This window comes from Artibeus jamaicensis, unplaced genomic scaffold (assembly GCF_021234435.1).
Source record: "Artibeus jamaicensis isolate MK-2021 breed Jamaican fruit bat unplaced genomic scaffold, CSHL_Jam_final contig_444, whole genome shotgun sequence".
Lineage (NCBI taxonomy): Eukaryota > Metazoa > Chordata > Mammalia > Chiroptera > Phyllostomidae > Artibeus > Artibeus jamaicensis.
In genome coordinates, this window is record NW_026521831.1 from 508,629 (window position 1) to 642,365 (window position 133,737).

The 133,737-nt window shown below is 64.7% G+C and overlaps 6 protein-coding genes across 9 annotated transcripts; 1 reads left to right on the plus strand and 5 right to left on the minus strand.

The window, feature by feature from the left end:
• Nucleotides 1–16,755: 16,755 nt before the first annotated feature.
• On the minus strand, nucleotides 16,756–20,300 carry ZBTB42 (zinc finger and BTB domain containing 42). The gene has a single exon (XM_037164291.2). It carries the CDS (start codon nucleotides 19,931–19,933, stop codon nucleotides 18,671–18,673), a length of 1,263 nt encoding a protein of 420 aa, XP_037020186.2. The 5' UTR covers nucleotides 19,934–20,300; the 3' UTR covers nucleotides 16,756–18,670.
• Nucleotides 20,301–24,023: 3,723 nt separating this feature from the next.
• LOC128627555 (translation initiation factor IF-2-like) lies at nucleotides 24,024–27,626 on the minus strand. The gene is made up of 3 exons (XM_053666028.1): nucleotides 27,537–27,626; nucleotides 24,509–25,201; nucleotides 24,024–24,436 (listed from the first exon to the last, which is right to left on the minus strand). Exons 1-3 carry the CDS (start codon nucleotides 27,624–27,626, stop codon nucleotides 24,317–24,319), a joined length of 903 nt encoding a protein of 300 aa, XP_053522003.1. The 3' UTR covers nucleotides 24,024–24,316.
• Nucleotides 27,580–43,137, plus strand: AKT1 (AKT serine/threonine kinase 1). Its single transcript, XM_037164271.2, has 11 exons — nucleotides 27,580–27,670; nucleotides 35,371–35,499; nucleotides 37,697–37,808; nucleotides 38,039–38,186; nucleotides 38,401–38,598; nucleotides 39,383–39,451; nucleotides 39,618–39,743; nucleotides 39,824–40,167; nucleotides 40,465–40,552; nucleotides 41,972–42,074; nucleotides 42,282–43,137. Exons 1-11 carry the CDS (start codon nucleotides 27,625–27,627, stop codon nucleotides 42,359–42,361), a joined length of 1,443 nt encoding a protein of 480 aa, XP_037020166.1. The 5' UTR covers nucleotides 27,580–27,624; the 3' UTR covers nucleotides 42,362–43,137.
• A 1,118-nt stretch (nucleotides 43,138–44,255) lies between these two features.
• SIVA1 (SIVA1 apoptosis inducing factor) lies at nucleotides 44,256–49,894 on the minus strand. The gene is made up of 4 exons (XM_037164292.2): nucleotides 49,039–49,894; nucleotides 46,848–47,042; nucleotides 45,974–46,130; nucleotides 44,256–44,442 (listed from the first exon to the last, which is right to left on the minus strand). Exons 1-4 carry the CDS (start codon nucleotides 49,154–49,156, stop codon nucleotides 44,385–44,387), a joined length of 528 nt encoding a protein of 175 aa, XP_037020187.1. The 5' UTR covers nucleotides 49,157–49,894; the 3' UTR covers nucleotides 44,256–44,384.
• A 5,019-nt stretch (nucleotides 49,895–54,913) lies between these two features.
• ADSS1 (adenylosuccinate synthase 1) lies at nucleotides 54,914–68,864 on the minus strand. Its single transcript, XM_037164255.2, has 13 exons — nucleotides 68,538–68,864; nucleotides 63,794–63,896; nucleotides 61,364–61,426; nucleotides 60,836–60,886; nucleotides 60,503–60,569; nucleotides 59,920–60,027; nucleotides 59,744–59,825; nucleotides 58,923–59,049; nucleotides 58,432–58,586; nucleotides 57,663–57,787; nucleotides 56,614–56,711; nucleotides 55,378–55,527; nucleotides 54,914–55,306 (listed from the first exon to the last, which is right to left on the minus strand). Exons 1-13 carry the CDS (start codon nucleotides 68,727–68,729, stop codon nucleotides 55,254–55,256), a joined length of 1,374 nt encoding a protein of 457 aa, XP_037020150.2. The 5' UTR covers nucleotides 68,730–68,864; the 3' UTR covers nucleotides 54,914–55,253.
• A 2,814-nt stretch (nucleotides 68,865–71,678) lies between these two features.
• INF2 (inverted formin 2) lies at nucleotides 71,679–93,286 on the minus strand. Of its 4 annotated transcripts, none has more exons than XR_005085098.2 (23): nucleotides 84,833–85,232; nucleotides 83,772–83,887; nucleotides 83,547–83,706; nucleotides 83,096–83,129; nucleotides 82,163–82,304; nucleotides 81,517–81,658; nucleotides 80,648–81,364; nucleotides 80,139–80,284; nucleotides 79,987–80,048; nucleotides 79,329–79,431; nucleotides 79,129–79,214; nucleotides 78,726–78,826; nucleotides 78,149–78,219; nucleotides 77,947–78,054; nucleotides 77,581–77,651; nucleotides 76,902–77,022; nucleotides 76,487–76,651; nucleotides 76,287–76,389; nucleotides 75,984–76,118; nucleotides 74,849–75,490; nucleotides 74,428–74,484; nucleotides 73,932–74,032; nucleotides 71,679–72,160 (listed from the first exon to the last, which is right to left on the minus strand). XR_005085098.2 is itself a non-coding variant. In XM_037164249.2 (23 exons), exons 2-22 carry the CDS (start codon nucleotides 85,221–85,223, stop codon nucleotides 74,429–74,431), a joined length of 3,672 nt encoding a protein of 1,223 aa, XP_037020144.2. In that variant the 5' UTR covers nucleotides 85,224–85,232; nucleotides 93,143–93,286; the 3' UTR covers nucleotides 71,679–72,160; nucleotide 74,428. The 4 variants fall into 4 exon arrangements, 2 of the variants coding, with proteins under 2 accessions (XP_037020144.2, XP_037020143.2); XR_005085099.2 differs by having other exon boundaries at nucleotides 73,905–74,032; XM_037164249.2 differs by lacking the exon at nucleotides 73,932–74,032 and adding an exon at nucleotides 93,143–93,286.
• Between the last annotated feature and the right edge of the window lie 40,451 nt (nucleotides 93,287–133,737).

A 133,737-nucleotide genomic window follows, 5' to 3' on the forward strand; every position in this document is an offset into this window, starting at 1 on the left:
TAATGGCGCAGGAATAAATAGTGCTGTACATCTTAAAACTGATGTAAAATAATATTGGATGTAAACTGTCATTGAAAAAACAAAAAGTAAATAAGTAGGCTGAAAGGACTCGAATAGACAGGTATCCAGAGAAGGTTCGCAAGTGGCCAGCAAGCACATGGGAGGAGGCGCCCCCTCCGTAGTCGGCGGGGAGATGCCCCCCCCCCCGGGGGCCACAGCGGGAGACCCCCCAGAGGCCCCAGGACGGCCACTGTCCGGAAAAAGAGGCAAGGGAAGCAGCACTGGAGCCCGTGGAGAAGAGGGAGCAAAACAGTATGGAGCTTCTTCAAAAACAAAAAGTAGAACTAGCATGCGATCCAGACCCCCACGGGAGAGTATTTATCACAAAGAACTGAAAGCAGGAGCACCCAGGGTATTTGCACACCCACGTTCGCGGAGGCGGCAGTGCTCCCAGCGGCCGCCAGATGGCAGCAGCGTGTCCACGCGGGAGGACCGGTCTGCCCGCTCAGGGCGGCCGGGACTTGGTCTCTGCAGACCCGCCAGCCCAGCCGACAGCAAGTGCGTCCGGATGACCGCCGCCTGGGCACACCGCTGGGCCACAGAAGGTGGCCGGGGGTCAATGCAGAATGTGGCAGAGACTCCAGGGAGAGCCCAGCAGGTCCTGTGGGCCCGGGGCCAAGGGCACTGGGTTTCAGGGCTAGGCAGGAGCCTGGGGCTTGAGGCGGGCTGTGCAGACGCCTCCTCCCAGGGGCAGGGGATCAGGAGAAGAGAAAAGCTGGGTGGGGGGAGCAGGGGAATCCCCAACCCACCATCCTGTCCCTAGCCAAGGGCCCTGCAGCCCTTTGAAGCCCCGGACTCAGCAGATCCAGGCCAGCTGGGGCTGGGAGCACCTGCAGGACGCTGGCCAGCATTCCCTCCGGCCTCCTCTTGGACCCCTGCCCTGCTGTCCAGGGCTGGGGCCAGGGTCTCCATGAGCACAGCAGCCCTGTCCCCCCAGGGCCAGGCTGTGGGACTCAGGCCGTCCCCGCACCTTCGAAGGTCTGCATTTCCTCACCAGGTTTGCTTGGTGCATTAAAAGCTCTGGCTACAGCCGAGCCCCGAGAGCGGGCCTTTGCTGCTCACAAGAGGGCAAGCCCTGTGCTGGCAGATGACACGTGTGTGACACAAAGGTGACAGACACAGACCAGCAGGTCCCAAGACTCAGGCCCGGGGACCAGTCCTTCCCTTTTACCTTCCCAGGGCTCTGTCCAGCCTTGCACACCAGCACTGACCAGAAGCCAGAGGTCAGCTGTGCATGGCCGACTTCCCGCTGCAGGTCCAGGCCAAGGGTGTGGGCTGGGTCCCTGGGCACATACAAGAAGCACCCAGTGATGCATCCAGTGGAACAGCAACCTGACATCCCTCTCTCCCTCTCTCAAAAACCAATCAATAAAAAGTTAAAAAGATTACTTTTTTAAAACTGCACAACTCTTAAGAGCTGGATTGAAAAACAGCTGCAAGGAGGGTTAGCAACAGGGGAGTGGGAGGAGGAGAAGGGGGGAGAAGGTACAGAAAATAAGTAGCATAGACAGTAGATAGAAAATAGAAGGGGGGCAAGAATAGCATGAGAAATATAGAATCTAAAGGACTTGAGACACATGGTCATAAACTAAAGGGGGGGTGATGGTGGGGATGGGGGGTAGGGTGGAGGGGAATGAAAGGGGGAATAGAACAACTGTAACAGCATAATCAATAAAAAAATTTAAAAAAAAAAGAAGAAAAACAGCTGCTAGAAGGGCCTCGGGCGATGGAGGCAGCCGGGACTCAGGGCTGGGCTGCGCACAAGGGGCCGCGCCGACAGGAGCCTGCGTTTCGCCTGCTGCTCAGCAGACTTTGCTGCTTGGGTGGTGCTGGGCCTAGAGGCTCTCACAGGCCTGGGGGATGAGAGCGGGCGTCCAAGGCGCCCACACACCCGTCTCTGCCTGTTTCTCCTGAGCTGCCCGCCACCTCGCAGCGGCTTGGGGTGAAGGTAAGAGGCTGAGCCTGGAGTGGAGCTGAAGAGCTGGGCTGGCGTGTCTGCTGACGCTGGGCTCTGGCACCAAGGAGAAGGGCCGGGGAGAGGCCCAGGCTCTTGGCTGGGGCCCCGAGGGGACGTTCGCTGCAGCAGACCCTGCACTGTCCACACGCCAGGCCCCCCCACGCCCAGCGTCACCAGGCCAGCCCTGAGACGGGGAATCACAACAGAGAAAGAAACATGAGAGAAAAATCAAAGCAGCAGCTCACAGGTGGCCCCGATATTGAGGCCATCAGACATGGACTTTTAAATAATTATGATTAAACATGCCACAAGTAAATGACTACTTGGGGGATTTTAACGGAGGCCTGGAGTTTATGAAAATACCCAATCCAATGGGAATTCTAAAATTAACCATAATAAATAAAATAACTGGCATCAGGACCCTGACCAGCAGCGGGTCGGCCTGAGCAGACCCGGGGGCCACCTCCCACTGGAAGAAGCCCCTGGCTCCTGGGGGTCACTGCCAACCCATCCCCCACGGTCCCCTGCAGGTGGGATTCCGGCTGCCCATGTGGCTGTCCTCCCAGCCCCTCTCACTCCCCACAGTGTGCCCTCAGGGTCTGCTTCTGGGGCACCCTGCAGACTTGGAGACCCCCGACATCGGGGGTCCTGAGTCTGGAAGAGCCGGGGAGCTGGCTGCTGCAGGCTGTAGGGACGGTGAGGATGCCAGGGCCTGGCCTGGGCTGGTGGGACAGGGCAGCCCCAGTCCGGGGACAGGCTGGGTGGAGGCAGAGAAGCCTTGGGGTACCCAGAACACCCCACTGCCCCCGCCCGCCCCAGAGCCCGGGGTGAGCGGACCAGCCCGGCAGGGCCTCCTCCCCCTCTTTGCCGGAACCGGTGCTCTGGCTCCTGTCCCCACTGCCCCGAACACCAACTGGCTCCCTGTGACCTTCAGGGTCAGGTCACAGCTGAGCTGGGTAGGGGACCCACCTGACCCAGGCCCTCGCCCTGGTCAGTGGTCTGGGGACAGGGCTGGGAGCTGGAGGCAGGTCCCGCAGGGACCCAGCCCAGGTGGCTTGGGGACACCAGGAGGGGCAGGGCTCCCCTGGCCTCCAGACAAGGCTGGTTCTGAGGCGACCGCGTTCCGTCCCACCTGGAAAGGCGGGAAACCCACCCTGCACCACCCCCTCAGCTGGTGACAGGGGACAAGCCTGGAGCCCCCCGCTCGTGCACACAGGCGACAGCGACATGACCAGGGTGCTTGTGGGAAAGAAGGGGCGGGGAGCTGCCTTCGGAGAACAAAACCTCTGGACACTGGACATGCTGACAGATGCTGGTAAACACTGACGTTAAGAAGACCCCCTGGTGGTCTGACGAGGAGGAAGGAATGCAGAGTCACCTTCCTTTTTCTATTCCGACAATGAGGCTTTAGAAATGGAAAATCTAGATACATCTGATAAGGGGTTGATTTCCAAATATAAAAAGAACTACGATTCAACACCAGGAAGACAAACGATCCTATTTAAAAATGGGTGAAGGACCTGAACAGACACTTCTCCAAGGAGGACACACAGAGGGCCCAGAGACACATGAAAAGTCGCTCAATGTCACCAAGCATCAGGGAGACTCACATTACAACCACAGTGAGGGATCATGTCACACCGGCCAGAATGGCCACCATCAATGGATCAGCAAACAAGTCGCTTGTTTAATGAACCATCAAACAAGTGATGGCGAGATGTGCAGAAAAGGGAACCCTGGTGCACCGCCGGTGGGCACGCGGACCGGTGCAGCCACTGTGGGAAAGTGGTTATGGAGGCTCCTCAAAAAATTACAAAAATAGAGCTTCCCGCCCCTAAGAACCCTGAAGCACCGATCAGGAAGAACGTGTGCACCCTGTGTTCCCTGCAGCCAACTGCCCATCAGCAGAGGAGTGGACGGAACAGCTTATTCCACTGTGTGTATGCACTTTCCACCTACACATAATGGAATACTATGCGCCTGTAAAGAAGGAAATCGTGCCTTTTGGGGCAGCATGGATGGACCTGGAGGGCCAGGCACAGAGAGACAGACACATTATTTCACTCATGTGTGGGATCTAATGCACGAAACACACTAGTGAACAAAACGGAGCCAGAGGCGCGGACACACAAACCAGACTGACAGCTGTCGGAGGGGAGTGGGGAGGTGGCGACGGACTGAAAGAAGGAGAAGGGATCGGCCAGAGAACATGTGTGCATGACGCATGGACACGGGCAACAGTGCAGTGAAGGCCAGGGGCGGGGGGGGGGGCCGGGCGCAGTGGGGGGAAAGCAGGGGAAATGGGGACATCTGTAACGGTATCAACAATACATTTTTTTGATTTTTAAGTTTTTGTGCTTCTAGGAAACTATCAAGAAAGTGAAAAGACAACCCACAAAATGGGGGAAATTATTTCCAAACCTTATGCCTAATAAGAGTCTAATACTGCAACCAGAATATGTAAAGAACACTAACAACTCAGTAATAATAATTTAAAAAATAACCTAATTTAAAAAAGGGGCAAAGGATTTGAATAGACTCTTCCCCAAAAAAGATGCATAAATGCCCAGTGTGCACGGGTGACATACTCAGCATCATCGGCCATTAGGCACGTGCACGTCAACCTCGGTGAGACCTCCTTCCACACCCACCGGGAGGCCGTGGCCACCAGCCTGCCGGCGCCGCGCGGGACAGCTGGGACCACAGCGCGTACTGCCGGGAGCGTGGAAGGGCGCGGGGCACCTGGAAAACGGCCAAGGAGTTTCCTCAACAGGTTAAACATGGGATTTCCCAGAAATCCTGCTCCGTGTGCGTGACTCAGAGGCTGAGAACACGCGTCCGCACAAGTGTGCCCGTGAGTGGGCACAGCAGTGCTGTCTGCAGGCAGAGAGACGGCCCACGTGTCTGTGCGTGGGCGGGTGGGCAGGCACCCGGTGGTGCGCTGGAGCAGGATGCTACGCAACCCTGCGTGGGGATGAGGGGCTGGTGCCTGCGCCCCCGGGGTGAGCCTGAGGGCACGGTGCCAAGTGCGAGAGACTGGACCGAGGGGCCTGGGTTGGATCGGTTTGTGTGAAGCGGGCACAGAGACAGCAACAGAGGAGCCTGCCCGGGTCCAGGGGAAGGAGGACTGGGGCCCCACCCTCATGGGCACGGGGGCCCTTCTGGGTGGTGACAGGTCTCAAGTTCGGTCACGTGGGTGGTGGCACAACCAAGAATTTACCGGAACCCACTAAGTTACACACTTCATCAGTTTTTAAGATTTTGTTTATTTATTTTTAGAGAGGGGAAGGGAGGGAGAAAGAGAGGGGGAGAAACATCAACGATGTACGAGAGAAACATGGAGGCATATGCCCCGACTGGGAATTGAACCAGCAACTCTGGATCACAGGCCAGCACTCAAGTCCACTGAGCCACACCAGCCAGGGCAGATTATACAGTGTAAAGGGGCAAATTTTATAATATGTGAATTATATCTCAATTTTTACAGTTTTTAAAAAGATGATAAGAGGCACGAGTGACGTTACGTGAAATGACATCCTACAGATACTTTGCAGTAAAGAGCTGTGGCTTCCGTCACACATACATTACAGTTCAGTAAAAAGGAAGGAAAAACAGGACCGGAGCCTGTTGGAGCCACCCATGAATGACCACAGGGGCCGGTGGGTGGGAGGGCAGCACTGCTTGGTGCCCCGACGGGTCCGCATCTCATGGACACAGCACTGCGTGGGAAAAGTTGGGTGAGGAACCCAGTGGACGGCGTGAGCCTCAAAGCTGAAGTCCAAAGCGGGCACAGTGGGTGGGCGGGGCTGAGGCGGGGCATCCCCCAGACGAGCCTTGGCCTCCCGAAGGCTGGTGGGGGGGTGTCTCCCACTGCACAGACCACAGAGCAAGCAGCCTTGAGGCTGGGAGAGTCCAGCAGAAAGGGGAGATGGGGCCACAGGGGCCCCCAGGCCTCAGCCGCAGGCTGCCTGGATTGAGGGGCAGGAGAGAAGAGGTGGCGGAGGGCAGGCTAGGCGGGGACGGCAGTCCTGGGGACAGGCACGCGGCAGCCCGACGGATCCTGCCCCCTGCTGATGCCCGCAGAGACCCGCTGATGCGGCCCCAGCAGGCACCCCCACTGTCTGCCAGGAGCCCCCAGCTCCTCCAGCCCCGTGCTGGCGGTTCTCAAATCCTGGTCCCCACCCGGGCTCCACCACAGCCCCGGACTCCGGGGCCAGAGCTGAGGTTACCTCCCTGGTGCCCCCCAACCTTCCTTGTCCCCTGATCCAGGCCCTAGGTCCCCCCTCTCTGCCCCCTCCCCGGCGTCCGCATCCACGAACCACCCAGACCTTCACCGTGCGGCGCACTGGCTGAGACGGGCGGCGCGCATGGGTCTCTCCCGCATCCAGGGCAGCTGCCGCTGCCAGCCCTCCCCGGTGCACAAAGCTGCCTGCCTGCGCGCACACCGCCTGCTTCCCATTTCTCCCAGGGCCTGGTCCGGTCCAGCCCCGTTCGCCCCACTGCCGCGGATCTTGGCCCGCAGGGTCGCCACACGGCGACGCCTTAGTTCCTAGAGATCACTCCCGCCTTCCCCTCGCGCCCCTGACGCCCACATGCACGTACCCCTGGCCCTTTCCGGGCCTCTAGCCCAGCACGGATGGAGTGCTAGCGCCAGGTCCTTGTGCCCTGAGCTTGTGCCTCCCCAGCAACCTCTGGGGGCGGCGCGAGCCGATTCCACCCGCGTCAGCTGTGTTCAGAGCGCAGCGTTTCCCCTCCGGGCGGCCCTCCGCTCCGGAATTGCCGGGAAAACGCATGAGCGCAGCCGGAGGCGGGGAGCAGGACACAGGCGCCACTGCGGCGTCGCCAGGGGGCGCGCTGCCCGCGGGGACCGGGCCCGGAGGTCTGGAACGAGGGGGTGCGAGCGCCCGGCCCCTCGGGCAGGGGCCCCAGGCAGACCCCCCTCTAGGCTGGCGCTCCACGTGACCTCAGGATGACTTAGGACGCCCCTGCCCAGCTGTCCCCGTCTGCACGGCTGCCCTGGGAACCCTTGTTTGGGAACTTTACAGCTCTGGGTCACTCAGCAGGGCCTGGTGGGGCGATACACGGCCTGCGCCCATCCCCGCCCAGCGTAGAACCCTGGTCCAGCCTCAGCTGCCTGTCCCCTGCCCTCCCACCTGCTCCACTGGGTGTCTTCAGGGTGCGGCAGCCTCACCACTAGCAAATACCACCGCCGGCATTCAGGTATGTGTCCGTCACCCTGCCTTCCACCCACGCAGTTTCTGGGGAATGGGCCGGATTCTTAGTTGCTGTGTTAGTTGGGGGGTGGGTGCTGTAACGAAGGACCACAATTCAGTGGCTCATTCTCTCCCACTCTTGGAGCCAGAAGCCAAGGTGCCCATGCCCTCCAGGGTTCTGGGGCAGGACCTTCCCACCTCCTCCAGCTGCTGGCGGTGGCTGGGGTCCTTGGCTTGTGGCTGCAGAACGAACGCCTCTGCATCGGTGTCTGTGTCCATCATCACTGGGTGTCCTCCCGCGGGTCTGGGTTCAAATTCCCCTCTGAGAAGGTCACCAGTCAGACTGGATTCCCCTCCCTCATACCTCCTCCTAACTCGACTGCATCTGTAAACACCCTGCACCCACTTAAAGGCTTGCTCCCAGGTACCAGGGCTTAGGGCTCAATGCAGCAGCATTTGGGGGGCACAGCGCAGCCCACGCCTGCCGCAGACAGCAGCGTCGACTCCAGCTCACTCAAGCAGACCAGGCTCCCGTGGAGCCGTGGTGGCTCATGGATCAGGCTCAGCTTTCGGGAGTGGTGCCAGGCCCCCTGCCAGACCGGTCAGCCGCCCCCTCCAAGCTGGTGGCTACTCTGCCTCTGAGGCAGCAGGAAGCCAACTCGGCTTCAGCCCCATAAGGACGCAGCGGGTCCTGGGGCCCAGTCACACAGCCGTGCACACTGAAGGCCACAGGCCTGCTCCCGGTGTCCTGGGGCAGTCAGCTGACATTGCCCCTCTGAACTCTCCGTGGTAAAGGCAGGATTCACCACGGGGAGCTACCCAGAGGCAGAGAGGATACTCAAAAGATGCCGGACAGCCACAGCGGCAGCTGTCCACCACAGCCCTCGACTTCACTCTTGTCTCATCTCTCTCACTGTGCACCCCGGACAACTGAGCCCACTCCGCACACCGTGCTGCGGCCGCCGTGGACAGGGAGATGGCTCTGGCCAGTGTAAGGCAGCCCAGCCACAGCCTGCTGGGGGAACTTCTGGGGGTTTTGTCTCCATGATAAAAGAGTGGACATCTCTATTACTCTCCTTCACCACCCCCGACCCTGTCATCCAGCCTGGAACACAGATGCAGCGTCTGGAGCTGTCTGTGACCACGAGGAAAAGGACAGTGGGATTGCAGAGACGCGGGCCCCACACCGCGGGGCTGCCGGTCAGCTGGGGCACAGCTGCCTCCAGGCTTCTTGTTTGCGGAGAAAAAGAAACCCCTGTGGGTTGGAACAGCTCCTTTTGTCAGAATTTATGCTCCTTGAAGCCAGAAGTTCCACCTGCGGCACTAGCCAGCCATGTGTCTGACCGACCATCCATCCAACCCGGAGTTAACAAAGCTTCAGCGACGTTAGCTAGTGTAAGAAGCAGGTTAACCTTGCTTTTTAGGAAAGACTGCAGGGAAGAAAAGGGGAGGCGAGGAGACCGGCGGGAAGGCAGAAGTGGGAACAGGACCGGAGGGGCTTGCTCTGGGCGAGTCCTCCGAAGAATGTGGCCCTCCAGAATAGAAGCGCCCTTCCCCCAGAGCTCACGTACCTTGGCCTCTGGACGCGCGGCCAGAACACTCCTCCATCCAGCTACTGCCTCCACATCAACCCTCTGCGCCCTGCAGACAGATCTGCGCGGCGCTGAGCTTCCTGCTCTCTGCTTGCACCAGCCTGGCCGGACCCAGCGTAAGGAAGGCCCACCGGCCGGGCCAGGCTGTGGGAGGGTTCCTATCCAGAGAGGCGTGGGCTGGGAGAGCTCAGCAGGACACGCAGGCTGCCCTGGGCAGCGCTGAGGGTCAAAGCAGGGTACCTGCCCCAGGGCTAAGCGAGGGCCACACAGGGGAAGCAGGAGGGTTCAGCCGGGGTGTGAATAAGGCCACAGCCCCACGTTTACCCAGGACTCAAGCCCCTCCTGCCTCAGGCGCCGCTGTCACACTGGGTGGCCACAGGGCGCGTAATTATATCTCATCTATGTGTCTCCTCGTCCACGCCTCCAGTATGAAGGGACAGTGCCTGGCACTGATACACATGCCGAAAAACTCAGGCTCCCAGACCTGAGGCCGCCGCCGCCCGGCAGGAGGCGAACAGGTGAGTCGGCGCAGAGGGCGAGTGACCTCCGCGCCTCCTTCGGTGCGTGACTCTCCTGGAGCGCACCGGACCTCGGCCCCGCGGGCAGCCCTGCGGACGCGGGAGAGCGGACCGCACGCCCGGGACTCGGGCAACACGGTACCGTGTCGCACACCCCGAGCAGGAGGCGGAACCCGCGGCCGCGGCTCGCGTTCCCGGGAAGCACGTCCCGGGGCGTCCCGCGCGCCGCACTGCGCGCCGCCCCACGTGACCCGGGAGCGCGCGGGAGCCGAGCGAGCATGCGCCGCCCGACGGCGACTTCCGGGCGAGCTGTGAACGGAGCTGGCGTTGCGGCCTCCGGCAGCCGCACGCTTACAGTCGCCGCCAGACTGTCCGCAGCGTCGACTGGGGAGGGCGGGGCGCGGCGAGCGGTCCCTGGAGAGCCCACAGGTGTCGCGCCCAGGAGCGCAGCGGCCCCGCCGCCTTCCGCAGGCAGGAACCGCAGTACCGTTCCAGCCGCGGGCAGCGAGGCGAGGGGGAGCTCAGGGGCGTCCCGGCTCCCAGCTTGGACAGGATCCCGGGGCTTTTATTCACCGCGTGGGGCGGCTGGGCGAGGGCCGGGATTGTGCGGGGAAGTGGGCTCTCCTCACGCGCCCCTGGGGGGGCTCAGGAGCTGCGTGGGTGCTGCGCACCTGCTTGGGCTCGAGGAGCGCGGCGCGGGCACCGGTTTAGGAGGCCCCAGCGAGGGGCAGCGGGCGCAGGAGGAAGCGGTTCCCCAAGGGACGGGCGTGAGCAGAAGAGGGGTGCAGAGACGGGGTGAGAGTTGTCAGCAAAGTGCTGCCGAAAGTGGGGGGTCAGATGACCCAGAGCCCCTCTGATGGGCAGCCGGAAGGTCGCTGGCCTCCTGAGCAGTTCGGGTGAGGGGCTGTGGGTGGCGGGGCAGATAGCAGCCATTCCCCTTGAAGCAGATGAGCCGACACGAGCGTTCACATGGGAGGTGAACAGGCAAAAGTATTCAGAAAACCGGAAAAGAAGAGGTGTGCGAGCCGCTGGCCTCGAGGGACATCAGCTGTGTTCTAACGCCCAGTTCAGGGCGGCCGTGGAGCTGGCTGCGGGAGGGCGGGACAGAGTCGTGGAGGAAAAGTCACCAACGCTCCATGACACGGGTGCATCAGGTGCGACTTGGGTTGCTTTCCAACAATGACGGCAGAGACGGACGGTTTTAATAAACGGTGATGCTCATCTGAACAACGATAAAGTTAGAACTAAGTGGATCGGCCCTGGCAGTAGTTCAGGTGGTTGGGAGTGCCCCCCGACACCCGAGGTTGCGGGCTGGATCCCAGGTCAGGGCACACACAAAAATCAACCAACGAGTGGAACATCCATAAATGGAATAGCAAATCCATGTACCTTTCTCCCCCTCTCCCCAAGATCAGTTTACAAAACCTAGACAGATCGAAGATACAAATGTAAAACAAGCGATACCATTATGAATGTTGGGGGAAGGGGCCCGTTTTCACATTGGGCAGAAATGCCCAGTGGGAAAGTGGGCAAAACAACACAGGAAGAGACTCAACCCAGATGAAATTCTCTAACCTCTCTGATAGTAAGAGAAATGCAAATTAAAATGAAACTTGATCAGTTTTTCCCCCTGAAGAATACTTGGAAATACCATGTATTTGGGAGCTCCAATAAACCTTAAAGCAAAAATGATGCTGGGGTATTGTTTGTTGCCCGTCTGGTGTCTGGTTTTGAACTCCTCCCCCCTTCCCCACCCCACCCCATGCAGTTTGCTGACATACTGCCGTTGGCCAGGTTGGAGGGAGAGGTGTGGTTGGGGGGGTGGGGTTGGGAGGGTGTGAAGGAGGGGAGCAGCAGCCGTGGGGGCATGTGGCACTGTGACACCTTACAAACGCTCCCTGCGCCGCCCCCCCCCCAGCAGTTTGCCCTCCCTGTACCAGAAGGCACATGGTCAAGGTTGTTTGCTGTCACACTGCTCACAGCCGCAGAAGGTGGGAAACCACCCAGGTGTCCGTCTCCAGGAGACAGCACCATGTTCTGGCCACACCAAGAGACTGCAGCTGTCCAGAAACAGGGTCGAGGGAGGCGTCTGTGCGGATATTGGAAGATCTCCACAGCCCACTTCTAAGTGGAAAGAAGCACCGTGTGGGACGGCATAGGTGCTGCCTTTTTCGGTGATGATGGCAGATGTTTGCTGGCGTTCACAAAAAGGAACGTTGGCAAATGCCCAAGGAGTGAACAGTGGCGGTGAGCAGAGGGCAGGGACAAGGGGTGGGGGACATTTCCAATGTGCGCCTTTTAATGACAATAAGGAGAAGACACAATGTGTGGGAGACAGGACCCGGCAGCACTGCGGGAAGTGCGGGAGATGGAAGGAGGTAAAGGGAGAGGTTTCCATTTCAACCCGATCACTTGGGTTGGTGATTAACGATCTGTAACATGCCTTGAAATAAAAAGGGTCTTCCCCCCACGCGGGGCAGGCACTGAGTCCCCTGCCCACAACCGACCACATTCCCGAGATCCTTCCAGGAATGTGATACACCATGCCGTCTCCCCTCCTTTTCCCCAAAGGGAGCGCCCTCACACTTGTCCACACCTTGTCCCTTTCCTGTCACAACGCGGAGGCCTCACACCGCCCAGGCCAACAGGGCGCCTCGGCCCCATGGCTGTGTGGTGTCCCAGTCCACCTTGGACCCTGGCGTGCCCGGTCCCTGCGAGGGGCACTGGGCCTTCCCCAGCGCCTCCCTGCACTCAGCGGTTCTGCAACCTGCAGCCTCAGACGGGGCTGTGCGCACAGGCCAGCCGTCCCAGGGGGCGGCCCCAGTGGCTGTGCCCTGAACAGAAGCCGTGAGACCACCCTTCGGGGCAGGCGTGGGCCAGCTAGAGCCTGTGGTGCCGAGTGACAGACGTGTTGCTGCCCCCCATGCTGCTGGTGCCATCACTGTGTCCGGAGCCACCCGCTGGCCGTCACCTGGCAGCATTGGACGCTCATCTGTTTCTGTCCACCTTCTTCGGACACGTGTGGGAGCCCCCAAGTCTTACCTGTGAAGTCGGACAGGTGGCATTCTCCCAGGAGCCCAGCCCTGCACAAAACCCTCGGGGCGGCCTCTTCTCCAAAAATGTTCCCGAGTCTGCCCAGTCAGCCCCCAGTCTCGGCCTGAAGCCGGGCCGGCCTGGCCTCCCACCAGCAGCCGCCATGGGCTTCAGAGCGCCCAGGGGCCTGTCCCCTTCTTGCCCTCCCAGCGGGGACATCCGCGCCATCGCTGCCTCCCTTGCCTGTGACAGGTGGCTGTGCTGCAGACTCGTCCGTCCATTCGTTCTCTGACTGCCGTGCCGGGCTGCCCCCAGTTGTCTGGGGACAGGGAGGAAGCTCTGACCGTGGGCACGCGGCCCCTTTGCAGACACATTCCCCTTCTACTAGTCACACCTCGTAGTGCCGCCATTGGGTCCAACGACAGGCGTATGACGAACTTGGTGAGAAGCTGGCAGCCCCTCCAATGCAGAGGGCCACCTTCCTGCTCTCCATGTCCCCAGCACGGCTTCATGCTGCCACGCCTGGGCCTTCAGAGTGGCGTGTGAAGGGACCCCATGGTGGCTGTCACTTGCGCCCGCTGGGGACGACTGGTGCTGAGCTCTTTCCCTGTGTCTGTGGCGTCACTGTCTTTGTGAGGCGTCTGTCACAGCCACAGCCACAGCCACACACACACACACAACTCTTGGGGGCAGGTTCCCGTCTGGGCTTTGCCTTTCACAGACTCTCCGGTGAGTTTCAAATGTGAACATTTTTGTCCACAATTTCTGACTGACGCCCATGGGGTGGGACCGAGCGACCTGTGTGAGGCTGGGCGGACCTGCACCGGCCTGGAGCCGCCTCGCCCTGCTTACTGTCCACAGAAAGCACAGCGAGGGGGTGGTCAGCCTCCTTCCCATCGGGTTCTCCCAGCAGTTTGACAGAAAAAGAGGGCAGAGATGGGAGCCCTGGGGTGGGGTGGTCGTCTCCCCGCAGATGTGGGCATCCAGGCCTTGGCCTCGAGGACTGGAGGGGGATGACAGAGGCGGAGTCTGGAACCTCGGGAGGGCGGGGGGGGGGTTGGGGCAGTGAGGAGGGTCTGCCTGCCCAACCCGCAGGAGCCTCAGAGAGCTGGGGTTTTGCCAGAAGGCCGGGCAGAGGTGTCCCCGCCTCCCTTCCTGGCCCCAGTTGGTGGAGGATGAGAGCGAGCTGGACAGGGTCTGTGCAGGGAGGCAGTTGGGGAGGGATGGCCAGGTGAGGTCCAGGGGATGGCGGGCCATCGTGGAAGGCGTGGGCAGAAGGGAGCAGGGGTTGGGGGCTCTTGAGGAGGAGAGACCCCCCCAAGAAGCTGCGTCTCTCAACGCCGGGTGGCCTGGCGACCGTCAGCTGTGCCCAGCTGCCCATGGGCTGCCCAGCACACACAGGGTGAAGACGGAAATGTCCACAAACCTTACCGACCAGAGCCACAGGCCGGCCCAGGTGTGGGCAGAGCCAGGCTGGGGTCTGGCCCTGCCGCCTCCCTGCTCTCCTGGAACCCCAAGCGTCCCCCCCAAACTGCTCTGCTGAGGCCCTAACGTCCCGCAACCCTGAATACAACTCCATTGGAAACGGTCTCTACAGAAGTCGTCACGTTAAAATGAGGTCCCTTTGATTCAGTCTGGCTGGTGACCTTCTGGGAACACAGCAGGACACTGTCAAAATGGAGGGGCGCCCATGTGAGGACCCGGAGTGGCCATCCACGTGCCCAGGCGGGAGGCCTCGGAGGACCAGCCCTGCGACACCCAACCCAGGCCTTGGGCTCCTCCGGGATGGGGACAGTGCCCAGCGTCGGCCCCGCAGGCCGGGCCCCCACAGACGCGCACAATTCCCTACCGCGCGGACGGGCGAGGCAGTGGCTTCTAGTGCGGAGTGCGCATGTGCGGTCCTCGCCCCCACGTGCCGCTTGGGGGCGCCCCTGGGGTCTCACGTGGAGAGTGAGTGACAAAGGTGTCTTCTGTTATGTGGGTGAGTGACCTGCAAAGACCCAGGTCACGGAGGAAGGGCTGGCAGCCCCCTGATTACAGGGCAGGAACTTTGTCCCCTCCCCCCGCCTCCAGGGAGGGGGAGAGGGGCTGGGCTTGAATCAGTTGCCAGTGAGTTCCTCGAGGGTGCAGTGTGGTGAAAGCTCCATAAAAACCCAAAAGGAGCCCTGGCTGCGGTGGCTCAGTGGACTGAGTGCCGCCTATGAGCCAAAAGTCCACCAGTTCTATTCCAGGTCAGGGCACAGGCCTGGGTTGTGGGCCAGGTGCCCAGTAGGGGGCGTGTGAGAGGCCGCCACACATTGATGTTTCTCTCCCTCTCTTTCTCCCTCCCGTCACCTCTAAAAATAAATAAAATCCTTTTAAAAAAAGCCAAAGGGAGGGGATTCGGAGAGCTTCAGGCTGCGGGACACCTGGCGGCCCGGGGAGCAGCCCCTGGAGTAGGTGCGGAGGCTCCGGGTGCTTTCCCGCACCTGCCCCAGCCACCTCAGCCCCTGGCTGTCCCTCGGTTATGACCTTTGGTGACAGCCCTGTGACCTGGCAGGACACTGTTCTGGAGTCCGGTGAGCTGCTCTAGCAAACCGATCAAACCCAAAGAGGGGTTATGGGACCCTCCCACTGCCACCTGCTACCTGGTAAGAAGCACAGGTGACCCCCCTGAATGTGTGACTGGTGTCCACAGTGGGGAACCAGGGGGCCAGACCACCCTTTGGGATGGACCCCTTGCCCTGTGGGACCTGGTGCTGTCCCTGGGGCCACCTGCTGGTGCTAGAGAATTGCTGTTAGGTGTGTGGGTCCCCCCCACCCAGCGGAACTGGGTCCGGGACCTGAGTCAAGAGCCGCGAGGTCTGCTGAAGGCCAGGGCAGGGTCTGGCCTGGGGAGGTGGGTCCTGGCTCCCTCAGCGCCCCTGGCCCCCAGATTTCTCTGGACTCCCCGACACTGGCCTCCCTGTGACACACCGACAACCCGGTGGCCTCGTCGGAGCTGCCGCTGACCCCAGCCGGCCGCTCGGCCGCTCGGCAGGCAGCACTTGCTGCCAGTGCTGTCCCCAGGCTTCTCCACTGTCACTTCACCATGCCTCCCAGCTCACTCTGGCCCCTCACCTGTCTGCCTGTCACCTTTATGGTGGCTGGCCCTCAGCCTGCACTGCCCCCGCTCTGTCACCTCCCCAGAGGCTCCCGAGAGCCCACCCTGAGTGGGGGTGGCTTTGGGACCCCTCTTCTCCCACCCTGCCTTCCCTGTGGGGTCTTTCGAGCTGCCCCACAGTGACACTGCTCCGGGAGGGCTGGCTATGACAGGGGTGCCAGCTCAGCCAGGCAGCGGCCAGAATGCCTGACGTTGGGGGGAAGGAGCCCTGGGTTTGCCACCTGCTGGCTTGGGGACTGTGGACTGGAGCCAGGCCCTCCCTGCCTCAGTTTACCAGGCCACACAGGTCACATGGGCAGCGTCCAGGGAAGATGCCCAGAGGGTCACCCGGCCCGGGAATGGGGCTCCGGCAGCTGCTGAGTGTCAGTGCCGCAGGGCCAGGCCCCTGGGCCCCCTCCCCTCAAGGAGCTTCTCCACCGCCCTCGTCCCCGCTGGCTGGCTTGACGACAGCCTCCTCCCAGTTCGGAGAAGGCGGGGCTGAGTCAGGGCCCAACTGGGAGCCTGACGGGGGCTCTGTGCGGGGCAGGCTGGGAGTGCAGGCCCGACCTCCAGAAGCAAGGGCTGCCTTCGGGGTCAGGACTGGGGGCACCTCAGAGGTCGGTCCAAGAACCAATAGCCCTTTGGTGCCAGCTCAGCTTGATGACCTGTGAAGACCCCTAGGCAAGCACGAGCCCCCCAACCCTGCCTTTAAGTCCCCCACTAGAGGTCACTGTGGTCAGGGCTGGGCTTTGCACACACAGGAGGCCAGGTGCCCCTCTGCCTCGCTCAGGCCTCCCCGGGATGAGGCAGGCCCGCGGTGGAGGGGGCAGGGCAGCAGGCACGGTGCTCTCCACGCCTTGCCCACCTCTCCCCAAACCCAGGCCATGGGGGCCCCAGTCCAGTCCCACCCTGAGGGAGCCAGGGGGCACGTGAGGTACAGAAGGATGGTGGCACAGGGTGGGTGTGGGCGTGCGGGCAGACGGGCATGGCAGTTGGGGTGGTTTTCGGAAGGTGCCCCAGGGCCTGTGGCTCCTCAGCAAACCCCCCCCCCCAACCTCAGGGCCAGGAGCCACCAGGCCTCTGGACTGGCACTGACCTGCCTCCCTGGGAGAACTCAGGGTGGGTGGGACAACCTGGCGAAAGGGGGCACGCCAGCAGACTGCCCCAGCCCACTCCCGGTGGGGGGCGGCGGGGGGTGGCACCCGGGACAGCTCAGCCCCCCCAGCACACTTGGAGACACACACACTCTGGGCCCCAGGAATCATCCGGCACCTCCACCTGGGGCTTTATTAACCGCTGTCACCACAGACACAGGGGTGTGTGCAGACAAAACCTCCGGCCAAACCATCAGCTTGAAGGACTGTCCCCTGGGTCACCCGGAGCCGAAGTCCCCTGCCCCAAGCAGGAGGGCAGAGGGGAGGCAGGAGGCTGGGCCGAGGCCCCCACACGCAAGTTCCACCCGGATCTCGCTCGCACACACACCTTTGCCGCGTGCTCCCACTCGGCACCTCACGTACACGTACACATGTCACCTGGACTGTGTATATCATCAGACTAAAGAACTGTCTCACGGTGACACCTTAACACCACAGTGACCGCTCACAGAAGACAATGCCCCCAGTGTCGGTCGCCTGGGGCCGACTTCCCGCCCCAGGAAAGTCCATTTCTGCCCCGTGGAAACCCCTGGGAAAACCAGGCCCTGCCACGCGCACACGCACAGCGGCCTGGTCAGGCAGCACGTCCTGCTGGGGGCGCCCTTCCACTGGCCCCCGGAGGCGGGGAGCTGGGGGCAGCACCGTCAGAGGCAGGGGCCCCTTCATCCAGCCCCCTGCTGGAGGGCGGTCCGGGCCTCCGAGCCCTGGGCCTCAGGAGGGGCAGCCACACGCAGGGGCAGAGCACCTCCGGGATCCTGAGCCGGTCTGTCTGCCTGCCGGGAAGGCCCTCCACTCCACACCAGGGAGACAAATAAATACAACATCAAGTACCGTCAGGACAAGGGAAGACAATGTAAACCGGGCCGGACTCTGTCCTTGCCCCGAGTCTGGTCACAGCAGAAACGGCCCCTGGGGGTAGGGGTACCAGGGGCACCCGGGCCCTACCACCTGCAGGAGTCCCACAACCGGGGCTGCCACCCCTGCCACTACCGGAGGTTCTAGCAGCAAGGCTGCTCAGCAGGCTGGCAGGCTGGCAGGCAGGGCAGGGCGGCCCCAGCAAGACGCCAGTACAGTGCCCGCCATGTCCCAGCAGCTTCAGCCACCCAGGGCTGTGCATAGCAGTGGGGGCTGGGCCCTTGCTTGAGCCAGCCGCCCTCCTCTGCTCCACCCTGTGCCACCACAGTGGGCCTCGGGCACACCCTGCTGCGGGGAAGGGAAGCCCCTCTGAGCCCTGGGCCTGGTCGGAGGGCAGCCCCGGCCCCTGCTTTGGGAGCGAGCAGCAGCCCTGGGCACGGACCAGTGACCTGCAGGGCCAGTCCTGCTGAGGCCCAGCAGTGGCCACCCTGAGGAAGCTCAGAGGCGCCTGGACGCTGCGCCCAGGCAGGGAAGCGGCACGGCCCATTGCCCACGGGTCCGCCGCCATCGGCCGCCATCTGGCCGCCCTGGGAGGCTCGGCAACCAGAAAACTGTTCCCAAACTGTGACCTTCTGACTGCATTACAATGCAGCCAGGACCACGGGCCACCTGCCGCCACCGTGCCAGGGACTCCACAGCCACCCACTAGCTTCTGGACGGTTCTGCCCAGACATTCCCATGGGCCCTGTGCCCCGTGGCACCATCTCTGCCCTGATGGCCCCTGCTGAGCCCGGGCTCCTGCCCCAACTTCTGTGACCTGCACCCTTCACCGGGTGCAGCGAGGCCAGTGAGGTCCCCTGAACATGCCAGTGAGGTGGCCGGGGAAGCCCCCAGGGTAGGATAGGCTGTCCCACACTGAGGCGAGTGAGCCAAGCTCCGGGGACCTTGAGACAAACCCAGAACCGCCTGAAGAGGAAGACAGACTCAGTCAGGGCACAAGGTAGGGTTGGGGGGCAGGGCAGGGAGGAGGGCTGCAGAGTCCCTTTGAGTCCGAGGCCACCTTCCTGGGGGGCAGCGGGGCTCTTCCTGCCAGGCGGGTCCAGCCTCAGGGACCCCCTCCCGGCCGGCTCTGGGTCCCTCCCACCGCCACCCCGCGCGGCGCACGCGTCACACCAGGCCGCAGTGGAACTTGCGGACGTGGCGGTAGAGGTCCCCGGACTGTGTGAAGCGGCGCTCGCACCAGCGGCAGGCGTGCGGCTTCTCGCGGGTGTGCACCACGGCGTGGCGGCTCAGGTTGTGCGAATACTGGAAGCTCTTGCCGCACTGCACGCACGTGTAGGGCTTCTCGCCCGAGTGCGTGCGCTCGTGCCGCTTCAGCGTGTATGCGCAGGAGAAGGTCTTCCCGCAGAGCGGGCAGGTGGGCGCGGCGCCGTCGGGCGACAGCCGGGCCCGGGCCCCGTCGCGCTCTCGAAAGTGGGCGCTGAGGTGCAGCTGCAACACGCGGGCGCTGGGGAACAGCTTGCTGCACAGCGGGCACAGGCGGAGGCGGCGGCGGCCGCCGAGCGCCAGCTCGTCCGCGACGGCGCCCCGCGCTGCATCCAACGCCAGCTCCCGGCTGCCCACCCCACCGGCGGGCAGCGGCTCCAAGTCCCCGGCCGGGCGCGGCACCGCCGGAGCGCGGGGTGGCTGCAGGGGGCTGTGGGGGCTCAGAGGGTCCAGGCTGTCCTGTTCCGACAGTGAGTCCCGCTCGCCCTTCACTAGCGGCCGCACCCCGGGCTGCATCTGCCTGCACGGCGGTGTCCGAAGGCCGCAGGGAGGCGGGTGGACTGGCTCCCTCCTCCGCTCAGGCTTCAGCGACAAGTCCAGAGCCCCGTCCGGCTCTCCTGGGGCCTGGCAGGGGGGAGGCCCCCGTGCTCCTGGAGGGAGGGCAGCCTTGACCCCGGCCCCGGGCAGCCTGACCTTCTGGGCGGCCGGGCAGAGCTCGGGGGCCCAGGCGGGCAGGGGGCAGGGGCGCTGACTCGGCGGCTTGGCGCCAGCGGCGGGCGTTTCGGGAGGCGGCGCGCGGCCCTCCCCCCGGAGCTGGCCCTTGCAGACCTTGACGATGTCGTACATGTGCAGGTAGCTGGCGGCGGCCAGGACGTCCTCGACCGGCAGGCCGCGCAGGTCCAGGCGGCCCTCGTACATGAAGTCCAGCAGGCGGCCGAAAGCGGGCGCCGTGACGACGTCGCCGTTGAGCCGCACCGCGTCGCGGCTGCCCGCAGGCCGGTCCCTGTAGAAAAGATGGAAGTAGGCGCTGCACGCGGCCAGCACGGCGCGGTGGGCCTGGAAGCGCGCGTCGCCCACCAGCACGGTGCAGTCGCACAGGAAGCCGAGCTCGCGCTGCTGCCTCAGGCGGCGCAGCAGCCGCACGCCGTGCTCCGGGAACTCCATGCCGCCGCCGTCATCCCCTGGGCACAAACGGACGCCCCGGCCGCCGCTGCCCCGGAGGCCCGACGCGCCCGTCGCGGGTGCGGGCAGAGGGGCGCGGGGTGTCGCGTGTGATCGCCCACCCGGAGCCGCCCTGGGCACCTGCCCGGAACAAGAAAACTCGACCGAAAGTAAACAGAAGCCGCTCCGCCGCGGGGGCGGGTCTCGGGGCGCCGGCGGAGGGGGCACGAGCCGCGCGGACCTGCGCGCGTCCCCGCCGGGCGCCCCCGTCGGCTCCCGAGCCCCCGAATTTCGCTTTGCGGTGGCCGCCCGCCGCGTCCCCCGACGCCCGAGTCGCCGCCCTCGGTCCGCGCCTCCAGCTGCCGCCCGGCCCGCCAGATGCCGCCGCCGCCGCCGCCGCGGGACCCATTTATGGCAGCGCGGCCGCGGGGAGCGGGCCGGCGGGCGGGGCGGGCAGAGCCGGGCCCCCGCCCCCCGCGCTCACCTCCGCCGCCCCAGCTGCTCTCCGGCCGCCGCCCGCGCCGCGCGCCCTCCCCGGTGCGGCCCCGACGCGCGGAGCTGCGGGCAGCGCGCCCCGGCGGGGAGGGCGCGAGGACGGCGGGGCGCCGGGCGGGGCGCCCTCCAACTTGGCCGGCCCGGCGCCGCCTGCCGCTGGCCCCGCCCCGGAGGGAGCGAAACTCGGGGCGGGGGCCGGAGGGGGCGGGCCCAGCCGACTTCCCGGAGCGGCGGAACCGCTGAGGTCACGCTCGCCACCCCTTCCCCGTCCGCCCCGCCCGGCTGGGCCCCGCGTGCCGCCTGCTGGGGCGCCGCGGTGGGAGGGGGCTCTCTCGCGATACTTGCCGCCTCCGCCTCGGCGGCCCCCCCCACGGGGCTCCCACGGCGCCCGTCTGCTGAGGGACCCCTTCCGGGGACCGCTCGCCTCCCGGCCCGCGCTGCCGCAGTCCCCCGCGGGCGCAGTGGGGACCCTGGCTTCCCGCCACCTCTCGGGGAGCCGGCTCTGGGACGGAGGGGGTTGCTGTGGGGGGGGATCATAAAATTGGAAAAGACGACACTCCCTTTTCGCTGAACGCCACTGTTCACAGTTAATTTTGCTGGGACCCTCTTACAAACACGCACGTGGAGCCTCGACTTTGGAGTCCAGAACCGGGCAGGGACTGCCGCCCTCGGCGCGGGGGGCGGGGCGGGGCCAGCTCTGCGCTTGCAGAGTTGTGTGTGAGGCTGGGGCAGGTCCAGCAGACATGGCAGGGTGGGGGGACAAACGCCCCCAGAGCCCAGAGCAGGTGGGAAATCGTGCACGTGGGCGGCCAGTGGTGTGGGTGCAGGGGTTTCGCGGGCACCGGCGAAAGGAGAGGAGGCTGGTCCTGCTGGGGGAGGGGCCCGGAGAGACAGAGCTGATTTGGGGGAGGGGTCCCCACGGTGGGCAGCGGAATGTTTAGGAGGGCGTGATCGAAGGGGCCGTTCTGAGGGGGCAGCCTCGGGGCTCCGAGGACCACCGCCCCCCAGCAGTGCCCCAGTTCCATGCTGGGGTCATCGCGCCCTTTGGGTGGGGATGTTAGGAAAGGAGCCCACCACCACGTTGCGGGCAGGTGTCTGAACCCAGTTCGAATCCTGAAGTCTCTGAATCCCCAGCCCCCACCCCCTCACTTTCCCACATCCCCCATGGAGGGTGGGCTGGGAGGGTGGGGGAGGGGCTGAGTTATAAAGGGTGGGACCCCAGCTGGCAGGAGGAGTGGGGAGCCCTCCACCCATTGTCCTTGACACCCCAGATGAGGCAGAGATTCCTGTGACCTGGGGGGCAGCTGTCCTAGTCAAACGCCACAGGCTGGGGGCCTAAGCACCCCCCAACCCCCCTCACCCCCACCCCCGTTAGGGGCTACGCTCTGTGGGAAGACAAAGCACATTCTCACACTGAACAGCGATTCCTTGTCTGAAACTCAGATGGGCCCAGACGTCTTTCGTTCTCATTGCCTAAACCTGGCAACCAGGGCCTGGACCCGACTCCCATGTCACCTGCCAGCAAGACCCCCTGGTTCTGGCCATGCAGCTGGGGACCCTTCCTGAGCAGAGCTGGGCCAGCACTCAGCCCAGCCCCCTGCAAGGGACTGAATGCTGGTCCCTCGGAGTGAGCCCAGATAGGACCGTCCCCTCGGAGTCTGGCCTTCTCGGAGCCCTGGCCCTGGCCCTGCCCCGGGCGACCTTGGCTGTGACCCCTCACTTTCCCTGAACCTCAATCTCCTCGTAGGCCTTTCCTTCACTGCTCAGGCTCCTCCCAGGAGGCTTTTTCCTGGGTCCCCAGATTCCTGTCTGTAACAGTGGGCACCCGACAGTGGTCTTTCCCGGCCACCCAGCTAAAGGCCACCCCAAGCCCTTGTCCCCCTCCGGAGACCTTAGCCCTCTCTGGAGCTCTGTCTGCAGGGTGTGACGCAGCTCCTGGCACCAAGTGGGGCCTCAGTGCATCTCCTGAGTGGGGGGGGGCGGGTGGCTCCCGCTGCACCACAGGCCTCCAGGCCCTGAGCCCCAGGAGGCAGGGAGGGAAGGCCAGGCCTGTGTGTGGGGCTCTACCTGGAGAGGGGCCCCGGGGTGGGCAGAGCACCCTGCCCAGCTGGTGGACAGAACGTTCCTCGGGCACCTGGACAGAGGCTGCGGGGCCCAGAGAGGGGCCCGTGCAAACTAGGCTGCTGCCGGCAAGAGCTGGGGGTGGGCCTGGCAGGCTCGCCCAGGGAGGGGCGGCTGGTGGTGGAGGAACATCCTGTGAGTTACGTCCTCATGGTCCCAGGAGGGGCCATCCCAGGCAGCTCCACTGTGGCACTCTGGTCCCGGGCACCACTAGAGCCCTCGGGTCCCTCAACAGCCCAGGCAGGGCTCAGGCACTGGGATGACGGGAGGCGCCTCCCGGGTGCCGCAGGCCAGGCAGCCAGCTGGCCTGGGAGCTGCCCTGGGGTCCCGCCCAGCAGCTGCTGCGGAGACTAGGCAGCCCCGGGGCACCGGGCCACGAGTCCTGCCTGAGGGCCGGCAGCTGCAGAAGGTGACAGGGCTGGAGGGGCCTGAGCTCCCCGAGGGGCTGCAGTTTTGGCTGGAAACATCTGGCCCAGGGGCTCCCCTGCGGCTGCAGCGGCAGCACCAGCAGCCTCCAGCTGGCCGGCGACAGACTGGGCCCTCTCCTCCTCATTCCGTCTGCTGGGCGGGAGGGGGTGTCTTTGGGTGGCAGAGGGCTCTGCTTCCCCCCAGGAGGCCCGTGGAAGAGGGGCTGGCCCTGCCTGCAGGGGCACCACATCAGGGGGAGGCTCGTGCGGAGGCGCTGGCCACGGAGGGGTTGGGGCTCACGGTGGGTCCTGGCACCTGCAGGGTGCCAGCAGGAAGGGAGGCCTCCTGGTGAAGGGCCAGCAGCCAGTGGGCCAGAAGGTTGGGGCCACCTCAGGGCAGCCTCCCCGCCAACATTAGCAAGCCTGAGAGGCCTGGGGAGTTCGTCCCGGCATCTTCCAGGAGAGGGCGCCCTCCTGGCACCCCCCTGGCCACTGGCTGCCACCCCAGCCCATCATCTCCTCCTCTGCCGCTCCCTCACCTTCTCCAAAGCACCGTGGAACCCAGGAGGAGGGACGGGTGCGAAGCCTCTCCTGGGAGAACAGTGGGTTGGTGGGCTGTGCCCAGAGGGGCCTCAGGGACCCACATAGAAGATCTAGGCGGCAAGCCATGGACAGAGGTCAGACATTTGGAGGGTGACCCTTAGGTCGGGTGTCTGGTCCAGCCTGTTCGTTGGCCACAGAGGCAGGTACCACCTCTGGACACACAGTCAGAGCTGGGACAGCTGCCCTGGGGTGGGGTGGGGCCAGAGGGGCCCAGAGGAGAGACTGGAATTGGGAGTCCCCACCCCAGGAGCGTGCGCCCCTGAGCTGGGGAGAGTCCTTCCCTGCAGAGCCGCGGACCAAGCCTCAGTTTCCTCCATGGACGCTGTACAGAGGGCTTGGCTGGCCCGCACCTGCCTCTGACCCAGATGAACTGTGTATCCTCCTAGGCTGAACTCTGATCCTTCAGGAAGAATAAAAATGCCCCCCCCCCCCATACGTACCAACTCCAGGAAGATAATTCTCTGCCATCTTCTTTTTACAAAAGGGTTACTATCAACTCAGAGGCCCCGGGGCTGGGGGGAGGGGCAGCCATAGGAGAAACTGGAGGCTTCGGGGTTGGACAGGGCCGGCGGGGTCAGGGGTGGGGCCACGTCTGCAGTGCTCCGGAGGCGTGCGAGGAGGAGGTTAGGGACCCTCTGCCTCGGGTCCCTCAGCTGTCCCCAGTGGGTGCTCAGGGCCCCTTGAGCAGAGGGCGAGTCCCAGGTGGCCTCAGCTGTCACAGCCCCGGACCCGGCTCTAGCTCCAGGCCTCTGTTCCCCGCTCAGCGCAGCCTCCCAGGCCAAGTAGGCGCCCCTCCACGGGTTCCTGGACCCTCTTCTCTGTCACCCTGCGAAGGAGTCCCCTTCCACTTTTGTAGCCGCCACGTGGCCGTATCTTCCTCCTGGGGGAGAGGGAGCTCTTGGAAGCGCCCCCGCTACGGAGGGCTCAGACCCCTGTCGCTTCAGAGACCGACCTTGAGCACTAGGACCGGGGCCTCCACCCCCTCCCTATCGGGTTCGCAATGCGGCCGACCGTCGCTGCCACCGCACGGCGGCCCAGGGTCCTCAGACTGGGTCTCTCTGGACAGCCACGGCCGCTCCCTCCCTGGCCCCCAGCGGGGGTTACCACTTGGGTCGCATTCTGGTGTCAAACTACTTTGCAGCCTGCGGCACCCCGCCCCCAACCCTGGGAGGCAGAGGCGGGATTTGTTCCGGTCGCGCCAGAGCGGGGCGGAGTCGTGCGGCTCTGGGGACAAACAGGGAAACTGAGTCCGGGGAGGGTGTGGCCGGGGACCAGCGGGCTGGCGCGCGCCGGGTCCGCGGCCCCCCGCCCCACCCCGGCCCTCGCCCTCCCGGCCCGGGTGGGGGCGCCGGGTGGCGGAGGCGGATGTGGGCGGGCGGCCGGGCGGGGCGCGCGGGGCGGGGACGGGGCGGGCCGGCGGCGGCGGGACGGAGCAGCGGCCGGCCCAGCGCGCGCGCAGCAGGCACCGGAGGACGCGAGCGCGGCCGCGCACGAGCACCGGGCCTGGCGCGAGGCCCGCCCGACAGCGCCGGCCGCGGGTCCGCGCCGCCCAGCCCGCCCCCGGCCCTGCCCGCGGGGATGCGGAGCGGCGGGCGCCAGAGGCCGCGGCCCGGCTAGGCCCGCGCTCGCCCGGACGCGGCCCCCGGTGAGTCCCGCCCGCCGCGGCCGCCACCGGGGCCCGGATTTCCTCCCCGCGCCGCCGCTTTGTTCCCGGCCGCCGGGGCCGGGCGCGGGCCGCAGCCGGAATGGAGGCGCGGGAGCAGGAAGTGGCCGAGCGCGGCCTGGGCGGGGAGGGCGGGGGCCGCGCGGGCCAGGGGTGCTGGCGGGCCCGGGCCTCCCTCTTGACCTTGGGGAAGCGGCCCTCCGGCTGGCGAGGCCCGGGTTGGGGCGGAGGGGCGCGGCCGCGGCTGGCTGGGCTGGGCCGGGGGGCGCCCCTGCGGCGGGGGCCCCGCGGGTGCTCTCTGGGCGTCGGGCCAGAGCTGGCCGGGGTACCGGAGGCGCTCAGGGGCCTTAGGAAGAGGCTGGCCCCCGCCCTCGTTCAAGTTTGTGGGTGGGCCCTTGGAAGGAGACCTCATCTTGCCACAGACAAAAAGTTGTTTGTGGTGCCCAGTAATCCACGGAGGAGGACGCGCCCTCCCGGGTCCTGAAACTGCTCCCTGAACTTGGTGGGCTCTGGAGGAGCTGCCTGCCCCTCGCAGAGCCTGGGGCCTGGATGGTGGCTGGGCCTAGGATGCCAGATTGGGGTGGGGGTGGCGGGAGCTGGGGCACAGGCGTGTGCTTTGCGGCCAGAGGGCCCCTACCTTCTCCCTGTGGCCCTGCCTGGCTCCAGGCCCCTCTGACGGCTCTGAGCCCCTGGCCCAAGTGAAGGCCGGGTGGTTGAGTGAGGGCTTGGTTCCCTGCCCGGCCAGCTGAGTGTGCAGTCCACAACCCAGCGTTTGGAGGGCAGGGGCCCTTTTGGGGCACAGACTGTGCTTTTAACTGCTGGGGTTTCATGACAACAGTGGGGGCTGCTCACGGTGACTGTGTAGGCTCTCAGTCAGAGGCTGCAGGATGCGGGTCCCTCCGTCCCTCCGCCCTGCGTGGAGAGGCAGGCGGGAGCACTGGCTGTGTCTGAGTGTGCACACGCGCACTGCCCAGGGTGTGCACAGATGTATTTTTACACACGGGCTTTCCACAGCTGTCCAACTCTGTCAGCAGCGGGCCCTGCTCAGGCCCTGGTGGGGGTAGGGGGGCAACCGGAGGCCAGTCTCGAGTCCGCCTGCTGCCCACAGGCCACGCCCACTCAAGTGTCACCATGGCCCGTGCCCAGCACGTGGGGCTGCGGGCCCTGTCCTCGCGCTTCCTGCCCATCACCGCCCATGGGCCTGCTGCGCACATGGGCACTTCCTTGGACCACCCACGTCTGCCCCCGTCCAGGCGGGGAGTGGGGCCTCCCGCCCTCCTGTGCTCAGCCTTGGGCAGTGCTGGGTGCCCGGCTCCTGCAAGGCCCTGCTGGAGAGGGCAGCTGAGGAGCCACATTGGGGTCCACTCTGGAAGTCCTCGGCAGTCTCCGCCCGGCCCAGGACCCCAGGGAGGAGTGTCCCAGGCCTGCCCTCTGGGGCGCCCGTCTGGGGGGCCAACAGAGGCTGGGATGCCCAGGCCAGGTTTTGAGGGATGCCTAGGAGCTCGTCCAGCAGGGCAGCGGTGGAGGGGGCGCGTGGATGATGAATGGCCAGAGTGTGTGCTGGGGAGAGGCGGCCGGTGGGACAGTGCGGGGTGGCGCCAGGTCTGGTCTGCACAGCCCCCCCTGATTCTTGCCTCCTGAATGCTGTGGTTATGCGACTGTAACCGGCCCTGGACCGGGTGCTGCTCACAGACAGGCTTGTCTGAACCTCTCTTTGTCCCCAGCACCACGCCGGGCAAAACCAGAAGTGCCTGGCCGAATGAATGAGCGAGATTCAGGCTGGTGGGGGCGCTGTGGTTTAGGGGGAGCCTGGGGTTTCAGAGGGGGGCGGTTTACATCACCCTGGAGGGCACCATGGCGCCCGCCGCTCATACTCCTGGCCCTGCTGTCTCCACACTTGAATTTCCTCCTTTCCTGGTCGGAGGCTGGGGGCGGAGCCCTATGCCCTGCCCAGGACCCCAGCCTGTGGGTGGGACACCAGGGAGAGGGAGAACAGGCATCCTCACCGGGTGGGGGGTGGGATGGTGGAGGGCTGCCTGCAGTGGGTGGTGTTTGCTGGTTAGCAGGTCGGGGCTGGGCTGTGCTGGGAGGGCCTTTGGGGAATGGGAGAGGCCTGTCCAAAGGCCAGGGGACGTGGCTGCGGCGGTGAGGGGCACAGGGCGCAGCACCAGTAACGAGAACTCCCCAGCAGGTGCTCCGCTGGGCAAGTGAGGGGCTCTGGGGGCTGTGCACAGGCTGAGACCCTGGGTGGGCTCCCCGGTGGGTTGGAGGGGCCCCAAGCTGGACACAGCCTCACGTGCCCCTTTGCTGCCCCCAGAGGCTGTGGACACTGCTGGGCCTGCGGAGAGCCTCCCACTCGAGGAGGAGGAGCGGAGCGAACGGAGTGAGCGAGCCGCCGGGGCACCATGGCCGACGTGGCGATCGTCAAGGAGGGCTGGCTGCACAAGCGAGGTGAGTGTGTGGGGCTGGCCCGGGGCGTCTGGCGTTTAGGGCACAGCCTGGTGGGACCTCTGGGTGGGGGCAGGGGAGGCCCCAGGCGATGGAGTGGCCGCCTGCCTGAGCCCCAGTGGAGGGACAGCCACTGCCACCTCCCTGCCCACTTTCCTGGAAGGCAGCAAGGATGCTGGGGCCCGGCCAAGGCCTGGCTCGCTGGTGGCCCCGGGGCACTGCCTGAGGGCTCCTGAGGGCAGGGCAGGGCTGCTGGGCCTGGCTCTGTGCCCGCCTGGGCCTGGGCTGGGGGAGAGCCACATACCCAGACACCCAGGGCCCCCGAGTGTTTGCGCAGCAGCCAGGGGCCGCCTCCCATCCACTCTGTAGAAAGGCCCCTCCCTCCTGCCCCAGGACAGGGATGGGCCACCAAGCCCCTCACTCCCCATCGCCCAGGCCTGCCCCTCTCACGGTACCAGGATCTCGCCGCCAGCCCACTGGCCACCGGAGGACGGGGTGAGGGTGCCCCTCTCCCCACCACAGGGCCCACAGCCCAGTGGGAGGGGCCCTCAGACACTGAAGGAGCAGACAGGGAGGTGTGGCGAAGGCAGGCCTGGGCCTGGGTTTTGTGGGGTACACGCAGCTCCCCAGGGGTGTGGGCCGTTGCAGCCGCTCCGGTGGACGCGGTGAGTGGCGGCTGCGGAGCTCAGAGCAGGGCCGAGGATGTGGTCAGACGTGTGTTCTGAGAACTCGCTCGGGCCGCCGTGGGGGACGGTCCACAGGGGCCTGCAGTCCCTGGGGAGCCCCTCCCCCAAGGCTTACACCCCTGTGTTCCCCGGGAGCCCCGCTTCCTGTGTGGCAGCCCCCGGCCAGGCCCTGCTCTGGCTGCCTGGCCTCTTGGGTCCAGGACCCCGCCCCCACCCTGGCCCGTTCCCCTGTGTGTGGCAGCCATGCAGAAACACTCTCCCCCTGGGACTGACCTTGACCTTGGCTAACGTTTATTGACTGTTAGGTTGGGAGCTGGCCCGGGACACGCCCGGACCCCTGCCCTGTCACTGGGGTGTCTGCCCACTGGCCAGGCTCCGGCAGGTGCGCCCCTTGGTGCCCGGGGCAAATTGCGGTTGTTGGTCAGGGTGCGAGCCTGCTGAAGGGACTGGAGGTCAGGGATCAGCGTCCTGCAATGTGTCTTCAAGGGCAAGTGCGATGGGTGTCTCCGGCCTTGGTTCCCCCCCCTCCATTCCTGGGGACCCGTGCGCCCCAGGCCAGCCACACCCCCACTCTGCCGAGTCAGGGTCCCTGCTGTCCTCCTGTGGGTTTGCTCCCCACAAACGTGTGCTGGGTTTTGGGGTGACCCGGTGAGGGGCTGGAGGTGCCATTAGGGGAGGAATGCAGGCTCTTCCTGGGGTGGGGTGGGGTGGGGGCTGCTTGCTGGCCGCCGACAGGGCGGGAGGCAGGTCTGGGCCCCACTCAGCTGCCCAGCAGCCAGGGGCAGCCCTCGCCTAGCTTCCTCGGCTCGCCCAGGCGTTCCGGAAGTGCTGCCTCCCCGCCACCCCCTCGGAGGAGCCTCCCAGAGCTGCCCCGGGCCAGTCTTCCTCCTGCGGCTCCTGGCTGACCCTCTGCCTGACCCGCTGCCTGTGGGGCAGGGACTGGAAGAGGAAGACGGGCCTGGGGCAGCTCTGGGTGGAGTGGGGTCCTCGTCTGGCCTGGGGGTGGGCGGGGGCCCCACCTGCAATGCTGGTCTGCGTCTTTGTGCCCCTCCCCTGCTCCTGGCACCTGGGCCTGGCCAGGGATAGGTTCAGGCACACAGGTGGGTGTGGGGGCTCTGTGGCCACCAGAGCGACCTGGAGGTCAGGGTACCACTGTGGACGACAGCCCGCATCCATCCTTCCTGCGTCCACCCCAGGGCCAGCCACCTGACAAGTGGCTGCCTCCAGGGACCTTGCGCGCACTGCCGAGGAGCGGGGTGGCCAGTCCTGTGCTGGCCAGACCCCTGGGCCTGGGCTCCTCACACCCCTGGGGGAGGTGGGCGGTGGGCCACAAGCCGAGTTCTGAGGGGCTGATGCTGTGCGCTTTAGGCCAGAGCAGCTGCAGGGTGCAGAGCGTGGGGCCCAGGCCAGGCCTCTGGCCCCCATGTCCCTGTGTGGCCAGCAGGGAGCTGGTCCCCAGGAAAGTGAGCCCGGGGCAGGTGGGCAAATGCCCCTCAGGGGTGGACATCCTGAGCCCTGAGTGCTGGGGCCCAAGGTTTGCTCAAACGTTTCCCTTTTTAAAGACTCAGTCTGTTTGCGCACTCCTGACTCTTGAAGGTCGACTTGAAAAAACCAGCTCAGCCCCGGAGGCAGGTCTGGCTGGGCCCGGCCTGTAGCCCCGGCTGTCTGCAGACTGCGCAGGCCGGGGCTTTAGTCTGCACAGTGGTTCTGGGGCGGCCCGCCCCTGCCATGCTCCTGGTGCCCATGGGGCCCCACTCCTACCCACAGACAGGAGGGTGGTCAGATGGGGGGACACAGGGTAAGGGAAAGGGCCACAGGCTTGAGAGCCCCGGGCCTGGGGAAGGAGTGGGGTGCAGGCCTTGGGCACCCAGCAAGTCGGGTTTGAGTGACGGGGTCAAGGAGAGCTTGCCTGTGGGAGTGGGGCTCCCCTGTCCCTGGGGCCATGCCGGAAAGGGCCACCTATGTTGTCTGCTGGGCGCCTGCACTTCAGTTTACCTTCGCCCCCAGGAGCTGTGCCAGGTGGGGCTCCGTTCTCAGGGCTCCTGGGGCGGTCAGCTCCTGGGCCTCTCCACAACCCAGCCCTCAGTTGAGGCCATTCCCTGCTTCTCGCCCTGGAGTAGCCATCACCTGTGCTCCTCGTGTGGCCCTGTGGGGGGCGTGGAGGTCCCACCTTGCTGACATGGCGTGGGGTGCGTGGAGCTTGCCACCTGCCCCACTTGGGAGGAGGCAGCAACTTGCCGAGGACACACGGGGGACGTGGCCTGGCAGTCCTGTCCAGCCCACTTGGAGCACGAACTGCCATGGCAGCCCCAGGTCTTACCCAGGCCCCGCCCTGTGGCTGAGGCTGGGGTCCCCGCAGTCCCCCGATCACAGGGCAGCGTGTGCCATGGCCCACACCCTCGGGGTCCAGAGCAGCCCCTGGGTCCACACGGGCTGCCAGGCCCACGGGGGGCACGGGTGCTGGGCCCCTGCTCGCTGGACGTGCCGGGGAAGGCAGCGCCTTGACCCGCTGGCCGTGTGGACCTGTGCAGATGCGTGGCTGCGCCGGGCCAGCTGCATGGGGCTCGGTTTCCTGTTTTGGGAGTGTGTTGAGTTTTCCCTTCAAAACAACAAAAGAGGAAGCTTGGGCCTCCTGCAGGGGGTGGGGGTGAGGGGCCACGGCCTGGGGCTACCCAGCGGGTGGCACTGTGGCCTTCTTCCTGGGTGCTGGCCGTTCTAGGCACAGCTGTCCTGCCCCGGGGCCAAGCTCGACGGGGGTCACAGAGGGGAGGGCCTGGGCCGGGCGGCCTCTGGGGCTCCCAGCTGCCCTGGGTGGCAGAGCGTGTGTGTGCAGGAGGGAAGCTCCGGACTGGACAGGGGTGCTGGGGGGAAGGGTGAAGCCCCCGCTGTGCCCCACTCCCCACCGCCTGCACCCAGGAGCTGGCTGGGTCGAATCAGGCCGGTTCCTAGAAGTGCCTCCAGGCCAGGTCCTGGATCCGGTCCCTCCCGCTGGTGTCCCCTGTGCCCAGGCACACCTGCCAGGCGCGGGGGCCACCCCCTCCCCACAGGCCTGCCTGTAACTGGAGCTGCCGGCTGTCTCTGGGCCTGCTCCCAGGGCTGCCCCCCCAACTTCCGCCCCTGTGCTGTGCCTGCCCCAGCTGTGCCCCACGGCCCCCCCAGAAGGCCCGCAGCCCAGACCCGGTCCTGGCCAGGTTGGCCAAGGGTGCGGGGCTGTGGGTGAGAGCCAGGCAGTGTCCCCTCAAGGCCTCACATTCATCCCTCCTGCCCACCGCAGCAGCTCATGACCGTGAGCAGTAAAAGGCCTACAGCCTAGAGACCCTGGGGCCGGTGTGGGGGCTTCAGGCGGGGTGCCCAGGTGGCCTGGGACCACAGCCCCTCACTCGTCTCCCCGGTGATCCTGCTGGTCGAGTCCCCATCCGCAGTGGGTCCTGGGGTGCTGACGGGCGCGGTGCCTTTGGTGGGATCCTAGACAGAGACACAGGAAGCCTTCCGGCAGGTCTGGGGCTCAGAGGCAGCTGAGTTTGGAGTGCGGGGGGAGGCCCGGGATGTGAGATGACGGGGCAGGTGGCCTGCCACCCCGTCACCACAGGAGAAGGCTGCAAGGTGGAGGCCGTCTCGAGGGCGTGGTCCCTCCTGGCCTGGCCCCCACCCCTGCCACGCAGAGGGTGCCTTTTCCTGAGTCTTCGGGGATGCGTAGGGCTCACTCAGATGCAGGGGCGTGGTGCCAGCTCCTCTGAGGGTTTGCAGGGAGGGGGTCGTGGGTGTGGCCCGCGCCCCTGGGGACTGCATGTGTCCCTGTCCCTGGGGCAGTACTTTCAGCAGCCAGACCCTGGGAGGAGCCTGGGGGCGCTCCTGTCCTTTCCCAGGGGCGTGTCCACCGGGGGTGGGGCTCACCCACCTGTCCTCTGGGCAGCTGGGGTGCTGGGCTGTTTGCCCCCGTCTGGCTCCCTCTCCTGCCGCCTCGGTGGGAAGCCCTGTGCCTGCCTTGGGTGGGGCCTTCTGGGGGGATATCAGGACCTGGGTGCGTCGGGCGCCTCTGCTGGGCCCAGAGACGCCACCTCCCCGGTCTTCTGTCCTCCCTCGTCCATGCTGGCCTTCTGTGCCCTGACAGACGGGGGTTGGTGCGGCGCCTCCCTCGCCTGGCCTTGGTCAGTGCCCTGCTGGTGTGGGGACACAGGACCCGCCTTGGCACAGGCAGAGGGACCCCTCGAGGTGACCCCTGCCTGGCAGGCGGCGATGGATGGGCCACCGTCAGCAGGGCCGTTTGCGCGCTGTGCTGGGGAAAGTAAATGGGCACCCAGCAGCTGTCGGCGCGATGGATGTGGCGTCGGCAGGGGACCGCACGGTCGCCGCTGTCAGCTGGCGGCGCTCCCCGGGCCTGCTGGGGCTGCTTCGCTGTGGAGAAACAGCGCGGCACTGCCTGGCACCCTGCCAGCGCCGCCAGCGCCGCCACTGCGGCAAAGTGTTTACCCAGCAGTTTCCCTGAGAGCCGAGGACTGCAGAGGGTGTTTGGAAGTGCGGGGCGTGGCGTCCAGGTGGCCGCAGCCCAGGTGCCGTGTGCCCGGGGGCCCGGCCTGGCGAGCTGCCCCTCAGGCTGTCCACCGCAGGCAGCCCTGCCCGCCGTCTGCAGCCTCCGTGTCTGGCCTGCAGTTGGGCCAGGGTGCACGCAGTCCTGTCCCTGAGCCCTGGCACCATGGCTCTGAGGGCGAGGTTGGCCGCGCAGGTCAGGAGTCCCCCTCTCTCCAGGGTCCTGCAGCCCTGTGGGACAGAGTGGCATCCAGGAAGATCAGGGAGGTGGGAGGGGCCCTCGAGGGCTGCCACTCCCGGGGTACCGAGGGGCTCGGCGGAGGGGCCCTGGGCCCCAGGAAGAGGTGGTGGAGCCCTGACCCGACGGGGGGGCCGGGCTAAGCTGCAGCCCCAGCCCAGCCGGGGCAGCTGGCTCCCTGGTGGGGGCTCTGTAGGATGAGGTCTCAGAGGAGCTGTGCGGCCACCCTGCCAGTCCAGGGCTGGGCTTCTAAGAGAACCCCGAGGGGGGGCTGACTTGCACCCCTCTTGCCCGCCTGCCACCCAGCTAGCAGTTTCTTGGGGTGGGGTGGGCACTGGAGCCCCAGCACCTCCCCTGGCTCAGGCCCAGGTTGGCTGTGGCTCCCGCTTCCTGGCAGCTGGTGTGGAGTGGTCTCGGCTGGGGAGCCGAACCGGTGGCGCTTTGGCCCTGGCCTCCCGGGGCCCCCCCTGGGTGTCATCTGGCTCCTGGGGTTGGCCAGGTTGGGTGGGGGGATGGCCTTGGCCCCCATCAGTGCCCAGGGCCTGGTGGAGGGCCCAGAGGGCTCTTGGCCCTTCCTCAAAAGCCCGCCCCATGGCTCACCTGGGCAGGGCGCCCTCCCCTCAGCCCCTTCCCTCGCATGTTGCTCCCTTGGGCCCCCTCCCAGCTCTGGGTTCTAGAACCTTCCCAGCCCTGGGGTCGCTAGTAGGGTGAGAGCTGGTTGAGGGTCACTTGGCTGAGGCAAGTCCTGGGTGTTGGGGTGTCCTGGCCTGGGGGGGCGGATGGAGTGAGGACCGCCACTGACTGCAGGTTCAGTGTGCGCCGTGGTCTCGCTGCGCACAGTGGGGCCGGCACAGTTGGTGTATCAAGACGGATGCGCGGGCTGCGCGGATGCCTCGCTCATCACTCTCCGCTCAGTCAGCGTCCCAGGGAGTGGCAGCTGGTGGGACGGGAGGCACTCCATCAGGGACCGACAGCTCCAGACTGGCGCACAGGCGGGGGGCAGCGAGCGGGCGCAGTCGGCCGCACGGCACCGCACGGGCGGTGGGCGCACCCCTCCCCAGCCCGCTCTGCTCACTCCCACCCCCAGCGCCAAAGGGGAAGGGGGACACGGAGGCCCCTCGTGGGCCTGGATGTGGGGCCAGACCGCAGCCGCCTGTCTCCAGGGGCTTGGAGGAGGGGACTGGGTGGAGACCCCGCTGAGTGCTGTCGGGGTGGAGACCCCAGGTCACCGGCTGTGGTGCCTGGGCCTGGTGGCAGGATCCCCGTGGGTGGGCTCCCCAGGGAAGGGCACTAGGGGTGGCTGGAGCCCCTCGCTCCCCAGGGTCCTCCCCCCCTGCCGGCAGCTCAGGGTCACGGAGAGCGAGGGGCCTTGGAGGCTGCACCCAGAGGTGCACGGCTGGGGGGGAGGAGGACTGGCCCGAGTGCCAGGCGGCTCTGGTGGTTCCGCTCTTGTTGGGAGGGCTCAGCTCGGCCCAGAGCTCGGGGACCCCACCCCGCCCTGCCCGTGGCTCCTCCAAAGAAGCGGCTGCCTCATTAGTAAGTTTTCCACTGTTGTTCAAACTCCTTGCTCGGCAAAATGTAAATGAAACATTTTTTCTGGGTGTCAGTATGAAAAATGACAGTCGCTCGAATATCACAGAGGACATCTGCTCACTTCTGTGCGAACGCCTGTTTACGGCTGATGTCGCAAAACTCGGGGGGAGCTGCTGTACCTGGCTGACCCATGGGCGGGGGGCTGGGTCCAGGGCCACAGGGCTTCGCCGCCCCTGGGTCTGTCCTCTGCTGTGCCCGGGGCCGACTGTTCTGGCCCCTGCGTGGTGAGTGTTATCACAGGGGCGGTGGGGGCTCTGTCCCAAGGGCTGCAGGAGGGCCTGTGTCTGCCAGGCAGGCCTGGGTCTCCAGCACATGGTGCTGTCCCCTCACTGATGGATACGGGGTTCCATCCCCTCGGCTGGGGGTCGGCTGTGGTGAGCTATTCGCCTGCCATTGGCACCAAAGTAACTGTTTTGGCCGACCAGTGGCCGACCCAGCGTGGGTGGGGAGAGTTCTTGGCCCTGAGGCCCCCAGCAGGTGGCTGAGGCCAGTGCTTGAGCTGCTGGGGCACCTTCCCCAGGAAAGCCCTCTGGACTGGGCCCTCGGCCCCTTGTCCAGGTGCCCGCCGGGCCCGGCACAGCCAGCTGCCTGTGCTGGGGTCTGTGGGAGGAGGGGTGTGGGTCCGGCCGCGGCAGCCCCTCACATGCTGGTGTCCTCAGGGGAGTACATCAAAACCTGGCGGCCCCGCTACTTCCTGCTCAAGAACGACGGCACCTTCATCGGCTACAAGGAGCGGCCGCAGGACGTGGAGCAGCGCGAGTCGCCCCTCAACAACTTCTCCGTGGCACGTGAGTGAGCCCCAGAGGGGCCCTCTGCTGGGGGCTGGTGGCCGCCAGGGCCCAGGCTGGGCAGCGCTGGCTCTGAGTCACCAGGGGAACCTGTTAGCGGCCAGGGCTGCCGGGTGGGGCTCTGTGCAGAGTCCCAAGGCCGGTGACCCTGGGGCTGTCCTGGGCACTCCCACTTTGCAGGCTGGAAGGCCGGGCCTGGTGGGGGCAGAGTCCAGCCTGGGGCAGCCAGGGCTGGAGGGAGCCTGCCTAGCGCAGCCCTTGGTTGGGGGGGTGGGATGAGCACGCACGAGGGGCACCCGGCTTGTGGGGGCCTCTGTGGTCCCCGGAAGAGCATGCGCTGCCCCTGGAAGGTCGTCAGAGGCCCCGCCCCTGCACCCCCACCTCTGCTCCTGTCCTCAGCTGGGGTGGGGGAGGGGCACGGCTGGCCGGCCCCTTTGTAAACTGTGCCCTTGCTGCAAACCTTGGGGGCGTGGCAGGTGCGTCCCACGCCTGGGCCTGGGGCGGCGGCGGTGGGTGGGAGCTGAGCTGGGTGGGCTTCTAGCCCTGTTTGTCACCCTTGCTCTGCTGGGGGCCGGGACAGCGGCAGCTGTGTGGCTGCCTGATGGGCTCATTAGCCGAGCCCCATGGCCGTCTTGGGCTGCCTCAGGGGCTTGGGGTGCAGTGCCCACTGTGGGGGGAGGGTCCTGGCTCCACCCCAGGTACGGTCCCCGTTCAGCGCCATCCTCCTTGCCATCCAGCCCCCAACCTCGCCAGACCCCAGGTTCCAGCTGGGGTCTCAGTTGGCCGCAGCGTCGGCAGGCCGTGCCCAGGTGGACAGAAGGAGCCCTTGCTCCCGGCCTGCAGGTGTGCTGGGTGAGGGGCCTGGCGCCTCGGCTACCCCGCACGTGCTTTGGGGGCACAGGGCACGGCCAGCGTACCCCCCAGTGCACCAGGGGGACGGTTGCAGAGTTACTGTCCTGCCAGTGGCTGGGCTGATGAGAAGTGAGTCGGGGGCCCAAGTGAGGGGAGACCCAGGAGGCAGACGACGCCCCCTGAGGGCAGGCTGTGGCGATGCAGGGCCTTGGCTGGCCCAGGTACCTGGAGGCAGCTGGCCTGGCCTCCCTGCTGGAGGATGGGACCCCTCGAGGGTCTCCCACGGCCAAGCACACGGGGTGAGGGGTTCTCTGGAGGCAGGTGGGAGGTGGGGGCCAGCCAGAGGGGCTGCCTGAGCCCTGGGGTGGGGCTGGCGCACCGGCCAAGGGGCTTTTCTAGGGGCGGATTCACAGACGGCGTCCAGCAGCCAGGCCCTGAGATGGGCGTGGCAGGCTTGGGTCCCAGGAGCACCGGGTGCCCTCCATTAGCAAGTGGGAGGTGGGTGCCTGCCCCCACCCCGTGCTGACACGCCTTGCTCCATGCAGAGTTGGGCCCATGCGCCCAGCCAGCCGCAGGCCTGACAGACTGCTCCCCCCGCCCTGCCCCCCCCCCCCGGGTGTGGCGGGGCCCCAGGCCCTCCTATTGCCAGGATGCAGAGGCTGGGATGCCAGACGCCCCTGCACGGGCCCCGCCCCCGCACGGGCCCCGCCCCCCGCCTCAGTGGCTGGGCTGGAACCTGTCCCAGGGGCCTCCTGCAGTCCCCACGCTCACGCACACCCCTCTCCGACCCAACACGTCCCCGCAGTTCCTCGGCAGGTGATGCAGGCTCTGTGCTCTGGGGGGAGGGTGTGTGACCCAGGTGTCTGCACGTCACAGGTGTGCGGGACATCCAGGTGTGTGTGTGCTCCTAGGCGGGCCAGCCTGCCTGGACCCCCTGGGCCCTGGGGGTGGGGGGTGGGGTCAGTGGGGGGGGCCTCATCCTACAGCTGCCTCAGGACAGGCCCACCCTGGGGGAGTCTGTAAGGAGAGGGGGTAGGAGGATGCAGTAGGCAGGCTGCTTTCCTGTGAGGCCCCACCCTTCGGCACCTTCCTGGGACCCTGCACTCCCCCTCCGGCCAGTTGAGGCCCGAGTGGGGGCTCAGAGAGCGTGGGAAGGGCTGTGGGAGGGGTGATGCACTGGGGCGGCTCCGGAGCAGAGCAGCATCTGCGTGGGAACGGGTCCCAGCCCCATCCTGTGAGGACGGAAACTGAAGCCTGCAGAGAGAACGGGATGGGTCTTCCCAGGACCTGGGGGTGGGGTCTGCGGCGCATACCCAGGGTGCTCACCTGCCGGCCCCACCCCCAGAATGCCAGCTGATGAAGACAGAGCGGCCTCGGCCCAACACCTTCATCATCCGGTGCCTGCAGTGGACCACAGTCATCGAGCGCACCTTCCACGTGGAGACGCCCGAGGAGCGGTACGGGGTGGGCGCACGGGGTGGGCCCTGGCTCCCCAGGGCTCTCAGGCCCTTGGGGGAAGGGGAGTCCATCCTGCTGGGGCCCCCAGTGCTGAAGACCCAGAGTGGGCGGGGCCAGCCCAGGGCTCCAACCAGCAGCCTCCTGGGGCCTCTGAGCTGGGTGGTGGAGGCGAGGCTTAGGAGGGCACAGGGGCGGGAACAGGACTGGGACCTTAACTCGTGCCCTACAGGGAGGAGTGGACCACAGCCATCCAGACAGTGGCCGACGGGCTCAAGCGGCAGGAGGAGGAGATGATGGAGTTCAGATCGGGCTCGCCCAGTGACAACTCGGGGGCCGAGGAGATGGAGGTGTCCCTGGCCAAGCCCAAGCACCGAGTGGTGAGCAGCCCCCGCCTGGCCCCTCCCATGGTCTCCCCACTGTGGGCAGCACAGTCTGGTCCTCAGAGCCCTGGCTCAGAAGCAAGGCTGGGACCCCGGGTTCCAGGAGGCCGGGGCGCTGTCCCTCCTTCGGCACCGAGTGGGGCGTAGAGCCCCGTGCCCTTGTGCAAGGCCGGCCCCGGCCCCTGACCCTGACCCGACCCTGACCCCGCAGACCATGAACGAGTTCGAGTACCTGAAGCTGCTGGGCAAGGGCACCTTCGGGAAGGTGATCCTGGTGAAGGAGAAGGCCACAGGCCGCTACTACGCCATGAAGATCCTCAAGAAGGAGGTCATCGTGGCCAAGGATGAGGTGGCACACACGCTTACGGAGAACCGAGTGCTACAGAACTCCCGGCACCCCTTCCTGACGGTGAGTGGCCCCGGGCGCTTCTGTGGCCGGCGAGTTCCCGGGCGTCAGGCGTGGGGCAGGCAGGCGCCAGCCTGGATCGAGGACAGACTTCTGTGCACCCCAGGGCTGGGGACTCCTGGGCCGTGGTGCTGGGGCATCAGCGGGCAGGCCTGAGGGGTCAGGTGGAGGTGCCTCACGCAGGCCCATGGGCCATGCGCACTGTCCCACATGTGAAAGGGGGAGCTGGGGTGCTCCGCCCAGGAAGCCTTTGTGGGGGTCCCTTAGCCTTTGGGAACAGCAGAGTCACCCAGACACTGGTGTGCCAGGCCGCTCCTGGAAGTCACGGTGGGTTCCCATGGTCCTTGGGGTCTGGACTCAGGCCCTGGCAGCTGGGCCTGGCCTCCAGGGTCTTACTGGACACTTCGGGGTCTGGCTCCCCACCCGGGTGCCCCCGGCCCTGTCTGCTGCTCTCGTCCGCTGAGCTTTCTCTCGCCCGCCCTTCCTGGGAACCTCCCGGTTCCAGCTGCTGGAGTAGGAGCCAGGCAGTATGTGCGTGTGGGGACTGCACAAGGGGGCCGTCCTCACAAAACACGGCAGCTGCGCCAGGACGGAGGGTCTTCTCCAGGTCGGGGGGGGGTGTGGGCAGCCTGTTGGGGCACCTCCAAGTTCATGGGACTTGCCAGCCACTGAGATGCCGGCTCCCGAGACTTGGCCGAGCCCCCAAGCTCCGCCCGTGGGGCAGCGATGCACTGGGGCCCCCCCGCCTGGCCTGAGGAGCTGCAGTTCCAGCCCGTGTCCCTTGCAGGCCCTGAAGTACTCCTTCCAGACGCACGACCGCCTCTGCTTCGTCATGGAGTACGCCAACGGCGGCGAGGTAGGGCTGCCTGCCGGGGCTGAGCAACCCCGCGCCAGCCTCGGGCTCCCTTCCAGCCTGGGGACAGTGCTGCCACCCCAGCTGCAGGGGGCCTGCCGCCCTGCCCCGACCAGTGGGGGTCTCAGGCTGGCCCGGCACCCTGGCTCAGACCCCCCGACCCCCACAGCTCTTCTTCCACCTGTCGCGGGAGCGGGTGTTCCCCGAGGACCGCGCCCGCTTCTACGGCGCAGAGATCGTGTCGGCCCTGGACTACCTGCACTCGGAGAAGAACGTTGTCTACCGGGACCTCAAGGTGGGCCTGGTGGGGGGCGGGGGGCCAGGGTGGTGGGGGCAGGGCTGGGACCATGGCCTTAACGAGGCCACGCCCCGCAGCTGGAGAACCTGATGCTGGACAAGGACGGCCACGTCAAGATCACTGACTTCGGGCTGTGCAAGGAGGGCATCAAGGACGGGGCCACCATGAGGACCTTCTGCGGGACGCCTGAGTACCTGGCGCCCGAGGTGCTGGAGGACAATGACTACGGCCGGGCCGTGGACTGGTGGGGGCTGGGCGTGGTCATGTACGAGATGCTGTGCGGCCGCCTGCCCTTCTACAACCAGGACCACGAGAAGCTCTTCGAGCTCATCCTCATGGAGGAGATCCGCTTCCCACGCACGCTCAGCCCCGAGGCCAAGGCCCTGCTGTCTGGGCTGCTCAAGAAGGACCCCAAGCAGAGGTGGGCGTCAAGGTCCCTTGCAGCCTGTTGGGTGGGGGGGGGGTGTCTCTGCCCATAACCAGCTGGCCCCTCACACCCCTTGGGAAGACCCCACCCCGCCGGCAGCTCCTGCTCACCCAGCCTTCTGTGCCCGCTGAGGCTCAGCCAGGGGACTGTGCGTCCCCACCACCCTCCGCCCACACTGCCCAGTGCCGTCCGGCAGTCTGGCCTCATCCAGCGGAGGAGGGCCCTGGAGGGTGGCCTGAGCCCTGGTGGGCAGGCGGCAGCAGGGTCACCGCGGCCTCTTGTCGCCTGCAGGCTTGGAGGGGGCTCGGAGGACGCCAAGGAGATCATGCAGCACCGCTTCTTCGCCGGCATCGTGTGGCAGGACGTGTACGAGAAGAAGGTGCACTGCCCCCGCCTCTCGCCACAGGGCCACCCCACACCCTCCCCGGGCTCGGTGTCCCCTGCCCCCACCCCTCCCTGGGAGGAGCTGTGTCTGTGTGTGTTCCCTGCCAGTGGCTCCCTGTTACCTTCCAGGGCCTTGGTTCCCTTCCAGGGTGCTGCGTGCTGGAGTTGAGGGTGGGGGCATTTACCCTGCTGTCCCAGTTCCTCCCATTGTCTGACCTCAATCCCTCACGCTACTAGAAGAGCCCAGGCCTGCCCTCTGGGCTGCGGGAGCCAGGTAGCACCTGCCTAGCTGGCTCCTGAGGGAGGCCTCCCAGGAGCTTGCAGCTGCAGCCTGCACATGCCCCCTCCCTGCCCCCGGTGCAGGCCCAAGGGTGCCCATCACCAAGCACACTCCCATCCGCTGCCAGCCCACCCTCCCCTGCCTGCAGGACGGGGCGCCCCCACCCTGCCCAGCTCTGCTCCATGCTCTGGCCCCACGGCCCTCTGCCTCCTGGCCTGGCCTTCCAAGGGCTTGACTCCTGCCCAGCCTTGAACAAGGACCCTGACAGCTCACAAGGGGCTGCCCTAGCCCTGGCCAGGGCCTGGGGGACTTGGGGCGCCTGCCTGCAGCACTGTCTCACTGCGTGCACAGCCCACCCTCACCCCCCATGTTCTGGGTTGTGGCAAGTCCTCTTGGCACCCAGACTCCGCCAGGCTGCATTGGGGCCCTTGAGCCACGCCCCACACTCAACACCAGTCCCCTGCCCCACCACCTGGGGGCCTGGGTGACAGAGGGGCCCTGGCCCCTTCCTCGCCTCCTGGGGGGGAGCTGCAGGGGGGCTTCGAGAACACGCCAGGGCAGGGCTGGGGCTGGGGTGCACCCCCTGGACCCTGCTCTCCACATGGCTGGCACTGGCCTCTGCTCCCTGGGCCTGCAGAGGCGTAACTGCCCCGAGGGCCCACCATACAGGGAGGCCACTTGCCAGCCCAGGTGGGCTGTGGGACCACGGTGGGGACTCTCCCTGCACTGTGGCCTACTGAAGTGGGAGCCCCAGCCACTGGGCTGTGGGAGGCACCTGGTGGGGGAGCCCACTCTGCACACTTTGCTCCAAGGTGCCCTCTCCACCCCCTTCCCAGTTTGTAAGAAAATCAAAATTGAAAACAAGAAAGCTAGGAAAATTAAAATGGACTCACCCCCACCCTGGCCCGTCCGCCTCGGGGGTGTGTGTGTGTGTGTGTGTATGTGGGGGGGGGGGTGCTGAGGTGCCTTTCCAAGCTGGGCTGCACTACCACCTGTCACCTGCAGGCTGTTGTGAGGAGGACCCGGCCTGTCCTTGGCTGAGGTGACGGGCTCAGCCCCCTGGGGGCCGGGTATGTGCTGGGCGGTGGTGGGTGCAGAGCCAGCCTGTAACCTGCCTGCCACCCTGCCCTGCAGCTCAGTCCACCCTTCAAGCCCCAGGTCACCTCGGAGACAGACACCAGGTATTTTGACGAGGAGTTCACCGCCCAGATGATCACCATCACCCCGCCTGACCAAGGTGAGAGCCGCCTCCCTCCAGACCACAGGGCCTGGGCTGCCCTCCCGGGGAGGCTGCCCTGTCCACCCTCACTGGAGAGATCCCCTGAGGAGGGCAGAGGTCAGGGTGGGAGGGCCCGGTGCTGGGGGTCGGGGCCTCGGAGTCCAGTCTTCCGGGACCTGCCTCAGTGGCCCTGGCCCGTGCCTGGACCCCGTCTCCCGCCCGCAGAGGACAGCATGGAGTGTGTGGACAGCGAGCGGAGGCCGCACTTCCCCCAGTTCTCCTACTCAGCCAGCGGCACGGCCTGAAGGGGGCCCACCAGGTGCCGGCTCCGTGGACCAGGAGGGCACCGCATGGACAGCCTGCATCAGACGTCGCTCTTTCCGGCCTCATGCTTGGATGGGAGGACTTCCGTGCTGTGAGCGGGGCGCGCCTGGCCGTTCAGGAGGAGGGCTGTCCTGCGGTTTTTCTTAATTTATTTCATCCAGTTTTCCGGACGTGGCCTTGGCCTGCAGACGGCAAGGCTCACGAAGGAAGTGCTGAGGACCTCTGTAGCCAAGTGCAGCTGGGCTCCGGGCAGCTCCCCAGCCCCTCGCAGCCGCCCCCGGTTGTGACCTGTCCGTGCTTGACCCAGAGGCCCCAGAAGCAGCCGGACTGTGGCGGGCTGGCCTAGCCCCTCCCTCGGGTCGGAGCACATGGCAGCCCCTCATGGCAGCCCAAGGACTGAGGCCCCCGTGGCAGGCTCGGGGCTGGGCTGAAGCTCACCCCAGGGCAGGCGCAGGTGCAGACCTGCTGCGGCGCGTCCCACAGTTCGTGTGCAGTCGGCAGCGTGGTCCCACAGAGGCCGGCCCCGCCCTGCCCCTCTCTTCGGGACGTCCCACCAGCGGCCCCTGTAGCACCTGGCTCTAGAGCAGCCTCACATCCCCACTGCCCCACCCGACGCCCCTGCAGGGCGGTCACTGTGTCCTCCTGGCCAGACACTGTACTGCACCATGGTGTTTTTTACATTCAACTTTAGTATTTTTACTATTACAATGAGACTGTCCCTCCAAACCCCTCAATAAAAACGGCTTTTCAACTTCAAGGCTGGTTTTGCTTGTGGGGAGCACCCCATTCTTCTGGCCCCAAGGCCCCGGAACAGCCTCCAAGAAAAGATGTCCCCCCAGCTCCCTCAGGACTGGCTGGAGGCTGGTGTCCTGGTTGTCCCTGTCCCCACTGGTTCCACCCTGCCCAATGCCTAGGGGTCATCTGACCACCAGGAAGGAGCCCACAGGACTCAAGAGCTGGCCAAGGTCATGCAGGACTGAGCAGGGCTGTGCAGCAGGATGTGCTGTGGGCGCCACCTGGTGGCAAGGAGAGGAGCCGGCCACTCAACCCCTGAAGCCCCTGTTGGTGCTCAGAGGGGGAAGCGAGGACCCGGCTTCCTCTCCTGAAGCGCCCCTGCAGCGTGGCCAGGAAGCCCGGCCATCCAGAGGGCCTGGCGCACATCAGAAGCAGGCCCGGTACTCAGCGGTCCCCCCACCTCATCCCGACAGGCTCTGCACTCCACCCCACAGTGACACGGCCCCACGGAAACCGCCCGCACGGGCAATGGCACCCACGGCACTTTGGCCGCCAGACCTGGGTCTTGGATGACACTGGCGATTTCCACAGGCCCCCACCTGCCCTGCAGCCCCACTGCCAGGCACGCCCCCCAAAGAGCTGAGAGCAGACTCCAGGAGATGCTGGAGGCCACTGGGACGTGGACACAGCCCTGCATCCACGACGGGAACGAACAGTGCCAACGAGCCACACAGTGCCTGTCACTCGGCCACACAGAGGCCAACTGTGCACCAGCAGACACGGGCCCCTGGAGTGGCCACCTCAGCTCTGCAGGACACCAGGGACTCTGCGATGGCGGTGGTGACAGGGGCAGGACCACGCGAATGGGCCAAACACCACTGACCCATACACTCCACGTGGATCGGGCGGCGAGGTCTGTGTGCACCCCCACGCAATCAGACAGGGAGAAGGGGCACCGTGGTAAGTGAGCCACTGCGGCCTCGGTCTCCCCAACTGGACAGGCAGGTGCCCAGGCAGACGCCTCACACGAAGCTCAGTGGGGCTGCCAGAGTGGCACGATGGCCGGCCCCCTCCTGGGCCCCCAGCACCTGGCCGTCTGCAGCCGCCCGCACCCTCTGGACCGTCACCACCAGCAAGTCCTCTTATCCAAATATACAGGGTTTATTCAGTCTGTCTCTAGGAGCACAAATATCAAAAAGCAAGCCCCCCCCACTCCCTCTGCGCAGGCACCAGTAAGGCTGTCCAGGCTCGGCGGCCCCTCCAGCCCCCTCAGGCTTCGAACACAGCACAGCCGGCACAGAGCACTTCCTCGTGGTCGTCACCGCAGCTGTGACAGCGCAGGGAGGAGAGAGAAGAGCCGTGTTAGGGGCTGAGCTGTCCCCCCCCATTTACATGTCGAGGTGCCAGCCCCAAGGCCACCCACTCATTGGGTGTTGTTTGCTGCATGTCATCAGTGAGGCGGTCCCCTGGCAGGAGGGGACCCGAGGAAAAGGACACGTGACGAGAAACACCCGTGGAGGGAAGACGACGAAAGGACGGGGCGAGGGGCCCACCACAGCGACCCCTGGAAGCTGAGATTGGCTGGAGCAGACGCCTCCAGAGGCCTCGGGACGCACCGCTTGGTGGACTTCGGCCACCAGAGTGTGAGGATCGAGGCCAAAGGTCTATGGACTGGAATGGCCCATGAGCCACGTGGGGCCCAGCCTGGGTGTCAAGTCAAACAGTGCCCCACAGCCACCTCGTGGGCGTCCAATAAGGCCTACACGGAACACGGGAATTGCAGGAGACACGCGTCAGGGGAGGCCAGGACACCGGAAACACACGGCAGGCGACCAAGGGGGTCAGAACCGCGAGCTGGCTGGTTGCAGACACGCCCGCCATGAAGCGGCCCCCGGCGCTGCCAGCACTGCCCACCATCGGCCCAGCTGCCAGTCCAGAGACAGCCAGGTGTGGGCAGGAGGCTGCCAGGGCCCGGTGCCTAGAGCAGCTGGGGCAGGGGCGGAATGCCTGCTGGCCTGGAGCAAGCCGGCGGTTTACGAAGCAGGGCAGAGCACCCAACCCTGGCCGTGGCCACGAGTGCTGGGCGTGTACGCCTCAAGGCTGGGCCTGCTCTGCTGGGGCAGCCTGAACTCTGGGGGCAATGGGAAGGGGCAAGCAAGGCTGCAGGAAACAAGCAGGGAGCCCTGGGGGGCCCTGCAGGCAGGAGGCAGCTGCCAGCCACGGGGGCCCGCACCACCTGCCCTCGTGCTGTGTTCCCGGCCTCAAGTGAGGAGGCCACTGGCTACAGCTGGACCGCCCTCCCGTTCACAAGTGGACAGGAGAAGAACTAGGCTGGTGAAATCAAGGTGCAGTCCTAACTGGCCAAACGCATGCCCCCAGCCCAACGACCCAGGCGGCGCCCAGCAGTCTCGCGTCCCTCCGCCCGAGGGCCACCTCGGGGCCAGGTCCTTCCAGGGGCACTCTGTCCCATCCCCCGCCCCTAGCCTCCCAAGGCAGGCTGGAGGATGGCCGGGCTAGAGCCCGGAGTGGCTCTGCAGACTGGCCGAGTCTGTGTGGGGGCTGCGTCTTCTCACAGGGCCCAGGCACTGGGGGGACCCCCCTCATTCACACACTTGAGTGACCAGCAAGCACTCTGACCCCAACACAGACACAGTGATGACTGTGGTGCCCCTGCTGTCCCATCTGTCTGCTCCAGGGAGGAGCCCCCTGCAGGAGGGCTGTGTGCAGCGCCCCAGTGCCAGGGCCGCTGACACACCAGGGACAGAGCTGGCCGTCCGCGACGTCGCCGTCCCAGAGCACTGGCCACAGCGCTCAGACGCCCCCCTCAGACGCCCCTGAGCTATGGGTCCAGCACTTACTCCACGAGGGTGCACAGGGCGCAGGCCGAGGCCCCGCAGCCCCTGCAGGTGCGCACGCAGCGCCCGCACAAGGCACGCTCACACTGGCTGCACGCCGCCGTCCCGTCCACAGCTCGCACACATGAGGAGCAGGCTCTGGACACCGTCCCAGACACGTCTGTGAGGAAGAAAGGCCACCTGTCAGCTAGAGCAGGGGCCTGGCAGGTGCTGGGGGCCGGAGGTCCACTGCCTCCCCGCAGAACAGACTGACCCTGCACCCAGCCTCCCCGGAGGCTCAAGGATGCCTGAGGGCAGACCCGGCACAGAGCTGCTTCACCAGGGGGTGGGCCTGGTGGTCTTGGGACTCCTGCTCTCTCCCAAACCCTCGCACTCTGGGTCCACTGCGGGGCAGGGGGACGGCTGCCCCCGCCAGCCCCGGCAACCTCTCGGCCTTAGTCCCCTGGTTGTCTTGCCTGGGGCTCCAGACGTGGCTCCTGTGTCACAGATTGGCAGAAGTTCCTAAGCCCTGTGAAGACCCAGGGGTGGGCAGGGGCTGTGATCAGTGACACAGGTGACAGTCTGAGATGCACCCTGACATGCTACCAGGCTGCTGCCACCCAGACAGGACTCTGCAGTCACAGGGGAGGTGGGTGGGACCCTCAGGCGGCCCACCCAGGGGTCTCTGCTCCACTACACCTGACGGTTAGAAGCTGTTTGTCACCCCTAGACCCAGATGTCAGGGGGCTGAACCTCCACAGCTCAGGGCTTGCCAGGGCTTGCCCAGCTCCAGCCCCTGCTGTCAGACAGTGACACAGTGACTCGGACGGCAGGATGGCAGCAGCCACGTCCACCTCCAGCACCCCGCTGGGGAGCGCCTGCTGACAGCCTCACTCACCGGCTTCACAAGCCTCGGCTCTCCTCCTGGTCAGCCGGCCGTCTGGTCCAATCAGCATCTGTCCAAGTGTGGCCCGAGGGGCTTCCGTGGGGCCAGGCTTCGGGGACTCAGGCAGGTCAACGACGGCACAGCTTTCCTCCCACACGTGGTGCGTGTAGGCCTGGGCCCCACGAAAAAGGAGCTGTCTGGTCCTCTCTAGGGAGACAAAGCCCTGCCTGTACCACCAAAGCTGGGGAGCCCCGCATGGCCACCGAGGCTCCTGGGTATCTTCCTCCTGCCGCGAGGCTGCCTGGTGACCAGGTCCACTCTGCCTCTGCCCCTCCTTGCCCAGGCCCAGCTGCCACCTCCTACAGGAGGGTTTACTCTGCTCTGCTCCTCGCTGCTCTCTGGAGGTGTGGCCTCCCCTCACCCCAGCACCCCGGAGCCTGCCTCGTCCAGCACAGAGGCGCTGTGAGCTACGGAGCACAAATCCACAGGCAGGTGCTCAGAGCTGGGCCTCTGGGCTGGTGAGCACCCCCTTCCCTCACTGCGGAGCTGCTGCCAGAAGACTTGGCAACAGCTGGCCCCTGACAAAGGTGTCTGGGAGCTTTCCGGACTCCGTGGGCCCTGCACGCCAGCCCTGGAGCCGACTCAGCCGCTCTGCACCTGGAGCAGTGGCTTTGCCCCCAGCCACACACCAGGCACCCAGGCACTTTCGCAGGATCGAACGCCGGGTGCCAGTCCTAGAAAAGCCTTGGTGGACGTGAGAGAAAAGGCAGCTCTCCATGAAACTGACAGGACAGCTGTTGGTAACTCAGTCATCCAGGCTGCAAGAGCCCAGCCACCCCACCCCCCGCCCCCCCTCCAGGCTCTCCTGTAACTCCTGCTCCCAAGCGAGTGGGCACGCAGCTGGGAGTCGTGTTGTGAAGCTGATGCTAGTCCTCGAGGTCTGGTGGTCAGGGCGACAGCCTCGATCTTGGAATTCATTACACGTGGGACACGAGTTCAAAATGGGTGTCCTGCCTGCATTTCCAGAGGCTCAGCCACACACCCCCTGAGGGGTGGGTCATGGAGCCCTGAGAATGCAGCAGGAAGGTGGTCCAGGGCTGTTCTGGTTTCAGGGTTTTGTTTTTTTTTTTTTGAGATTTACTTTTTTTTCTGGAGGAAATGGGTAGGGAAAGAGGGAGAGAAACTCTGATCAACTGCCTCTCACACAGCCCCCAGACAGGGAATCGAGGGGGGGATTCTCGCTTCGCGGGAGGGTGCCCCCACTGAGCCATACAGGCCGTTTGCACTGTCTGCTCCGTGTTTATGGGGGCACAGCCCGACTGCACCAGGAAACAGAGCAGAGCAGTTGGGGGGCAGCAGGGGTGGCCCGAGTGGAGAACCGGGGCCCCTGCGGCGAGGCGCTGCAAACGCCTATGCACGGCAGCCCCCCTCAGTCACAAACTTCCTAGCTGCTCGCCGGGCACCACCTGGGCCCCCGACCTCCGGAGGAGGTGAGCTGCCGCTGCCCCAGAGCATCAACACACCTGAAAACCTGCAGGGCGGCTGGTGAGAAGGCCTCCAGCCCCCGCCGCCTCCCATCCCGCCCTGAACTACAGTTCCGGCCTCACGAAATCCGACGGCACCTCGGTTCCCGCCTTTGCACCTGCTGCCGCTCTGCAGGACACAGCTTGGGCGCCGGCCCTCCTCGAGACCGCGGACTCCTCTGCAGGGGGCTCCGCGGCGCCCCGGACCCTCTCCGGACAACTCCTTCCTGGGCTAATCCCCCATAGACCCCAGAGCTTCCGGCAGGCAACGTTTTGCGCGCAGCCACAGTGCCTGGCAGGCAGGGCGCGCTCCTCAAATCCCTCCGGTTAGAAGGGGCACTTCTGCCAGTTCAGTCCGTAAAGGACGTCCCGCTCCTCGCCCTCTCGCCGGCTGAGGGGCCGCAGTGCCAGCCAGACCAGAGATGGCTCTTGCGAGAGGCAGGCATCCCTGCAGGGCCGAGTCCGAAGGCAGCACCACGCAGAGACCGCCGGTTTGGGGATGTAGGGACACTCCTTACGGGCCGTGGCCACCGCAGGAGGACACGGGCGAATTCACACCCCACTCACTGCTCCCAACCCCCGGCCTCGCGGCTACTGCCTGGCCGCCCAGCCCCCGGGAGCGCGGCCTGTGGAGACTGCTCGCCCAAGCCCCGAGGCAGAAAGCCCAATCCCGCACTCACCGAAGATCTCCCGCGAGTAACGCTCGGCGCACACGCCGCGCCCCAGCTCCTTCCAGCCCACGCGAACCTTCAGCTGCAGCGGGGCCGCGTCCCCGAAGGGGCTGGCCCGCTTGGGCATAGCCGCGGGCCCCGGGAAACTCCGCGTCCGCGCCTCGCCGCGCTAATGACGTCTCAGACGAGCGCCAACCCCCGCGCAGGAAGGGGGCAGGGCTCGTATTCAGCGCCGCGCGGGATAGGCCGAGGGCGAGGGCAGAGGCGGGGTTCGTGCACAGCAAGGCGCAGGATAGGCCAGGAGAGATATCGGGGGCGGTGCTCGCACGCAGCGCGGGAAAATGCCAGGGGTCGTGTGGGCGCGCCAGGGCTGCGAGAGGGCGGTGTCCTGCGCACACGGGGTAGGATAGGCCGACTGAGGGCAACACTCCGGACGGGGGCGGGCCCTGCGTGGGGCACACTTCGAGATAGGCCGGAGGGGACTTTGGGGGCGGGAACCGCGCTAGGCGCGGCGCGTGATAGGCCAGAGGCGACCTCGGAGGCGAGAGAGGCAGTGCCTCTGCTCTTTTCCTTGTAGTCGGTAAACAACTGTCAAAACTGCTTGTATTTCCGTTTAAGTCACTCGAGTTAGAGGATGATTTCCTTTTTCCTCATTTCTACTTTGTCCGAATCCCCAGCTTCACCGAAATGCAGAGTGGCTTGGGCACGCCGCAGGAGCGTCCCTGGAGCGAGCCTGACGTCACGTCCCACCCCGCGACGCAGGCGCGACTGTTGTGGCGGAGCCGCGAGGCGCTCACGGGCTCACCGCGCTCGGGTCCCCCGTTGCCGGAAGGTGCCTCCCCACAGCTGCTGCCCCGGGCTCGGCTGCGCCAGCTTTTTCCGGCTCCTCCGCACACGCATTTCCGGTGACGAGCGCTGACGTCACGTCCGTGGGCGGGGTGGGGGTGTCTCTTCCCCAGGCGCGCAGTGGCGGTATTGGTTAGTGTATTGTATTACGGCGTGTTAAAGTGCCGACGACCTGGAACTTGCAGAGACTTACTACCCAGCGTCACTCCAATAAGTTCAAGAAAGAAAAAGCATGTCTGCAGGTCCCGCATTTTAGTCTCACTTGAAGGAAGACATATCGTCCGGGGCCCATTGCTGTACCCCTTTGTTCCGGTGGCCCTAACACCACGACCTGGCTTGCGGGACTCACACTGGACACTGCCCCTCGTCCAGGAGCCTGAGGTCCCAGAGCAGGTGTCGCAGGGCTGGTTCCTCCGAGGCCTCTCTCGTGAGCATGTGGAGGGCCATCCCATGTGCCAATCAATCTCTTCTTACAAGGTCACCAATCAGCCTGGCTCAGAACCCAACCCATGGGACCATTTTAAAACTTAACCACCTGGTTCTTCGAATAAATTAAAATAGAACGGCCATGTGCCCCAGCGACCCCACTCCCAGGCATGGGAAGGAAATGAAATCACTTTCTCCAGGAGGTGCCTGCACCCCTAGGTTCGCTGCAGTGTCATCCACAGCAGCCAAGGCGTGGGAGGCACCCAGGTATCCCACAGAGGGGTGGGTGGGTGGCGGAGAGGTGGTGCACACCTACGTGCAATGGAGTATTACTCAGCCTTGAAAAGGACATTCTGCCCTTTGCAACAACATTGATGGACCTGGAGGGTATTATGCTAAAGGAAGTAAGACGCAGAAAGACAAATATGGTGTGAACTTGCATGTGGCATCTGGAATCGTGGAATTACAGAAGCCGAGGGTGAAAGGCGCTCAGCAGGGGCTGGGGGGAGGGAAGGGAGCTGTTGGGCGAGGAGCACACACTTCAGTACCGATGGGCGAGGTCCGTCTGATAGGGGCCGAAATGCTCTAAATGGATGGGAACGCTCTTCGATTATTTTTTTAATAATCGAAGTTTTTATTATTATTAATCAAGTGCTGGAGTTTTTCTTCCCCAAAGCGCTCCGCTCTGCGCCTGCGTGAAGAGCCCAGCCCCCAAAAAGCCGGATGCCAGCGGCGGTGCAGGGAGCCCCGCTTTTCGTGGGTGTGCGCTCCCAGGCACATCCAGCTCTCTCCCTCTCTCCTTCCCTCCTCCTTGTTTTCAGCGAGCCTCTTCTTTGGAACCGTTTTGTCTCCCCCACTCCTGATTTCTATGGGGGGGGTGGCGGGGCGGCAAGAACCGCTCCGCCAGTGACACTGACGACCGTTAACAATACTTATTGTGTACTTGGAAGTTGCTGTGAGAGTAGATCTTAAGTGTTGTCATCATAACAGCGACAACAAAATGGTGATTAAACAAGGCGAAGGGTGAGCTCACTAACGTTACTGTGGTAACTTTGCAGCAGCAAGTCATCACACCGAATTCACAGTTAAGTTGCTTTATATGTCAGTTAAATGCTGTATCAGACATATCTATGAATAAAGCTGGGGGGAAACTGACCTACCTCCTTAAAGACTACCTCCACACATGGTCACAGTTGGAGGAACTGGGAGTTGGGACTTCAACGTGAATTTTTTTAAAGATTTTGTTTATTTATTTTTAGAGAGAGGGGAAGGGAGGGAGAAAGAGAGAAACATCGATGTGTGTGCGGTTGCCTCTTGCACACCCCCCACCAGGGGCCTGGCCCCCAACCCAGGCATGTGCTCTGACTGGGAATTGAACCGACAACCTGTGGTTCTCAGGCAGGCACTCAATCCACTGAGTCACACCAGCCAGGGCTCAGAATGAATTTTAAGGGGACAGAATTCAGCCCCCTAGTGTCAAGCTCTGCATAAGGCCCTGGGGGTGGCACTGAGTAGATCTGACCAGGTTCCTGCCCTCCGGTGGGACAGCGGTCCCAGGAGGGGACACCCCAGCAGACCTGCCTGCCCAGGGTGGGGGCACGGGGACACTGGCCCTGCGCTCAGGCAAAGCACGTGCTGATCGGGATCGTCAGCCTCAGAAAGCCCGACCGCAGGAAGTGCGCATTCATCAGATGGAGGAAGGAGGCTCGCGCCGCCTCCCAGGAGCAGCAGGGCAGCAGACGGCCCTCCCGCAGATGCCGAGGGGGAGAGACTGCCGGGGAGTGTTTGTTAGGGTGTTAAACAGTGTTGCCTCAGGGTCCGAATAATTTGAGTAACTTTTGCCTCAGCCGTTCCTGAGCTGTGTAGTGTGGTTATATTACCTTCAGTGCCTTCCGAATGGGGTGTAATGCCCACACAGTGAAATTGTGGGTGTTCACACCCAGTGGGTGCCCAGGTGGTATGTGTGCAGTTCCCTGCCTTGGGGCAGATGCACAGGTCTGGGTGACTCAGTGGCCCTCCACGCCCGAGGCAGAAGTGACAGGTGCTCGGCTCTCTGCCCCTACGGGAAGCACTGCCCGGCTAGACCCTAACGGCGCTTGTCTGCCTGGCTCCACTCAGCACGCTGACTTGAGGACTGCCCTGTCCTTGCGACCCCAGTGGCCTGTCCCGTGTGGGGCCGAGTGTGCTCCAAGTGTGGCGACTGCAGCCTGTTTTACCTGCCGATGGACACCTGGAGTGGTGCCGGGTCTGGGCGGCAAGGGCGGCCGCTGCTCCGAACGTTCTCTTGTGAAGCCTTTCCTGGACGCCATGTTCACTCCTGTGGGTCCCGGCCCGGGGGAGGGGATGGCTGGGGGTGGGGAGGTGTGTGTGTTTCCTGCTAAGGAAATGAGTAGCTTCCCCAAAGGCTGGGAAAGACACATTTATTCAAACAACATCGACAAACCTCTCACACATCTTTCCTCCACGTACTGAACTGGGACTGCTCTGAGCCATCTATGTTGTGGCTGTGCCGTTGGCGTTCAGCACAGAGACACCTCATCAAAAGGACCCAGACCCTCCAAACACCAGTCTAGAAACAGCCAGGCTGTCTGCACCTGCCCACCCCTCAGGGACCAGGGCTCCGGGCCCTGGGCCATCGGGGTAAGCCAGTCGGTGCCGGGAGGATTATTTCTCCCGAGTTGATGTCCTTTCACCTGTAAACCTACACGGGTACCCAAGACAGGAAAGGGTGTCTCAGCTGCCCGACCTCATCAGTGGCCTAGGCTGGCCATGTACACGGCCTCACAGTCCCAATGACAAATATAAATAATAAAAGCTTCAGTCCTGGCTGGTGTGGTTCAAGTGGACTAAGTGCCAGCCTGTGAACCAAAAAGCTGCTGGTTCGATTCCCAGTTGGGGCACATTCCTGGGTTGCAGGCCAGGTGCCCAGTAGTGGAGCGTGTGAGAGGCAACCACATACTGATGTTTCTCTCCCTCTCTTTCTCCCTCCCTTCCCCTCGCTCTAAGAATAACTAAACAAAATCTTTTTTTAAAGAGCTTCAAACAAAATTCCCTCCAGACTCCCGCCTCCAGGCGCACAGGACCCCCCTGACCCACAGGTTCTCTGCCGCTGACGCACACCTGCCCGTCCTTGACTGCAGGCCGGTCCCTGGAACCTCAGGGTACACCTGTCCTTTTCTCCTCCTCCCGGGTGCATGAGCTCCCTGCCGTCCTCTGGTCTGGTCCCTTCTAGCTCCTCTGGGGCTCCATCCTGGGACGGACACTGCAGTGGCCCGGCTGGATAAAAGCTCTTTCCTTCTGCCTGCAAAGGTCCCGCCTTCCTTGGTCTCCACGCACCTCTCGGTGGCCCGGGCTTCCTCCTGCAAGTTTTGCCCAGAGGCGGAGGAAGTGCAGCGCCCAAGGGGTGTGAGCGGAGGGTGGGCAGCCAGCACAGAGCCCAGGCTGAGAGCTTCCTGGGGGTTTCGGATTAAAACCCGACGCTGCAGCCTGGCCCTTCTCCTGCCGGTGCGAGCGAAGGGCTTTCTCTTCCCTTTGAAAAAGGCCAGTTGTGGTCGGCTCTCTGAGTTGCGCATCTCAGGGGCAGCGAGATGCTGCCACACGGTCCTCTCGCGAGGAGAAGCCGTTTCCCAGAGGCTGTGAGGAGGCCGGGCCCCAGGACCCACCTTCCCGAGGGGTCTCTTGCTCTGTCTCCTTGCTGGGCCGTGGGAGGGAGGAAATAATTCTCTGCAAACTCAGGCGGTTTCCGTGTGTACCTGTCTGTCACCTGTGCCCCCGGGAGCTGCGCTGCAGGTGACCGGTGCTTTCCTGACTCCGTCCGAGTCCCCGCAGCCATCCCGGGGGGCCACGGGAGATGTCCGTGGGAACCGGGAAGTCCAGGGGTCCGCATCTCCCCCTGTGAGCCGGCCGTGCAGGAGACTCGAACCAGCTTCAGTGAACCCAGGGCTGAGAAGCCTGCTCTCCACCTGCTGACTCGGGGCCTCTCTGCGGAGCTCCTTCCCTCTCTAAACGACCTCGAACAGGCAGGCCTTTTTCTCGACTCACCCCAAACCATGAAGAGCTGTTAGGGGGGTTGCTCAGCTGGGTGAGCCTGGCACAGCCAGGAACATGCCCGTGACCGGCAGCCCGGTCCATCTGCTGAGACCCAGAGGGTGGAGGGCCCCGCTCATTGACAGGGAGCCAGGCAGAGGGGTACGGCAGACGCCCCATTACTGAGCAGAGGCAGAGGGGAGGGGGTGCGGTACTTGGGCTCTAGATTGAAATCCCGTGACGTTTGGTTTTGGAAAACACATTTACTGCCATGGCCTCTCACACGAGCTGGTTCTGAGCCAACAAATTGCTTGGTTTTGTGAACCGCAGGCATGTGCCGCCCTGGTAGCTGTCAAGGCAAAGCATCAGTGGTGACGTTTTGTGTGTAAAAGTCAAAACTGAGCACCGGCCTGCGATCCAAGAGGTCGCCAGTTCCATTCCCAGTCAGGACACATGCCTGGGTTGTGGGTCCGGTCCCCAGTAGAGGGCGCGTGAGAGGCAACCACACATTGATGTTTCTCTCCCTCTCTTTCTCCCTCCCTTCCTCCACCCTTTCTAAACATGATAAATAGACATTAAAAAAAGATAAAAATCAAAACAAAACGACCACGTCAGAACAGCACGCACATGACCCTGCCGTTCAGCGGCTTTGGGACATTTATTGCTAAACTGCTCCAACCAGACATACAACACACGACATGAACGGCCACCGCGGTCCCTGCTCTGAGCGCCTGGGCTCACCCCACAGCGCGGGGGGCAAGAGGACCTGCCCGGCGCTGGCTCTGGAGGGTCTCGCGTCCCAGACTCGGCGGGCGGAGCTTCGGGAGAAACACTAGAGTCTGGAACCCGGCTCCCCACTTCTCTCTGGAGGCACCGACTGCGCCTCCGAGGCGCGCCGTGCCCGCCGGGGGCCACCCGGTCTCCGCCTAGAACAGCTGGATGATCGAGTCCCGTGACTTGCCGACACCAACCCACTTCACTGGAAGGGAGAAGGGGGGTTCAGGCGGGGCCGCCGCGGGCGGGATGGGGGGCCAGGCGCAGGGCACCCACCTGCCACTCCAACGTGGTTCTCCACAAACCGAACGTAGCTCTGGGCCTGTGGGGGCAGGTCCTCCCACTTCCTGGCCCCTGTGGTGTCCGACTTCCACCCGGGCAGCGTCTCGTACTCCACCTCAACCTTCTGCAGGATCTCCTGGTTAGCTGGGGACACGCGGGGGTGGTGACGTCCCTCAGACGCCACTCCATCCTGGGGGCAGACAGCCCAGGACCCGCTTCCCTGGGGGCTCAGTGGCGGGGAGGGCCAGGGAGTGGTTCTTGGACACAGGCTGTCCCCCACAAGCCAGGGGCGCACGTCCACCCCGCACCCTGGTTCGTCACGGGCTCTGCAGGAAGGCCCATGGGTGACTCAGTCAGCAACGCCAAGGACCCTCCTTTGAAATTCCAAGGGGCTCTGAGAGTTTAAAGTGTTAAGAAATCCTGGAGGAGCTATGTCCTCTGCCCCTCCCAGGGCAGGGGCCCCACTTGGAAAGGACCCCTGGGCTCACGGCAGACACCAACCACTGGTTCCTGACAGAAGATGCTGGAATGAGCTGTCCACCCTAAAGGTCTTGAGCCTCAGCCTCTCTGAGTGTGTGCAGTCCCCTGGGCCCTGACCCTTGACCCTGGGGTCACACCACACTTCTGCCACATCCTCTCAAAGGTCAGAGTCAGTATGCCGTGGCTGGTGTGGTTCAGTGGATTGAGCACAGACCTGCGAACCATGGGATCGCGGTTCGATTCCCAGTCAGGGCACATGCCTGGGTTGCAGGCCAGGTCCCCAGTGGAGGGCACGTGAGAGGCAACCACACGTTGATGTTTATCTCCCTCTCTTCCTCCCTTCCCCTCTGTCTAAAAATGAATAAACAAAATCTTTAAAAAATAAACGGAGGGACTGGGGGCGGGGGAAACCCCAGTCAGGTCTTACGGAGTCAGGTCAAAGTGCCGTCTTTCCATTGTAGAGTGCTCACTTTTCCAGAGCGGCCCGCCTGCAGGTCCCCCTGGGCCCCCGGCTGGTGCCGAGCTGCAGCCCCCCTGCCTCCAGGCCAGGCCCTGTGCCCTCCCAGCTGCAGGTCCCACCTGCAGGGGCCCTGAGACCTGGCGGGGCTGCCCTGCGGCGGCAGAGCCCATGGTAACGAGTGGCCAGAGGAGCCCTGCGGGGCGGCCCTTCCCTCCTCTCGGGGACTCCTCGGTCACGTTGGCCTGTGCCAGGGGCACCGCCCACGCCGGGAAGCTGCCTCCCGCGCATACCTGGGAAGTACGGGATCCTTTTCCCGTTCAGCTTGTAGGCGACGCCGACCTTGATCTCATCCAGGGCATCCAGGATGTCCAGCTTCGTCAGGGCCAGCCTGTGCCAGCCAGGGCGGCACAAAGGGAGGAGCCGTGGGCGCACGCCCGCAGCTTTGTCTGCCTCCCTCCCCCACTGTCCCTCTGCTTCTGGGACAGAAGATGAAGCCAAGGCGCTGTGGGGAGGTCAGCGCACACCTGTCCCGCCCCCTGGCGGCATCACCACACCTGGGCTCTACCTGCCGCCTCCGGGGGGGGGAGCCTGGGCTCCGCCTGCCCGCCCAGGCTGCCCATGCAGACCCAGCCCTGTCCCCACACCGACGCCAGTGACAGCGTCGGCTTCCTCGTTCTTCCTCCCACCACGCCCTGGGCCCAGGGCCTCCCGCAGGTTTCTCCCTGTTCCATCTTCCTTTCAGCCTGGCTCTGAAATACCCATCAGCACAGCTGGGCCTGCTTACAAACATCATTTCGAGTCCTGGTTAGGTGGTCCAGTTGTCTGGAGCAGGGTCCAGCAAACCAAAGGGTCGCCAGCCCGATTCCTGGTCAGGGCACAGGCCTGGGTTGCAGGCCAGGTCCTCAGTTGGGGGCCCAAGAGAGGCAACCGCACACGGATGTTTTCCTCCCCCTCTCTCCCTCCCTTCCCATCTCCCTAAAATCAGCAGGCATGTCCTGAGGATAAAAACAAAAACGAAAAGCCTCCTGGGGGAGGCCGCGTTGCCCGCCGAGGGGGTTGCTGTCTGGGTCTCGAGCTCAGGGCGAGGCCTCCTCTGGCCCTGGGCCCCACGCTGTGCCAGGTCCCCCCTCCCTCACGGCGTAGCTCACGGCTTGAGGGGCCCGCACAGGGCTCCACATCACCTCCCGCTGTGGCCCCGCTGTGCGAGGGGTGTAGATGGGTGACCACACCCCACGGTGGAGACCGCGTGTGGCCCTGAGCGCCCAGTGGGGCCCAGGGAGTCTGTGGCGGTCCCCAGTGCGGGCGGCGCCAGGATGGCCACGGGGCAGCGGACACTTACGCGGTGAACCCGTTGACCATGTGGGCGTATCTGAGGATCATCAGGTCCAGCCAGCCACAGCGCCTCTTCCTGCCTGTCGTCACCCCCCACTCATGGCCACGGTTCTGCAGCAGGTCACCGATTTCCTGCGCGGGGACAGGGCAGGTCCGTGCACGGGGGAGAGGGAGCTGGGCCTCCCCTCTGTGCCTCCTCTTTGCTGGAGGTGACACCGGAGGACACGCCCCCTGTGATGTCCCTCCTTAGGGACCACCGTGCCCCAGCGGAGGCTCCGTCTTGCTGGCCAGGGGGTCCCAGAAGGACCCAGACTTGGCGGCTCCTAGGTCGCCTCGCTCCCCTCCTTCCCCTTGGCCCTCACAGGCAGGAAGGCGAGGACAGAAGGGACGGTCCTGTGGCTCAGCTGGGGGCCTGTGGGGCGTGAACGGACTTCTCCTGTGGCCCCCACCCCTCTGCCAGTGTGCCCTGCAGGTTAAGCTGCCAGACACTTCTGGACTCGGAGCCTGTCCAGGCCTCACACACGGCGGCTCGGGATGGGCGCCTCCTGTGCTCGTGGCCACCAGGACACCAGGGCAGGTCCCCGACATCCTGAGGGTCCTTTGCCAGCCAAGGGCACGGCCAGCTTGCACTCTCGCAACACCCCCGGGAGCGGGCTGTGTGGACACGCGTGGGCACCGCATGTCTTCAGCGTCAGCCCCCGTGGTGCCCGCAGCCTCACGCACACCTTGTCGTCCCTCACCCCACCCCCAGGGGCCCTGCCTGGGCCGGGGCTCACGTTGATCTGCTCGGTGGGGAAGGCGCCGATGCCCACGCGTGTGGTGTAGGCCTTCACCACGCCGTACACGTCGCCGATGTTCTGCGGGGGGATGCCCAGCCCTGTGCACACGCCGCCCACCGTGCAGTTGGACGACGTCACGAAGGGGTAGGTCCCTGTGAGACAGAGCAGGTCGGGGTCGTCTGCCACCCCCGCAGGGGACCCCGCCGGGGGACCTTCCGGCGGGGAGCAGTGGTGGGTAAGGCCTCAGCATCGCCCCGAGTGAGGTCTCCAGGGAGAGCGGTGCCCGGCGCCATCAGGGGAGTGGCCCCGCGGGGTGTTGGGGGACAGGAGGGAGCCCTCGCTGCCCGTCCTGGTTTCTCTCCCCCTCGGCAGGAGTGAGCGCGAGGGGCAGCGCCACCGCTGCCCTGGCAGGGGGCCGGCGTGGCAGAGGGAGGGGCCCTGCTTCGTCCCCGCCCCACAGAGAGCAGGGCGCAGCCCGGGGGCCGCACCGAAGTCGATGTCCAGCAGGGCCGCATTGGCGCCTTCCACGAGGATCTTCTTGGGGGGGCCGTGCAGTGCCTCGTACATGAAGTGCACGCCGTCGCGGACCATGGGCCGGATCCGCTCCGCGAAGCCCTGTGAGGAGAGTGGATGCCGCTGCCCGCCGCCCCCCCCCCCGGGCCCCCGGGGCAGCCGGGCTCCCTCAGACACCCCCTCCGGCCAGGGGTCACGTCCGCAAGCTGGACCCGCCCGGGGCCTATCTGTGAGCCCCGGCGCTGCCTCAGTGAGCACTGTGGGGTGAAGTGTGTCCCCAGTTCGCATGCTGAAGCCCCAACTCCTAGAACCTCAGAATGAGGCGCAGTGGAGGCTGTCACAGGGAAGATGAGGTGCCGGGTGGGCCCATACCCAGCACGGCAGACGCCCCTGAGGGTCCTCTCTGCCCTCATTACAGCCCTGGACAAGGGCTGGAGGGGCGGGATTCCAGCCTTGGAAACTTCCAGAAGGGCTTCGTGTTGACCTCTTCCTGTCCCCCACCCCACCTGCCCCTCTCGGGGTGAGTGGGGCACCCTTACCTCCTGCCTCAGGTGGGACAGGGACACCCTGGGTCTCCCAGCTCCCCCGAGGGGACGAGAGGACCCGGCCAGGCAGGGGAGCCCAGCCCTGGAGGAGACCCCTTGAGTCACCGCCCCTGCTGGGGCTCACACTGGTGGCCCGTGGGCCCCAGTGTCACCAGCCACCCTGCGGTGATGCCCCGAAGTGCCCGTGCGCTGGGAGCACTCTTGGAGCTCGTGGCGGCCCTGAGAGCCACGTGCCGGCCACCTGGCTCTACCTTGAGTTTGCGGAGTTGACCTTCGGCATCTACTTCCAAAGTGGGGAACATGGACTGGTGTTGGCGGGCCAGGTTCTTGAACCTGCAGAGGTGACAGTGACTGAGCCCCCTCGGCCCACCGGAGCCCCGAGCCCCTCTCGCCGGCCAGGCCCCTGGGGCTGCGGGCGGCCGGATACCTGGAGGAGAACTCGTCGAAGTCGGACAGCAGGTCGCAGATGCGCAGGCCGGTTCGGGCGGCCTTGGAGGAGTAGGCCGGTCCGATCCCCTTCCGGGTCGTGCCGATGCTGAGGATGGGGCGGCTGTGAGCACGGGGGCCGCCCGGAAACTCAGGGCCCCTGCCCGCGCCCCAGACTGATTTCCACCCTGCCAGGTAAAGTGCCTCCCGGTGGCAGCACCCTGGAGCCAAGGTGGATGTGAGGATGACCAGGCTCCTCAAACCGTCAGCTCACAGGGCCCCGAGGGGCCAGGCACAGGACTCAGGCCCTGCCGTGTGTGGCGGTGGCCCGTCTGTGGGGTCACAGTTGGCCAAGAATCCCAGCGACGGGGGTGGACAGCAACGCACTCTGTGGGGTGGCAGCGGAGGGGACGGTGCAACCTCAGGGAGACGTGGGCTTGTTTAAGCTTCAGGACTGGGGGCTGGGGGCTGGGAGCCCCCGGGGGCTGTCGTTCAGGGGAACCGGGTCCAGGGTCTCTCCTGTCAGGTGCCGCTGGACGGGCCCCGCCCTGGGACACTGGGTCGTGGACGCGCTGGGCACTCACTTCTTCCCCTCCTGGGCCTGCCGCTGCACCTCCTGGAGGCCGTCCACCGCCTGGTGAAAATCGAACACTGCGGGGCCGGGAGGGGCCCGGGCAGAGAGACGGGCCGAGCGTTACGGGCCGCACGCCCGGGCCTCCTCGGGAAGGTGGCCCAGCGTGGAAGGGGACCGCCTGGAACCCGGCCTCTGCTCCCCACCAACTCCCATGGGACGGTGGGCGCCCCATGGGGACCGTGACCCCGGCCACCCTACACTCTGGAAAAGCCGAGCGGAGCTATGTGGGTTCGGTGGGTGGGAGGAGCATAACGGGGTGCTCGTTCACCACGGGGACACTCACCGAGGTGGGCTCGGTCCGAGATGACGAGCCGCTTCTCCCAGTCCTTGAGGCCTGCGCGGCAGCACAGGCGAGGGGCTGAGGCGGCCGCTCGCCCAGCACCCAGCCAGGCCGGGCTATCACGGTCACGCCCTCCCCTCGTGGCCTCTCCCCGCTGGGGCTCGCCCGCCCCCTGGGGACCCCGCCCACACCCCCAGGGTCCCTGTCCTGGTGCCCGGCTCCCGGGGCAGGCTCCCCTCCGCACCTGCCCAGACTCGAGCCCACAGCGAGGCTCTGCTTCTGTCCCGACCTTCTCAGGGTCTGGGGGCTGCTGCGCTGTGGTCGGCCCGCCTCAAGTCTACCCGCGCAGGGCCCTCTCCCTGGAGGGTGGCCTCAGTCGCTGCCTGCCTACCTCGGGTCCCCAGGAGCCGCCAGGAACCACGCCCCTCCCCTAGGGCGTGGTCAGCCCACCGGGAAACTGCACAGCGGGCGTCGGCCCCGCAGGGACACCCGGGGGACAGGACAGGGCCTAGCAGGGGGACGCAGACCCACCTTTCTTCTCGTTCTTTTCGGCTTCTTCAAACAAGCCCGGTAAGTGCACGACCACCCCGTTGCCTGCAACACATGGGCGTGGGCTGGACCCTGTCACGGGCGCGGACCGTGTTCACGCCGGCGCAGAATCAGGGTCCGGTGGCCCCAGCGGCAACAGTCGCCACAGCCAGACGCCCACGCGACCCGAGTTCACCGAGGAGCAGTGGGGCCCTCACGCGGCCCCTCTGCCCCACGGAAGGGCCTTCAGCCGAGTCAGGGGACCGGCCTTCCGCCACCCGCCTCCCGCCACAGCCCACGTGGGCCTGGAAGACCCGTGCTGAGTGGAATCCGTAGTCAGCTGATGGGGGTGGGGGTTGGGGGACAGATGGTTCGTGGTCACAATCCGTGGGGACAGACAGCAGGTGGTGGGGCCGGGGTGGGGAGGGTCCGTGTGTAAGTCGGACGGGGGTCAGTTTGGGAAGATGAGAGGGCCGTGGGACCGCAGGAGCTCGCTGCCGCGAGCCGTGCCCTCCGGACGGCCGAGCTGGTGCCTGTGTGCGGCGAGGTGTCGTCGTACAGACGGAGGGGCAAATGACAAGCCCAGTGGGAGCCCCTGAAGGGACGGAGCAGAGTGGCGGGCAGGGCCGGGTGGGGGGGGGCGGGGGCCGGCACACCCAGGAGGGAGCTGCTTGGGGTGATGGCTATGCTCTGAAACTGAATTGGCCCCAGTTGGTGTGGCTCAGTGAACTGAGCGCTGGTCTCCAACCAAAGGGTCGCTGGTTCGATTCCCAGTCAGGGCACAAGCCTGGGTTTCGGGCCACATCCCCAGTAGGGGGCGTGTGAGAGGCAACCACACACTGATGTTTCTCTCCTTCCTTCTCCCTCCCTTCCCCTCTCTCTAAAGATAAATAAATAGAATCTTTAAAAAAACCCTAATCGCAGTGACAGGTGCGTGACCGTGGGTGACTTTCACGGCAGGAGTTACGCTTCAAGGACGCTGCACGTTTTATTGAAATGGCCCGAAAGCAGGAGGGCAGAGACGCTGAGCCGGGCGCTGCAGGGACCCGCCGCTCCCGGAGCCCAGCTGCCCCACCCACGCACACAGACTGGGCCGCACAGGTGGACTGGCCCAATGTCCCAGGTCCCCGCGGGGTCCCAGTAAAGCCGAACTCGGACCCTTTCCTGTAGGACCGCCGGCCACCGGGCCAGGGCCACCCTCTTCTGTGGCACAGGCTTGGCTGAGGAAGACAGGACATGAGTCCAGATGGCAGTGACTCAGAGACTATGTGAGGCACACGGAGCACAAAAGGTCACCTAAATGCCACGCGTCCTGAAGTGACCATGTTGCAGGGCCAGGGCGTGTGGCCAGCTGAGGGGCAGCTGTGTGAGCGCCAGCACCTCCAGCCCTGGCTCCGCGTGGCTCTCGGGTGCTGGGCAGCCACACTGACTGACAAGTGGACCCCTGCGGGTGTGCCCTGGTCACCGTCCATCCTGGGCTCTGGCCTCGGGCCCGGACGAGTCCCAGCTCCTCCGAGGCCAGGCACCGAGAGGGCTTCCTGCCCTGGGGCCTGACCCCAAGTGGAGGGGAGCTCGGCAGCCCACAGGCCACGCCCCTCCCAGGGGACCGGACCCCGACCGTCGCTGGGCACCTGCCACCACCGCAGCCCCCGGGTCCTGACCTGGGCGGGGCGGGACAGATGATTCAGCGGGCAGCTTGGTGGTGGGAAGAGCCAGAAGGAAAAGTACCGGAAACCCTCAGAGCCTGTCCCAGGGGCCTGATCCGGGGGCCGGGACAAGCTTCTCTGAACAAGGGCAGCTAAGAGCTGAGGCCGGGACAGAGAACTGGGCCTGGTAACCGTGGGAGAGCAGGACAGAGACCTCACAGGGGAGGTGGCGGCAGAGAGACCCCCGCAGTCCTGGGGGTGGTTTGGTCTCTCGGGGACACGGAAAAGTCACTGGGTGGCTGCCTGGAGGGCAACGGGGTGGGGCTGAGGGCAGGGACTACAGGGGTGACCAGGGCCTCACGCAGGGTCAGGAAGAGCGTAGCTTTCCCAGCCAAGCTTGGCGCCCCACCTGCCGTCTGCAGCGCAGGGCCCGGCCGGTCGTACACACACACACACACACACACGTATGAGCTGGCGCCCTCAACCACGGGCGTGCGCACACAGACAGTCCCACACACATCCGTGTGGGCTTGCTCGGCGGGGCCCCCGGCAGCCCCACTCCTCTGGCCCGGGCTGGGAGGGGTCCTGGCTGCCCCACTTGCCCCATCAGGCTGAGGGCAGGGTCCCGGGTCAGACGCCCGATGTGGGCTCCTAAGGGCGGGCGGGGGCCTCCCACCGCCGCCTGGCCAGCAGGCTGTGCGGGGCTGTGCGGGGCCCTGGGCTGACCACACCCCCAGCGGGGCGGGGCTCTGGGCTGACCACACCCCCAGCGGGGCGGGGCACTCACCGATGAAGGACACGGCCTTGGTGTTGATGATGCCGCTGGGCAGCAGGTGGAAGTCGTATTCCTTGCCGTCCACCACCACGGTGTGGCCGGCGTTGTTGCCCCCCTGCAGACAGAGACCCGCTGAGTGCCGAGGAGCCCGGGGCTTGGAGCACCCACCCTGGCAGGGCCAGCCAGCCCCCAGTGGCGCTCGGCAGCCGCATCGAGGCTGCTCGGGTTGGGGATTCTGTCCCCCGGGGCCCCAGGCGACGCCATCTGCGCTCGGACTCAGGGTGGGCTCTGGCGCGCATCTGTGGGTGCTGGGTCAGGGCCCTGACTCTGGAATGGACGCAGGGCCTTGGCCGCGGGACTGGGCCCAGCCTGCTCCCAGCGGCGACACTGCATGTCCCCAAGGAGGTGTCCCCCACAGCCCCCTATTCTGGGCCCCTCCTCTGATGCAGACACGAGGGCCCCGCCCTCCTGGAAGCACAAGCCCCCAGGGCCCAGGCTGTGGCTGTCCACACACCACAGCTCCGCGGTGGCAGATGGGAGCCACCAGGGGCCGGCGGGGCCACACTCCTCGCCCCTCAGCAGGAGCGCCCCCTCGAGGTCCACACCGTCCACGCAGGAATAAAAAGAAAAGCACAGTTTTGAGGCCAGCCCTGTCCTGGGGTCGCCAGACCATATGGCATTCTTTCCTCTTGGAACTGTCGCTGACGAAGGTCCCACCAAGAGGGAGGCCCGGCCAGCAGCCCTATGTCCCACCACTAGAGGGCACTGTGGCTGGAGCCCACAGCGAGTGAGCAGGGCGCAGGCAGGGGCACATGCCTGCTGTGCCCACACCAAGGACCTGCCCCTCCCTGTGCCCACCTTCCCGCCTCCAGCTCCCACAGACACAGGCTCGCCCCCGCCACACCCACTGCCACGCCCCACAGACAGGCTCACAGGCTGCAGGCTATGGGGGCCTCAGCAGCACCGCCCCCAGGGCCTGGCAGGGTGGAGCCCTGGTTGCCTTTCCTTGCCCACCCCAGGCTGGACAGAAGGACACTCTGCCTCCCCCACTGCCACAGGGGCGCCTGCACCTCACACGGCGTCAGGACAGACCCTCCCTGAAATGGCTGGTGGGGGGGGGGGCAGCTGGGGGCGGACATGGGAGGCCTCAGCCCCAGAAGTGCTAAATGAACAGGGGCTGCAGCCCCAGCCCGCTCCCCCACTCCCCCTGCCCCCGCCCCTGCTGGCTGCCCTCACAGGCCCTGCAGGACCGGTGCCACAAGGGGTCCCAGGTGCTCGGGAGGGCCCCCTGGCCTGCCCCCAGGGGCTGACCCGGGGCGTGGGGCCTGTCTCAGGTCCTGGGATCGCTGACATCCAGGTGGCCCTGCCACATCCCTCAGCTCAACCCCGAGGGTGGACCCGCTGCCCCGCAGGCCCCATGGCTGTGGTGACTGGGCACGTGCGGGGGGAAAGTGGAGGACAAGGCGGCTTTGGGCTGAGCGCAAAGGAGGTGCCTCGTGAGTGAGGGCGGGCTGGGCGCCGGGGCTCGGGGGCTCAGGATGGAGCCTGTGCTGGAGGCGAAGCCTTCCGGAGGGGCCTGTGGGGCGGGGAAGAGATGGGGGTGCAGGGAGTGGGGAGCAGGGCCAGGGAGCCCCGAGGAGGGGCCTCCCAGCTGACCCGAGTCCCGCCCAGGGTGCTAGTTCGGTCTATCAGGAGGGGTGGGGCGGCTGGCAGTTCGGACCGGCCCGCCCAGGACTGACAGGCCCCAGGGCCGTGGGGTCCTTGCGGCTCCCAGGGGCCCCATCCGTGCTCTGTCCTGGTCTCCCCGACGCGGGTGGTGGTCCCCTCTCTGCACAGGGTCTCACCATGGTAGTCTTTGCCACCCGAGGAGGGGCAGCTGGGGAAGGGGAGAGGGGGGTGCTGTCTCCAGGGACCGATGAGGAAACTGAGGCCCCCAGAGAGGGGAGTGGGCAGCAGAGCCCAGGGCGCCAGAAGCTCCCCCACCACGGAGGCCCCCCTGCCAGGCTGGGGCCCAAGGAGCCAGACGCCCTGCTCCCCTGTGCCGAGTGCCCGCAAGGCCTCTGAGCGAGCCCCGCCTTGTTTAGGCGCAAACACGGGCACCCGGGAGCAGGAGCCAGCTGTGTGGACCCGTGGGTGTTCGAGGACCCCTGCCAGCACGGGGCACTCTCAGAGCCAGAGCCCAGCGCCTGCCGAATGCAGGGGCCAGGCTGCTGGCACCAGGGACCCTGCTCTGCCCTCGCTGGGGCTACACGAGGCCTGGTGGTGAGGGCGGGGAGGGACACCCCACGGGCCGTCCTCCCGCTGCGGCCGGCTGCTGCCTGGAGCGGGCAGCTGGCTCCGGGTCCCCATGAGAGATGGGGGCCGCCTGCCGCCTGTGCTGCTCTCGGCCTCCCCGTCCTGTGCGGCTCAGCGCCCGGCGTGTGACAGTGAGCCAGCACCGCCGCAGGGCCAGGCAGCTCAGGGATTCCCAGAGCTCGGCCTCAGCCTCTGCCCGGCAGCTCTCTGGGGACAGCTGGGTCGGCCAGTGAACTTGGTGGTGGAGCCGGGGGTCCCTACAGCTCTCAGCACCCCTGGGGGCTGAAGCCACCCCCACCGCCGCCCGTCGGGCCTGGCTGGTCACTCAAAGTCCCCCGAGGACTCCAGCAGCCTCCCTGGCGTCAGGGACCCAAGGAAGGGGGCGAGCTCCCTCTCAGACAGGGGCACAGGGCCAAGGCCAAGGCCGGCCCACTCAGGAACCAGACCGGCCTGACCTTTCCTGTCCCCAACGACGTTCAGCTGGCCCAGCCCCTTTCACAGCTGTTCCCAGAGTGTGTGGGGTGGTGACCCAGGCAACGCACAGCCCTGGGTGTTTCTGTGGAGGCGCCCCTCCTGCCCCTCCCCACCCCCATGTTGAACATGGGGCGGGGCTCCCCAGATGGAGCTCTGTGAGCCTCTTGTTCTCCAGTATCTGTCCTCGTCCTGTGCACTCTGCTGTCCACTTGGACGCCACCCTCTTGTGACCTCTGACTGGCCAGGTTCTCCATCCTCGCCACCCACTCAGCCACCCCCGCCCTCTGGGGTTCCCCACCACACGGGTCCCCTGGATGGCTGACAGATGGATGGCAACTTTGGCCACACAGGGCCCCGGTGGCCCAGGTGCCCCACCCGGCCCGTCAGTGTCCAGGCGGCAGAGGTGAGCATGGGGCGGTGTGGACAGCTCCTCAGAGGCCGGGAGCAGTGCGGTGTGGCTGTGGCTGTGGCTGTGGCTGTGGTGGCCGGGGCGGAGATCTCCGGGTGGCCGGGGCGGCAGCGGGCTCCATCAACAGTTAGCAGGGCCGGTGCTCAGGTGGACACTGGGACTGGGTCTGGGGGAAGCCACGAGGTCCCACAGCCCTGCAGCCTGCTGGCAGGTCCCATCCATCCATCCATCCAGTTCCAGCCAAGAACTGCTGGCCTCCTGTGCGCCCTGGTGAGGCCTGGGGCACAGGAGGTCACAGGGACACTGGACATAAGGTGGCCCCAGAAAGGGGCCTGCAGCTGAAGAAGAGAGTGAGAGGAACCCAAAGCCCAGGGTGGGGTCCCAGGCCCCAAACAACCAAGATGAGAATGAAGAAAGTGCAGCCATGGAGGATGAGGCCACCTCCCGAAGGCCCAGGTGACAGGCCAGGTGACGCAGTCACCGAGGCTGGCTGGCAGTAGCCCTTCCAGGCAGCGCCCAGACAGACGCTAGCCCCGGCCTGCCAGGCCCTGGGTGTCTGTCCCCTCTGCGGTGATGGGGGTGGGCAGGGCCCAGCCAGCCGGCCCGGGCAGAGCTGCGTCTGCACAGCTGGGAGGAGCTCCCAGAGGCATCCAGGTGGGGTGCGGACGGTAACTAACTGCACAGTCACCCTGAGGAGGGGACAGGCCAGTGCTGCCTGTGGAGATCCGTGGGCGTCACTTGAGTGGAGAGGCTGGCTCTGAGCCCCAGGACAAGTGCACGCGCCCACAGTCAGCCCCTCTGCACCCTGCCCTCCGTGGGCCCCATTGGTGAGCACAGCCCGGCAGGCCCCAGGGCACTGGCCCCTTGAGAGCGCCCAGCGTCCCTCAGCCTGAAGCAGGCAGAGGCCCTGCCCTAGGCCCTCGGGGCACAAAGCCTGGACGCCCGGGCCAGAAGTCAATGGCTCCTCCCACCCCCTCCTCCAGCAGCACCTCCTCCTCCTCGCCCCGCCTTCCCTCGGGTCCTCCCCACGGTCCCGCCCTGGCCTCTGCCTCCTTCTGGCAGACACCCCAGGGTCACCGCCTCCCAGAGACGCCTTGCTGGCCCTGCCCGCCCCCAGCCCCCACCTCGTGGGTGAGTGCTGTGCTGTGTGGAGTCGGCCAGCCCCACCCCAGACGGGGCAGAATGGGACAGAATGGGGAACAGGGCGTCCCCCGGGTCCTCAAGCCATCTGGAGGAGGCGGGGACCCCAGTTCCTCGCCTCCTCCCCCACTGGAGGGCCCGGCGGCACACCCCAGGCACACCCCACCCCCTGAGGATCGGGTGTCCCCAACTCAGCAGGGCTTGTATTTATAGCTCTGCCCCTGGGCCACTGCAGCGGTGGGGGTGGGGCGGGTGGGGTCTGCGGGGTGGGGTGTCCTGTGCAGGAGGGAAGGGAGAGCTCGGGGAGTGGGTGTTGTGGGCCTGTGTGGGTGGGTGGGGGTGGCCGCTGGGAAGGTGTCCCCGGAAGGAAGGGCTCCACGAGGCGTGCCAGTCTGGGTGGGGTGGGGGGGCTCGCTGGGTGGGGAGTGGCCGGCGCACCTGGCAGCGGCTGATGATGTCGGCGTCCGTGGCCAGCAGGTCCACCACCTTGCCTTTGCCCTCGTCACCCCACTGCGCGCCCAGCACCACCGTCACCCGGGAGCCAGTCGCTGCCACCTCCTGCTGCAGCCGCCCCCGCTTGACGCCGCCCGCGCCGGGGGGCCGGTCGTTGGAGGCGCGGGTCGTTGACATGTTGCCCTGCTCGCCCGCAGCGCTGGACGCCCAGAGCCCGCGGGTCCCGCAGTTAAAAGGCGCCGGTCGGGGGCGGGGGGCGGGCCCCGTGACGCTGGGTGACCTCCGGCCCCGGTCCCGCCCCCGCTGCCGCCAGGAGCTAAGTTGGGCTACAGGCACTTTGGGGCGCACGAACCGACGGCTGGCTCCGAGGTCCCTCCCTCGGGCCTGGCCGGGCGCCCCGGGGACGTCACCAGGGCCTTCCCGCCTCCCACCCCTCACCCCCCAGCCCCGGGGCAGGCTTGGGCGCTGCGATCCCACCTCGCCGGGCCCGGACCTCGAGGATTTGGCAACTGCAGGCTCCCCGCCCCCAGCGCGGGCGTGCGACCTGCAAAAGGGGGGCTCCCTCTCTGTGCCCACTCCGGGGTCCCCACGCCCGACGCAGGTGCGCACCTGCCCACTGAGAGTCCCGGTCCCCTGGACCGGCGCGTGCGCCCTCTGGTGGCCGCGCAGAGGACAGCGCGCCTCCCTCAGGAGCTGGGGCCAGGCAACAGGCACACACTGTGGGTCTGCGCCTGCCCACGCCAGTGCCAGCACGCGGGCTGCACCCCAGAGCCGGGCTGCTCTGGGTCCTCAGGGCCCTGAGTCCGGAAGGAAGGGCCAACCCAGGCTGTCAGGGCACTGGGCGGGGCGGGGGAGCGTCAGGGATGCCCAGGGTTGGGCTCTGGGAGGCCGGCGCCAGACCGCTCTCCTGCCCCAGGTGTGGAAGGACTGGGGGCCGGGACAGGCTGCCTGACCAGGGGCTGGGCTGCCGCAGCCACACGCAGCCACGGTGGACTCTGGCTTGCACACTGCCAGCCCCCTGGCTGGGAGAAGGGACGAGGGATGGGCCCCTGGGGACAGCGATGCCCTCTTCGGCCTGAGCTCCAGGGCTGGGAGTCAGGCCCCTCCTTCCATCCCTGGGGGCTCCTGGGGCTCCCAGGCTGGAGACAGGGAGACCAGACGTTCCCCAGGGAGGAGGGAGAGGACCCTGGGGTCCCTGGTGAAGCAGTGACTCCTCTGGCCCCCGAAGAGGGCTGCCCTGCCCACCTCCTCCTCCTCTCTGCCTCTGGGCAGGGGCCCTGGCAGCGGCCCTGGGCGGGGTGCTCTGCCCCTTCCCACACGGGACACCCATAATTCCTTCCCCTCCGCACTGCTGAGGGTAAACCCAGAACGTGGGTTACAAGCCGGGGTCGAGGTGCCGGCCCGTGTCCAGCCTCTGGTGACAGTGGCAGAGCAGGGCCAGAATGAGCAGCCTGGGAGGTGGCTGAGGTGAAGGGCCAGCGGTTCTGAATGCCCTGGGGGCCGGGGGGTGCAGGTGGGTGAGAGTTTGGGGTGCAGTGGCTGGCTGTGTGTTGGGTTTAGCAGGAGGGACCAGGGGAATTCGGAGGCTCGTTCCCAGAAGACGGCAGCGGGGCCCTTCACACCCACCACGAACCATGTGAGGGTTGGGGGCCTCACACCTACTATCCGCTGAGGGGGTGCTTCTCTCTGCCCACGCCTGGGGGCTGAGCCCCGCCCACCCAGGCAGACCCAGATGGGGACCAGGGGACACCACTGGGTTCCACAGGCCCTGCAGGGCCAAGTGCTGGCACCAAGTCCCCTAAGCCCCAGTCTATAAATAGCCAGCAGCCCGGGGGCGTCTGGCCTTCCCATAAACAACTCTGTCCAGGCCCGGCAGCTGGGGCCCCGCCAGTCACACGGCCCAGCCCAAATTAGAACCCTCCCTGCCACCCCCCCCCCCACACACACACAGTGGCCCTGTGCACATGGGCCTGGGCCTGTCACCAGGGTGGTGGCAGTACAAGTCACCAAGCTTGGGGCCCACTGACACAGTCTCAGGGAGCACGTGGGCGGGGCCAGCAGGGTGTCCGTGGTGGGGTCACAGCTCACAGGGGACGTCAGGTGACCGCGACCCAGATGCCTGGCCCTGGAACCTGAGACTGTGCGTGGTGGGAATGGGACATGGTGCAGCGCCTGGGAGTCCACGTGGCAGCTTCTTCCAGTTGGATGCCGAGGGCCTCAGTCCCGCCAGCGCCACGCCGAGCCCCGGAGAGAACGCGCCCGTCGGCACAGGCAGCGTGCGCGGGGGGGGGGGGGCGGTGTCTGGAAGAACGTGCCCGCCGGCCGACGGGAGGGCCAGGGCGCAGGGGCCACTCGGAGTGCGAGTGACCCCCCACGACAGGGGCAGGGGCCTCAGAAACAGGCAGAAGGACAGAAGCCAGTGTGACTTTACTCCTGAGGTGAAGTGCTCGCAAAAACCAGAGGGACACGGCTGGGGCGGGTGGCCGGGGGTGCAAGGGGCGTTATCGAAGGTGATGGAGATGCCTCAGAACCGGACCGGGGTGAGGACTTTGTGACCTTGCCCGTTGGCTGACACCACCCACGACAGGCAAGCTCCAGTGTGCAGTCCAGCCCCCAGAGGGTGGCTCTGCCCCCATCGCAGTCCCCCTGTCCCTGCCCCCACTGGGTGACCTGCTTGCTAACCCGGCCTTCCACCCCCATCCCTGGACCAGTCTGTCCACCCGTTTAGCCGTCATGGGGTTCAGGCCCCCACGTCCACTCACAGCTCTGCACACCGCTGTGCTGGGCCGGCTCTGCGACCCGCTGGGCCGCTTTAGGGCAGGCCGCCCTCACGGGCGGTCAGGACAGGTGGCAGCCCCCAGAAGGACCCTTCCAGTCCCCTCCGCCTCCTCTCAGTCCCGAGGGGAGCGCTGGCCCTAACAGCAGCAGGGCGCAGGGCTCTGCAGACAAGGGGCTGGTCCTGGCTGCGGGAGGGCGGGCGCCTCCCACCCTCAGGCTGGATGCCTGGCGGGGGGGCCGACCCACGGGGCCCCCACGCCTCTGTTGAGCAGGGTCCGCCAGCCCGCCCCTGCCCGAGGACACCGCAGAACGGCAGACACGACAATCACATTTTTGTTAAAATCACTCTGTTCCGGCCCAGCTGAGCATGTTGGGGGGCAGAGCCGGGCAGCGGGAATGGGGGCCCAGTAAGGGGGCAGTGGGGGGCTCCAGCTCTATTTGGCTCCCACGGGTTAGGGGGAGGGGTCTGGAAGGGGTTGTCTCCAGAAGAATCTGGGTGCCAGGTCCCTGGAAAGGGGGTGCAAGCTCAGAGGGACGCAGCCTCCAGACCCCCCGCGGGCAAGCAGGCACCGTGGCCATGCAGGGACAGAGGGAGGGCTGGCGTGTGCAGGCAGTCCAGGGGGGCACCAGGCAGGCTGCCAGGTGCTTGCTGGGGTCCCGGCCTCGACGTCCCCAGAATGCTCAGGGAGGCCCGTCCCTGGCTGGGTAAGGCACGGAGTTTGGGGTTCCCGGGACGCGGACGCTCCTCTGCCCAGCGGCACACTCAGGGCCCACAGCTGCGTAGAGGCTGCTGCGTGTCTGTCACTGGGCTTTGGGCTTGGGCCTGAGGCCTGTGGGAGGGACAGAAGCTACGGTTAGAAGGGGTCCTGCAGCCCACGTCAGGGTCCCAAGGCCCCAGTGGTCCTGCTACCACTGTGTAGAGACTGCACTCTGTGCCCCTGAGGCCACTCTGACCCAGGCCCTTTCCCAGGCAGCAAGGCGCCCCGGGTCGGTGCTGCCCCCGGCTCTGGCGTGAGGTGGGTGGAGCCCTGCGTCTCCCTCCTGTGTCTCAGCCCCAGGCCGCACTCTGCCCTCGCTGGGTCTCCGCTGTCACGCCCTCCCCCTGGGGCTCCGACAGGCACTTCCGCACGGCCCTCAGGCTGGCCTCCTGCCCCCCCGCCCTGCACACCTACCCGTTCCCGCTGGTGCCCCACCCCACGGCCACCCCGGGGCTGGGTGCTGTGCCCCGAGGGCTCGGCAGCCTCTGGTCTAAGAGCCACTGCTCACAAGAAGACAGGGCCAGTGTGGCAGAACCAGAGAGACAGGACTCCCTGACCGCAGGTGCCGTCCCCACCGCAGAGCGCCAGGACAAACGGCCGGGGAGGGGAGGGGCCAGAGGTGGTAGCAGGGGCCTGGCAGCGTCACCATGGACGACGTGATGGGTCACTCGAGACTCGGAGTCACCACAGGGAGAAAGAAGGAAGTCAGTGTCTTGCAGGCCCAGTGGGACGCCAGCCAGCACCCCTGCCAGGCTGGGTACGAATCAGCAAACAGCCACAGGGGTTGTGACATCACCACCTCACAGGGATCGGCGTCACCCTCACTAAGCAAGGGACAGAGGACCCCAAGTTTGTCCCGTCAGGCTCTGAGTCTGGAAATCCCGCCTCAGGACAGGGGGCACTGGGGGACCAGACACACCGGAGTGGAGGTGTCTCCGGTCTGTCCGGTCTGTGGGCAGGACAGAGGCTGCGGCCAGATCAGCAACTGCGAGGGTGTGGCCAGGACACCCGGCTGCAGGGGACGGTCACCGCCCAGCTGTCCTGGGGACAACGGCCTTGGGCTCAGGAGAAAACTCAGGGCCAAGCGCCCTGATGTTGTCCAGTGAAGCTGAGGGGACAGGGTGCCAAGTACAAACAGCACTTGGCAAGTTCTCCCGTTCCCGGGAGAGCGAAGGGCGGGCGGTGTCACTTTGCTGTCCTGCCAATTGCCTGTCAGGTCGAAGTTTTTCCAAACATGACGCTGGGCCGCAAGGAAGTGGGGTTCCTTCCCGGCCCTGAGCCCGGGAGGGCGGCACCTGCAGACAGGGCCTGGCGTGGCCTACGGTGACGGGAGGGGGGGGGGCACAGACCCGCTCTGGGCACACTGGCCTTCACTGGGCAGTGGACACTCGAGGCCGCCTGCTGCCAGTGCTGCTGTAAAAAGCACCAGTGAGGGGTGACCCCAGAGCCCACCTCGGGGAGTGACCAGGACCAAGCCTGGGACCAGGAAAGTGCGGCAGTGAGGACAAACCACACGGAGGGCACACCGCACCGCACCCGGCTCCTGCCGAGGGCACCGGCTGGAGGCGCGTGGGGAGCAGACCGCCGGCCTGCACTGTCCTTGGGCGGGGGCGGGGGCTCCCCGCACCGGGTGCCCCCGACTCAGCGCAGGCCGGGTCACAAGAAGGACCCAGCCTGTCTGTGTGGTGGCATCTGTGACCTCTCCGGTCATGCCCAAGACCCTGCCTGCCCTGCCCACAGGTGAGGGTCCCAGGGACTCCTGCACTCCCGTGGGCTGTCCTCAGGGCCTGGCCTCCAGGGACAGGGAGCTGCAGACCTTGCTGAGGGAGCGCCGCCTGCTCACCCCTGGCCTTCTGTCCTTGGTACCCATCATCCTGGTCCCTCACTGTCTCCCTGGGGAAATGAATGGCCAGCACCAGGGCCAGGGCAGGGCTGGGGTGTGTCCTGTGGACAGACCCAGAGTGAAGGTGTCATCTGGGGGCCACTCGGCGTGGGGTCTGTGAAGCCCAGGGTTAAGGACAAGGCAACCTCGGCCTGTCCTGCCAGGCCCACCTGCCCCCACCCCAGGCCCTGGAGCCCTGACCCCGGAGGGCAGCCACATCCGAGGGCAGCTCCGAGGTCACACCTGCCACCGCGGAAGCAACGCCAGCTAAGCAAGGCACAGCCCCTGCCCTCCCAGAGTGGGGCCGGGGGGGACAACGGGGCCAGGCAGCCCCCCACAAGCAGCACAGGGGGGCTGCAGGGTAGCCGGGTTAGTATCCAGGAGGGCTGGGGAGGCCACCGCCACCGCCACCGCCACCGCCACCGGCATTAGTGCAGAGTGCCAGGCCGCTACCTACCTTACTGGACCACACAGAACCTTTTAGTTTTACTATCGTCGGACTCGGGGGCAACCTCTGCTTCCAGATAAAAGAAACAGACTCAACCACTTATGGCCCCCGAGCACCCTGGATGCCGAGATGCAGGGCACCCAGGCCCCTCGCCTCCCCTCACTCCGGGGCTGGGCACCCTCCCTGTGCAGCGGGTGGGCAGGAGTTAGTGGGTGAGGGGCAGCGATGCAGGCGGTGGCCCCCCAGCTGCCCCTTCTGGGGCAGCTGCTGTGACTCCCAGGAGCCACCCACCCTTTGGGGACAGCGGCAACACTGGCTGCAGGGAGGGGCCCAGGGTACTGGCTGGCAGGGACGAGCGTGACCACAAGTCCCAGCCCAGAGCCCAGTGTGACTTGCCCACCCAGGTCCTGCCTGTGGGGGCCCACGTTACCTTCCTGGATGCGTGGTGGGCGCTTCCGCCGCCGCCTGCCTGTACCCTTTGAGGCCCGGCTCTGGGCTCTGGGGAGGGTGCCGGACCCTGAGGAGTCAGTCACCGAATCCTCAGAGAAGGACCTGTCCAGGGACGTGTCCAGCGCGGACTCTGGGGCCGTGTCCTCCTTGTCCCCGTCCTCACCAGGGCCTGCAGCGGGGAGGCGGGCTCCTCGGCCACGGGCCACCGTGTCCCCTGGCCCATCCCCTGTGCTGTCAGCCTCAGCCTGGCAGACGTCCTGGGGGGTGGTGGGGGCCTCGGTGTCCTGGCTTGAGCCCAGGGCCCCAGGGGGCTTGTCCGTGGAGAACTGGAGGGGCTTTAGGGCCTGAGTGTCCCCGAGCACCACTGGCCAGGCCCCGGCGGAGGGCTGGGAGCTCAGGGCGTCCTCCACAGGCAGGGAATCGCTGGCGTCGACGTACCAGGACGATCGCCTCTCCTGGGGCCCAGGGCCGACCACCTCTGGCGGGTCTCTGGGGGGCTGCGGGCTGGGGGCGGCGGCATCCACAAGGTCCCAGTCCTGGGGCTCCCTGGCTGCTGCCACAGGGCCAGCAGCAGGGCAGCTGGGGCCTCCCACGGGGCCCGCTGTGGCGGCTCTGAAGGCCCCTGTGGATGAGTGGGGGGCATGTGAGTGGGGGGCATGTGAGTGGGGGGCATGTGAGGGGGGGCAGGGTGCCCCCAAGCCACTCTGGTGCACCCTCTCAGGATAAGCCTGAGTGGGGCACCTCCCCCCATCTCAGCTTCTGCCCCAACACGCCCCACCCCTGGGAACCTTCCCTGGCGGCCCCCAGTGTGGGGTCCGTGGGCAGGCCCCGCCTCCGCCTGCGCGGTCCGTCCACAGGGGGCCTAAGCCCCAGGAGTGTCTGTCCATGTTCCCTCCTGCCCGCCCCAGGGGCTGGACGATGGCTGTCACACCAGCAGAGCCGTGGCAGCATGGTCGTGGCATGTGGCCACTCTGGCCCTGGCTCACGGCCGTCCCCTCTTGGGGCAGCAGGAGACATGGGGGTACCTGTGAGATCAGAGGGGGCTTCCCAGAGGAGGGGAGGCGCTGGGGGAGGGGCAGCGGAAAGGACTGTGAAGAGGTAGGCGAGGGCCTCACCAGGTGCCTTATCCCTCGGGGGGTCTGCGTCCCCTCGGCCACGGGCCGTCTTCCGCAGCTGGAAGCCCTTCCTGATGTCAGCCAGCAGGGCGTCGATGACACATACCTCTTCCTGCCTCGTGTCTCCCCTCCTGACTGGGAAGGCCCAGGACCCTCAGGGGCGAGGCTCCTGGGGTCCCCGGAGCCCAGCCGGTGGCCTGGACAGATTACCCACAGCAGCAGGGAGGCCCTCCAAGACTGGGGAGGGCAGTGGCCACAGCCCGGACAGGCCGCCCCTGCCCGCCCGTTACCGCAGGGCCTCACCAGGCCTCCCGTCCTCGCCCCGTGGCCTCCGAGCCTCCTCCTCCGCCAGCTGCCGCTGTCTCCTCTCGGCCCTGGCTGCCTGCTCCTGCCGGTCCTTGTTCTCCTGCGGAGCAGATGCGGAGCCGGTGACCCCGGCCCTCAGTCACCCACTGCGTACAGCCAGCACCGGGGAGCCCGCCTGGCCTCCAGGCCCCACCCACCTTCAGGGCCCGGGTGAAGAGGTCCCGGAAGGCCCTTATGGTGCTGAATGTGTCCTCCAGGGACAGCTGCTGGGCGTCCTCGCACAGGTAGTGGGCCAGCTCCAGCCGCTTCTGCTCGACGGCCTGGAGCAGCTCCTCCAGGGCCCGGCAGGCCTCGAGGCTGGCCTGCGGCAGCAGGGCACACACAGGTCACCGCCGGGAGAGCCCGTGGCGGGCGCCACCTGCTGGCTGCTACTGGGAGACGGCCAGGCTGCAGCCCCCAGCAGCCCCCGCCATGGGGGGCGACAGCCACTGGCACAGGCCCCTGGACCTCCCTCTCCCCTCCCCGCGCTCACTGCCCCGTCCAGGCCTGACAGACACTGGGGGGGGCAGCCTCCCTGGAGACCTGGTCGGGCCCCTCGCCTGCCGCACTCACCTGCAGGCGCCCGGCGTACTGGTCCTGCACCTCAGGGCAGGAGGACGCCACCTTCCGCTCCATCTCCAGGAGCCTCTTCAGGTTGCTGCTGGCCTCGGAGCGGATGATCTCAAGGTGGATCCTACAAAGCCAGGTGGGGGCGGGGCCAGGTGGGATGGGGCCGGGGAGCCCTGCTCACCCACACGGAGGTGGCCAGAGGCTCGTAGGGCCTTGGGGCTGGCCAAGTGGCGTGGGGTGAGGTGCTGCCCAAGGTGGGTGCCGGGCCTATGACGACTGGACTGGAGAGGCTTCCGTGGCAACGGACCTGGGAGGGCCGCCCTCCCAGGCTGCGTGACCCGTGGGTGTGGCCCCTGTTCCTGGGCCTCAGGCCCCTGTCTTGTGATGGGGGGGGGCACGGCCCTGCTCACGGTCACCCTTCAATGACCAGCCCTCCCATGAGCAGAGCTGGGAAATTCCCTGCCTTGTCTAGCCCTGTCTGCTCTGAGTCACATGGGGACAGGCCACGGAGGACACGAGGTCCCGTCCCAAAGAAAAGTGGGCGTCCCACTGGGCAGGGGTTCCTGGTGGACCCGGGGTTGTACTGCAGCCTCGAGACCCAGCCTGGTCCAGCCACCTTCCTGGTGGGCACCCGAGGAGGGGCCGTGGCCGGGGTGGGTGGTACGGGGCAGGAGGCACCTACCCCGCTGCCTGGGAGGGCTTCTCCAGGTCCCGGGGCAGCTGCAGCAGGTCCGGGTGGCTTTTCTCCACCTCCTGCAACCACACATGTCCAGTGAGACTGCTGTGGCCACCCCCTCCGCCTGCTGCCCACCCCAGCCCCTGGCAGCTAGGGGCCATGCCCCTGGGACAGGCCGGGCACTCTGGGCCTCCCACCCTTCTCCTGGGCCTGGACAGGAGCTGGAGGCAGGGGCAGGGGAGACAGGGTCTTGAATGGGGGCTCCTGAGAGGGGCCGGGGGCAAAGTGGGGCATGGGTGCCACCCTGAGGGCCTGGGGCCAGGCAGCAGCAGCAAGGCCCCGGGGTGCCCCCCCCCCCCCGCCCTGCGGCACCTCCAGCACGTGGTGCAGCAGCGTCAGGCGGCTCTGCTGGGACTTGGTCTCCGGGAGCTTCAGCAGCGTGCTGATCTTGAAGCCGTCCGCGTTCCCCGTGTGGCTGCCCTGGGGGGGACGTGGGACACAGGATGAGGGACAGGAGTGAGTCTCTCAGCCTCCCCAGCTGGGGGGCAGCCAGGGGGCGGGTGCAGCCACTCACGTAGTTGAGGAAGTTCCCGATTTTCAGGATCAACTGGCAGAAGACGGGCAGCCGGCGGCTGGAGAGCAGGCCTGCGGGAAGGGCAGCTCAGGGTGGGTACGGTGGGCGGCTGGGGCGCCGGGGCTCTGGGGCAGGTCCCCACGTCAGCGTTCACTGGACCCCCAGAACCAGTGGCTTCCCTGGTTCTCAGCTAACTGTCCTGTGGGGCTTCAGGAAGGGCGTGTCCCCAGCTGTGTCACCAAAATGGGAGTGGACGACCCCTGCTGTGTCCCCAGCAGAAACGAGCTGCATGCACCTTGGTGGCCAGGACGGGCCACACTCCTGCCACAGCTGCAGCGAGTCCCCGAGGACTCGTCACTCGGGAGAGTGGTGTGTGTGCACCCATGTGTGTGTACGGTGGCTCTGCGTGCCACAGCTGAGCATGCGTTCATCCGTGTGCACCTGCGTGGACCTGTGCGCACACGCACACGCGTGTACCATGCCTGCCTCAGCTGGGCAGGGCCTGGGCAGGGTCTAGGGACGGTCTCGAGGCCGGATGGGCATCCCCACCCCGGGCTGCCCCCCGGGCCTCACTCACTCTCACAGGCGGCGAGCGCCAGCTGGGCCTTGGGCTGCACCATGTCCAGCACGACGGCCGTGTGCTCGCACAACAGCATGCACTCCACCCGCAGCTGGTAGCTGGGCGGCAGAGCGGGCGGTCAGGGCCGGGTGAGGGGGCCGAGGCCCGAGGGCCCACCCGCACAGAGCGGGGATCCCACGGCAGCCCCACCTGGCGCCCAGGGTGCCCGATCACCTCCCTGGGGACACCCCTCCCTCTCAGGATGGCAGGGTCCTGGGTCCCCTCGAGGGGCCCTGTGGCTGAGGGTACGTGAGTGGGGGGGACACGGCGCCAGGAGTGGTGCCGTGCCCTGCTCCGCCCTCCGGTCTGGGCCCGTTCCCACCCGCCTGCCCCTCCCCTCCCCGGCCGCAGCCCAGCTCACCACGGGATACCCAGCAGCAGGAGGTAGAACTGGTCGGCACTGGCCAGCTTGGCCGGGCCCTCCGAGAACGAGCGCAGGTTTTCAATCTGCAGGAAAGAGGCCCACGGGTGGGGTCCCAGTCCCTGCCCCTTCTCCGTGGGAGCCCCCCCCCCCAGGACTGCCGGCTCTGGTCCCTGCCCGACCCCGCAGCCGGCCCTGACCTCGTGCTTCTCCGGCAGGAGCTTGAGGAGCTGCTTGAGCACCTCCACGTCGAACCTGCTGGTGTCCCCCGCACGGATCATCGCGGCGACCTCCTCGTTGGGGCTGCAGGGGTGACAGGACGGGCGGGCGTGGGGCGGGGTGGCAGGACCCTGCCAGAGAGTGGGGACCGCCCCTTGGCCCACGACACCTCTGCTGGCCCCACCAGGAGCTCCTCTCACACCCACTGAAGGCGAGCCACCTGCCTGGCCACGGGGCAGTGAGGCTGGGGTCGGGGAGCCTGTGCCCGGTGGGCCAGAGCGCCCTCTGCCTCCCCATGGTGGCTGCTCAGGTCAGGGGTCGGTGGCTTGGCAGCACCAGGGGGCGGCCTGGGGCCTTGGAGGGAGGGCCGGGTCCTCACGCTGGCTTGGCCACCGCCTGTCTGTGGCCACAGGGGCATCCCAGCTGCTGTCTGGGTCTGTCTCCCCAGGGAGCCTGGGTGGGGCATCTCCAGCGCCCCCAACTGGGACAGTCTGTGGCTATTACCCCTCTGTCCCTAGCCTGAGACGGGGTGTGCACTTCCCAGGGGTGGCCTGCAGAGGGCACTTTTGAGCCCAAAATGAACAGCTCAGGGAGGCGGGGCCTGTGGGCACCGGGGAGGGGCTCAGTCCTGCAGCTCACCACTTGAACTGCTTCAGAAAGATGTTGAGGTTCAGGCTCTTCTTGGAGTCCAGGAAAGTGATCTGGAAAACACTCTGCCCGTCAGCTGGTCCCCGGAGGACCACACAGGGGAGGGGGCAGCCCCGAAGCCCAGGCCCAGGCCCCAGCCCCACCTCCTTGGGCTCCTTCCGGACTGGGGTGGCCGCCGGCTCCTTGGGCTTGGCCACAGGGAAGCAGAAGAGCTGCTCGATGCTGGAGAAGTCGGGCTCCACCACCTCGGCCCCCGGGACGCTCAGCGAGGCCCACATGGAGCTGTGCTCTGCGGGGGGGGGTGCGGCAGGCTCAGGCCGCCTGGCCACCCACCTGTAAAGGCCGGTGGCAGCCTGGCCTCTGGTGGCCTCGGCTGTGGCTGCCTCTGGACACAGCACCCTGGCCCTCAGGGGTCTGGGCAGGAGACACACACTAGCCTCTGGGGTGTGTGGGAGCAAAGGGTCCTCACAGGTGACCTGTGCCCTGTGCCTGCCTCAGACCACGCAGGGGCTGAGCCCAGAGGAGGGGCAGGCCTCCCTGCCAGGGCGCCCAGGTGCAGCCCAGGTGCTGCAGGCAGCAGCTGCCACTCCCCCCAGCAGGGCCCAGCGGCCCCCGGAGGGAAGCCGCCTGTGGGGGGGATCGGGCTCTTCACCTTGGGCCACGTGGGAAGGGAGCTTCTGCCAGTTCAGCTTCTTCATGCGCAGCGTGGGCGGGTTCACCTGCCGGTGGCTGGGGACCCAGGCGGAGCCCAGGTGGTGGTCCACTTGGGCCACAATAATCTCCTCACCACCCACTGCAGGGGGGTCCGAGATGCCTGGCAGGCCCGGGGGTGGTGGGGGAGCAGGGGGCAGGGTCCCACAAGGCCCAGGCAATGGGGGTGGTGGAGGGGGTGGGGGGAACGAGGCCCCTGGGCCTGGCAGGGGAGGGGGGGGAGGGGGTGGGGGGAACGAGGTCCCTGGGCCTGGCAGGGGAGGGGGTAGAGGGGGTGGAGGGGGTGGGGGGAACGAGGTCCCTGGGCCTGGCAGGGGAGGGGGTGGAGGTGGGGGAGGGGGCACAGCAGGGGAGCCGGGGAGGCTGGCCGCAGGCAGGGGTGAGCCGGGTGCCTGCTGCCCCAGGGCTGTGGGCTGTGGGGCAGCCCCACTGCTCCAACTCTGGTTGCTGACAAGAGGCAGGGAGGCGGGGGTCACCAGGGGCTGCTGGCCCTTCAGATCCGCCTCTGGGGTGCCCACGCTTGGGGGGGCGCCGCCACCCTGACTCTGGCCTAGGTCGGCCTGGACACCTTTGTGAACTTTGTCCAGGGAGCTCGGGCGGGGCCGGCCCTTGATGGACACGAGCCGCTGGACCACCTCCTCCAGGGTGCACTCCTGGGCTGTGGGGAGGGCGGCTGGGGTCAGGGCATGGCTGCCTGGCTCCGGCAGGGAACAGGTTAGGGGTTGAGGAAGGACACCCATCCCCACCTCCCAAGACCCCAGGGTGTGCCCAGGCCGGGCTGTGGAGGCGGCAGAGGGCAGGGCCGCTCACCGTCACTGGCCAGGAGCACGGCCCGGTTCACCAGGCTCTCCAGGGCCTCCCAGAGCAGCTGGCTGGAGCGGAGGCCCGGCTCCAGGTGCAGGAGGCCCTGCAGCACCGACAGCAGCTGGGCGGACACTGGGGAGCGGCTGACCTGGGCGGGGGTGGGCGTGCGGTTGGCGGCCAGCCCACAGCCCCCCCGCACCTCCTGGGCCCCAGTGACCAGTCTGTGTCGGGGTTCCCGGGGGGCGGTGGCACTCGGGGCCGACAGCTCTCTGGGCTAGGGGCCGCCCCGTGCACCGAGGGACGTTCCACAGTGGCCCTGTCCACTAGCGACCAACCACCTACAAGTCTCCGGGTGTTTCTGGGAGCCCCCTGGGGGCACTTGCCCCCGTCCGAGAACCACAGGGCTCAGGGGTAGGCAGGCCGTCCCAGCCGGCGAGGCCACAGCTCAGACTCCTGGCCTTCCTTGGTTCTGAAGGCCCCTCAGGCCACCAGAGGGTGACCGGCCTGCTGGGGCCCAGCACAGCCCGGCCACCTTGGCCTCGGGACTGCCCTCCTCCTGGACCTGTGGTCCCAGGGCTGCCCACTCCTGGCCCTGTCCCATCCAGCCCTGGCTGCTCCCTGCGTGGCCTCCAGACCTGGCCCCCCGGCCCACCTTGTGGAACAGGGAGGCAAAGACCTCCTGGTGGCTGCTCATGTCGACGCCACCGCAGACCTGCAGCAGCTCCTCCTCATCCTCTGCCCTGGCCTCCTCGAAGGCCTCCAGCTGGATCAGCAGGTCTGCATCCTCCAGGTCCCTGCGGTGGGAGGGGCTGGGTGGCTGATCCGGAGCCCCCACTGGCCTCCCCTGCCCTGGATGGATGCACACCCGTGTGCAGGGCCCGAGGCCGGCATGAGGCCACAGTAGCCAAGGGACAGCCGAGGTCAGTGGGACTGACCTTTCTGGTCCAGGGGCAGAGGCTCACAGGATGAGGGCTGGGAAGGGGGAACCCAGACCACACCACAGGAGCAAAGGGTCCCCACAGAGGGGTGCGGCTTCTGCAGGGGCAGTGGGAGCTTGAGTGTTCACTGGGCCCAGGACCTGCCAGTCATCTCAGCCTGGCCAATGAGCTGTGCCCTCAGCAGCAGGGCGGCCCTTCACGGCACCCCAAAGACCTTTGCCCAGGGCAGTTCAGCACTAGCCCTGCCTCTTCCTCCTGGAGTCTCCCCACCCCAGGCTGCCACCCTGGAGAGTGGTCCTGATGGGGCTTTGAACGGTGGCCCTCTGCTATGTGGGTTCCCACGTATCCACTTACACTTGAATTTCAGATAAACAAGGAAGGCTTTTTTGCATCAGTACGCCCCACACCAAGTCTGGGGTGTACTTACACCGCAGCAACGCGGTCTGTCTGCAAATCGGCTTAACTGCGCTGCACCTGCACCCCCAGTTCTGGGGGCAGCTGCCAAGCCCCCAGGAGGGTTCCACACAGAAGCCTTTCCAGCAGGGCTGGGGGTGGCTGGGTTCTGGCTGAGACCCGGGGAGCCCCGTCCACCTGGAGGAGCTGCTTGGGACCCCAGAGGGAGGCGGGAGCTGCAAGCCAGGACTCACCGGAGCCGAGTCAGCACATCCAGCAGCTGCAGCCCTGGGGAAGGACACGCGGGGTCAGCCTCTTGGGGCTGCTCCGCCAGGCCTGCCCTCCCGCCACCTGGACCTTCTGATGCTGTCCCCTGGGCTCCCTCCTGACGCCCAGCCCATGGACAGTGGGGACTCTGCCACTCTGGCGGGACAGCACGGACTGAGGCTCAGAGGGACCTGTCTCGTTGGGCAGAGGGCCCGTCAAACACTGGCCGTCGCCACTGGAGGGGCTGAGACGGGCCAGGACTCTGCCTCCGCCTGAGAGCCTCCAGGGCTCACGTCTAGGGTCCCACGGGCCCTGTCCACAGAAGGATGCAGGCGGGGACGGGAGGCTCCCAAGGCCTGGGACGGAGCCTTCTTTTGGGGCCCAGGGGTGGTCGAGGGGCTCGGGCCCCTCCCTGGGGTGCAGAGCAGGCCGGCTGACCAATGAACTCTCCTCGCAGCTGCGTGCGGGTCCGCAGGTCCTCGGGGCCCAGGATGATGGCGTTGATGACGCTGAGCAGGGTGACGACGTAGGGCACGTTGTCACTGTTGGACAGCTCTGTCATGACGATGCTGAAGCGGTACTGCTGGCTGCACACGGTCTGCGGGGCGGCAGGGCTCAGCTGGCACCCCAGGCCCCTGCCAGGCCCCGCCCTCCAGCTCTCACCTTGTAGTGGTCCAGGGCGTCCAGGGCCAGGGCATGGCCTTCAGGTGAGTAGATGCACAGGGCAGCCAGCAGCTCAAACACCTGCTTCTTGACCATCACGTTGGATGTGTCCAGAGCTGCCAGGGGCCAGGGCGAGTCTCAGTGGGGCTCAGGTGTCCAGGCCAGGCCTCTCCCTCAGCCCTTCCCCTGCCTCTGCCCAGAACTCCCACACTTCAGTTGGAAAGGCAGGCAGCAGGCAAGCACTGGGGGGTGCACTGTCCTCCCCCATGGCCCACATCAGGGGCGACCACTCCGGGTACATACGCAGACCCCTCTCCGGGACCGTACGGCTGGGGCTGACCCTGAGGTCTGAGAGACCCCATCAGCACGACCCCCTGGGCCAAGCCCACGTCTTTTTCACACTCAGTACCAACTGCCTCCGCCTCATCCCCTGAGCTGCGGAAGTTTTGGGATGGCCTTTGCCTGTTCCTGCTGAGAGCAAGTCACACAGGGCTCTACAGACCGGGACGGCCAGGCTGGATGGGGCCAGACGGCAACCGCCGCCTCACTCACCCACACAGGCACCCGTCCCCACAGGCTGCCGCCCACCACTGCCCACCCGGGGCTCCAAGCACCAGGGCCTGGGGACACGTCCTGGTCGGGGTGTCAGGGAGCTGGACCTGATGGGGGGGTAGAGCTTTGCAGACACACAAAGCAGAGCAGCCTGTCATGGGCGTGGAGAGGGGGCCATGGCTGCAGAGGCTCCTGGAGGCAGGAGCAGGGCACAGGGTGGGCAGGGAGGGACGGAGAAAAGGGGCAGTCACAGGACAGGGGACAAGTGGGTACACCTGTGGAGGGACCAGGGCTCCAGGTGACCTGGGGGTTCTCAGACTTGGGGCAAATGAAAAATGGGTGCCTCCTCCAGGAAGCCCCCCGCCCCCATCTGCCCGCCGACTGTCTCCTCCTGTGCACCGGGGTCTCCTGCCACCACCCCTGCCACCGAGCTGGGCCTGGAGCCTGGCCCCGAGCTGCTCGGCCTGCCCAGTCCCTGGCCTCCAGCGCAGGCGGTCTGCGAGGCTCACCCTGGGAGAGCTGGCGCACGTAGGCCTGGTTGCTGAGGATGTACTCCATGCCCTGCTTCGAGTTCATGACGGCGCGCACGCAGCTGACGCAGGTGAGCTGCAGCAGGGCGTCGGCGATGCGGGCCACGCCGCGGCCCGACAGGCGCGCCAGGGCCTCCAGCAGCAGGTCCAGGCCGCTCTGCTCCAGGAACTGCACCATCCAGTCGCCGTCACTGCTCTCCAGCCTCTTGCGCAGGCCGGAGTAGTTGACCACCGAGGGCATCTGCAGCAGCCGGATGCAGAGCTCGGGGTCGGCGCTCTCCAGGTTGGCCTCTGTGGGGTCCGAGTCCTGCGGCCCCAGCTTCTCCTTCAGCGCGGCCCACTTGCGCTGCGCACCCTCCTTCAGCGACATCTTGCCGAGCTGCGGGGCCAGAGGGAGTCAGGGCGTCAGCGGGCGGCCGGGCTGTGTCCTCCGCCTCCGTATCTCCTCCCGCCCAACCGATTCGCTTCCTGGGGACACCCCACAGCACACGGAGCCAGTTCCTGGGGCAGTGCTCCTTGTCCCCATCCCCGACTGCGTCACCACAGCAACCGAGGAAGGGGCAGCACTGCCCTGCTGTGCCTGTGAGGACCCCAGGGGCTACACTGGCAGCAGTGCCACCGACCCAATGGTGACGACGCAGTGACATCACTGGGACACTGTGTCCCGGACGCCCCACCTCAGCCGCAGGGCACTTCCCCTGCCCAGTGTGGATGGGCCTGATGGACACGGCAGGTGGGTGGGCTGGTTCCAGACCCCGGCACCTTCAGGATGCCCGAAGTACGTGAGTGTGGCGTGGGGGGCGGGGACTGACTTGAGAGTCATGCCCAGTGCTGGGCAAGACCAGGGCCCCATGGGGGGGGCAGCCCTGCCAGGCCCCAGCTTTCGTGGGCCTCGGATTGGCTCCTGTGTGTAGGTGGAGAAAGGGGTGTCCCCCCAGGCCCTCAGTGTGGGAAGGTTTACCCACATTCTGCTGCAACAGGCGTGACACCCCCAGAATGTCCCCCAACATGTGCCTGCGTCATCGCCACACCCACCAAGCCCTTTCCCTGCGGCTCTCGGCAGTGACGCTGTCCCAAGCCACAGCCCCTAGGGACCGGCCCCTCGGGTCAGGACGGCCCCACGCTGTCCTGGCATGGCATGGTCTTATATTTAGCGTCTGAGAAGGGCGGTGTGGAGAGAACCGGAGCGACAGGGCAGGGAGGCGATGCCACTGCGCCCCACACCCAGGGCCTGGCCTCGGCGTGGCCTCCTGACCCTCCACCCCCGCCCCTCCGCCCCGAGGCAGGCTGTGTGCACCCCACTCCACAGGACGGGGAGTGGAGGGGACACTCAGGGACGCTTCATCCTGTGCCCACCGCCTGGAGTTGGAAACGGCAGAGCCGGTGAGACCGGACCCCAGAGGGGCCGTGGGCTGGGGAGGCCGACACGGCTTCGCTCTAAGAAGAGACTCCAGGCCGTCTGAGGCCTCACAGGGCACGGAGGCCGAGGGGATGGGAGCCCTGGTGCCTGCCCCCCCCAGCGCACTCTGCCTTGGACAGGCTCTGGGGTGACCTCCTTTGAGCTTCCGGAGCCCACCCCCGGGCCTGCGGGGAGCAGAGAACAGCCTGAGGACACCCGGCACTTCTGCAGCCCCGCGTCCCCCCACCTGGCCAACTGCCCTTCCGAGCCCCTGGGGTCAGCCCGGGAGGTAGCGTGGCAAAGAGGAGGAGGGGCTTTGCTGACCCGTGTGGGTGCCCAGCTCTGGCCCCGTTACTGTCCTGTTTGGGCCTCGGTTTCCTCACCTGCACCTCTGACCTTAGTCTGTCGGGAGCATCCTGACAGGCAGTGGGTGTGGACATGGCTGTGGGCAGAAGCGGCAGGAGCTGGGTGCTCGGCACCCCTCCCGCGGGGCCCAGAGCCTCCCTGGGCTCACCAGCCCTCCCGGCCCGCTCCGCCCCCCAACCGTCTACTCACCCAGATGCGCAAGACCCTCCAGCTGCCCCTGCCTCCCCACTCCAGACCCGGCCTCGGGCCGCCCCTCCTGCTCTCTTGGCTTCTCATCACTGCTGGCAGCCGAGCTCCCCGGCTGCAGCCCCGGCTCCTGGCACCAAGGAGAGCCGCACACACTGCTGCCCCCTGGGTGCCGCTGCTGGAGGCCCCGCCCCACTGGCCAGCGCCCCTGTCTCTGGGGCAGAGGCTGAGTGGACAGAGCGAGAATAGGCCAGGCCTCTGGAATCTCTAGTGTCCTATCCGGCCAAGAGCCCTGAAGGTCCCTGGACACAGAAAAATCCCACCTCAGAGACGGCCAGCACGCCCTAGGCCTGTCCAGTGCCCTGTCCCCAGGGCCACAGGCTCGGTTCCCAGACCCTGTTCACCGAGCCCTTTGGTCTGTGGTATGGGAGGTGACCGATCCTATCTGTCCACAAGGGTCCTATGCTGGCCAGGCCCTGCTGGCTGAGGCCCCATGTGGGTGGGGGGTCCAGCCGGATCCACGAGCTCAGCTGGGGACGTGGTGGCTGAGGTGGGGACGGCTCTTCTCCCACCCTGAGTCCCCAGTGTCAGGTCCGGGGCCAAGCACGTCTCCCCAGAGGTGCTCCGCTGGCTTTTGGGATGACTGGCTGCACACAGGAAATGAAGAGGGCCGGACCACACGTGAAGACAGAACTCCGGCCCACGGCCTGCCCAGGAAGCCGGCCCTTCCTCCGCAGGAACTGCCCCGGAAGCCTCCCTGTTCTGTTCCCCCTTCCAGCCTGGGACCCGCCAGGGAAGGCCAAAGGGGCTGCCCGAGCAGTCACCCGGACACTCCACTTCCTGGGAGCCGCCCAGCCCCCCTCAGGGCAGCCCTCTCTTCTGGACAGCTTAACCTGTGAACGTACATGACATCACGTGTACGTACGCTGTGCGTGTCATGTGCATGTACATTATACGCACACAGTGAGATCAACACACATAGGGTGAAAGGGCAGTGTCCCCTCGATCTCCCGCTGGGCACAGGCCGGGCAGCCCGACAGCAGCCTCAGCCCAGCCGTCTGGGCGGCAGGGAGTGAGGGCTGAGAAGGCGGCGCAGGAAAGGTCCCGGCCAGGCCTCTGGCTCCTGAGGGCGCTGCTGGGCGCTGCTCCCGGGAGTGGGGCTGCGGGACCACCCTTCCTGACAGCCCGTGGGCGCCGAGGCAGCGTCCTGGGCCTCCTGGGCCTCCTGGCCTGAGCCCCCAGGAAGTGACTGCTGGTGTCTCTGAGGGGGGCAGCAGCTTCCTCCACGGAGTAACTGGGCCCGGTGGGTGCCGAGTGCCAGCCCCTGACCCTCTCGGCTGCGGCAATACCGTGTGTGGACCCACTGCCTACCACCCTCCTTGCCCTGCTGACTGGCGCTGCCCACAGGCTGTGGCTACCTCCCAGCGAGGCCTGGAGCCAAGACCGGGAGGGGCACCGGGACCTTCTCAGGCTCAGCCACACCCGGGTGGAGCGACCCCAGGCACAGGAATGTGACCCCTGTCCTGCAGCTCCCCAGCCGAGGGGCGGGGCCTGCGCAGGAATTTGCATTCGCTGAGCCTGGGGCGGCCGGTGGCCCAGGCTGAGGCAGGCGGAGCAGGGCCAGCGGCTAGGGCTCCCAGGGTCCGCCGGGTGACTCAGCCAGCATCGGCACGGGGACTGGGTGCTTCTGGGCCCTGAGCCAGCGGGGGTGCATGCAGAGCGAGCCTGTCTTCCCCGGGGGGGGGGGGTGAGTAGGTAGGAGCGGGATTCCGGGATGGGAGGCAGGGCCGCCACGCTGTATTTTTAGCTGCTCCAGGAACCCACACTTTCCCACTGCCTGGCAGCCCCTGGTGGTGTTCCTACCAGCTAAGTCCCTCATGCTCGGGGCAGCCGAGGCCCCTGGGCTGAGACCGTCCTGCCGTGACCCGTCTGTCAACCTTGGCTCCTTCTGAGCCCCCGGCATCTGCCTCGCCTTCCCCTCCAGGCCACCAGCCCTGGAGGGGCCTCCCCAGCCCGAGTGGGTCACCTGAGTGGGCTCATCCCAGGTAGGGGTGCGGGGCACACTGCCCAACCGAAACACAGGCGAGAAGCAGGGCAGCAGGTGGGCCGCCGCGCTGTGCAGGACCCTGACCGCACGAAACGTGACATGCCACACGGGACACACTGACAGAAATTGCACTGGAGGGAACGTAGTCATTTTCATAATTACAGGGGGAGGGTGAAGGGGACCTACAGCACCTCCCAGAGTGGCCGCCCCAGCTTAAGGCACTGGAGAGTGGAGGGCAGACCCCTGGGGGGCGGGAGGGAGGGAGGGACAGGGGTCTGGGCTGGGTCTCTCCGGCTCAAAGCCAAGAAAGGCTCAGAGAGGGTGGGCAGAGGACTTGAGCAAACAGGAAATGCCTGTCACGGGGTGGGCAGTGCTGCCTGGCGTGGGGTCCCGCCCCGGCGCAGCCCTAAGCTGGGCGCTGGGTTTTCTGGGAACAGGCTGCCGAGGCCTGGAGGGCCCGTCCCCCGGGGGTAGGCCCAGCGCAGCCAGGGGACAGGAAGGGTGGAGCACCCTCGCCAGGAAGCCAGGCTTTCACTTCCACCTGCGCTGAGCGCTGGCAGGGATCCGCTGCCCTTGCCTCTCGTGGTCACCCAAGGGACTCAGCCTCCCAGGCTGCACAGAGCGGGGCCAATGACTGGCTCCCAGGGTGGGGGCCTGGCCACCTGGACACTCAGGGCACGGCCGAGGCTGAGAGTCTGCACTGGGGGAGTGGCACGGGGGCCAGAGGTGACAGACAGTGCATCCCCCACCCCACCCTACATCTCCAGTGGTTGAGTCAGTTCGCACACTGGACACTGGAGGGAGTGATGTGTACAGACCTGGGCTGGGGGCGGGGCAGGGAGGACAGGCTGAGGGACCTGGTGGGCCCAAGGTGGGCAGCGCTCGAACCAGCCTCAGCTGCCTCTACCTGCAGGGTCCAAGGCCCAGGAAGGATGTGCCCACCGCCGGGGTTCCTGCTCCAAGACCTCTCTCCAGCAGGCCCTGTGCCCCTCCCAGGTCCCCCTCTGACCCTCAGAAAAGGCCTCTCCTGCCCCCAGGGAGAACGCCCAGTGCCCAGGAAGAAGGGATGGGCTGCAGACTGGCTCTGGCGTGTGTGCACCTCTGGGCCGCAGGGTACTGGGGTGGCATCCCTGCCCCCAGCCCTGCCCTGTGTCCCAGCTCCGGGCTGTCTGCCCCCAGAGCACAGCACACAAAGCAGCAGATGGAGGGTGGAGGAGGGGCTGCAGCCCACACAACCCAGCACTGCCAGGGGCTGTGGTGGCTGGGGAGGGGCAGGCAGGGGACAGCTCAGGCTTGGGGTGAGACCAGGAGGCTCTGCAGGCCCTGGTTCCATCCTCAAATGGGGACGAGAGTGTCAATGCCGCCCCCAACCCCCAGGCTGCTGGGTCCACATGAGGCTGGGACGTGGTGCCAGGAGCCCAGCCCAACCAGGCAAGCGAGACCCTCGGCATTCCCGGCAGCATCCCTGCTGGGCGCCTTCCGGGTTCACTCTTCTCACCTGTGAAATGGGCACGATGTTCTTCCCCAGGGAACCAGGGCTAGCAAGGCCCCTCCCAGGCTGCTCCGCACAGCCCCTCAAAGGGGACCTCCGTCCTGGCTGTCCTCCCCCTCCTCTGCCCCCAATGCCACCATCTGGCCCAGCTGCCCTTCCCCCACCCTGGGTGGGGGCAGCCTAGCAGGGTGCCCTCCGAGGGGGCTCCCTTCTCAGGCCACTCAGCACCGTGCACGTGGGGAGGCAGCCCCCCCAACCTCGGGGGTGGGTGAAGAGCAGATGTCTGCCTCCCTGCTGCCGTGTGCGGGCGGCAGCCGAGCTGCACTTGGAGCAGAAATGGGACTGGGGACAGGGATGGCGGGGGAGGCAGGTTGCACACGGAGGCCACATCCTGGGGGCTCGGGGGCCGGGCACAGGCCGGGAGACTTCAGCACTCTCCCACAGCTCGCCAGGTGCACCAGCACTTGGCCGGGGACAAGTTCGAGCCCTGCCCTACAGGCTGGGTCGCTGGGCCTCTGTGTATGCACACTTCCGGGGCGGGGGCGGTGCACTGTGGGCACAGGAGGGGCTGGGGCTCGGCCGAGTGCAGGCTCCAAGGTCCCGCAGGGACACCTCCACCAGGGCTGTGTGGCTGGAACGGGACACCTGGCGCTTGGTCAGCCTCCACACTGTCTTTGATGTGAGGCCTCAGAGTCACCAACTGAGAAATGGGAAAAGGGGCCTGCTGCCACCTGCCGAGGCAGGCTCTCCAGCTGGCCTCCACCCACTGGCCACGGTCCGCCCGGGCCCCCAGAGGCGCCGGCCATGCTCTGCTTCCCTGCGGGCTGGGCCCTCAGTCCACCCTCCCCAGCCCTCCTTCCACTTGGGCTTCGGAGGGCACGCTGCCCTGGTGACGGGGGCAGGGGCACGGCCTGCCCGCTCGTGGGCCCTGGGAGCCGCCTCCAGGTGCCCAGTGCGCTGCACACCTGCCTCTGGCCCTGCGCCCAGGCTGACGCACACAGTGGGGGCTTTGTAAATGCCTGCCACCCAGACCTTCACTCTCCCTTTTGTGGAACGTGGGAATGACCAGCTCGACCCTCAGGAGGTGGCCGTGAGGGTGGGAGCCGGCTGGTCCTTTCCACTCATCCCTCCGCTCCCTCCCTCGCCGGCTCAGCAGGGACCCTGCCCAGGGCACCGGCCCCAGTGGCTCCTGTGTCACTGCAGCTGTCAGAAGACAGGCTCCCCTCCCCACGGTGGTCCGCGTGCCCGCGCTGCAGCGACGGGAGCTCACCCCCTCCCATGAACTCTCTCAGAGTGGGCCAAAACCAGCCGGTTCACCTCGGACATCTGGGTCCCCAGGTGCCTGTCCCAGCCTCCTAGCCCCCCTGGCCTGTGTCTCTCAGACACTTCCAACCATGGTCCCGATACAGAGATGGGCTGTCTTCCCCAACCTACTGTGTCCAGTGAGCCTTGAGCCATGCAAGTATTAGACACCTACTATGTGCAAGAGCGCACGCAGGAAGGGGCCAGGCAGCGAAGTCGGGCTGGGCTGCGGGGGTGTACCCCAAATCCTCCCCTGGGCACCATCAAAAGCCAGGGGCTTGAGTTTGCCTCCGAGAACACCCCCGTCCGGGTCCTGACTGGGTCCCCGGCCCACGGGAGGCTCACACCAGGCGGGCTGCACCACGCTGCCACCCCTCCTGCACCTTTTGGAACTGCTAACTGTTTCGTCCTGGAGAACAAGTGCTCCCGGGGACGGCGGGGGGGGGGGGGGCGCAGTCTATTTAAGGCAGGAACTTCCAGGTTCCCAAATGTGAGATGCGCACAATTAGCTCTGACAGCCCATCAGCGCCTCCTCAGAGGGGGGCCCGTTCTGCTCTGAGGGAGCAGCAGGGGCAGGTGGGCTGGGTGGTCACAGGAGGCAGCCCCACCTGCCCCCGCAGCCCAGGCCCCCAGCACGGCCCCTTCCCGTCCACTGGGAGACTTTTAGGGAACAGATGATGGAGGGGCGCCTCCCGGGCCCACCGCTGACCTGGTGGGGGCGGGGGCGGTGTGCGGCCTCGGAGCAGACGGAATCCACCCGGGATGCAGCCCCCACTCCCAAAGGCCCCCCAGCCGGGGTGGCACTGCGGGGCGGTTTGGGACGTGGGCTCCCAGCCCCTGCCTCCTCCACTGCAGGAAGGCGGGGAAGAAGTCCAAGTCCGGGCCACGGTGCCCACCTCTCGGAGTGCAGGTGGGGAAACGGCCCGCAGAGCCCAGTGCCTGGCCAGGTCCACTGCCAGAGGGAGCAGGGGGAGGGGCTGGAAGGAACGACCCCCCCCCCCCCGCGGGGTGGGAGTGTCGACCTCTGGAGAGGAGGAGGCGGAGCACCTGGGGGCTGGCGGAGGCCCACTTGGTCGCCCAGGCGTCACTGCTCAGAAAGGCGGTCCAACGGTGAGACTTGGGAGCAAGGGCCAGCCAGTCACCCGCCCAGCAGCCCCACCGGGAGGGACGGAGAGCAGCGCCCGGCTCTCTGCCCCGGCGTTCGGCACGAAGTTGAAGTTTATTTTCCCAACTGGGGCTGATTCATGGTCAGGATGTGGCAGCCGCCAGGCGGGGAAATCGTGCTGCCAACCGAGCTCCCGGCCGACCCTCGCTCGACCCCCCAGCACCCACGGGCTGCGCCCATTCGGGCGGCGTGTCCGCGTCGGGGTGGCAGCCCCGGGTGGGCGCGGGCTGCAGGCGCCGGGGGAGCCCTGTGGTCGCCCCCGCCACCACGCGGCTCCCCTCGCGCGAGCTGTTTCCCCGCGGCCCCTGAAGGGCCCAGAGGCGCCTACTCACCGGGCGGGGGCGGCGGCCGGGGCTCAGTCCGAGCGGGCCCCGGGCTGCGGGCGGACGGCCAGCCCACGGCGGGACGTGCAGGGCTCCGACGCGGGCTCCGGCTCGGGCGTGGCGCGAGAGGAAGAGCAGGCACCGCCCCGCCCCGCCCGCCGGACCACGTGCGGGGCTGGCGCGGGCCGGGGGCGGAGCGGGGCGCCCAGGAGGCTCCGCCCGCCGGGCCCGGCCCGCCGGGCTCTTTCGGGGGATCTCCCACGTTTATAAATACCCGGACGGCCTCCCTCGGGGGCCCGCCCCTTCCCCGCTGCCAGCCGGGCTCCCCCGGGGGCAGGGGGCGCTCCGCCCGCCTCGGACCGTACTGTGCACCTCGCGTCTTGGCCTCCGCCGTGCCCTCCCTTCGCATCCTCCCCAGCCCACCCCCGGGGGCGGCGAGGCTCTCGCTGCCCCGCCTTGCGGTGGGACCCCTGCTCAGCGGGCCAGCGGCTGAGCTTTCTCTTCGGGCTCTTAAGGTGGAGAGGTTCCCCATCGACCAGGTCAACGCGCGCAGCACCCCCGCCGTCTGCCACGGGCCGCGGTGGGGTCCCCGAGATCTGACGGCCATGGACTCCACAGGGCGGGGCAGGCAGGAGGCCTGGGGCAGCTGCCCTGCCCCCAGCAGCCGGGAGTGCCGTGGCCTTGTTCTCTCACCCAGCAGACCCGGGCCCACGAGGCGGCTCTGCGGTCTCCATCTGTCGTGGAGACCCAAGCCTGCCGGGGCGTCCACTCTAGCACTCTTGGGGTGTGACCTGGGCCCCAACAGGTTGGGAACTGCCCAGCCTCAATGTCCCCACCTGGGAAGGAACGACTAGCGCCTCTGGAGGTCGTAACTAGGGGAGGTGAGCGAAGGCGGGTACAGTGTCGGTCAGCACTGGCTGTCCCGTCCGGACAAGGCTCCCGGAGACCTGATGTGCGGGCAGAGGGCGTGGGAGGCAGGCGGATGCCCCTGTGTGGGGCTGGGAGGCAGGGGCTGGCGCTCAGGGAAGGCCCTGGATGCAGTGACTTCAGCCTGGAGTCCTGGTGGCGTCCAGCCTTGCCCCAGCTTCTGCCCTGGGGCCAACCGCATGCCCTCTGGGTGCTTGGGGTGCCCCTTTGGTGGGTGGGGACAAGACCTGGGACTGTCCACCCTCAGGACGGGAAGTCTCCTTGAGCTGCTTCTGGCTACTGTCCAGCGCTGAACGAGGGCCCCTAAGTGCGGGGCATGCCTGGGAGAGCTGGCCGAGGAGGGTGCTTGCTGCCTGCTGGATGCCCTCCAGCCTGGGGACACGTGCCTGTGGCAGCTGCTTCTGGACCGGACTCCCAGTTCCTAGAGTGAGCCGAGCCCTGGGGGGGTGGGGGGTGGGGGGCAGCAGCTGTAGGAAGGCCCCCAGGGGTCCTGCCTCCGCAGAGAAGCCTTTCTTCTGCACCCCGCACCCCCTGCTGGGTTTCAGGCCTCTCCATGCTCCCCTGGATTCCTATTCTGACAGCGCCAGGAAGTGGGGGTGGGAGGCAGGCCTGCTGACTCATCCCATGCCTGGCTGGCCTCTGGCTGCCGGCTGTGGTCAGTAGGTGTGCTTGTTGATCCAGTCGCCTGAGGGATGTAGGAGAGGAAGTGGAGTGACTTCCAGGCCCGGGCTGGGAGGATGGTGGGGCTGGAGAGCAGTCAAGCTGGGTGGGGCGTCCTGGCCTCTGACCCTCGATCTCACGCACCTGGGCCTGGGGCACAGGCAGAACCCGAGGCCTCACCCAGAGACAGGCTGGGTGGGGAGAAGGAGGCTGGAGGGAGGCCTGCACCCCAGGGCCGGCGTCTGTCCAGGGCGAGTGGGCTCCAGGACAGGGGCCCCAGCCCAGGCTTCCACCTGGGAGGGCGCCTTGCAGGAGGCCCACCTGCACAGAACCCGGAGGAGCTGGGCAGCGCCGCGCGGCCACCTGAGGCACACACGCGGAGGCTGGGCCGGGTGGGCAGCGCGGGCGTCTCTCAGGGGGAAGCGTCCCCCCAAGCACGGCGCTGGGGCGGGGGTGTGCAGCCCAACCACCTGGCTGAGAGGGGAGCGGAGGCCCACCCAGGACCGCGAGCAGCAGCCTGGCCTTGGGTTTCATTTCAGTTGTCAGCTCAGCCCCCGGAAGGCTTCTTACCTTTTTCCTTTTAAAACATTTTACCTTTTATATCCTGCAGGGGTGCCCCTGAGACACCCTCTGATGCTGCTGCAGAATGAAGCTGGTGAAAACACGCCCACCCACCACCCACTGGACCACCCACCCCCCGGTCAGCCCTATGGGGACTGAGTTGACAAGCTTTTCAACGGCTCATCCTGGAAAAACAAATAGACACACTCGACGAGCACGGAACACACTCTTACACAGGACACTCCCTTACACGGGCGAACACTCCCTTGCACGGGACACAGCCCTGCCTGAGCAGAGGTGGTACGGGGGTCCCCGTTCCGCCTCTGCTTGCTGATGGTGAGCGGTGGTGGTGCGCGGTGGTGCGGGGCATGCCTGCCCGGTCCCCCCTGCCATCACCCTTGCCCCGCCCGCCCCTTGTTGTGTGGCTTCCTGCAGCTCGGCCGCTGTGACCGTGTCCACCCTCGTGGCAGCTTCCACGAGTGCTTCCCGGCACATCTCCGTTTGAACTCCAGCGAGGTCCTGGGTGCCGGGCTCTGTGTTCTGGCCAGGGCACAAGGTTGGCGGGGCTCAGCGTTGCAGAGCCTGTGTCTGGGGACCGGTCACAAGGTCTCTGTAGTCCCAAGATCAGTCCCTTGCTCGGCCATCACCTGGGGACGTGTGTGAAGCTGCAGAGACTGAGCCTTCGGTGACTGTCCAGCAACCTCGACATGTCCGTCTCTCAGGACAGGCGGGTCCCCTCCTGGACTAGTTGGTGCCATATTTTTTACATTTTTTGAATTTTTGTTGGGGATTTTGTTTGAAGTGGCGCCATGATGTGTTCTCGGTGTCCTGCGTGTGTGGAGGTGGGGCTGTGCCACCGTCCCCCCAGCAGACTGGCCAGGTGGGCTTCCCGGGGGCCGGGGCTAGTGTGGCCTCCACAGGGGACTCAGTGCCCGCTATTCAGTGTGGTGGCCGCACTCTAAACCGTCACTGCTGCGCCCCGGGCTGGCGAGACCCGGTGCCCTCACTGCAGCTGTCCTGGGGCACACGGCTGTGCACTCCTTCGCAGGCAGGTCTGGCCGAGGCCTCCCCGTGGGTGGCACGGCCTGCCCAGCCAGGGAAGTTGCGGTGCGGAGGCTGCTGGTGGCCTGACCCCCCTCGGGAGCCTCCCCAGTGGCCGCACCCATGGACCCATCGTCCTGTGGGCAGTGCCCGGGCCGTGCCCAGTGATGCCGCCTGCAGAGCAGGCAGGAGCCAGGCTGGGCTGAGGGGCCTGGGCTGTGCCTCCCCTCCCAGCTTCCCCCTGTGGCCCCAGGAGCCCAGTGAAGCTCCAGAGGAATGAGTGGTTTCCTGCTTGGGTCCGTCACAGCAGCGAGGGGGGGTGGACAGAGGGCAGTTCAGACAGGACTGCTCTGTGCTTCAGGGCCGACTGACTCATCTTTGCACCAACAGAAGTTTCTGCAGCTCAAGAGGCAAGAAACTACTGGGCCCTCAGCCCTGGTTCCAGGAATGTGGGGGGGCCCGGGGGCAAGGGGGGACGGGCCAGCCAGACAAAACCCTCATGGGCTCCTGAGGGCTTGGAGGGGGCTCCCCTCGCCCCTCCTGGGGCAGGCGAAGGGGAGGGAGCAGGCAGGAGAGGAAGAGGGCATCCAGCCTGAAGAATCGGACCCGCTGGGCAGTGTCCTCGCCTCTGGGATTCCTCGCTGGGTTTGGCGGCCACTGTGAGGCTCAGACAGGTGGCGCCAGCCTGGGCCTCTCTTGTGGGTCTCGGGGGTTTTATTTTGGGGAGGGTCAGGTCACAGACGCATTTATGAGTGGAGGCTGCTCCTGGGGGGGGTGGCCCCGCACGCCCGGCCCTGGCCCCCCGAGTGGTCTGCTCAGGCCAATAGCGGGCCCAAGCCGGCTCTGTCTGCCCTGTGAGGTGGGCCCTGAGCTTCTCCACCACCCTTCTCCACACCTCAGGGCTTTCAGGAAGAGGACATGAGCGGGGTCATGCGGGAGGGGGAGAAAGGGGCTCCTCATGGCCCAGGATGGTGCCCCAGTCCCCAAGCCCCCGGGGCCAGGCCTCTGCCTCCTGCCCCCCCCCTTCCCTCCCTTTTGCTGACCTCGCAGCTGCCTTATTCTCCTGGGAGCAGTGGAAGGTTTGAGGGTTAAAAAGAGCGAAAGACCCAAACCCCCAAAATGGGTCTTCTGTCTACTCTGAACGCCAGCTGGGTGTCCCCCAGGCTCTGAACAGGCTCTAGGGTCTGCAGGATGGCCCCTCCCCAACCCCTGCTGGCCTGGAGGGGGCCTCCCACCCCGCCCCTCCCTGCCCTACAGCCCTGGAAGGATCTCCGCCCTCCGCTCCGCCCCACTGAACTCTGACCCCAGCTGCACCGGTTACGTAAGGTGTGCATCACCTCTCTCCCAGTTCACGCTGCAATTCCAGGTCCAGTGCAGCTAAGGCCGGCCGGGGGGCAACCGTCGGGTGGGGGTTGTGAGGGACTGCCAGGGCCCACCCTGCCTCTCCCAGGTGCCCCAGAGGGAACCCCACCCTGCCCCACCGCAAGCTCAGTGCTCCGCAGTGGAGGTGGGGACCTGACCCAGGACCTGAAAGGGCCCTAAACATGGGGAGAGACTTGGGTGCAGGGCCAGGCGGGGCCGTGATGTGGGGTAGAGCAGGCAGATGCCGTCCGGGCTAGCCTGGAGTGTGCCTGTGTGCCAGTGTGTGAGTGTGCAACACGTGTGTGTGTGTGGGGGGGCCTCTGCAAGGGGAGCCTGGGCTGCCTGGCTGTGGGAAAAGCTGTGGGGGACACAGTGCCAGCAGGGCAGCCGGGCCCCTCGGGCATCTGCTCAGGATGAGACGAGCTCGGGCTTGTGGGGGCAGCTGTCATTGCACAAAGGCGGGGTCCCCGGAGCCCACCTCCCCACTGTGCCTGTGCTGGTGTTGGACCTTGTTGGACTCCATCAGTGCCCACGTCCCAGGGGCATCTCAGTGGCCAAGGCCTGGCAGTGGGGGGAGAAGTGAGGGCTGGAGTGTCCAAGAGATGCTGGCGGGGGTTCCTCCCAAGCTGAGAGTGTCTTTGGGGGCCCCCAGGGGGTGAGATCGAGGGAAGGAGGGAGCTGGAAGCAAGGACCCCCACTGATGGGAAACGGTGGAGTTGGTGACCCAGGGTCCCTGGGTCCAGTCGTCTGCTGGGACTCAGGCACGTTCTCCCGGGAGGAGGCCGGTCTGCCTGGGTCCCGCTGCAGGGCTGTCTGCTTCTGGAAACTTCTCTCTCAGGACTCCCTCCCAGGTGTCCCCACCCCTGCACTCAGCCCGCCCCTGGGCCAGGGCAGTGTCCCTGAGAACCAGGGCTCAGCCAGTCACAAAGCCCCTGGTCCTACACTGCCCACCTCCCTGACCCCCCGAGGACACCCTGGACACCTGGCCTCCCTGCTTCTCCCGTGGGTGCCGGTGGCAGGGGTGGGCAAGACGTGAGGCCTCCTCCGAGGGGTCTCGGGGGAGGGGCCAGCCCGGGCTGGGGGACAGGCCAGGGTGTGGGGCCCATGCAGAGGTGTGGCCAGCTGGCATTCCCTGGGTGGGGTATCAGGCCCTGGGGAGCCCCTGAGCCCTGCTGGGAGGGGCGGGCAAGCCGCAGCCTGCTGTGCAGGGCTGCAGAGGCAGCTGCTGGCTGAGTCACCCTCCAGAAAAGCGAAGGAGGCTGTTTCCAGTGTCTGTCTCCTTGGGAAGAAGAGGAGGAGGAGGGGGAGGGGAAGGAGATGGGGGAGGGGAAGGAGATGGGGGAGGGCAGAGGGCAGGGCTGCAGGGGGCGGGGCCTCCAGGGCTGCCTGCCCCTGGGCTGACCGGGTTGGGGGTGGGGTGTCTTCGCTCAGAGGGGACCCCACAAGTCATGGGGGTGTCCATGCTGCACAGCGAAGCCAGGCCGCACCAGGGCTCCTCTTCAGAGGTTTCTGGGGACACTGCCCAAGTTCAGGGGCCCCGCACCTATGGTGCTGCCCTGAAGCCCTCTCCCAAGCCCCTGCTCCCCCATCATGTGTGGCAGTGGCCCGATGTCTCCTGTCCCCCGGGGCCCGGGGAACCTCGGCTCAGAGCCCTGTGGGCAGCCGGAGCTTCCTATTCCCACGCCCCTGTGGGCCCTGGAGCCGTGGGGTGGCCCTGCAGGGGGTCTGGCCAGTGTTCCAGACCCTCCCCCTCCGTGGGCAGGTGGGCACAGAGTGCCCTCTCCGCTGGGGCCGCCCCGAGGCTGCACTTCCCAGCCCCTGGGACTGTGGCAGGTCCCCTCTGTGTGGTGTGCGGAGGGGCGACCAAGGCCCCGAACCCCAGTTGCCCCCCCCCCGTGGTCGGGCCTCACCCTGCGGCTCCCTCAGTGCACCCCACACCAGGGAGGCTGGGCGCGTCTCGGTGGCGGGACCTTCTGTCCGGATGGAAGCCCTCCCAGGGCTGACAGCTGAGCCGAGCTGCAGGCCCTCCTGGAGCCCCCTCGAGCAGGCGAGGGGGTGCCTTTCCTGGGTGTGTTGTTTGCCCCCTGGGCTCCCGGCTTCCTGTCTACAGCGGGACTGGCAGGGCGACCCTGTGCTGCCCCTGCTGTGGGTCAAGGTCAGCAGGAAGTCAGTGGTGGAGGTGCCTGCGGGGCTGGGTGCCGTCCTGGTGAGGGGAAGCCGGGAGCCTGGGTGTGGATCTCATCCAGGGACAGGACGGAGCCTTGTGGCTGCGACAGTCGGGCGCCCACGTGGAGGAGGCCAGAGGGGAAGAGGAACTGACCGACCGAGTCACAGGGCGGGCGAGGGGCTGGGTCATCCAGCCTGGTTCTGCCCCCACGTGGGCCTGGGGGCCCTCAGAGGATGGTGACCCTCACGGTGAGAGGCCCCACACCCCAGAAGAGTCCTGGGGACAGATGCCTGTGGACAGTCAGGTGCCCCCCATCTCTGACCATCCCTGTAGCAGGAGCACCAGGAGGGCAAGGTGCTGGGAGAGGAGCCTTGGTTTAGCGAGGCGGGCAGTCCTCCCTGAGAGGGGCACGGGGCCGGTGCCTGGATGTCTGCAGGCGGCCTGCGGACAGCGAGCAGCCCCTTTCCTGCAGGTGGAGGTGGGCCTGGCAGGCGAGGCGTGAGCCCCATTGCTCCCGACGCCCAGGCAGCACAGGTGTGTCCGCAGAGGCCTCTGAAGGGAGACTCGGCGAACTTGGGCTCAGCCTGGGTGTGGCCGGCTCTCTGGGAGCAGCTCCCCGGAGCTGGGATCGGAGGCCCCCTTCCTGTGAAGGCAGAGACCCTGGCAGGGCTTGGGGGCCTTCCGCCGAGTCCTCTCACCCCCTTCCTTCCCGGCTCAGGGGCTCAGAGCCCGGGCCCAGCGGGGCTGCGCTGGTCTGGGGCCCAACCGACTGTTCCTGTTGACAGGTACCTACCGCACAGAGATGGTGAGGGGGCCAAAGGCAGGTCTTCCCCACAGCCAGCACCACATTTGCCCCCCCTCGGGCTCTGTCATGGGACACTTAAGGCCACTTAGTGTGAAAACCTTTACAGAACCCAACGTCCATCCACCATCCATCCACCGTCCACCATCCCTCCATCCGTACACACCCTGACAAGACCCGGGACGTTCCCACCACATCAGAAGGCTCCCTGGTGCCCCTCTGGGTCTGCAGTGCATTGTGGGTAACTAAGGGTCAGGGAGCAGTGTCTGCAGCCTGGGTTCTCAGAGGAGGGGGTGTCAAGGTCATTCTCACCACAGGGCCCTGCAGCCGGGTGGGCGTTGGCGCAGCAGGCCCTCTCTCTTCTCCAGGTGCCCTCCACTGGGCCTGGGGGAGAGTGGGGGACTCTGCACCGGGGGCAGGGGACAGCAAAGGAGCTGCTGTGGCCACTCTGCTGCTTAGGCTGTGTTTCTCCAGCTCCCATGTCAACTCGAGGTCACCTGGCCAGAGGGACAAAAGGCCTTTGTACCCTGGACGTCATCTGCTCTGCAGTGGGGGTGGGAGAAAGAATGGGTTGAATTCCTGGGGTGGGCGGGGCACCAGGACACAAGGCTTTTCTTTCCAAGCTGCCGGCTGAGTGTCAGCGGCTCTCAGGACCCAGCTGGGGCCTCTGTGGCCCTGGGGTGGCACCTCCAACGAGCCTCAGGGGCGGTGGCGGCCCTTTCACTGCAGGGCCGGGAGGAGCTTGGTCCCAGGTCAGAGGCAGCAGCTAGGGGTGCAGGGCCCTTGGCTGGCCTCAGGGCTGTCGCCTTGGTCAGGTCAGCAGGGGCCGTGTGACAAGGTGGCAGAGGCTGTGAGGCTTAAAAAACAGACCCTCGCTTCTTGTAGTTTGGAGGCTGGCAGCTGGAGATGGAGGTGCCCCCTGGGGAGGGTCTGGTGAGGACCCCCCCACCGATGTCCTCGTCCCTTTCTGCGCTGTCATCCAGTGGCGGGGGCGGGGGCGACACTCTGGTATTTCTTCCTCTTCTCCTAGGCCAAGAGCCCTAGCAGGGTTGGGCCACCCTCTGGCCTCATTTAACTTCTACTGTCCCAGGGGCCCCGGGGTAGTAGGTTCCTGGCTATTGTTGTCTTTAGATCACCGAGGTCATAGCCACGGGGAAGTTCACTCGAGTTCCGAGCCGCCCCTGGGGTGGTGGTCAGTCTCCGCTGGCTCCCCTCCACCTCTCCTGCACCCCCCCGCCCCTCGGCTCAGCGTGGTTTGCTTGTCACCAGATTGATGTCGGAAGAGCTCGCGGGGCTCAGAAGCTGCCAACGAGAGGAGCAAAGACAGCCAGATGTATTTTTGTCCTCGAATGTTACAAAAATCCTAAAAGTTCTAAAATTCTAAAAGCTTCCAAGAAGAGAGAGGATTCCTGCGAAGGAAGAACAGCCGGGCCGTCCCGGTGTCCACACAGCAGAGGAGGCAGGACCCTGGGGGTCTCGGGAGAGAAACGCTTCGGACGGAAAGTCTGTGTCCTGTCCACTCGTCGTCACTCAGTGGCGAGGAGCCGAAGGGAAGGGACGTCCCCAGCACCACAGAGGCCCCGGGAATACCCGGTCGCCCTCGCGTGAACCCCACCTGGCTGTGCAGCTGGGACCGACTGAGCACGGAATTCGGGGCGTCTGTGACCTTGGACGAGCCACACCTTTATCCTCGCGGGGCCCTGCTAACCGCGGTGCCCACCGTGAAGGCCAGGCCCAGGAGGAAACCCTTCGAATGCCCCACCCCCATCATCCTGGGGCCGCTGGCCCTGCGGCTGTGAACCCAGGGATAGGAGAGCTCGCTTATCACAGCAAACCAGACTTATTTCTTGGGGAAGCGCATGTTGTAGATACGACCCGTCTCCTTCGTGATTCGCTGGGTTTTATTTAATGCCGTCGGAAGCTGCTTCCTGAGAAGCAGGTCTGTGAGTGGAAGCAGGTCTGTGAGTGGCCTGCTCCCTAAGGCCCCCAAAACAGCAGTCTATTACCAGGCAGCTGAATTCCTGGCTCCCAGGTCTGGGCACAAGGTGATTTGGGCTCTGAGCCATTAAAACTCTGTGACAACCTGGATTCGGGAAGGCTTTGGCAGGAGTGGCACGGGACCGAGTCTCCCCAACCCCCCCACAAACACACAGGCCACCAGGACAGCCACGCCCAACTGGCCAGCCACCTGTGGCAGCAGGAGAGTGTACACAGGGCCCTCCGCTGGTGGAGGAGGACACCCCCGGCCACCTGCAGACCTGGGACCCCGGAGCAGGGAAGCAGCTGGGGCATCCGGCCGGCCTGAGCACTCCCACAGGGGCAGCAAGAAGGTCCTGGAAGTCAGGGTCCGCGGCCGGGAGGCCCTGGAGCCCCCAGGGTCGGCCAGCCGAGGCGCCGGGGAAGCCGGTGCCGGGACACACCAACCTGGGGCGCCAGGGACGTGGAAGAAACTGGCCCAGACCAAGGAGCGGGCCTGGGGAACACTGTCCACAGAGCGGAAGCTGGAGAAGCAGTGGAGACACCCCCTCACGGCCCCCGCCAAGTGCAGGAGACGGCTTTTAAGCAAAAGGAGCAACGGAAGCGTCCTGTGGCCAGATCTGTGTGGGGATGCGCCAGGAGCGGCCGGGCGTCCTGCAGCGCGGGACACGCCCACCAACCCACCCGCCCGTCCACCGTGGGTTCTGCACCGAGCTGCTGGGTTGAAACGGCCTCCAACCCAGTGATCACTCACCGCGTGGTCTCCGTGGGCTGGCGGGTCGGGGCGGAGCCTTGGGAGGGCTGCTGGGCTTCCTCCGGCCTGATGTGCGCCTGGGTAGCTGCCATCGAGGGACTCGGTTGGGGCTCCAGGTGCTGCCTCCAAGGGACCGACTCGGGTGGACAGGCTGGGCCCCTGTGGGGGCCTCCTCATCCCACTGCCGGGTTGTCCCCAAGGCCGCGCCTAAGAAAACAAGGGGAGGCTCCAGGACCTCTTATGACCTAGTCTCAGAGGTTGACGATGTCACTGTGCTGCTGGTCACACCCGTCCTCCTGATTTTAAAGGGTGGGGACTACCCATGAGTGGGGTCACTGGGGGCCCAGGACCAATGAGCCATCTCGGAGGGTCCCTGTCATGCAGATGGAAATACAACCTAATACTCCAAAACAAGCGTTAAGACAGAAAGACACTGATAAAAAATAAATAAATCTGAATCAGAAAAACTCAGGAGGTGATGGAACAGAGAGAATTCCAAATAAAACAAAAATTAGTTCAGAATTTAAGATTAAATCAGAGTCCTGGCAGGTGTGGCTCAGCGGATTGAGTGCCAGCCTGTGAACCAAAGGATTGCCGGTTTGATTCGCAGCCAGGTCCCCTGCGGGGGCAGGGGGGGCACGTGAGAGGCAACCACACATTGATGTTTCTCTCCCTCCTTTCCCCTCTCTCTAAAAATACATGAATAAAATATTACAAAAAAAGACTAAAGCAGAGAGAACCCAAGCATGTTATAAACACAAAAGAAGATGTTTTGAGAAAGATGAAGAGAAATGATGAACCCTGTGAAAAAAATTTCAGAGCAAACGTGCAAAACAAGCAAAGGACTTCACAGGAACAGCCGCTAAGCACACGGAGACTGCAAGTCGAAGCTGCAAGGAGACCCCCCCCACCCGGCCCTCGCCCTGGTGGGGGCGTTGGTGAAGGACGGTGCCGGAGCACCGTGAGGTGTGGAGAAGGTGGGACCCTTGCACAGGCTGGTGGGGACGTGGCAGCCACCGTGGCAAACTGCCTGGCAGTTTCCCCAAAGTTGAACGGAGGTTCCCTCCGAGGGGTTTGCACCCCCAGGTTGGTGCCAACGTGCACTGGAACGACGCCCACACCGGAGCCGGTGCCTCGCCGCCGGCAGCGTGGCTCACAACCGGCAGGACGTGGAAACGGCCCAGGCGGCCGCCAGCCGGCAGACAGGATGTGGCGTGTTCACGCAGTGGAACCGCACTCGGCCGTGAAGAGGAAGGAAGTGTCGACAGGGACCGCATCGCAAATGAGCCAAGACACAGGGCACGGGAGGTCGCGCCCTCCATCCCACGGACGAAGACGTCCCAAGCGGGGCAACCCCTGGGCACAGAAAGGGGAGCGGCTGCCAGGGCTGGGCCTGCTGAGAGAGGCGAGGTTTCTTTTCGGGGAGACACAAATGTTTTTAGATCAGATTATGGCGATAGCTTGGTCGTGCGACTTTCTAAATGTGCTAAAAAATGTCGACCTGTGTATTTGAAATAAGTGAATTTCATACTTACTGTTACAGACCGGGGGGGCCGAATGATACAAAAGACCCTCTTTTTCTCCAGGAGTTCCACCCCACCTACTGGGTTCATTTTGCCTGCTGCCCGAGGGAAGACATCTCTTATACCAGAGACCAGTGAAAAGGAAAGAAATTTATTATTTATTTGAAATAATACAAACTAAAGTTCTCCACAAATGCACACAGTCCTCCCGGCACCCTCCACGTGGCAAAAGGGAGCACTTCCGAAGCCTCGTGGTCCTGGCTCTCACCCAAGCCACGTGGACCTAAACAGACACATGGTCCCCGAAAGAGAGATGCCCAATGGCTGCCGCGCCTCGTTTAAATCCCAGCGCCGGTCTTCTGCAGCCTCATTTCCAGCTCCTCCTGCAACTGGCCACAGCTGCCAGCGTTCCCGGCAGGTGCAGCCCTATAGAGTGGAGGCAATTATCTCCAAGCTCTTGTGGACCCCGTTTCAAATCCCTATTTGGGGCTCCTTCTTGGCTGCACCCTGTTACATTATGTCTCATGCATAAATTACATCTCAGTCAAGGTGTTTAAAAAAGAAAGAAAGAGAAGGAGCCAACATATGTATAATTGGATTTCCTGGAAGAACCAGGTAAGAAAGCACTAAAAAATGAAATCCAAGACAACTCACCTGGCATACAGAGATTTGAAATGTATATATACACGTATTTTAAGACTTTATTTATTTTTTAGTTTAGGGAGAGGGGAAGGAGGGGAGGAAGAGAGGGAGAGAAGCATCAATGTGTGGTTGCCTCTCACATGCCCCTACTGGGGACTTGGTCTGAAACTCAGGCAGGTGCCCCGACTGGGAATCGAACCGATGACCCTTTGGTTGGCAGTCCAGCACTCAGTCCACTGAGCCGCACCAGGCAGGGCTGAAATGCATATATTGAAAAGACACATCCCATACTCAGGGAAACTGACCCAGAATGACCAGTGTTGAGACATATTTTTGAAAAATTAATCTATATTAAAGAAACCAAATCCCGTGGGAAGCCAGGCAAAATTTTGCCCAAGTTGCCTGTCAGGGGAAGAGAATCAGATTGTCTGATGACTTTTCAAAAGGGCATCATTTCCAGGCTGTCTTGTGTGCGGCATTAAATAAATACAGCAAGTGGCTAGTTATGTGAAATACGTTAATGATAATTTTCAAAAAGGGGTAAAGCTATGACTCACACGCATATAAAAATGAGCACTTGCTCAAAACTCATCGAGGGGTTCATATTACAGATGCCCAGTTTTTTGTTTTTCACATCAGCCATCCTCCATAAAGCTTCAACCCCAGCACTTGTGGAAGAGCTCACTCAGGCAGGCTGGTCAGAGGAGACCAGGGAGCAGGTGCACTTACAGACGAGAAATGCTGAGGTTGTCACACACTTTAACGACCAAAAGCTTTCCTGAAAGAGTGTTTATGGAGGCACGTGCCAGCCAGAAAAGGACCAGGTCCGGGGCGTGAAGTCTGAATCCAGTGGCGGGGCTGGATGGAGGGGACAGACGTGTCCCCGTCCTGGAGTGGACAGGCTCTTTTATGCACATGGTGTTGGGAAGAAAGATGTGAGTCGATTTGAAAGCGTTTCGCCTGGTTGTAGATAAAGGGGCGGAGAAGGTGCGAAGGTGCTGGGGTGGGTACCAGCCCCCGAAAGGAGCACTTGCTCTTTAGGCCTGGCTGTGGGGCCCAGGACCACGCAAGTAGGACGCGGTGGTCTGGTGGTTGGCCCTCCTCTTAGCTTATCGTGTAAATAAAGTCTCAACACACACTCAGGAATGTCCTAAGTCTTGGCTGTTCCCTGCTCACGGTGTTATTAACACGCGGGCGTCTCCTGTGTCTTTCCGCTGCTGCCGAGGAAGCTGCCACGTCTCAGAATTTCCCCAGAATCATCGAGCTGAGCTCAAAAAGAAGGCAAACTGGGTTTCTCATGGGTGGTGGAGTGGAGGGTCCTCCCCGGACAGCCCTTCAGCGTGTGGACAGACGAGTTATGCTGAGTCTCTCTCTGTTGTCTGAGGCCGAGAAGTGCCGAGCCCGCCGAGCCCCAGCATCCCCAGCACCCAGACCGTGGCTCTGAAATCCGGGTCCCACCGAGAGCAGTTGGGCCTTGTGAAGAAACTGTGGATTCCAGATGCGAGAAGCCTCGCACACCTCTGGGTGGTCAGGAAGCAGCCGCGGGCAGCTGGTCACGGGCCCAGGCCTGGAGCCAGGCCACATTCCCCTATTAGCAGTGCTTTGGGGTCTGGGGCCTTGTCCCTGGACATCCCCTCACCTGGCTGACCCTTGCCTTTGCAGGCGGACGTGAAACCAGAAAAGATGCCAGAGTTTGAACTGCCTGTCACTACCAAACCCAATAAGCAGAGACAGAGATTGAATCTTTATGGGCACTTTATTCAGATGGCCGGCGATCTGAGAAGATGGTGGGTTCGCACCCTAACAGACCATCTTCTTTTCTTTCCAGGCCAAGGTTTTTATAGCAGGGAATAAACAAGGTGTGGTGAGGGGTTTTAAAATTCAGGGAGGAGTTAATTGGATTAAAAAATAAACCAACCCCAGCCTTATCACCCCGGGCGGTGGTCATCTCACTCGGGAGCACAACGGCCCAGATGTCATCTTGAACTGCTTACCAGCCTCCTGAGGAACAAAGGTGGAACCTCTTATGGCCTCCCAGAGTCAGGGGTGGCTCATACCTTCGGTTCCTGGAACAAAAGCTTGGACCTGCATTGATTACTGAGCTTGTTAGCTATCACCTGAAACTAAGATTTTCCAACTCTGAAGTCCCTTATCAGAAGGCCGTGGGCTGCCTTCACCGTGGGGCCGGGCTCCGAAGGAGATGGTTGAGAACCCCTCCCCGTCTCCGGAGCCGATCCCTAACCCTTGCTCCTCCCTCGCCCAGAGCCTTCCATCCCCAGCCGGCTTCGCAGAGTCAGGGCCCAGCCTGCAGCTGCTACCCTGGACCTCTGGGCCGCTCAGTGGGTCCTTCCAAGCGCCCAAGCCCGTGAGGTCACGCCCCGCATTTCTCCTGCTGATCTCAAGCAAATAGAGAGCTTGATATTTCTCCAGCAAAACGGGATATTCTGGAACAACAACAACAAAAAACCTAATTGGGTATACAAACCCTACGGTGAATGACGTGAAAGGCCCAAGGGCAAAGCAGAGGAATGTTCTTTTATAGAGGAAAGACCGGTGCTGCTGTAAACCGAGAGTCCATTGGAGGAAACTGGGAGTTAGAAGTTTCAAGGCGTCTCACTGGCTGAGCTGCAAGTGCCTCTCATTGGCTGAGTGGTTGCTGGGCGAGGAGAAGACCCTCCTCCCCCTGGAGAAACAGAGTACAGACCGCAGTTAGGGTTGATTGAAGGTGCGTGATGGGGCAGGAGGTCCCTCTGCAGACCCTCCCCCAACTCCCCTGGGGTTCTGTTTATTAACCTTCACACTAGTGTGCTCTGATGAGGCCTAGCTCGCTCTGCCCGAAGCATCGAGTGCCCTCCCCCCAGGCTCCCGGTGCCACCGAACCCCTCACCGGGAAGGGGGGCGTGGCTGTGCCTGGGTGGCTCCGCCCACCCCTCGACTCCCCCTTCAGTCTGGGCCCCAGGGCAGCGGCCTCCCCATTTCCCTTCGTTTTGGGGCCATGGCCTTCATTTCCATGATCACTCAACACTTCAGCACCGTCAGCAGGCCCCAGAGCTGGGGGTGGGGTGAGAGGCCTGAGACGAGAAGCATGGAAACATCTGGGGATCTGCCACCTGAACTGTCCCGCGAGACAGCTCTGTGGTCACAGCTGGCTGGGCACTGAGCCCGTCTGTCTGCCTGTTGCCCCAGGTCACCCTCCCACATCCGGAGTCTTTCTGGTGAAGCCTGCAGCCTGGAAGGACCTGCCAGGTGTGCCCCACTGCGAGGTCCACGGACACCTCCCCTGCTCCCGACCCTGGATGGCGAGGGTCTCCGCTGCAGGGAACACTGCAGCTGCCCAAGTGCGGCTCTCCCTGTGGGGGCTCCTGGGGCCCGAGGCCTTCCACTACCGAGGAGCAATCGGGAAAAGGCCCGGCCAGCGGGTGCAGGTGGACGTGTGGGCAGATGGCATCCCTGCACCGGTGCGGGGACACCGCAGAGCTCTGTGGGGTGGAGGACAATCACAGGCATCCACGCAGCTCCTGCCACCCTGATGCCACAACACAACGCAGATGGGCACAGCACAGCACAATGTTAACGCAATGCAGCAAGTACAATGTAACAACACAACGCAACACAAATCTCTGTTCTTGGCAGGTGACAAGTTTCCAGCCCCCCCCTCTTCCTCCTGGGTCCCCAAGTCACCTAAAGCCATCCCCAGAGACTCCAAGTCTCTAACCCTTGGACCCCCTCAAGGAGGGAGGACCCCTCTGCGGGCAGCTTCCAGAGTGGGAAGCAGGTGCCTTGGTCATTGTCCACAGGGGAGCAAGGGCCCATGCAGGAGCCTGTTGCCCAGGGCCAGGCAGGGACCGTAATGGCTCTTCAATGCCCTTCGCTTCCACTACACGAACGCCTCCCTCCCCGAGGCATGAGACCCACAGCTCACGCCCCCACAGGCGAGGCTGGCAGTGCGAATGTGGGGAGCGCATGTGTGTTTGCATCACCCTAAATGCTGCGTGGATTCCTGGGTCCCGGAACCTGTGAGTCTCTCTAAGGCAGAACCTCCAGCCAGCACCAGCGTCACGGCACCTGTGAGACCCCCAACGAGGTGCTGGGCTCCCCACAGCCCCGGAAGCTCCACAGGGGCCCTGCTGCACGGTACCCCTCCCATCCTGCAGGTGAGGTGCACGAGGCCAAGAGCAGCGGCTGGGGTGGCCCAGCCGGGGCACCCCTCCTCACCCGAGGGGCTTGGTGAGCCTGGCTGCTCCCCCAGGGCTTCTGGGACCTTCAGCTACGAAGGATGGGAGTGGGGGCTCCCCAGAGAAGTGGGACCTGCCCCTGCTTCTGCCCTTCAGTGCCCAGGGCCTGACTGTCCCTCCCCAGGGCCTGCGTGCCCCGACGTGCTTCCAGACAGGCCCACGGGCAGGCGTGGGCCTGCCCACTGCAAATTGGGTCACTGGAAATCAGGTCAGTGGCTGGAGCCACATCGCAGGCAGGCTGCTTGCACCGCAGGGAGGCAGGGAGGGAGGTGTCTGTTGAGTGGCGGTGTGGGGCGTCTGTCCTGAGGGACACTCAGATAATCAGGGCTCGGAACTGCTGGGAGAGGCCTCTGGGGCAGGAAGCCTCCTCCCGGCTGGACCAGGCCTCTGGGGGCTCAGGGTCCCAGGAGCAGGGACCCTTGGCAGCTTCCCTGCCTGCCCAGCTCTGCTTCTAGTGGGGATGGGAGCTCATTCCCCTGGGACAGACAGCTGCCCTGTCCCCCACCCAGACCCCATGTTGTCCCCGGCCACAGGCTAACGCCGGCCCTGCCACCCCAGCAGCATTCCCAGCACCCCCACCTCCTCCGGGTGCCTCAGTCAGCCCTCGTTTCCTTGCGGTGCCTTTTCTAAGGGTCCCGCAGTCCTGGTGGAAACGTTTCTATTTGGGTTCCCAAGCTTGACTGGCAGGAAGGTCTTCCGGGTCCGCTGTGCACAGAATCAGCTCAGCCGCTGGCGTGTCCTGGGGTGTGGGGGAGCGAGCCCCGCAGCGCTGAGGGATCTCCAAGCTGAGGACCAGTGTGCGGGTCCGGTCAGGTCAGATAGACCTTGGAGGCAGGTGCTGTGCCGAGTGCATCTGGGGAAACACGTCCACGACCCCACAACACGGCGGTACCAACGGCCTGCCTCCAGCCAGGCCCTCCAGCCAGGAGGTAGGGGCAGGGCGTGAGCCAAGCCCGGGCCCAGGTGCGGGACTCTCCGGCCGCTCCCACTCTGGGCGCCCGCAGGTGCGGGGCCGCGCGCCACTTCTCTTTGGGGGCGAGGCGCGCCCTCTGGTGGCGTAAGCGGGCATCAGCCTCCTTTGTCTTTGCGGACCCGAGGTCCCTAACCAGGTCGCAGGTAGGAGGTAGCGAGAGGTGACTCCAAACTCCGGGAGCCCAGGAAGACCTCCCAGGGCTGGGCGGGCGCACGCAGTTCTGGGGGAATGAACTTCCGCACCTCGACTTCAACAGCAGTGGGTGATGCAGGGGCATCCGCCGTGCGCCCTGCACCAGGAGCATCGCCCGGCGGCCTTGTGCACGTCGTGAGATGGTTGCGTCTGTATGATTTTTGGAGCTGCGGTAACAAAATTCCTTTTGTCCCCAGGTGCTCACTTAGGTGAACCCAGCTGCTTAGTGCCGACATCTTCAAAACCCCCAAAGTCGGAGTCAGTCTGATGCTGAACATCGTATCTCTAACAGTTCGTAATATTCACGTGGGCAAAAACTCCTGTGCGTTCCACGCAGAGACGCATTTCCAATGAAAATGTACTTTTCTAACAACTTTTTAAAAATCAAAATGTATCATGTAAATTATATCTAAATATGTGGCTGTGGTTAGTTTGGAGCTAATAATTTTTGTCATTATATGTATTTATTAAAAGAGTTTATTCATTTATCTTTAGATGGAAAGGGAAAGAGAGAGGAAGAGAAATATCAATGTGTGGCTGCCTCTCGTGGGTCCCCCACTGGGAACTGGACTGCAACCCAGGCACGTGCCCTGACTGGGAATCAAACCGCGGTCCCTTAGTTCACAGGTCGGCGCTCAATCCACTGAGCTACACCAGCCAGGTCGCTGAGCTAATAATTTTTCAAATAACTGAATCCGGTAAAATATTTTAAGATAATTAAGACCCTTCTGCAGTAAAGAATAAAAAGTGACATTTTAGTTTACACACACGTTTTAATTGCAGGAAAGATGGTGGGTGGTCAATGGAAGTTTTCTAAGCCCCAAATCTGTTACATTAGAATGAATTTCTGTGGGCAAAGCAGAAAGGAAATACAGGCGACAGAGGAAAATTTGTGCCTGTTCGAGAATTCTCCTTTAAAAATGGATGATGGTGAGTACTGCATCGCCAGAATACTTGGGCTTTGTTGGATATACTTAAAAACTTACCCAACACCTATTATGAAAATGAACTACTGGTGTCGTGTAAAAACAGCATAAATGGGGCCCCTTAGAAGTGGGGCTGTACCTGCCATCCTGGGAGCCGCCTGCTCGCCTTCTGCCGCCAACCTTCGGAATGTTGAAGGCGGGTGACCTTGGGTCAGGGCCTGGGGCCGCCCTGTGTCTCAGATGGCTGTTGCGAAAGTTGCAAAGGGAACAAGAAAGCAGGCGCTGCGGCGACAGGGCCGGGCTGAGCGTGAAGACCGTTCTTCGGAATAAACATCATGCTCTTGTGAAGTCATCTGCGCCAGCAGCCACGCCTTCTGCGATGCCACTGTCCCCTCCCTTCCTCGCAAGACGCCCCGGTTTGGCCTCCTACTGGAACACTCTTTGGGCTTCTGCCTGAATCAGTGCTTCCAGAATGTTCTTTCTGATCTCAAGTAAAAGCTCGTCCTTCATTTTTTAGGTTGACGCAGCAGGAACGGTGAGTCTCAAAGACGTTGCTCTGAGTGAAAGAAATCTTCACACGAGAGCGCCCTCTGTATTAGTCCCGGCGTGTGGAGTTCTAGAACTGGCCAAACAGGCCCACGGTGCCGAAGACCCCGTCAGGGTGCCCGGGGGAGGGGGGAGGGGCGCTCGGGGGAAGGGGTGTGAATCTTAGTGGGGGTGGCTCACGCAGGACACATCGGTAGGGCACTTGGATAACATCGCCTCCTTACCAGCAGGTCCTGGGCCCTGGCGACCACTGACCCGCTCTGTGCCCGTCTGCCGGACTTCCCTGCGGGTGGAGCCCACCGCCCAGCAGGTGGGCCTCTGAGAGCGGCGTCTGGCTCCGCGCCGCGGTTTCAGGGTTAGACTACGCGGCGCGAGTCGGAGCTTCGCTGCCTTTCGGGGCCGGGTGGCGCCTTCTCTTCCGAAGAAACAGCAGCCTTGCAAACAAACGTCGAAGCTCGTGTGCAGAGGAGCTGGAGGGGCTGGGCCCGCGCCCGCAGTTACTTGGAGCGAAGCAGAGAACTGGGCGGCCGAGCGGTGGAGAGGGGGTGGGGCAGGGGCGGGGCAAGCGCCGCGAGTCCACGATCGGCTCTTTCCACTTGGCTGTGAGCGCGGGAGGTTTGCTGGGCAGCGAGGAGAAACGCGCCTGCGCAGCCCTCTGGAGCGGCCCCGCCGGGGAGTCTAGATGTGACACGTGCGCCAGTAAAACCCCGGAGCTCGGCGCGCCTTGTGCGTCACTCAGACATCACCCGAAGGGGCGTGGCCATGGAGGGCGGGGGCGGGGCCAGGGCCCGGCAGTGGGTCGCGCTGGATCTGAGGATGCAGCGCGGTGCCTTTGAGGCTCAGCGTCGCCCCTCCCTCCCTCGGGTCGGAGCGGCTCGCAGCCGCCTGCTGTCCTCGGAGAGCCGTCTGGTTCCCCGCGTCGGCCTGCAGCGCCCTTATCGTCGAACTTATCAGGAGAGCCCCTGATGGGACGCTTCGCTTCCTGCTTCAGTCGGGGGGCTGCGTGCGGCCCATGTTGCCCCGCGGCCGCCTGTGCCCTTCGGGTTCGCAGGACTCGGCCCTGTTTACACGTCGGGGCTCTGGGGTGTGCAGGGGACGGAGTGGTCCTCCAGGGGAGGAGGCAGAAGCAGCCGGCCCGTGGGTGGCAAGACCAGTAGGATGTACGCTGCTATGCGGTGCGGAAGGCGAGAGGAGCTTTAGAAAGCACCCAGTCGTGCTCCGGCTGGGTGGCTCCGGGGGCCGAGCGCCGCCCGCGGGCTGCCTCCGGTTCAGTCCCGGGTCCGGGCGCACGCCTGCGTTGCCGGCCGGGTCCCCGGCAGGGGGCGCGCTCGAGGCAGCCACGCATCGACGTTTCTCTCCCTCTTTCTCCTTCGCCCTTCCCCTCTGTAAAAATAAAAAAATACATACTTTTTAAAGCAAGCACTCTGTTGTGACAGCGTGTGTTCGGGGGACACGGCCGCCCGCGATTCCCCTTTCGAGGAACCCACGGAGATGTTGGGGGCTCCCCAAAGCTCCTGTTTTGTTTGGTGGCGTTTGAAAGGGGTGCGCCTTCCCCCTTTGCGGAACGCGAAGTCCTGCCTGCCTGTCTGTTAATTCATGGGGGTCAATCGTTGTCTTTATACTTTCGCCCCTTCACTCCCTTTGATCTGGCGGTGGCTGCAGGAGCTGTGCCAGGCTCCCGCCGTGGCCGTCATTCACGCCGATTCTCCCGGGGTTTCCAGCAGCTTCTCTCCGTGGGCTACGGAGCAGAAGGTTAATGACTGCGACGCAGCCTCGGGAGCCTCGGGGGCCATGCTGGGTGTCCGCCTGCCCCACAACGATGTCTACGCGCGGGCTCCCCCTGGAGGAGCTGAGGGAGCAAAGCGGATCACGCAGCCTCTTAGGCGCCCCGCCCCAAGGTCTGCAGAGAGGGAAGCAGGAGAGCACAGAGGCGCCTGGCCCGGGCCCTGCCAATGACTCGAACGTCACTGGCTGTCCCGGGGCTCCCGCGCGCCGGCCGCACACGCTGGGTCTCCTTAGACTCGGAGTCGCAGGAGCCAGTTCCCTACCGTCCGTCTCTGCATCCTCGCACACCCCGCGGGTTATTGGTCCTGCTTCCTGGGTGAACTTCTCGTGCATTTTGGAAGGCTCCCACCCCCCACGCGTATCTTTTTGTTCTGAGACGCCTGGACTGGCTTTCCCGCCCAGGAAAGGAGGCACCCCCCAACCTTTAGCCGCGCTGGGGGAACCAATGAGCATCAGATTCTGTGCTGGTGGTCTTTCGTGCGTGTGCGTGGGGTGGTGTGTGTGGGTAGGGTTTGGGGGCTGTGCGTGTTGTGCTGGGGTGTGAGTGTGTGCCGGGTTGCCCGGCGGCTCATCTACAGGGACATGGGGCTTACTCTCTCCTCAGAGGCCGACAGGGTGGATTGGCCCCTTCATCTAAACAGTGCAGTTTTTATTCCATTTAACACATTTGCCTTAAAGCCTACTTTGTCTGATATTAATATTGCCACCAGTTCGGCCTTGTTTTTTCAGATTCACCTGTTGTATCTTCGGCCACTCTCATACGTCAACCTGTGAGCCACACAGCTGAGTTTTAGGGATCCCACTTCAGAGCCTTTCGCCTCTCCTGGGAGGCTGACCACACTGACGGTTGTCGTGGGGCCAGTACGTGGGCCTGTTCTGTGGCTGTGGTTCCGCGACTTCTCCTTACCAGCTCTCCAGTGAGTGCCCACCAGGTGCTGCTCCAGACTCGGTGCCCCACTTGTAGGTGAAGCTTGTTGCTTCCAGGCATGTGGAGGGAGGGGCTCCGCATGGTCACAGATGGTGTGTGGCAGAGCCACGTGGATGTCAGGCCTGTGTGCCGCGAAGCCCATGCTCTTCGTCACCATGGGGCCGGATGGTTTCCTCCTTTCCTTCCCACTTGTGATTTTTGGATCCCAGTGGTTTAGAAGTTTTACATTCCACTGGAATTTTATTAGAGGTTAGCCTAAAATTCAAAAAATAAAAATAAAAATAAAACCTCGGCTGCAGTGTTCTGTGCACTTTGCACGTGGACGTCTGTCTCATGCCTGCTTCCCCTCTTTGAACGAGAGGACAGGAGCGTCCAGTCACCCCCCAGTTTCCCGACTCCGCCTTCTCCTGGGACTTGAGTGTCCAGCTGTCAGCAGCTCTCTGGCCGGGCAGAGCTGCTGCCTTAGAGACCCGTTCTCGGTAATCACCCTGAACTTCACAACTGCACGGTGGACGGTTAGTAAGAGCAACTGTGTGTTTCTTTGACATAATTTCCTAGCCTTTACTTTGTCTTCTTTGTTGAATTTGCTTTTTAATGTTGCTGGTATCAGAACAATCCTCTTCTTCCAGAGAGGGCACACCAGGAGTTTGGTTTACTAGTCTTGCATATTTTTAGTGGAAGGTATTGCGGTGACATTGGTTCATCAAACCACACAGGTCTCAGGTGCACGATTCTATAATAAATCGTCTGCATGTTGTGCTGTGTGCTCACCGCCCAGCGCGAAGTCTCCTCCACCACTGCTTACCCCCCTTTGCCCCGTCCCCTCTGTCAGTCAGCATGCTGTCGTCCGTGTTTGTCTTTTTTTCTTCACCCCTTTACTTTTTCATCCAGCCCCTCAGTCGCTCTCCCCTCTGACAGCTGGGTCTGCTCTTTGTGTCTATGAGTCTGTTTCTGTTTTGTTTGTTACTTTATTTTGTTTGTTAGATTTCTGCACATGAGTGAAGTCACATGGTACCTGCGTTTCTCTCACTGGCTTACTTCACTTCACATAATAATATCCAGATCCGTCCATGCTGTCCCAAAGGGTAAGATCTCCTACTTTGTTACAGCTGCGTAGTATTCCGCTGTGCGAATGTGCACAGATTTTCCTGCCGGGCACTTGGGCTGCGCCCATGCCTCATCCGTTGTGAGTAGCGCTGCCGTGAACGTAGGGACACACGTATACTTTCCAATCAGTGTTAGACATTTCCTCAGATAAACTCCCGGTGCGGGAACCCTGGGTCACTGGGCAGTTGTGTCTGTAACTTGATGGGGACCCTCCATCCTGCTCCCCACAGTGGCTGCACCAGTCTGCACGCCCAGCCGTGGCGCACGGGACTTGATCTTTGAACACCGGCCGACACTGCTTCTCCCTCCCGCCTGAGCCGGGCCGGGCGGAGGCTTCCGGGAACCCGTCTTCCTTTGGAAGGCAGTGCTCCGGGCCTGTCAGCTCTCAGGTGGCCAACGGCGCGTCGTGCCCACGTCTGCCTGTCGCTGTGTAAACGGCCCGCCTATTTGCTGCGGTGGCTTTTCTTTGTCAGCCCTCCAGTGCAGAATTTCACCTGCACCCATTGCCGCGTGTCCCTTAAAAACGGTCAGAATTCCCGCCTGGTTCATATGATCATCCCTCAGCTGGTCAAGTGAGACCTCAAGTCTTTGCTTGGATCAGGGAAACTGTCTTCCTTTTCCTTCATTAAAATATTTATTTTAAACTTTATTTTGTTTTGAATAAAAATTACCTATGTTTAAGGTGGGTATGTACCGGCTAGTTGACGGGCCCACCTCCTCACAGAGCTGCGGGTTAGTGCGGCTGGCGTCCCCCCGCCCCGAGTACTTCCAGAGTCGACACTATGTCACTAACTGCGGTCACCGTGTTGTCCTCCAGACCTCTAAACTCACCCACCCTGCAGGGACGGTTTCTTTCAAAATGTCTTCTCCATTCGCTCCGGCTCATGTGGCTCAGTGGACTGAGTGCGGGCCTGTGAACCAAAGGGTCGCTGGCTCGATTCCCAGTCAGGGCACGTGCCTGGATTGTGGGCCAGGTCCCCAGTTGGGGCGCCTGAGAGGCAGCCACACACTGATGTTTCTCTCTCTTTCTTTCTCTAAAAATAAATAAATAAAATCTTTAAAAATATATATATCTTCCCCACTTCTCGTCCTCCCATGATGTCCTTCCAGGGCATCTAGTGTGTGGTTCCCAAACCTCCTGTTACCTTATCTTTCTAACCCTTTCTAGGAAGGTTTGTTTAGCTGCGAGTAAGCAGCCTGAGTGCAAGCCACACGGACACTTGCCATTTTACCGTGAGGACATCTCCCACATATTCACCCAGAAGCTGAAGAACGGTGGTCCCAGGGTGGGTCCAGAGGCTCAACCACATCGGCCGGGACCTCCTTCTGCTCTGCCATTCTCTGGGTGTGGACTTGTTGCCTCTTTGTCACAAGTTGGCTGCCAGAGCACCAGTCATCAGGTCCACAGACACTGTTTAAAGGAAGAAAGCAGGGAGGTGACTGTGGTGCAAGGAAGTCCTCAGGAGCCTTTTTTTTTTTTTTTTTAGTGAGGAGAAGTTCTCGCCCAGAAGCCCCTCGGGTCTTCCGTGCGTCCTGTTGAAACCCTCACTCGGTGGGAGACTGGATCTGCGTGTCCACTGTCCCCGGCTCTAGCGGGAAGCTGGGCAACAGAGGGAAGAACTGATGATTGTGTAACTAAGTCTCTGACTTCACAGCCCAGTCCCGGAGAGACGTCGGCGCCGCTCTCCCCGGTGACACGTCCCCATTCCAGCCACATCTGCCCCTCTCTCTTCCTGCTGCCGCACCTTGGATTTCCAGGGACTCCCTGGGGCTCCTTGATTCCTTCCCAAGCAGCTGGACTTTGCTCTCAGGAGCACAGGAGTCATTCTGAATTTCTTCTCTTTCCTGCATTATCTCTTTAACCCTCACAAGATGGTCTGTTTGTAATCTTGGTGCCTGCCTTTCGTTTTGTTACTTTTCTCAGTTTATGTGTGTTTATATTTGTCAGTAAAGGACTAGACCAACCAGAATTGATTCCCAACTGTACGAGTGGCACGTCATGAGTGTGGCTGCCAAGTGGGGAGTTTTGTTTCTGGGGCTGTGACCTTGCCCTTGGCTGTGAGCGGCCCACTCCTGTGATGCGTTGGCTGTCCTGGCACCGCGTGCGCAGCATGGACATGACCTGAGCGCGACTCCGCCGGCCTGCGCTGTGGCCCGCGGTCCACCTGCTGCTTCTGTTCTCTGCAGCCCAAACAGCCAGGTCCGGCCAGACTCAGCTCACGATCGGCCGGGAGGGCAGAGTGCTCGGGCCTCACCAGGACCTGGAGAGCCCTGTTGCAGGGAGCGCCTCAGCCCTGAAACCGCAGTGAGCGGGACTTTGACAAAGGGAGAGGAAGACGGCCCCAGGTGGGGACAGCAGGCCAGGGTGCCCCGAGGCCGGAGAAGAGCTTGTTCTGAGGTGCCGCCAGAGGGTGGAAGTGTCTGCAGGGCCAGGCCGGACAGGGCGGTGGGCCTTGTCCTCTCTCTGGGGCACAGATGGGCTTTCGGGAGAGCCCAGCCCTCCGGCTGCCCGTGTAGCCCAGGGAGTGGGTGTGGGACCCCCAGGGGACAGGAGATGGTGGTACGGCCCAGGGAGGTGCCCGTGGGGCCAGGCAGGGGGTGGACATGCCCAGCGAACACTGGCCTGGTGCCCGCTTCCAGGGGAGCTGGCCCCTCTCGGCCTCCGTCTCCAGCCTGGGGACCAGGGCCGTGCAGGGGACTCTGGGGCCACCAGCTCAGAACCCTTGGAGGGCTCTTTCCTTTGCCGCCTCCTCCTCCCAGGGTTTGATGGGGCCCCGGGGGCAGTGGGGGCAGGTGGCTGGACAGGGTGGGCACAGGAGCCGGGTGACCCTGCCAGCCAGCCTGGGGAAGGGCACTGGGGGCTCTGTCCTGCAGCCCCACGGACACCCACAGACCCGTCCGTACTGCGGGTGAGGAGGGACCTGGCCCTGGTGAGAGCTGCTGGGGGGGATTCTCATCCCAGGCTGGCAGCGGCCCCCACGCACATGGGGAGAGCGAGGGGCGAGGGTCAGCCCAGAGGCTTGCCTTGGCGGTAGGTGGGCCGGGGTGGAGGCTACCTCGGCGGACCAGGATGGGGGGGCCGGGGGGGGGCAGAGCTTGTAGGCTCCGTCCCCCACTCCTCCAGGACAGTGGGGGGGGGGCAACTGGAGTGGGGTCCCCGCCAAGGGTGGGGGGGGGGAATGGCCGGGCGGGGCGCTGTCTCAGGTCACACAGTCAGTGCGGGGTCGCGGGGGTGTGCAGCCCGCTGCCCCTGCCCACAGGTCAGCCCTGGTTGGTGTGCGGATCCGCCCCCCTCCCCCACACGGGGAGCCACCCCCTGATCTCAGACTGCGTCCCGGGGGCGGCTGTGCCAGCACTGGCCACACGGGGGCGCGTGAGCTCCACCACGGATGGTCCCTTGCTGGAGGCTGCGGACGCAGGTCCCAATCAGAAAACCAGGTCCCATCTGGGCTGAGCCGGGGTTGGGCTGGTCGTGGGCCATGTCGGTGTTCCCCAGCCAGGGGGTCAAGCGGAGCGAAGCCAGCCGGAGGGTGGAGGCCGGGAGGGCTTCCTGTGGGAGGTGGCATCTCAAGCAGCAGCCCGTGTGGGGCTCCTGTGGGAGGCGGCCCGTGGGTGGCTAGGTGGGCAGAGCTGAGCCCAGCGCAGAGAGATGGCCGGTCCGTCGGGAGCCCGGGGGAGCCCAGAAGCTGTTCCTCCCTCGGGAACCCCGGGAGCCGGGGCAGATCCCGCCCCCTCCCCCAGCTGGAGGTGAAAAATGGACACTGCCCACACGAGGCCTCCACACAGGCTCTGAGGGGGCCTTGTCCTTGTTAATATTTATTAAACCCGCGCCCCGGCCTTCAGGAGCCTCATGAATATTAATTCCCAATTAAACATTTATATGAAGAAGATTGCTTCTCCTCACCCTCCAGTTCCTGTTTGAAGCTGGGGCTGGTGGGGGCGGCGGGGGAGGGGCTGGGGCTGGAAGCAGCCACCTCTGGGTCCTGGGCCCCAGCCAGTGGCCTGTGCCTGCCCGCCATGCCCAGGTCCCACAGAGTAGCCCCTGCTGTCCTGTCACGACACCCCCAAAGTCCCCAAGGTCCCTGCAGGTTTCCTGCAGCTGGCAGGGGGGTGGGGGTGAAGGGGATGCAGAGGAGCCCCAGCGGCTGCCTGCAGACCCCAGGAGACGGCAGCAGGGGCTCTGCCCTCCAGCCATCCTCCGCCCTTTCCCGTGTGGGTTCCGGGTGCAGAGGTGGGTGGGGGGAGGTGCCTGGCGGTCCTCAGTGCCCAGCTGGGTCAGCCCTGCACACACAGCACACCTCTTCCTCCTGCTTCCTTCTCTGCAGCCCCCTGCCACCCCCACCCCCTGAGTAGGTCCGGGCCTTCCTGCAATGACAGGGTAGGGTGGGGGGACTCTGTGCCTGCAGGGCAACACGGGGCCGACCCCGGACTCCTTACCCTGGGGGGGGGGTCCTGCAGCTCCTGCCTGCGACCATCTGGGGGCCAGGACCCGCCTCTCTGCCCTCGGCAGGGCCCAGCCGCCCCGGCACCCCAGCTTGCTCTCAAACGTGGTGAGGCCGCATGCCCGCTGCAGTGACCGCGATGGTGCCCACGGTCCCCCTCCCCCAGACCCTCGCCAGCCGCTCCCTTCCCAGGGCGGCCGTCAGGGCGGGAGTGGAGGCTTGGCAGCTTTCCCCCGTCCTCCCCGCGTGGGCTGCGGGTCAGAGTGGCCCCCACGCTCCTGCCTCATCGTCTTTTCCGTTTCCGCCTTCGGTCCGTCCTGAGCCAGCTGTTCACATGGGGTCCTGCCCTCCCTCCGCGGTCACGAGCTGCCTCCCCCATCACCGTGTGCCCCGATCTGGGGCTGCCCTCCACCTGAGTCCTGCGTGTCCCCCAGCCCGGGCAGGGCCAGCTGGCTCCTTCACCGGCACGACGCTGGCCTGTCGCTCTACTCGAGCGACCATGGCTTCCTGGGGTGTCTTCCTTGGCGGGGAGGGGACTGGGCCCTTTCTCGGCTTCTTTACCCATCAGGTCCCCACTTCTGGACCACAAGCTCAGGACGGGGTGGGTGAGTTTCCTAAAAAGCCTGCTGGAACTCTGGTTTGCGTGACACCCGTACAGAAACCAAGCTGGGGACACCTGCCGGTGGTGCTGTCCCGAGTCACACACGTGCGGCACCTTCCCCACGTGCTGCGAATCCCCAGACGCGCTTGCTGAGCGAGCCCGTCCGCTCCCGAAGGGTTCAGCCCCAGAGAGTCTGGGACGGGGTCGCAGTTCCTGGGCGGCAGCTGCTGGTGCAGGGCCAGGCCATGGACCCCCGAGGCTCATTCGTCACTCTCCTTAGTTCCAGCAGCCGGCCGACCTGGTCGCGTTGTCCACACGTCCGGGCGGTTTTGTCCTCCTTCCTTAGCCTGTTTCTGTCCTGCAAGTTTCCTGAACGTGAGGACTGTGTTGCCGGTGGTGACAAGGACCAGCTCGTTGGCCTCTGGTCCTGAACGACCCGTCCGAGCTTTCTCTCCGAAGCCCGGTCTCCTCAGGTTCCGGAAACAGGTTTGGTCAAGTGGAGGCTGCTGTCTCGTAGGCGAAGCCTTCTGAGTTTTACAAACCATAAACGGCCACTGAACTCTGTCCGTCCCTCCTGCGTCTCTGGGACACCTCCTGTGGGTTCTGCGGGTGCGTTAGTTTTTTTAGCGGACCTGGCGAGTCACAGTGCTGGGTGACCTCGCCGAGAGCCACCCTGGCCCTTGGGGACTCTGCTGACCAAGCGTTATCTTTCACTACGTCTTGCCCGATGTCACTGTCACAGTCACCTGTTACCTGCCCGCTGTGCTGTGTGTCCCCCGACCCCCCGCAGCGCCGCTGGCCACGCCCATTGCCCACTCTGCGCAGGGTGGAGGGACGGACAGGCGAGCAGGTGGGTTCATGGTCCCGAAACACCCCTGGTCCCGGGAAGGGCTCCTCTCAGGCACTTTCTGACTCAGCGATGTCCTGGTTTTCCTCTCCAGCCCCGGGGGCCACAAGGCCGCGGCCCATTCCCAGGTGGGGCCAGGCCCCACGCCGGTCTCAGTGCTTGGGGCCACTCTCCTGGCTGCCTGCCGACCCCTCCCACTTCCCGGGGGAGGCTGAGAGCTGGGGGCTGGGCCGGCCTGGCTAATTATCCGGTGAGTTAAATGGGGCAGCGGAAGGCTTCCTATGGGTTTGCATCTGAAAGTCACCAAGCCCTTCTCTGCTGAACGCGGCACACCCCTGGGCTGCACGCCAGGCAGGCGGAGAGGAGTCGTCCTCGGGAGACGGGTGGCCGTGCCCGGCAGCCGCCAGAGACACACGAGTGGGAGATGTACGCCTCCCACGCAGCCGTCACTCCCGCTCTCGGTGGGGCTGGTGCGCGGCAGTGATTTAGCCGAGAATGGGAGGCGGCGGCTCCGGAAGGAGCCCGAGAACCACTGAACTTCACGTCCGCATGCAGCATCTGGTGGGTGGGGAGGGCCGTTGGCGGGTCCTCCAGTCCCCTCACTGCAGTGCCCCGTGCACCCGGAAGGGCACAGCCGAGGTGGGGTGGGGTGGGCGAGGAGCCCAGGAGGGCTCCCCTGGGTGGCGCCATCCGGTGGACAGAGGCTGGAGGGGCGAGTGGCAGACCAAGGGGCTCCAGGGTCCTGGTGGGCAGCGGGAGCTCCCCGCCGGGTGTCTGGGGAACCCACACCTGCTCCAGGAGAGGAGGGCCAGCTGTCACCATCTGCTGGGCAGGGCCCCTCCTCAGGCCTTCCCTGACCTTCCCTGCAGCTGTGCTGTGCTTATCGGTGGGGGGAGGTGGGGGAGAAGGTGGGGAGGGCAGAGGGACACTGCGGCCCCCCAACCCGGCCTGCTGGGGGGCTCGGGGGCTGGGCAGCCTCCACACAGGGACTCGGCGGCTCCTGCCAAAAGGCCCCCCCCAGCCAGCAGGTCGCCCCCGGGGCAGCAGTCCCTGCCCAGAAGCACTGGGCCGCCCACCTACCTCGTCCTGCTTGTCCCTGGCCTTGAGCGAGGGTCTCGAGGGCCGCAGACCTGTGCTGGGGCTCCTTCCTGCGGGGCTGCCCTGGCGGGGCTGCCCCTGGGGCAGGGGTGTGCCCACCCTGCTCCCCCACCGGCAGTGCTGGTTGCCACACAGAGGCACCGGGGTGAGGGGGGGGCAGGAGGGTGCAGGGCGGCGCCGTGGACTGCATTGCATCCCTCCAGATTCCTGTGCTCACGCCCCCACGTGGCCGTCCTTGGAGATGGAACTCACCAAGGTTCAGTGAGGTTACTGGGGTGCTGGCCTCAGCCCCAGAACAGCAGGGCCCCGCCAGCCGCTCCAAGAACCAGGTGGGCCCCCCGCCAGCCGCTCCAAGAACCAGGTGGGCCCCCGCCGCCCGGCCGAGGTCAGCTGCCTGTGTGAGTGGGTTGCTGATGACAAGGTGGAGGGACCCAGCTGCTCACCTCCGGGGTCTCTGTGCTGACATGTCCCCGGACCCCCTGCCTGGGCTCAGAGCCGGCCCTGCTGCTGGTCTCTGCCTCCCAGCCTGCTTTGCAGGCCTCAGCTCAGGGCAGCCTGGCTGGGGACACCGGGTCTGCAGCCACTCTGGGACAAGCCACACCAGTGACCTGGCACCGGCCTTGCCCCCAGGCACGGGTCTCTCATCGGGGCTGGTGTCCCCAGTGCTGTAACCAGGCTGCCCGTAGGGAAGGGGGGCTGGGCTGGTGACTTCAGTACTGGCATGTGATGGCGGGCGCCCCCGGCCAGGCTGATGGGGTGACAGCCAAGGCTATGTCCCCACCCCGGGCAGGAACAAGATGGCAGGTGGCCAGCGACCCCCTTGACCATCCCGTTGCTCACTTTTTCACCTGGGTTGTTAATTTTTTCAGTTTATGTTGCTTTTTTATAAAAAATATTTTATTTATTTACTTTTTTAGAGAGAGGGGAAAGGGAGGGAGAAAGAGAGGGAGAGAAACATCAATGTGTGGTTGCCTCTCACTTGCACCCCCTACTGGGGACCTGGCCTGCAACCCAGGCGTGTGTCCTGACTGGGAATTGAACTGGTGGCCTTTCAGTTTGCAGGCCAGCACTCAATCCACTCAGCCACACCAGCCAGGGCGCTGTCGCTTTTTACAGGAGTTCTACAAAGATGCGGAATCAGACTCTTTGTCCGGGGTCCCCACCGTGGAGGGTCTTCTTCCGACCGGGGCCTGCTTCTCACCCAGGGGTTCGCTTTCAACAGCCAAGGTTTGCACTGAAGCTGGACAGACGGACCGCAGGGCCCTTCACCTTGCCGTGGAGCTCCCTGGCCTCACCGGAGTCCGGGGTGCATCCCCCCGTCTTCTCCAGGCGTGGGACGTCCCCCTGTCTCTGGCGGTGGGGGGAGTTGCTCCCTGTGTGGTGTGAGGTGGCTGCCAAGCCGGGAATTTTCCAGGGAGGAAGCCAGGGTTCCCAGGGCCGAGGTCCGACAGCCAGTCTTTCTACTGACGCGGTGTGTAGCCGCACAGAGCTATTTAAATGTGAATTAATTGACTAGGTAAATATTAACACTTACGTGCTAAGACCAACTGGTCACATTTCAAGTGCTCATCAGAGGCGCGTGTCCGATAAGCGATTCCGGAAATGCGTGAGGACCGGAGAGGTGCGGGACGTCCAGCAGGATGACCGCACACTCCACTGCGCGGACGCACGTGGTCCGCCACACTCACGGGTCACACGCGCCACTTGCGCGCCACGGGGAGAGGCCCCAGGGGAACCCAAACCCGCCGACCCTGCTCTTGGCCTTCCAGCCTCCGGGATCGTGGGCAGCAGGTGTCCGTGGTGCGAGGCGTCCTCCCGCGCGCCGCGTTTTGCTCCAGTGGGCGGTCGCCCTGCCTTCCTTGTACTTGCGTGTCTGCGACCGCACCCCCGCTCCCAGCCACCCGTCGTGTGGCGTCAGGGCCCACCCTCCCCTTAACTAACGACACCCGCAAAACTGTGTTCGAGTCGGGTCACGTCCGGGACCCCCGGGGCGAGGCCCCCCGCAGGCCTCCCGCTTGCGCGCGCTCTCTGCGGGGAACAGCGTTTAATTCACAACATCGCGGTTTCCCACTTCATTTCCAGGCGTCCGCTCGCCTGTCCTTTGTGTTCGGCGCTTCTTGCGCCCCCCAGTGGCGTCCCCTCGTCATTTCTCACGTTGTGCTGTCGAGCTTTCTCAGGTTATAATGAGGTTCGCTAGCGGTTGCCTATTTCGTTAATTAAAAAATCCGCGGTTTTGATCTGCCCGTGAGGTCTGAGGTTCTTCTGTTCTCCACCTCATTACTTGCTGCTTTCGTCTGTATTATTCCATTCCTTGAGCTGCCTTTCGGTTTATTCCGCGGTTCTTTCTCCGGATGTCAGAGCCGGGGATTTTATTTCCCTCCCGGTCCTTTCCTGTTTCCCGGCGGACGCTGCGGAGCTGGTGCCTTCCTGCGACCCCCGCCTGTGTTCCGCACAGCCTGGCGCGCGGTGTGCCCGCTACAGTGATTTCTAGAAGTCGGCAGTTTCAGTTTCTATGTCTGCTTCCACCCAATAATTGTTTAATAGATTAAAAAAAATTCCAAGTGGAATGGCCTTAAAATTTTTTTCTTGCCAATAATTTCTGCTTTTTGTGACCTGGCCCGTGACTGCTTGCGAGGGTGCATTTGGTGACCCCAAAGCTGTGTGTGTGCATGTGTGTACATGGATGGGCATGGACATGTGTGCACGTGCACATGGGCGTGTGTATGAGTGCATGTGCTTGCGTGTGTGTGCATCTGCGTGAATAGGAAACAGGTGCCCAAGCTCTGCCCAGAGCTGTGTGTTTATGTCTCCTGTATCCTAGGTGGCACCTGGAGGCATGTCACCCAGATGTCTCTCCCAGAAAGAACCTGTGGATTGGCTGTGAGGAGACCTCTGGGACCTGCTGCGTGTCCGAGCCACGGCCCCCTTCCTCCGGGGCACCTGGGACAGTGGCGGTGCCAGGCAGGGCCCCGAGACCCGGCCAGTTTTGCCCCCATGGTGCCTCTGACATTCAGGCTTTGCTTTGACACTTGAGGTGGGAGGTGGAGATGGTGCCTGGTGTGTCCCAGGCTGGGACCCCCGTGTGGTGCTGTGCCCCCACCTTCCTCACCCCTGACTCCCTGCCTGCGTCCTGGGGACCTGCACCGCCCCAGCCTCCTTCCCGCGCCCGCCTGGCCCGCCTGGTCCCAGGGCCGTGGGGAGGCCTGTCGGTGGCCGAGAGACTCCTGCTAATTTGGGGTTTGGCTTCACACAGGTGCTGCCGTGTGACTTGTTGCATGGTGTATATTTTTGTTGGGAGGTGTGTCTTTTTGCACAAAAAAGTCCTTTTTGGGTGTGTCTTGTGCCTTTTTTCTTGAATTTGACTTTCTCTGATGTCAGGATCTTCACCTTTTTTCCCTTTTTCTTTAAAGTATATTTTATTGATTATGCTATAACGGTTGTCCCATTTTTCCCCTTTATTCCCCTCTGCCCTGCACACCCCCTCCCTCCAACATTCCCCTCCTTGGTTCGTGTCCACGGGCCGTACATGTAAGTTCTTTGGCTTCTCCATTTCCTGTACTGTTCTTAACCTCCCCCTGTCTATTTTCTACCTGCCAATTTGTGCTCCTTATTCCCTGTACCTTTTCTGCCATCCTCCCTCCTCCCCTTCTCCACTGATAACCGCCCATGTGATCTCCATTTCTGTGGTTCTGTTCCTGTTCTAGTTGTTTGCTTAGTTTGTTTTTGTTTAGGTGTGGTTGTTAATAAGTGTTGAGTTTATTGTCATTTTACTGTTCATATTTTTGATCTTCTAACCCTTTAACATTTCATATAATAAGGGCTTGGTCATGATGAACTCCTTCAACTTGACCTTATCTGAGGAGCACTTTATCTGCCCTTCCATTCTAAATGAAAGCTTTGCTGGATAGAGCAATCTTGGATGTAGGTCCTTGTCTTTCATGACTTGGAAAACTTCTTTCCAGCCCCTTCTTCTTGCCTGCAAGGTCTCTTTTGAGAAATCAGCTGACAGTCTGATGGGAAGTCCTTTGTAGGTGACTGTCTCCTTATCTCTTGCTGCTTCTAAGATTGTCTTCTTCATCTTCAATTTTGGCTAATGTAATGATGATGTGCCTTGGTGTGTTCCTCCTTGGATCCAATTTTTTTTGGACTCTCTGAGCCTCCTGGACTTTCTGGAAGTCTATTTCCTTTGCCAGATTGGGGAAGTTTTCTTTCATTATTTTTTCAAATAAGTTTTCAATTTCCTGCTTCTCCTCTTCTTCTGACACCCCTGTGATTCGGATGTTGGTACATTGGAGATGTCTCAGAGGTTCCTTATTCTATTCTCCTTTATTTGAATTCATTTTTCTTCCTGCTGTTCTGATTGAATGCTCTTTCCTTCCTTGTGTTCCCGATTGTTGATTTGATTCTCGGCTTCCTCCCTCCCACAGTTGGTTCCCTGTGGGTTTTTCTGTACTTCACTCAGTGCCACCTTCACTGGTGCCTGGGTCTTTTTTATGCCATTGCCCATTTTTATGCTCATTTTGTGCCCAGTGAGCTCCTGGAGCATCCTGGTCACCCGTGTTCTGAACTCTGCATCCAATAGGTTGCTTATCTCCATTTCATTTTGCTCTTTTTCTGGAGCTCTGATCTGTTCTTTCATTTGGGCCATGTTTCTTTGTCTCATTGTGGCAGGTTCCCTGTGTTTGTTTCTGTGTGTTGGGTGGAGCTGCTTTGACTGCCTGTCGTATAGTGAGCCTGTTGTAGAAAAGCACCTGCAAGTTGTGTGGGGCGGAGCCTCAGGTAATGGTCAGGGCGGGGTGACCTGTATCACAGCTCTGTGGCTCTGTGTCGGGGGGTGGGGCTCAGAGAGGGGACAGTGCCGCTGCCTCGCCTCTGGCGATTGCCCAAGAGGAGGCCGTCTCCCTGGCACTCGCCCCCTTGCCGGTCACCTCACTTTCCCCCTTCTCCCTGTGTGCCACTGGTGCCCTTCCAGCTGTCGCCTTGGTGCTGAATCCCAGAGCGGGTGGGTCTGCGTGAGTCCCACGTCTGTTGTGGGCCCTTTAAGGGGATTCTCTTGAGAACCCTGCAGTTTCTCCTGCCACCCCAGCTCTCACAGGTTTTTACAGTCAGAAGTTGTGGGGACTTCTCTTCCTGGTGCTGGAGCCCTGGTGGTCTAGTCTGGGGCTGGGATCACTCGCTCCCAGGTGTCCTTCCCGGTTTTTACCCACCACCCGTGGGTGTGGGGCCGTCCCTCCTGCCCCCTCTCCGCGGTGCCTCCGTGACTCCACCGCTCCCCCCGGTCTGGATGAAGGCGGCTTCTTCTTGTTTTAAATTTCTTACTGTGGCTTCTTCAAACCCTTGGTTGTCAGATGACCGCACAGCTCGACTTCCTGGCGGTTCTGACTAATACATGTTTTGCGGTCTGGCCACAACGTTCTCTGTGGTGTGCGAGGCAGCCAGCCGTGTTCACCCGCCCTCCGAGTTGACCGGATGCGGGCGTCGCTCTGTAATTCACCATCCGGGCCCGGCGGCGGCTCCCAGCGGTGGCCGGACGGACGGCAGCACATCCGCTCACCTCGTCCACCTGCGACTGAACAGCCCCTGCGATTTCGGCGTGAGCCCCCGCGTTTCAGGTGTGCATCACGCCCACAGCTTGTAGCTGGACATTGCTTGTTGGCCGCACTGAACTCTTCTCCTTTACCAGACGCGTCCAGCCCGGTAGCTTCTTAGTGTGACCCTGTGTCTGTCCACCGCCACAATGTTTACAGTTTTGTCCACACTGTCCGGTCGGCCACGTGGTGTGCGCTCTCAGCTCTTTCCTTCTGGGTGTTTCGTGAGGGTCAGTGTTTCTGCTCTCGCGATCGCTCAGCACGCACTTTTTAGCACCGTGGTTCCCTGTTTTCTTATTTGAACGTTCACTGCTGGGGTGTTGGTTTTTTTTTTTAAGATTTTGCTTATTTATTTATTTTTTAAAAATATTTTATTTATTTATCTTTGAGGAGAGAAAGAAACACCCCACCACTCCCACCGCGCAATTTGGCTTATTTATTTATAGAGAGGGAAGAACAGGAGAAAGAGGGAGGGAAACATCAATGTGTGTTGCCTCACATGCGCCCTCTACTGGGGACCCGGCCTGCAACCCAGGCACCTGCCCTGCCTGGGAATTGAACCAGCGACCTTCTGCTTTGCAGGATAAGACTCCAACGGGCCGAGCCACCTGGCCAGGGCCACTCAGGGGAATTTTAAGGCACGTTTCCTTAGTGAGTGATTTCAACACCCTTCTCGTTTCTTTAAGAATCTGCTGAGTTTATTTCCTGCAATCATTCATCTTGCTGGAGTAGTTTCTTCTTCTGACTTGTTGGGAAGTCGACGCCTATCAGGAGGAGTGTGATCGCCTGGCGGGGAGCATGCCCCGCCCCCGCCGTTCCCTGCGTCTGCCGGCCTGCGAAGGAGCCAAAGCGTGGCTTTGACCTAGACTGCAGGGCGAGCGGTCGGGTCTTCACATCCACGGGGGGGCAGAGAGAGCGGCCACAGGGCACCAGGAGGAGGGGGCGGGAGTGGGGGCGCCCTCCGCGGGCAGCTCCGGAGTTGAAGGTGGGGAGGTGACAAGTGTGAACGTGGAGGTGTCATCTCTGCGCCCCCAGAGAGTGTGGGGCCGTTTGCATAAATATTGTTTGCAAAACGCAATTAGCAGCTCATCCACATGCAGAGAAGCAGCCGTTCGCCCTTTTCCGGGACCAGTTCCTGGCCTGCGTGTGTGCAGACTGCCGGCCCTTGGCCTTCTAGTGGCTGGGCAGGGCGGCTCCTGGGTCGGGTTCTTCTCTCGGTTTCCTGGGCTGTAAATTTCAGGACGAGCTCAGGGCGGGGGCTCCCAGACCTGCCCCCACCCCCCCCGGCTCCGACCCATGTTCCTCCTTCGTGACTGGTTCGCACACAGGGGCCGAGGGCCTGGCTGGGGTGGAGTTTGGTCTGAGGCTCCTCGTCGCCCCCCACCCAGGGGCTGTGGGAGCTCAGTGCAGGAATACTGTGCCCCCCTCTGGTTTCCCAGGAGGGTCCCCTCCAGGATGACAGGGACGCAGGCAGCATCGGTGGGGTCAGCAGGGTGGGGGGTGGGACAAGGCAAGAGCGGCCAGCATCCTTGGGGAACACGAGACATCCGGGGAGTCAGGAAATAGTTCAGAGCCGACCGAAACCGTGTCCCGGACGCAGGAGCTGGGGGACGAGGCTGCCGTCCCTGTCGGGCGCTGGGCCATGACCCGCTGTCGCCTCGCGCCTGGCGACGGCTCAGGGACTGCTGTGTGCTTGTCCTTCCGGGCGGGGATGGAGGTGCCGAACGCCAGCACTGGTGACGTCCGGAGGGGGCGGCGGCAAACACATGCCCATGCGAGGGACCCACGGGGTGGCAGTGGAGGGGGTGTGCGCGGGGGTGGGGGAAGGGCAGCCCGTGCCCGTCTGCTTCGGGCGCCGGACCCCACGCGTCTCGACGCTGAGAAAACCTGAGTGGGAGCCTGCTCCCCACCCCTCGGGTGGGCTGGGACACCGGGAAGGGGGGCTCACGCGAAACGGAGTCTGAAGCTACGTTGTTGCACTTTCGTAGGTTGTCGTTCGTCAGCATCAAACCACTTCTTCCCGCCCCTGCGTTGCTTACAAAGCAACGTAGCACGTTCAAAACTGAAAGGTTGAAAGGTGTATCAAAAACGACAAGAAAAACAAGGAGTCTTAGCAACATTTACATCGGGCAAAATAAAATTCAAGGCAAAATCTAGAGGGGTCACGGGGGCATTTCAAGTTGGCCAGGGGGACCACTCGTGTGGAACACCAGAGCCAGGAGCCGTAATGCGACGGAAACTGCTTCAAGCAAGGAGAGACGTGCAAACCCACATCACGGGGCAGAGCTCCCCCAGGAACCAGAGAATCGAGGGGCCTCTCAGAGAGTGCAGCCGCCCCTGTCCCCGTGGGTGCCCGGGACGCGGACAGTGCTCCGCCCTCCCCGTGTTTTTGCCCCGAGCGCACGCACCTGTGGCGCAGTTTAACCTACAGAGTGTGAAGTGAGCGCCAAGCCGAGCGCCCAGCACGGGGCGGAGCAGCTGCAACACCACGGGGCCGAGGCTCCTGCGCCTGTTCTCACTGCCCATCGGCGCCACCTCCCCGGGGCCCTGCCCAGTGGGATGGACCGATGGGCAGCAGGGGCCCTGTGCCTCCGACGCCTGGTGCCCACTTCCCGTGACGGTCACCTCGCAGGGAAAATCGGGACGTGGACACTCGGTCTTGGTGTCGGCCCTCCGAGTCTGGTCAGAGAGCTTGCTGGACCACAAATGAGCGTTCCTGAGACTGTGGCGCTGACGGCCACGCCGTGGACGCCAGGCTCGGCAGGACTCCTGGGGGAGCCCGCCCAGCTGCAGCGGTGCCAGGCTCCTCAGTCCTGGCCCCCCCCCCGTCTGGCTACCCACCGGCCTCTATGCACCCCCACCCCACCCCTGCTGCCTGCCTCAGTTTTGTTCGTCGTCCTTCACCTCCAGCCCCTCTCCCATCCTCTCGTCATCCATCCGCCCACCCACCCATTTGTCAACCCCCCCCAACATATCATTTCTTTTCAGTCCCCCACGTGTCCCCTGGGCACGCAGCCCACCTTCATGTGGCAGCCCTTCCGAGGGACACTCACCTCCCCCTGCACTCGGGGCGGGACCTGTGGTGTGGCACCTGGGGGGACGCAGTGAGGGAGGCAGCGGGGCAGCGGAGGGCCCTCAGCCACCTCCTGACCGGTCCCTGAGTCCGTCCTCCCCAGGGGCCGAGAAAATGGAGAGGAGCTGACGTTCCCTCTTCCTGGTTTGTTTTCGGAGTCTCCACTGACCTCTTCCTTCTGCACTGGCCCCTCTGAGACTGGCTCCTTCCCTGCTGAGTGACCCCCCCCCGCCCTGCAGGTGAACCTGTCCACAGCGGCCCCTCCTGGTCCCGCTGCCCCTACCTGCCGGGGCAGGTGATCATGCAGGAGTGATCTGACCTGACCTCCTGCTCCGGAAAGCTCTGCAGCCTCGGCCCTCCACGTCTTTCCCGACCCCCGCCTGCCCGGCTCTCCTGGGTCCTCTCAGACCCCGGCCAGACCCACGGCCTCCTTCAGCCCCGCACACCTGGCGCATGCCGTTGGCACCTGCAGCAGGTTACCTGCTGCTCCGTAAACGCCAGCCTGGCTGCCTCGAACTTCCGGAGTTTGCTTCCCAATCCCAGCCGTGGGAGACACCTGAGGCGGGAGGCGCACCTGGGCCCAGGTGGCCAGCTGTCTGTTCGCCAGGCGGCAGCGTCGGTCTCTGGGAGCTCACGTGGTTCAGACAAGCAGCCAGACTCTTTACGTGTAAAAGTGGGAGAACACTGTACACGGTGCTCTGCAAACAGCCTTCCACACGGAACTCGGTGACAGGTGACGCTTCGCTCCGACCTGCCGCTCTGCCCCCGCTGGGCCGTGGTGCTTGCTCTTCCACTGGGAGGAACAATTTCTGCCCCCAGCCCCCAGCGCACTTCCTGCCTGGTTCCACGTGGGGCCAGTGAGCTGCTGCCACAAGCATCTCACACCACCTGTCCCTGAACAGCAAAGTGTTCCTGTCCGGCCACAGCTCCTGGGACACGCAGAGCAGGGTCAGGGCGTGGTCCGTCCTCAGGACCCCCAGGCGCTGCCCTGTCCGTGGTGCCGGCATGCGCCGGCTCCAGCTGGACTCCGGCCCAGGAGCGGAGGGGACCGCCGTCAAAGCCCGGCCGTTCGCTCTTCACTGTTCATTTCTGCTGCACCTTCTCGCCTCACAGGCAGCAAGCGCCCACTCCCACCGCCACCTCCACGGCGGAGCCGCACCCGCTTGTCCCTCCCCTTTCCAGCGGGCTCCCCGCCCACAGGGTCCAACCGCGTCTGCTCTCTGCTCGCAAACGCTCTCCCACGTGGTTTGCTGTTTGACTTCGACGTTCGTGTGCGTTTTTTGCCACCAAGGACTGTAAGTTTTCAAATGGTCTAATCTTCAGTCTTTTCCTTTACTGGAGTTCCTGACTGTCACCAAAAGTTATGCAAATAAAGTCATAATTTCTTCCTATCGACATATTTTTGTTTTGCATTCTGGCCTCTTAAAACGTGCCGTGTGTGTTTCCGTATCGGTGTGAGGGGGAGGGTTGAATGTATCTCCCGCCCGCGAAGCTCTCCTGCGGTCTCCAGCTTTCTGTGGAGTGTCCCGAGTGTTCAGGTGTGTGATCACACCGCCTTCCACGGAAGACGCCGCTGCCTCCTTGCGCTCACAGACACGCTGCTCGCTCTGTGCCACTGAATTGTCCCGGAACACACGCTGCCAGCCCAGAGGTCAAACAGCCATGAGAGTGGGAACCCTGCGACCCGAAAAGGGGGAGGTCTCCGATGATGTCGGAAGGTCGCCCCTCCCACATCTTGGCGGCTTTCTTCACTGTTTGCACAGCCTTTTAAGGAATAAGGAATGGATATCGAATTGTATGAGATGCTTCTTAGGTCTTGTTGGACACACACCTCCGGGTGGAGTGGG

What these genes read in the sequence shown, in the direction of transcription:
- ZBTB42 (XM_037164291.2), bottom strand. Translation starts at nt 19,933, where the DNA reads ATGGAGTTCCCGGAGCACGGCGTGCGGCTGCTGCGCCGCCTGAGGCAG.
- AKT1 (XM_037164271.2), top strand. Translation starts at nt 27,625, where the DNA reads ATGGCCGACGTGGCGATCGTCAAGGAGGGCTGGCTGCACAAGCGAG. An exon ending in TTGTCTACCGGGACCTCAAG is followed by an intron (nt 39,744 to 39,823) that starts GTGGGCCTGGTG and finishes CACGCCCCGCAG; the next exon opens with CTGGAGAACCTGATGCTGGA. An exon ending in AAGAAGGACCCCAAGCAGAG is followed by an intron (nt 40,168 to 40,464) that starts GTGGGCGTCAAG and finishes TGTCGCCTGCAG; the next exon opens with GCTTGGAGGGGGCTCGGAGG.
- LOC128627555 (XM_053666028.1), bottom strand. Translation starts at nt 27,626, where the DNA reads ATGGTGCCCCGGCGGCTCGCTCACTCCGTTCGCTCCGCTCCTCCTCCT. An exon ending in CCCAGCAGTGTCCACAGCCT is followed by an intron (nt 25,202 to 27,536) that starts CTGGGGGCAGCA and finishes GGCGGGACTCAC; the next exon opens with CGGGGGCCGCGTCCGGGCGA. An exon ending in CCCCGGTCCTAGTGCTCAAG is followed by an intron (nt 24,437 to 24,508) that starts GTCGGTCTCTGA and finishes CCTCTCCCCCAG; the next exon opens with GAGGAAGATACGGCCACGTG.
- SIVA1 (XM_037164292.2), bottom strand. Translation starts at nt 49,156, where the DNA reads ATGCCCAAGCGGGCCAGCCCCTTCGGGGACGCGGCCCCGCTGCAGCTG. An exon ending in TTACTCGCGGGAGATCTTCG is followed by an intron (nt 47,043 to 49,038) that starts GTGAGTGCGGGA and finishes TTGTCTCCCTAG; the next exon opens with AGAGGACCAGACAGCTCCTT. An exon ending in AGCCGAGGCTTGTGAAGCCG is followed by an intron (nt 46,131 to 46,847) that starts GTGAGTGAGGCT and finishes TCTTCCTCACAG; the next exon opens with ACGTGTCTGGGACGGTGTCC.
- ADSS1 (XM_037164255.2), bottom strand. Translation starts at nt 68,729, where the DNA reads ATGTCAACGACCCGCGCCTCCAACGACCGGCCCCCCGGCGCGGGCGGC. An exon ending in TCCCCACCGAGCAGATCAAC is followed by an intron (nt 57,788 to 58,431) that starts GTGAGCCCCGGC and finishes GTCCCCGCGCAG; the next exon opens with GAAATCGGTGACCTGCTGCA. An exon ending in GAACCACGTTGGAGTGGCAG is followed by an intron (nt 55,307 to 55,377) that starts GTGGGTGCCCTG and finishes TCTCCCTTCCAG; the next exon opens with TGAAGTGGGTTGGTGTCGGC.
- INF2 (XM_037164249.2), bottom strand. Translation starts at nt 85,223, where the DNA reads ATGTCGCTGAAGGAGGGTGCGCAGCGCAAGTGGGCCGCGCTGAAGGAG. An exon ending in TCCGGAAGGAGCCCAAGGAG is followed by an intron (nt 80,049 to 80,138) that starts GTGGGGCTGGGG and finishes AGTGTTTTCCAG; the next exon opens with ATCACTTTCCTGGACTCCAA. An exon ending in TCGGGAACTTCCTCAACTAC is followed by an intron (nt 78,055 to 78,148) that starts GTGAGTGGCTGC and finishes CGTCCCCCCCAG; the next exon opens with GGCAGCCACACGGGGAACGC.